At 39.4% G+C, this 144,179-nt stretch overlaps 4 protein-coding genes and 1 non-coding gene across 8 annotated transcripts; 3 read left to right on the top strand and 2 right to left on the bottom strand.

The window, feature by feature from the left end:
- The first annotated feature begins 9,327 nt into the window (after positions 1–9,327).
- On the top strand, positions 9,328–26,883 carry DDX43 (DEAD-box helicase 43). Of its 2 annotated transcripts, XM_014834730.3 has the most exons (17): positions 9,328–9,625; positions 11,594–11,649; positions 12,329–12,455; positions 13,299–13,433; positions 14,826–14,907; positions 15,882–16,038; positions 16,274–16,392; positions 16,880–16,990; positions 17,381–17,522; positions 19,257–19,357; positions 20,811–20,898; positions 21,962–22,089; positions 22,294–22,403; positions 23,404–23,542; positions 24,071–24,158; positions 24,779–24,929; positions 26,521–26,883. In XM_014834730.3, the coding sequence occupies exons 1-16, from the start codon at positions 9,427–9,429 to the stop codon at positions 24,890–24,892; spliced, it is 1,896 nt and encodes a 631-aa protein (XP_014690216.3). In that variant the 5' UTR covers positions 9,328–9,426; the 3' UTR covers positions 24,893–24,929; positions 26,521–26,883. The 2 variants fall into 2 exon arrangements, with proteins under 2 accessions (XP_014690216.3, XP_070352385.1); XM_070496284.1 differs by lacking the exon at positions 26,521–26,883 and having other exon boundaries at positions 24,779–26,208.
- Positions 26,884–40,716: 13,833 nt separating this feature from the next.
- CGAS (cyclic GMP-AMP synthase) lies at positions 40,717–64,481 on the bottom strand. The gene is made up of 5 exons (XM_044757099.2): positions 63,770–64,481; positions 51,969–52,188; positions 48,327–48,569; positions 42,579–42,681; positions 40,717–41,210 (listed from the first exon to the last, which is right to left on the bottom strand). The coding sequence occupies exons 1-5, from the start codon at positions 64,391–64,393 to the stop codon at positions 40,859–40,861; spliced, it is 1,542 nt and encodes a 513-aa protein (XP_044613034.2). The 5' UTR covers positions 64,394–64,481; the 3' UTR covers positions 40,717–40,858.
- Positions 64,482–79,364: 14,883 nt separating this feature from the next.
- MTO1 (mitochondrial tRNA translation optimization 1) lies at positions 79,365–107,242 on the top strand. Of its 3 annotated transcripts, none has more exons than XM_014834724.3 (12): positions 79,365–79,703; positions 84,381–84,580; positions 84,661–84,778; positions 88,276–88,565; positions 90,530–90,642; positions 90,737–90,927; positions 91,153–91,283; positions 91,904–92,108; positions 92,190–92,361; positions 95,909–96,027; positions 104,877–105,037; positions 106,364–107,242. In XM_014834724.3, the coding sequence occupies exons 1-12, from the start codon at positions 79,487–79,489 to the stop codon at positions 106,520–106,522; spliced, it is 2,076 nt and encodes a 691-aa protein (XP_014690210.2). In that variant the 5' UTR covers positions 79,365–79,486; the 3' UTR covers positions 106,523–107,242. The 3 variants fall into 3 exon arrangements, 1 of the variants encoding a protein (XP_014690210.2); XR_006519136.2 differs by having other exon boundaries at positions 79,371–79,703; positions 104,906–105,037; XR_011497764.1 differs by lacking the exon at positions 106,364–107,242 and adding an exon at positions 92,853–93,251 and having other exon boundaries at positions 79,371–79,703; positions 104,877–104,906.
- LOC123280512 (U6 spliceosomal RNA) lies at positions 92,931–93,038 on the top strand. Its single transcript, XR_006519453.1, has one exon. It is a non-coding gene; the product is annotated as a U6 spliceosomal RNA (small nuclear RNA).
- Positions 107,243–124,944: 17,702 nt separating the features above from the next.
- Positions 124,945–128,221, bottom strand: LOC106824031 (elongation factor 1-alpha 1). The gene is made up of 8 exons (XM_044757242.2): positions 127,963–128,221; positions 127,145–127,322; positions 126,659–126,838; positions 126,243–126,539; positions 126,006–126,156; positions 125,655–125,911; positions 125,332–125,566; positions 124,945–125,222 (listed from the first exon to the last, which is right to left on the bottom strand). Exons 2-8 carry the CDS (start codon positions 127,286–127,288, stop codon positions 125,098–125,100), a joined length of 1,389 nt encoding a protein of 462 aa, XP_044613177.1. The 5' UTR covers positions 127,289–127,322; positions 127,963–128,221; the 3' UTR covers positions 124,945–125,097.
- Between the last annotated feature and the right edge of the window lie 15,958 nt (positions 128,222–144,179).

The following is a 144,179-nucleotide window of genomic DNA, read 5'->3' on the forward strand; positions in this document are numbered from 1 at the left end:
TGGAGTGTGGCACAGGAAGTCAGAGATGGCATGGTGATTATTACACACAGACTCAGAGACACAAGGTGAAGTGTGACACATGAAGTCATAGACAGCAAGGGGATTGTTATAAATGAGGTATGATGACAGGGCGAGTTTGAAACACAAAGTTACAGACGACAGGGGGAGGGTGAAATGAAGTCAGAGATACCAGGGGGAGTATTACACACAAAGTCACAAACGACATGTGGAGTGTTACACACAAAGTCATAGACACCAGGGGGAGTGTTACACACAGAGTTAGAGATGCCACATGGAGTGTTACACAGGAAGTCTGCAACACCCCAGAGAGAGTGGCACGTGAATTCAGAGACACCAGGGGGAGTGTGACAAACTAAGTCAGAGATGTCGGATGGAGTGTGACACATGAAGTCAGAGATGACAGACGGAGTGTTACCCATGAAGTCAGAGATGACAGAGGAAGTGTGAAAAAGGAGTCACAGATGCCAGAGGGAGTCTTGCACAAGAAGTCAGAGACGCCAGGGGGAGTGTGACACATGAAGCCAGAAACATGAGGTAGAGTGTTACACATGAAGTCAGAGATACCAGGTGGAGTGTGTGACACACACTCTGACAACATCAGAGATGGCAGTGGAGTGTTTCACAAAAACTCAAAGACAAAAGTGGGATAGTTACACAAGAAGTCTGTGGCGCCAATGGGTGTGTGACACACAAAGTCATAAGGACCAGAGGTAGTGTTAAGCAGGAAGTCAGAGACAACAGGGAGTGTGTGACACACAAATCAGACATGTCAATGGGGAGTGTTATGCACAAAGTGAAAGACACCAACGTGAGTGTAACAGAGGAAGCTCGAGACGGCTGGGGGAATGTGATATACAAAGTCAGAGAAGCTGGGGGGTGTTAAACATGAAGTCAGAGATGCCAGATGGAGGGTGACACATGATGTCAGAGATGACAGGGGAAGTGTCACACATGAAGTCATGTAGGACAAGGGGAGTGTAACACATGAACATGTGATGTCAGAGACCCCACAGGCTTTTGACTCACGATTTCAGAGATGCCAGGGCTAGTGTTACACACAAAGTCAGAGACTCCAGGGAGAGTGTTATGCACCATCAGAGATGCCACACCAAGTGTTACACATGGAGTCAGAGACGGCACAGGGGAGTGTTACGCCCACCATCAAAGACACCCAGGTTAGTGTTACGCATGAAGTCAAAGACATGAGGGGGAGTGTTACACACCAAGTCAAATACACCAGAGGGAGAGTGACACACAAAGTCAAAGATGATAGGGAAGTGTGACATACAATGTCAGAGATGCCACAGGGGAGTATTACATTCGAAGTCAGTGATGCCAAGAGGAGTGTGACACACCAAGTCAGAGACAACAGGTGGAGTGAGATACACGAAGTCAAAGACCCCAGGGGTAGTGTTACACAGGGAGTCAGAAATGATGGGGGAGCATTACTAACGAAGTCAGAGAAGACACGGGGAGTGTTACACAAAAATTCAGAGACTCCATGGGAGAGTGTTACACTCGAATTCAAAGACACCGGGTGGAGTGTTACACACGAAGTAAGAGACACCAGTGGGAGTGTTAAACACGAAGTCAGAGACAACAGGAGGAGTGTTATGCACAAAGAAAGAGATGACATGGGGCGTGTTTCACATGACTTCCAAGATGCCAGGGGGAGTGTGACAAACCAAATCTGAGATACCATAGGAGTGTTACACACGAAGTCAGAGATGCCAGGTGGAGTATTACATGCCAAGTCAGAGACATCAGAGGGAGTGTCACACAGGAAGTCAGCAACACCACGGGGAGTATGACAGACAAAGTCAGAGAAGACAGCTTGTGTGTGACACTCAAATTCAGAGACGCCACTCGGTATGTTACACATGAAGTCAGAGACGCCAGGGGGAGCATTATACACGAAGTCAGAGACACCAGGGGGAGCATTATACACGACATCAGAGACGTCAGGGAGAGTGTTACACACAAAGTCAGCGACAACAGGGGGAGTGTAATGCAAGATATCAGAGACTCCACGGGGAGTGTGACAAATGAATCGGAGACGACAGGTCGAGTGAGACACTCGAAGTAAGAGATGCCAAGGGGAATGTTACATATGAAGTCAGAGATGCCAGGGGGAGTGTTAAACACGACGTCAGAGATGCCGGGGGGAGTGATATGCATGAAGTCAGAGATGCCATGGGTAGTGTGACATGCGAAATCAGAGACACCAAATAAAGCGTTACACACAAAGTCAGAGACACCACAGGAAGTGTTATAAACAAAGTCAAAGACAACAGGGGAAATGCTACGCACGAAGTCAAAGACAAGTGTAGGAGTGTTACACTCAAAATCATAGACACTGGGGAGAGAGTGACACACGAATTCTGAAACAACACAGGGAATGTGACACACAAATTCAGAGACGCTATGGGGGAGTGTTATGCACGAAGTCAGAGATCACACGGGGAGTGTTACACACAAAGTCAAAAGATGCCATGTGGAGTGTTACACACGAAGTCGGAGATGCCACAGGGGATTGTTACACTCGAAGGCAGAAACACCACGTGGAGCATTACACATGAAGCCAGAGAACCAGGGGGAGTATGACACACAAAATCAGAGATGCCATGTGGAGTGTCACACACGAAATCAAAGTTGACAGGGGGATGTTACAGAAGAAGACAGAGACGACAAGGGGAGTGTGACACACGAAGTCGGAGACATCAGGGGAAGTGTCACACCTGAAGTCAGAGCCACCATGGGGAGTGTTACACACGAAGTCAGAGATGCCAGCGGATTATGATGCATGAAGTCAGAGATGATAGGAGGATTGTGACACACAGAGTTATGGACGCCATAGGGAGTGTTACAGACAAAGTAAGAGACACCAGGGGAAGTGTGACACTCAAAGTCAAAGACGCCAGGGGGCATTTGATTGACGAAGTCAGAGATGCCAGGTATAGTGTTATACAAGAAGTCAGAGACACCACTGGGAGTGTTACACACAAAGTTATAGACAGCAGGGGGAGTGAGATGCACGAAATCAGAGACACCAGGGGGAGTGTCACACACGATGTCAGAGGCAACACCGGGGGTGCTACACACAAAGTAAGAGACCCAGGGGGAGTGTTACACACAAACTCAGAGTGACCAGCGGAAGTGCTACGCATGAAGTCAAAGATGACAGCGTGAGTGTTATGCATGAAGTCAGAGACGCCACGGGGAATGTGACACACGAATTTAGAGACAACAGGGAGAGTGTTACACACAAAGTCAGAGATGCCAAGGGGAGTGTGACACACATAGTCAGAGACACGGACAGGAGTGTTAAACACTGAGCGATAGAGGCCAGGCAGAGTGTTACACACCGAGTTAGAGAGGCCACGTGGAGCGTTGCACACAACGTCAGAGCACAAGGGGGAGTGTGACACACGTAGTCAGAGACACCAGAGGGAGTGTTACACACAGAGCCAGAGATGCCAGGGGGACTGTTACACATGAAGTCAGAGAGGATACGTGGAGTGTTACACATGAAATCAGAAACGACAGGTCGAGTGAGGCACTTGAAGTCAGAGATGCCACAGGGAATGTTTCACAAGAAGTCAGAGACACCAGGGGGAGTGTGACACACGAAGTCTGACAGGCCAGTTGGAGTGTGACACACAAAGTCAGAGATGCCAGGGGGCGTTACGAGCGAAGTCAGAGAAAACGGGGGAATGTTACCCAGTAAGTCAGAAATGACAGGGGTAGTGTGACGCACGAAGTCAGAGACGCCAGGGGGAGAGTTATACAAGAAGTCAGAGACACCATGTGGAGTGTTACATGCGAAGGTGTGAACTCGGGAAGCCTTTCCATCTGCTGGAGGGGCAGCCTTGGTGGACCTTCAGGTCACAATTGCCCTTTCATCCTTTTCACTGTCTGGAGGGGAAGGTAGGTGGAGGATGGGACCTGAAAGCCCTGCAGCCTTACGGATTTTCTGCTTGCTTAGTGATGCCTTTATAAGTCCTAGCTGGAACCTTGAATAAAAAGTTTCACCAGTTTTTTTAATCACAAAGGGCTTAGTGTGACAGACCGGGGTGAAGGGGGTTAATTTTGCTCTATTTTATGAATAATTTAAAATACAGAAAAGTAAAGGATTCTTATTACCTGGGCTTACCGTTTTAGATCCACCTCTCTTCACCGCCTCTCACCAAGTGAGAGCACAAAGTATCAGAATGTTGTCATTTGCTAATCAACTGCCCAAGGTCAAGGGATTAGCTGATCCAATGAAAAACACCAAAAACGAAAAGCTTGAGTGACACGAATCTCCTCTTTTTAAAAAATAGACTTTAGGGGCCGGCCTGGTGGTGCAGCAGTTGGGTTCAGGTTTGCCCCCTGGATCCCGGGTGCGGACATGGCACCACTCGTGAAGCCATGCTGTGACAGACGTCCCACATAAATTGGAGGAAGATGGTCACCAGTGTTAGCTCAGAGCCAGTCTTCCTCAGCAAAAAGAGGAGGATTGGCGGCGGATGTTAGTTCAGGGCTAATCTGCCTCAAAAAAAATTAAATTAAAAATTAAAAAATAGACTTTATTTTTACAGAGCAGTTTTAAGTATACAGCATAATTGAGCAGAAAGTATAGAGATTTCCCATATACTTCTCATCCATTCCCCCCAACACAAGGCCTCCACAGCATCACATTTGTTACACGATGAACCGACCTCAACACACCCTTGCCACTCAAAGCCCATAATTTATCTTAGGGTGCACTCTTGGTGTAAGGGTAATTTTGGCCTCATAGAATGAGTTAGGAAGTATTCCCTGTGCTTCCAGTTTCTGGAAGAGAGTTTAGAGAATTGCTATAATTTCTTCCTTAAATGTTTGGTAAAATTCAGCTTTATGTGGTGGGATAAAGTGAAGGAAATCCTTCAGAAAGAACAATACTTAAACAAAATTAAAAACTTCTGCTCTGTGAAAAACACTGTTTATAGAATAAAAAGGCAAGCCACAGGCTTGGAGAAAATATTTGCAAAAAACATTTCTGACAAAGGATTTGTATACAAAATATACAAAGAACTATTAAAACTCAATATTAAAATAACTCAATTTTAAAATGAGTAAAATAATTGATATGCTAAGATAGGAGGGGAAATGGAATTTTTAAAACGCACAATTAAAACCACAAAAAGCTGAAAAGAATGGAAAACAAAAACAGGAACAAAGAACAAGGAAAACAAACAGAAAACAGTGACAAATATGGCAGCTATTAATCCGACTATATCAGTAATCACTTTAATGTTCATGGTCAAAGTATACCAATTAAAAGCAGAGATTATCAGAGTGGATTTAAAAACAACACCTGTGCCCATGACTAATGATTGGGTAAACAAGATGTGGTGTATATATATATACAATGGAATACTACTCAGCCATAAAAAAAGACAAATTCATCCCATTTGCAGTAACATGGAAGGACCTGGAGGGAATTATGCCAAGCGAAATAAGCCAGACTGAGAAAGACAAACACCAGATGATTACACTCGTATGTGGAATATAAACAAACACACGGACAAAGAAAACAGTTCAGTGGTTACCAGGGGAAGGGGCTTGGGGGTGGGTAGAGGGGGTGAAGGCTAGCACTTATGTGATGACAGATAAGAAATGATGCACAACTGAAATCTCACATAGATGTAAACTATTATGAACTCAATAAAAAGAAAAAAGAATACAAGATTGTATCATACACTGGGACAGAAAGATACTATGAACTCAAGGGTATTAATTTTATAGATATCTTGAATCTTGGCATAAACTAGTCACTTTAGAGAGAAATCAAATATGTAGGATTCAACATCCCTTTGAAGGAATTACTGAAATACCAGAAAGCCCTTCCTTGAGGAAGCCTTCCTTGGTGAGATCTCAAAACAATGTTAAACTGAGATTGCACTGTAGTAGGAGCTATCAGACGATCTTTAAATAAAACTTTTTACCCTTCATATCGGTATAATATTATATACCAGTATAATCCCTTCGATTTTTAAGCTCCATAGTCTAAAGGGATCCAGGGTGGGTCAGAGTTTCTAGATTGTGAACCAAGAGTTCAAGACAACAGACTCAACAATTATCAGTTGCATAAAATTTGAAATCAATACAAATCTATTTACAGAAACTCTATGTGTGCATAACAAATCACATCTGGGATTCTTCATTAAGCTTTTATGCTGGTTTTTGGTCTTGGAATACATGTATTTTAATAATGACGTTACTGTTCTGGCTCAAAAAAAAAAAAAACACCTAACAATATGTTGTCTACAAGAAGACTATTTTAAATATAAAGATATATATGATAAAAGTAAAGGGATTGGGCCTGCCCGGTGGTCCAGTGGTTAAGTTCTCATACTCTGCTTGGGCGCCTGGGGCTCACGGGTTTGGATCCCGGGCACAGTCCTACACCCTGCTCATCAAGCCACGCTGTGGTGGTGTCCCACATACAAAATAGAGGAAGACTGGCCCAGGTGTTACCTCAGGGACAATCTTCCTCAAGCAAAAAGAGGAAGATTGGCAACAGATGTTAGCTCAGGGCCTATCTTCCTCACACACACACACAAAAAGACCAAAAAAAACAAAAAAATAAATAAATAAAAGTAAAGGGATGGAGAAAGAGATACTATGACAAAACTAATTAAAAGAAAGCTGGAGTAGCTATATTAATTAAACAGAGCTGACTTCAAAGCAAGGAAATTAAACAGGGAAAAAGAGGAATATATAAATGAGATAAAGGGCTCAATTCTCCAAGAAGCCATGACAATCCCTAACATGTATGTGTCTAAGAATAGAGCATCAAAATATATGAGGCTAAACTGATGGAACTACAAGGAGATGAATCCACTACAGTCATTATAGTTGGAGACTTCAACACCCTTCTATCAGAAATGGACTAATCTAGGGGGCCGGCCCATGGCCGAGTGGTTAAGTTTGCGTGCTCCGCTTTGGTGGCCCAGGGTTTCACGGGTTCAGATCCTGAGTGCGGACATGGCACCACTCATCAGGCCATGCTGAGGTGGGGTCCCACATAGCACAACCAGAGGCACTCACAACTAGGATCTACAACTATGTGCTGGGGGGCTTTGAGGAGAAGAGAAAGGGAAAAAAAAGAAGATTGGCAACAGATGTATGCTCAGGTGCCAATCTTTAAAAAAAGAAAGAAAGAAAGAAATGGACTGATCTAGGAGGCAGAAGATAAGTAAGGACATAGTTGAACTCAACAGCACCATCAATCAACTGGATATAATTGATTTCTACGGTCTACTTCATCCAATAAAGCAGAATACACATTTTTCTCAAGCTCATATGAAACATTCACCAAGACAGACCCCCTTCTGGGCCATAAAACACACCTTAACAAATTTAAAAGAATAGAAATCATACAACGTATGTTCTCAGAACACAATAGAATTGAACTAGCAATCACCAGAAAGACAGCTAGATAATCCCAAAAAACTTGGAGACTAAACAAAAACACTTCTAAATGGGTCAAAGAAGAAATCTCAAGAGAAATTAAATGATAGTTTTAACTAAATGAAAATGAAAACAACTTAAAATTTGTGGGATGCAGTGAAAACAGTGCTTAGAGGGAAATATATTGCATTAAAGTCATATATTAGAAAAGAAGACCTAAAATCAATCTAAGTTTCCACCTTAGGAAACCAGAAAAAGAAGAGCAAATTAAATCTAACGTAAGCAGAAGGAAAAAATAATCAATGCAATTGGACATAGGAAATCAATAGAGAAAATCAATAAAACCAAAAGCTGGTTCTTTGAAAAAATTCAATAAAATTAATAAACCTCTACCCAGGCTAACTAAGAAGAAAAGAGAGAAGACATAAATTATTAATATCAGAAATGAAAGAGGGGACATCACTATGCAGTTTAAAAAGATACTAAAGGAATTCTGTGATCAAGTCTATGCCCTCAAGTCTGATAATTTAAATGAAATGGACCAGTTCCTTGAAAGACAACCTGCCAAAACTCACACAAGAATAAATAGACAAACTGAATAGGCCTACCTGTATATCTATTAAAGAAATTGAATCAATAATTAATAACTTTGGAAAACAGAAAGCACCAGCCCCAGATGTGTTCACTGGTGAATTCTAACAAACATTTAAGGGAGAAATTATGCCAATTTTCTACAATGTGTTCCAGAAGATGGAAGGAGACAGAAAACATCATAACTCATTCTATGAGGCCAGCATTGCCCTAATACCGAAAACAAAGACAGTGCAACAAAACTATAGATCTATTTCTCATGAACGTGGATGCAAAAATCCTCAACAAGATATTAGCAAACCTAATCAAACAAAATTCCTCTCTAAAGATTATTGATACTATCCTTTTCAGATTAAGGATTAGAGCCTGGAGATTAAATGCATAACACATTTATGTTTTTGTATTTCCTTGGGTCCTCCTATAGCACAGTCATCCTATCCTTTTTGTCCAGAGATTATTACACTGAGTTATAATGAACTCCATAGAGTTGAGTTCAAGAGTTAACCCATACAATCTTGGATGGACTAAGTCTACTACTTTTTTTTTTTTCCAATCCTGGGCACAGACTACAGCACCTAGCGTTACAACAGATGTCTATTACGTTTGATGGATGATTGAACTGAGATTTGTTCAGGCAATTTAAAGATCCTAATCAAAGAAGGGGCGCTCCAGCTGCCTCGCATGCCTGGAATACGTCCAGCCACAGAGTCAGGCTACAATGATGGGAGTGCTTTAGGCATTTATTCAATTTATTTCATTAGCTCTAAAACTACAGTAAACATTCAGGTTGAGTGTTTGTGTGAAGCTCTGAAGCAGCATCTCTTAGGCCAGAGATTTTTAAACTGTGGGTGATTAAATTTTATGGATTACAACCAACTTTTTAAAAACTAATTTAGCCTTAAATATATCAAAACGCTGTTCACGTAGCAATGGTAAACACTGTTTTGTCAACTTTTTGTTTCAAATTTTTTATGTATGTTTTGGGTCCCGGTGTAAAACTGAGTGATGTTTACAAGCCACGGTTAATAACGTTTCCGAGCCACTGAGAACGGGGTACCGGGGGAGGGAGTCGAGCAAGGCAAAGCGCAGGAGCTCGGCCGAGCCCCACGCCCGGTCAGGAACGCGCGGGCGGCGCCCAAGTCGTTCAGGATGCGCACGCATGATTTAGAGAGCGGATTGGTCAAAACGCGAGGGTCCCGCCCACAGCGTCTCGCCCACCAATGGCTGTGCGGCTTGCGGGGCGGGGCGGGGCGAGCCTCGCGCGGGCCCCTTGAGCAGCGGGGCGTGGCCGCCGCGAAGGCTAGCCGTGCGACGGCGCGGGCGGGGGTGCAGGCGGCCGCGGCGACGTCTGACGCGCCGGACCTTCTTCGCCAAACCATGTCCCGGCAAGATGCGAGCGCCAACGCCTCCCCATGGGTCGTTGCTTCCCGGCGAACCTCGAGGCCGGCAGAGGAGCCAAGCGGCAGAGGTGGCGGCTGGAGGGAGACCCCCGGCCGCCGGCAGTCTGCGGCCGCCGGTCTCTGGGAACCGCCGCTCTGCTTTGGGCTGAAGAGCGACTGGGTCGGCGCGGTGATCGGTGAGAGCGACGGGGCGGGCGGGGGGCGGGCGGGGCCGCGGCGACCCCCGCAGAAGGGCGGCCCCGCCCCGCCCGCCTCTCCCGCAGGCAGCTGCCGCCTGAGGAGACTCAGGTCCCTCGACCTTTCTAGTGCCTTCTGGTGCTAGAATGATGTCTTTTAATGCACCTTTTGATATTTTAAAGCGACGATGTTTGAAGAGAGCAAACTTTTAGAAAACTTAAGAATTATTTGAGTTGAAAGATCAGGCCTTTGACAGCTTGCCCCAAAACGGACGACAAAGCGGTGCTGAAATCAGTCCGTTTGAGCACCATTAGAGCCCTTAACCGAAGATGAGAAGCTTAGGATGGTACGGTAGTGCTGCTCGGAGCAATAGCTGTGTCCTGCATGTAGTTTCTTTAATTTGATTATGAGTTATATGCTGAAAAACAGGATCTTTTTTCTGAGTATATCTTGAGTCTTGTAAATTTATCTTTGAAAAGCATTTAGAAATTATTGGAATTTAGATTTGCTCCGTTTCTTGCCGTTAAGTCTAAGGGGGAATTCCAACATTTTGCCCATTAGGTATGGGAGCTAATATTTTGCTTTACCTCTTTTTTAACCTGTTTTGAAGAAATGAACAGATTTTGTAGGCTTCTCTTAAATAGAGGGCTGTAAGACTGATTGCAGGCCAGCCAGAGATTCCTTGACCCTTCAGGGAGGCTCGGGCTCAAGGATCTAAAGAGTGACACTGCACAAACTAAAGGCGTCAGGTTTGCAATAAAAATCACCTAAGCTCTCAACACTTATTGAGCACTTGTGAAGTGCAAGCACCGTGCTAGGGAGCATCACTTGATGTTGGTTCTGGATCCAGTTTTTTAAAATTGTGGTACACGACATAAATTCAGACATAACAATTTTGTGTCCAGTACGGTATTGTTAACCATAAGAACAGTGTTGTGTAGTAGATCTCTAGAACATTGTCACCTTACATGACTGAACCCACCCATTGAACAGCTCCTCATTTCCCCCTGTCTCTGGCAACCACCGTTTCTATAAGTTCGATTATATTACATGCCTCGTAGAAGTAAAATCATGCACTTATTTTTGTAATGAGCTGATTTCACTTAGCATAATGTCCTCAAGGTTCATTGTCACAAATGGCAGAATTTCCTTTTTTAAGGCTGAAGACTTCCATTATATGTATATGCCACATTTTCATCATTCGGTCATCTGTTGACATTTAGATTTTTTTCGACCTCTTAGCTTGTGAATAATGCTGAAATGAACCTGAGGGGCAAATGTCATTTTAGATCCTGATTTAAATTCATTTGCATAAATGCTCACAAGTGGGATTGCTGAATCATATGGTATTTCTATTTTAAGTTTTTCGAGGAACCTCCATACTGTTTTCCATAGTAGCTGTATCAGTTTGCATCCCCATCCACAGTGCACAACGGTTCCCTTTTTTCCACATCCTCACCAACACTTAGGTCGTCTTTTTGATGATGGCTGTTGGAACAGGTGTGAGGTATCTCACTGTGGTTTTGATTTGCATTTCCCTGATGATTTCAGCATCTTTTCATATATACCTGTTGGATATTTGTATGTCTTCTTTGGAGAAATGTCTATTCAAGACCTTTAACCATTTTTTAATTGCAATTTTTTTTTGTTGAGTTGTAGTGTGCAAAGCCTCCAGTTTCTCCGCTATCTTGCCAACACTTTGCATCCAGATGGCTTTTGCTTGAGCTGATGATGAATCCTTAGTATCTGTCTCTGGGAAAGGAGCCTCCCACTACCCACCAAAATTTGGAATAGAGACCTCTTGCTTCCCTTTTTCCAAACCGAAAGTGATTACTGGACCCTAGGAGCCTTTGTTCGGATGATTTGGGGAAGAACTAGAGGAGTTTCTTAGAGGAAGATGTGTAAATCCCCTTTGTTAATTTAAATTTGCTTTTTTTAAAAAAAAAATTCTTTATTTTTAAAAACAGGTCATGGTGGATCAAAAATAAGAGACATCCAAAGTACAACAAACACCAAAATACAAGTAAGTGATCTGTGTTCCTAAATTCTTAAAGAGCAAAGTTCATTCCTAACTCTAGTTTTTGATGTACTGTGGTAACTTAGATAAGTAGCCCAAGCTCTTCATACTGCCATTCTTTCCAAGAACTCACCTGAGCTGTGCTCCATTCTAGTCTATGTTTTTTGACTCATGAAGGTAAAAATCTTTAGAGAGAATCTCCACTGAGGAATGAGATCTTGGGAATATTCGTCATGCCCTTCCTGACCTTTATCCCTCAAACCTTGAGCTGCTCCTGTGCTCCCAATCTCAGTAAACAGCAGCATCATTCCCCAGGTTCCTGAGCCAGAAATCTCAGGTTACCCACTCTTCTTATCCCACAACCAGTCCATCACAGAGTCCTTTCTATGTCCTGTATTTCTCTAAGGGAATCAGATCATTTGGGGCATTCTCCCCTAACTGATCATCCTCCTTCTAGGCTTATCCTCCTACAACCATTCTCCACTGTGGCCAGAGCATCTTTCCAAAACACAAATCCTGTGTTCATGACCTTTTCCTGCACAAAAGCCTTCCATAATAGATCCGACACTGATTGACAGCAATACCATATTTATCTTATGTTTTATACTACTTGAAGTTGAGTGACTGTTGGAGGGAGAAATGGTGAAGGGACTCCAGTCTCCTCTATTTTTCCCCTTGTATCTAGATAATAAAAGGGTATCCCGAAGCAGAAGTCAAAATTTTTGGCAGCAAGATGATGCAGACAAAAGCAAAAGCCGTGATAGATAATCTTGTTAAAAAACAAGAAAATTATAATTCAGAACCCAGAGTTGGTAAGTAATTTTTGCTCACTAAAGCCCTGTAAAATTTTTAAAATTTCATGCAGTGTTATAAGTCGTATTATAGCTGATGCTTTTTCTGATTACAAAGATTTAGATTGCCATCATTAGATCTAATCTAGAAGTTTTTTGCGATGGAATCCCAGAATACTTTTTTCCTTACACTACAACACTTAATCTCTGTGATTAGGCCTAGCAGTTTTACTTTTAGCCACAGGTGAGTGAAAAAAACAAAACAGCCTTTTAACACAGTTCACTGTTAATGATAGAGCAAGGATTAGTCCTGGCCTCCTGTCGCCATGGTCTCTTCCCTAAACACGACTTACTTTGAAAACTGCCTAATTATTTGGTATTTTAAAAATCTCAGATCTGCTTAGACTCGAGAAAAGCCATTATTGAACCATTTCCAGAAGCAACAAGCAAGTAAAAAGAAGGGTCTTGGCTTCAGAGGCAGCATTGCTTCTTACTGTTTCTTGGAAAGGAATCTCCAAGAAGCCTCTAAGACTGTTTCTTTATTTGTTAACCTGGGGTAATGTCTGCCTCACAGGAGTATTGTAAAGATTAAGTGATACATGTGATTTATTAGCAGACACTAGGCTCTCGTACTGTTTAACTTCTCTTTTCCAATAAATTAAATTTTTTTTCCAATTCGTAAATCTGAAGTAGATAACTGACAAAAGCATGACCAGAATTGTCATGGTACCATAGTACTAAAGCCCTAAATTTTATATTTAGCATTACTGTCTGGTTATTAAAACAAAATAGTAAAATGGTTCTGGGGATTTTGTACTGGTAGGATTTGTTTTGAAACTAATTTGGTGAGAATATTTTTAACAGATATCGTTGCACTCCACCCTTCTGCTGGAGGGGGTGTAAGGGCAAATATCAGTGTTGTCACGGAAGATCAGCCATTGATTGACTGGGATCAAATTCGAGAAGAAGGTTTGAAATGGGAAAAAAAAAAGTGGGCAGGTTAGTGCTGCATCCTAACATTTATACTTGGTCTTGGTGTTTCTCTTAAGGTTTTTATCCTCTATAAAGTGTGTTACTTTTTGTAATGAAATCTACATGAAAAATGATAGTAAAATTTGAAGTGCTGCGGTGAGCCCCTGGGGCATGATAGTTTCTGTGTTGTCTGCGTTGTGGTTTATGCTATAAATATTAAACTTGTCTGCACCTTGTCTTATTCGAGGTAACTCACTGCAAAAGTTTAATAAAATAAAAAGAAAATCAGTCCCAGGGGGAAATGAGAGGCATAAACAGGCCAACCCTCAGGTGTTAACATTGTTGCTGTGATTGAGCAGAACTTGGTCTTGGAGTGTCTTAGCTGACAAGGGCAAAGTAAGAGGGAAAACATTTAATGAGGGCATACGGTTCTTGAGAAGAGATGGGTTTTTGAAATTTAATTTTAGATGAAATTCTCACTTGGAATTATATATGGAGTGTAACGTTCCACATTATATTCACCAAATTTCAGAGTAAATTCAGGCACTAATTTTGGCTATCAGAATCAGGTAGTAATACAACATCATTTATTTAAAAATAAAAAGCTGTATTAACAATGATTAATTCCACTGTGGTGGTCAGCGCATCTGCATGTGAAGTTCCAGTTTCCAATTCATAAATCTGAAGTAGATGACTGACAAAAGCATGACCAGAATGGTCAACAATCTGTGTGTTGATATTTCGGATGGGAGGCCAGATAAAGGATTTAAGTTTGGAGGAGGTATGATAGGCATTTAAGAAAGAAAACAAAATAGCTTTAGGGGACAAAGTAAGGATAAATATTTTATTCCTAAAAAGCAATGGGATGGACCTTCAAAGAAAAGATAAAATCAATTTACTATGTTTGAGAGATTTATCAGCTGTGATGATTGTATGTCTTCTAAAGCTTGGCTTATTTTATTTTATACTTAATTATTAAAGATCTCTTTCTTGGGCGAAAAATGTAATTGAAAGACAAACCAGAAAGGGAAATTTCTTTTTTTTCTGCTTTATCTCCCCAACACCCCCCGTACACAGTTGTATATCTTAGTTGCAGGTCCTTCTAGTTGTGGGATGTGGGACGCCGCCTCAACGTGGCCTGACGAGCGGTGCCATGTCCGCGCCCAGGATCCAAACCCTGGGCCACTGCAGCAGAGCGCGCGAACTTAACCACTCGGCCACAGAGCTGGCCCCCAGAAAGGGAAATTTCTTAGACACTGGCATAAGCCTGGCTGGCAAAATGTAGAATGACTGTCTAAAGCTGTGTGTATGCAAAGTGAACTTAATACATATTTTAGTTTGATTTCTGTTACTTTGAATAAGTGTCAGTGAAATGTAAATTCTCATTTGTCAAAGTTTGAATTTTCGTCTTTGTCCCAGATTTGCCTCTAATTAAGAAAAACTTTTACATGGAGTCAGAAACAACAAGTTCAATGTCACAAATGCAAGTAGACAATTGGAGGTGGGTCATTTTATTACTTTAAGTATTTGTATAGTTAGGTTATTAGATTAACTCATTAGGCTAAAATTTGAAATGATTGCATTTGAAGACCATATTCAAATGAAAACTTGGTCACATCCTACATGATATATATTTTAGAGCATTGCCATCCAATAAAACTTTCTGCAGAGATGGAAAATGGGCCATATTTGTGTCTAATGGAATAGTCACAATAGTCAATAGCTATTGAACACTTAAAATGTGGCTAGTATAATTGAGAAACTGAATTTTTAACTTAAAATTTTAAATTTAAAAAGACACGTGGTTAGTGCCTCCTGTATTGGACAGTGGTTTTAGAGAATTATTTTTAAAACTTGAAAATCGTAAGAAATTGATCTGATATCTGAATGTTAGAATAATTTCTTACTCTTCAGTCTTTATCTGGCATGAAGGGTCCTAATGGCAGCGTTTTTTTCCGATGAAAGCCTGTTATAAAACTAAGGTAGTATAGTATAGCGGAAAGAACAGTTACTCTAGGGTTTCAGTGGGGCTCAGACTTTGGACAAGTAACTAATGATGATCACCTGTCAAATGAGAAGAATTCCCACTTCACAGGCTTGTTGAAGATAAATTGAGGAAATATATGTGGCACCTTGTAGGCCCTCCCTCAGGTGTTTGCCAGATCTGCTTTTTGAATAATGACGCGTATAATTTTCAGGCTTTGTTCTTAACCTTTCCATGAAACTTTCATTGACCCATTTCATACATACAGTGTGATTTTTTTTTTCCTTCTCTCTGCAACTATCTGAAAAGAAAAAGATAGGCTCACTTCTATTTCTTAGTTAGTACATTTTACTCTGTCTTTACTAACAGTCTTGTTTTAATCAGTTGCAGTTGAATTTGTAGGTATGACGTGAACTAATGCTGGAAAACGTTTCTTGCTTGGGGAGTATAGCAACGAAAGCCACTAATGCTTGTTCCATTTTTCCTTAAAGGAAGGAAAATTATAATATAATGTGTGATGACCTGAAAGGTGGTGAGAAACGTCCTATCCCCAATCCCACATGTAAATTTGAGGATGCCTTTCAGTGTTATCCTGAAGTTATGGAAAACATTCAAAAGGCAGGTTTTCAAAAGCCAACACCAATTCAGGTATGCTTTCTTTAATTCTCATATTTCACTGGTTTTCCCCCCCAAACAGTATCAGATTGTTAGAAGTTAAATCACCAGGAAGCAACTGGCTCCCGTGAGCATGCCCCGCAGCTCCTTCCCACCAGTGTCCAGCACTCAAGACATGTTCGCTGAAAGACATTTCAGACTAGGAGAGGAGGGACACTTGGCAAAAGGAAATGTAGTAATTATTTTAACGTTTATTGTTCTGTTTCAGTCACAGGCGTGGCCAATAGTTCTACAAGGAATAGATCTTATCGGAGTAGCCCAAACTGGAACAGGGAAGACACTGTCCTACTTAATGCCTGGGTTTATCCATCTGGACTCTCAACCAATGTAAGAATTTCTACAGCTGGATTCTCTTCATAGAAGTTTAATAGATATAGATACCAAGAATACAGTTAAAGTTTCTTTTATCTATTGCATTGGTCAAAAGGTAACGCCTCATCTCAGGGAAATACGCTTGTACTGGGCTGCTGAAAGTAGAAATTGACGAAACATTTTTAGGAAGCAGTAGGTAGTATCTACCGAAAGTCTTAATAGTGAAACATTGGAAACAAATTGTTTGAATTATCATGTCCAGTACAAAATGCTATTCTCTGAGAGAATGTTTGACACAGGAAAGCATTGGCCGTGTTAAATGAAAAGGCTGGTAGGTAGGCCCTTGGATTTTTTTTGTTTGGCTGTTTTTCTCTATTTCTCCACTCTTTATGGTGGATGTATGTGATTTGACAGTCATTACTAAATATCTTGAAAGCACTGAATCAATGTCCCTTTTTATCTGAGACAGATGCTTTAATGTTAATCTGTTTTCTCTCTAAAGAGCTAGAGAAAAAAGGAATGGACCTGGCATGTTAGTCCTCACACCCACTCGAGAATTAGCTCTTCAAGTGGAAGCTGAATGTTCTAAGTATTCTTATAAAGGTCTTAAAAGGTCAGTCATTTCTTTGGCTGTTCTTGCATCAGTATTTTAAACATTTGTAGCTTTAAACATTCTCCCCATTATTTTTCACACATTTTGAGAATCTGAAACGGCTCAGCATTGGTCAGCTATTACTCCTGATCCGAATCAGTGGTAGCCAGGGTGCTGGGGTCAAGTAATGATGATAGAAACATGGCTCTCTGGGACACACTGCTGTCACTGGATGGGTGTAGGTAGTTCTCAGAAAGGGACAAATCACTATCAAAGGGATCTGCTACTCTTTTTGATTTATATACCTTTTATTTTGTTATTTTATATCCAATATGCTTAGGTTGGTTGGGATTTTGAGTTGTGATGGGGTATTCCTTGCCTGAACATGAACTTCTGTCTTTTCTTTTTAAGTGTTTGTATATATGGTGGTGGAGATAGAAATGGACAAATACAAGACCTGACAAAAGGTGTAGATATCATTATTGCAACTCCAGGAAGATTGAACGATCTGCAAATGAATAACTTTGTGAACCTGAAAAGTGTAACCTACTTGGTAATCACAGAGCTGGGGTGTGGGATACCAGCAGAAAGAGCTGAACTTGAAAAAGCTGTCTTAGATGGATGTCCATTTTATAATGGTTTTAAATCCTAGGAACATTTCCCAGTCCCTCTAGTATGTTAAAATAAGGATTTTTAGGATAATTCTAAATGTTTTTTTATACTTTTTGGAAAATTTAGATAATTACAAAAAAAAATAGAAAGTCCACATGGATGTTTTAGACATTTAAATTTTTTTCATTAAATAGATTTAGAGGGGCAGGCCCTGTGGCCAAGTGGTTAAGTTCGCATGCTCCACTGCAGGCGGCCCAGTGTTTCAGGTTCGAATCCTGGGCGCGGACATGGCACCACTCATCGAGCCACGCTGAGGTGGCATCCCACATGCCACAACTGGAGGGACCCACAACTAAGAATATACAACTATGTACTGGGGGGCTTTGGGGAGAAAAAGGAAAAAAAATCTTTAAATAGATTTAGAAACTATTAGTTAGCCAACTTAAAAAGATCAAGTCAATCTGTGTTACAACTACAGATAGCTTATTTTCTCTTAGATAAATTAATTGCTTACATAAAAGGGAAAATGAGAAAAAATTACCTTTTTGGTATTCATAAAAGAGAGTATACATATTAGCTGCCTTCCATATCTAATCCAGCCACAACCATTTTTTTTTCTGTTTTATTTTTTATTGAGGTTATGATGGTTTACAACCTTGTGAAATTTCACTTGTACATTATTTGTCAATCATGTTATAGGTGCACCACTTCACCCTTTGTGCCCACCCCCACTCCCCATTTCTCCTGGTAGCCACCAATCTGTTCTTTTTTTGCCGTGTGTTTGTTTATCTTCCACATATGCGTCGAGTCACAGAAAGATTGTCTTTCTCTATCTGGCTCACCTTGCTGAACATAATACCCTCAAGGTCCATTCATGTTGTTGTGAATGGGACGATTTTATCCTGTTTTATGGCTGAGTAGTATTCCATTGTGTGTATATATATATATCACATCTTCTTTATCCAATCATCAGTCGATGGGCATCTAGGTTGCCTCCACATCTTGGCTACTGTGAATAATGCTGCAATGAACATAGGGGTGCATGAGTCTCTTTGAATTGCTGATTTCAAGTTCTTTGGATAGATCCCCAATAGTGGGATGACTGGATCATATGGTATTTCTATTTTTTATTTTTTTTTATTGAGTTCATAATAGTTTACATCTATGTGAGTTTTAGTTGTACGTTATTTCTTATCTGTCACCGCATAAGTGCTCCCCTTCACCCCCAGTACCCACCCCTCAACCCCCTTCCTCTGGTAACCACTGAACTGTTTTCTTTGTCCGTATGTTTGTTTATATTCCACATATGAGTGTAATCATCTGGTGTTTGTCTTTCTCAGTCTGGCTTATTTGGCTTAGCATAATTCCCTCCAGGTCCTTCCATGTTATTGCAAATGGGATGAACTTGTCTTTTTTTTATGGCTGAGTAGTATTCCATTATATATATACCACATCTTCGATTGATGGGCACTTGGGTTGCTTCCATGTCTTGGCTATTGTGAATAGTGGTGCAAGGAACATCAGGGTGGGTATGTTACTTTGACTTACTGATTTCAAGTTGTTTGGGTAGCTACCCAGTAGTGGGATAGCTGGGTCGTATGGTAGTTTTATTTTTAGTTTTTTGAGGAATCTCTGTACTGTTTTCCATAGTCAGCCACAACCATTTTTAACGCAGGTATTAGATGAAGCCGACAAGATGCTGGACATGGGATTTGAACCCCAGATAATGAAGATTTTGTTGGATGTGCGCCCAGACAGGCAGACTGTTATGACAAGGTAAGTAGATGCATGACTGCTCATCTGCAAAACCATTGGACTGGAATCCATTCTTTTTGGTTGATTTCCCCACAGGATTTTAGAGCTTTACTTGAGAACATTTTGAGATCCTTAGGTGAAAGATCATGTCATCACTTAGCTCAGCAACTCAGTGTAACAGTGTCACGTGGCTGTTGGGTTACCTAGGTTACAGTAGAGATTTCTATCAAACATGCACAGGGGATTCCTGCTGCATAGTAGGGTCCTAAGTGATCACCTGGCCTTAGAGGTAAACATTTGGTTACTGAAGACTTTTTTGCCCAAGATAAAAGTGAGGAAACAGTGACTGTTGTTTAAAGGCAGAGTGACCTATAGACCTGGGCTTGTATCTTCTGTGTCATAAGCATTAAAAAGAGTAGTGTATAACTGAGGAAATATACTAAATTTCCTCACTTCATTTTCCTACTACTTTTCCCATCATTGTATAATTACTGTGAAAGTACAAAAGGCGGTTATTTTCATAATACATATGGTTGAAGAAACATTTCACTTTACAGAGCCTTTCATCAGTACACTTAAAATGTTTTTATTTGACATAAGCACTTGGTTTTGCCTGCTCATAATGTATGAAAAATTCTAGAGTTTTTTTGTCTTTTATAAAGGCCAAGAGAAAACTAGTCTAACACTTAAATTCATTTTACCTTTCCATAGATTAGAATTTAAAATATAGGTCTCTCTCACCTTTGATTTAGAAACCTATTTATTAAACTTATTTAAAGGTTTCATCTAGTAGCTTCACTATAGTTGAACAATTCTTTGTGAAACATTAGTTTTCTGTAAAATCTGCCGTATTGAAAAATACTAAATTTGTCTTTCATAGGTAATTTGGTTCATAGCATTCTTTTTTTTAAAGATTTTATTTTTTTCCTTTTTCTCCCCAAAGCCCCCCAGTACATAGTTGTATATTCTTGGTTGTGGGTCCTTCTAGTTGTGGCATGTGGGACGCTGCCTCAGCGTGGTTTGATGAGCAGTGCCATGTCCGCGCCCAGGATTCGAACCAACGAAACACTGGGCTGCCTGCAGCAGAGCGCACGAACTTAACCGCTCGGCCACGGGGCCAGCCCCTGGTTCATAGCATTCTTAAGGAAACTTAGTAATATTTGATTTATAATAAATCTTATTGTATTGTATTTTATTTGGTGAGGAAGATTGGCCCTGTAACATCTGTTGCCAGTCTTGCTGTTTTTGCTGAGGAAGATTGTTCCTGAGCTAACATCTGTGGCAGTCTTCCTCTATTTTGCATATCGGACACCACCACAGCATGGCTTGATGAGCGGTGTGTAGGTCTGTGACCAGGATCTGAACCTGCGAAACCCCAGGCCACCAAAGTGGAGTATGCAAACTGAACTATCACGCCACCAGGCTGGCCCCTGATTTATAATTTTAATATTTGTGTATCATGTTTTATTTCCAGTGCAACGTGGCCATATTCTGTCCGTCGACTCGCACAATCTTATTTGAAAGAGCCAATGATTGTATATGTTGGTACTCTGGACCTAGTTGTAAGCTTGTTTTTTATTACTATTGTTAAAAATATTTCTTATTATGGAAGTTTTAATTACTTTGTGTTTTGGCATGTCTACTCTGTCTGCTCCCTAATTTTAGAGCAAATCCTAGATGGCTATGATTTTATCCATAAATTCTTTATGTCTAAAACACTAATCTTTAACTACGGTACTATTATCACTCATCTAAAATTTTAATAATCTGTTAATACCATCAAATATCCAGTCAGTGTTCCTAATTTCCTGACATCCCATTTTTATTAACTCTGTTAGAATCAGGTTCTAAACAAGGTCTACAGATGTGCATAGATGTAAGTCTGATGTGCTCTTTTTGTGAAGGTAAGACTGATCGATGGGTTCAGATGTTGTTAGTAATGAAACAATTCATAATCAAAGATCTGCATTCTATCTCTCCTCCATTATAAAGTTCTCTGGCTTTTCACTTAGTAATTGAAATTGGCCTTTCAAATTAATCATCAATGAAAATTGACTTTTTACTTAATCACTAGCAATTAATAATAGTGGGTGATTGCCTAGGCTCATTTCATTAAATTTCACAAAAGGCAGGATAAATGCTTGATTCTTTCCTTTCATTAAATGCTATTAAAGCCTGTTTTATCTCTGGGTCAAAAAATGGTAACAATGTTACCTTTTATTTTGCATTAAATTGTCAAAATACTCGTTGAATGCAAACTCCTGTGTCCTAAGCTGATCATTTTCCTTCATTGGAAGGGCTATACCCAAACTTCATGATGATAGTTTTTGTAAGCTTGGCCTCACCCCATGTGTGTTTCTCTTCCTCCAATGGGTAACCACTTGCTTTCAGCACACTCCCAAGCATGCAGGGGTTCCCAACTTAGCTTGGGTGAGTAAGTGATAGAAAAGTGAAAGGCTGAGCTACTGATCTTTAAGTAGAAACAGGTAATTTTGCAAGGACTTGCCTTCTTTCCTGTGAGTAGTTTATTAAAACAGTAACCAGTGATAGAAATAGATATATTTCGAGCCAGTGTGTGAGGTTTGCCCATCGATGCTGATGTACTGTGGTCTCTGAACCCTTCAGGCTGTGAGTACCGTGAAGCAGAATATAATTGTCACCACAGAAGAAGAGAAACGATCTCACATCCAGACTTTCCTAGAGAGCATGTCTCCCAAAGACAAAGTCATAGTGTTTGTCAGCAGAAAAGCTGTGTAAGTATTTTTCTCTTTTACATTTTTAAGCATCAGTCAAACTGGTTTGTTTAGCATTATTTCTGTTTGTATACTAATTTCAAATGGGGGTGTGTATGTCTTACAGTACCTTATTTCGGAGTTTCGCTAATAGAGGTAAAACTAGTGAACTAATGGTGTGTTAGAATAAGCACTTAAGATTACTGACTTTATCTTTTGCCTAAGTGCTGATCACTTATCAAGTGACCTCATTCTCCAACATATATCAGTGGAGTCTCTGCACGGCAACAGAGAGCAGAGCGATCGAGAGAGAGCATTAGAAAACTTTAAAACAGGTACTTTTATGCAATTAGTATTTGTTGTTGTTTAAAAGCATACAATGCCTGGGCTTGGCTGAGTGACAGCACCTTTTCAGGGAACCCATTTCTAAGATCTGTCCTCCACTTGCAGATTCCAAAACTATACCTGTTAGAGCTCTAAATATTATTAATCAGACTCTCAGAACTATCCAAACTCAAAAAGCTAATTTTTAAACCTGGATATCAAGGTAATTTGCAGTGGGGGAGATTTCTATTAAGTGACCTGAAAGGCATACATCTTTGTGACATGGTTCAGATGATTCAGGGGCCATTTGCTGAACCATGGTTTCTATTGTGTTGTAACTTGCCAGCAGTTAAAAAGAAAGACTAGGGGCCGGGCCGTGGCCGAGTGGTTAAGTTCGCGGGATCCGCTTCGGGGGCCCAGGGTTTCACCGGTTCGGATCCTGGGCACAGATGTGGCACTGCTCATCAGGCCATGTTGAGGTGGCATCCCACGTGACACAACTAGAAGGACCCACAATTCGAATATACAACTATGTACTGGGGGGCTTTGGGGAGAATAATTAAAAAAACAACTTGGGAACAGATGTTAGCTCAGGTGCCAATCTTTAAAAAAAGTAAAAAAGAAAGATTATAACTATCCCTTTCCCATTTTCATTATAGTTTGTGTGTTTTGTTTGTTTTCCTTCTTCTCCCCAAAGCCCCCCACTACATAGTTGTATATCTTAGTTGTAGGTCCTTCTGGTTGTGGCATGTGGGATGCCACCTCAGCATGGCCTGATGAGCGGTGCTAGGTCCATACCCAAGATCCAAACCGGCGAAACCCTGGGCCGCTGCAGCAGAGCATGTGAACCCAACCACTCAGCCACAGGGCCGGCCCCATCATAAGTGTTTTAATATTAGAAGCAGTAATAGTTCACCTGATTAGATATTAGGGGAAAATATACTTTTCAGATATGCCTTGGGTTGGTTTATGCCAGTGTGTGTCTATATTCTTTTTGGCTTTACTCTTTAGGTAAAGTGAGAATACTGATTGCTACTGACTTAGCATCTCGAGGGCTCGACGTGCATGATGTCACACATGTCTATAATTATGATTTTCCCCGGAACATTGAAGAATATGTGCACAGGGTAGGGCGCACTGGAAGGGCAGGGTAAGTCTGCATAGTCCACTCATGGAAGAAGTCAACCCTGGCTCCTCATTATTCCCCTCAGAGACTGCTCTCACTTAGAAAACTGTTTTGTTCTCTTGCCTGTCAATTGCTCTGCCCCAGAATCTACTTTGCTTTTACTTTATCCCTGTCCAATTGATCTGTTCTAGGGTCAAGCAGACCCCTCTATGATTAGCTGCATGTAACTGGTTCCGATTTCACTCTTCGCTTTATATCTCTAGTGTTACAACAGTGAGCTAAACCCTATGGTAATCTTGTCCAACCGGGCATCTGTAAGAGGACCTCTTTTCCCGCGGAGAGTACTACCATCATAAGCCCCCTGTGACAACCACCGCTGATTATTTAGATTGCAAATGGCTGTTTCAATGATGCTAAACTGTAACATATAACATATATTAGGGCTTGTGAAAGAGTTGAGGGTTTGCTACTGCTGTTTTTATTTTGTTTTGCTAACTGAAGCATGAATATAAATTATAACTCAAATTACATGAGTTTTTCTCCCCCTTAAAGGAGAACTGGAGTGTCAATTACCCTTCTCACTAGAAATGATTGGAGAGTTGCCAATGAATTAATTAATATTCTGGAAAGAGCAAATCAGGTGAGAATATACAACTTATTAGAACTCTACCTCATATCACTTTTCTAATTTTAAAATAATTTCATTTATTCCAAGTACTGGGGCTTACTGTTTATCAAGAAAGACAGATAAAATAAGTAATTAAACATGTGAGGGCCGTAGCATGGCACGGTAAGGAGCTACCATATCGTATAATTAGGTAACCTAATCTAATAGGGATGAGCATCAGTGAAAACCTTGCTCAGGAAGAAGCCAGTGGGTTTGGAGGTTGGGAGAGATGTAGAATGGGCAAAGTGTTCCAGCAAGAGAAGATACGCAGACCTGGAGGTGACAAAGAACGTGCAGTACGTGGCACCAGATAAGGCATGTTAAGGTCACTGGGAAGCAACTGAAGGGGCTATGCAAGGAGGGGAGTAGCATAATGATGGGGGTTTTTAAGATCAGTCTGGTTTTATAGCTTGAAGATAGCCTCAGAGTTTAATGTGCAGGAAGACACATTTCATTCTGCTTGAAAGATGTCATGTAATCAATTGTGGAGATTCTCTGACTGAAATGATTCAGAGGCATTTTTAGCATACTGTAGAAAAACTGTTACACTAAAAGAAAAATCTCATTCCTAATAATACATTTAACGGTTTTAGAGTATCCCAGAGGACCTTGTGTCAATGGCTGAAAGATACAAAGCAAATAAACTGAAAAAAGAAATGGAAAAAAAGTTGGGAAGACCCCAAGGAAAACCCAAGAAGTTTTATTAATGTCTGTGTTGAAGTGGTGCAAGCCGACTTACAGAAGGTAAAACTTGAATAGCACCTGGACTTTCAAATGCCTCTTTCCCTTAATGAGGTTTTGTTAGTGTGTTGCAATCAGCATTCTCTCTAAGTCATTGACATAGGAAATTATTAGGTATTAGTCTTGATCTGTTGCCTAAATTTCCAGTTAATGTATCTTATTTAGAGTTAAAAGTATTAATTCAGAGTTGCGAAAATAAACTTGAAGTTGTACAGAAGGATCATGAAGAGGGAAATAGAGTTGGTGGAGGTATAAAGTGGTATAACCTCTTCTGAGCAATTTGGTAATGTGTCAGTTATAAATACATATACCTTCTGATCCAGCAGTTCCTCTTCTAGGAATATCTATAAGTGTCTGCATATACAAGTAAAGATTTATTTATTAGAGCAGTATTTGTAGTAGAAAAGACAAAACTAAGTTCAGTAGGGGACCATGTGGATAAACTATGGAGAAAATATTTTTGCAAATCATATATCTGATAAGGGATTAATACCTACAATATAGAGAACTCCTAAAACCAAACAGAAACAACCAACCAGATTAAAAAATGGGCCAAGGACTTGAATAGACATTTCTCCAAGTGGCCTATGAACCTATGAATACAAATAGATATGAAAAGATGCTCAACCTCACTAATCACTAGGGAAATGCAAATCAAAACCACAGTGAGATTACCTCACACTCATTGGGATGGCTACTATAGAATGGCTATTATCAAATAAACAGAAAATAAATGTTGGCAAGGATGTGGACAAATTGGAACCCTTGTACACGGTTGGTAGGAATGTAAAATGGTGGGTCCAGTATGCAAAATATGGCAGTTCCTCCAAAAATTAAAACTATCATCCAGCAATTCCACTTCTGGGCATATATCCAAAAGAATTGAAGCAGGGTCCCTAACAGAGATTGGTACACTCATGTTCATAGCAGCTTTATTCATAATAGCCAAAAGGTGTTGCATGGTGAGTGGATACGCAAAGCAGTATGTAAAAGGAAGTTCTAACACGTGCTACATGGATGAACCTTGAGGACATGATGCTCAGTGAAATAAGCCAGTCACAAAAGGACATATTGTATGATTCCACTTACATGAGGAACTTAGAGTAGTCAATTCATAGAGACAAAGTAGAATGGTGGTTGCCAGGAGCTGGTGGGAGGGGGAAATGAGATATTTAATGGGCATGGAGTTTCAGTTTTGCACAATGAAACAGTTCTGGAGATTGGTTGTAGAATAATGAATATACTTAATACTACTGAATTTACTTAATACTACTTAAAAATGGTTAGGATGGTAAATTTTGTTATGTGTAGTTTATCACAATTAAAAATTTTTTAAAAGGCTTGGGAACAGCAGGGGCTGGCATGGTGGCGTGTGGTTAGGTTCGCGCACTCTGCTTCGGTGTTCTGGGGTTTGCAGGTTCAGATCCGAGGCACAGACCTATGCACCTCTCATCAAGCCATGCTGTGGCAGAGTCCCACATATAAAATAGAGGAAGATTGGCACAGATATTAGATCAGGGACAATCTTCCTCACCAAAAAGAAAAAAAAAGATTTGAGAACAGCAACTTACATTTTTTTCTACTTATTTTTCAGAATTCAAGATTTTTTAGAGATGTACTATTTAAGATATATGGAAGTATTGGAAACAAGCTGTCAGTATGAAGAAACTTGACTAATTCTTAAAATAATAGTGTTTAAAAATGTAGAATTCAGTATTTTATACTTTCTTTAATACAGTCAAGAGTATTTAAACTTGAATTTTTTTCCATGGATATTAAGAAGTGTAGCATTAAAATTTTTTGACTTTTCATTATCTTTTTATTTAAAAAACATATTTTGTCTCCTGTAATTTTTCTGTATTGAGGTCTCTAAAGGGTTTAAAGTTTGTTCAGATGTTGTCATGGCAGTGAAAAAGACACTGTTAACAAAATAAAATTTTTTCTATGATAAACAGACAAGCTGATCTCTGTCTTTCTGAATAGCCCTTTAATTTTGTGTTTGTTAAACAGTATTTTATTTGGGGGTATTTTTCTTCAGTGATTAAACTTTACCTACTTTGAAATGAAACAGTAAAAGGATTTCGTGGGACCAAAATATGCAATAGCTGTTTCTTACATTCTAGCCTATAGTTGCATGCTAAAATAAATCATAGGAAAATAATTTCACTTCCATGAAAGGTTTTTTGATTAGTCACATTCCCTAACTTCGCTTTACAGTTTTGTGTAGTTTTTTGCTCCATACATGATAGTTACTTGTATGTATTACCATTTAGTATTTACAGAAGTATTCATATTTGTATAGTCAGGCCATAATCATCTCATCTTACATTATTCATTCATGCAATAATAGTTTCCTGGTATTAGTGATAAGATTGGTAAGATAACAGAAAAGAAATAAAGGTAAAAGCAGAAATTAATGAATAAGAAAATAAAATAAATCCTGCTACAAAACATTAAACAAGCTGAGTTCTTCAACTCATTCTATGAAACTAGCATAACATATCAAAACTGAAAATAGCATTAAATTAAGCCATTCTCACTTCTGTACATAAGTAAACTCTCTAGAAAGTAACAGCAGTCTGAGCACTGCAGTGGAATAAAATGCAAACCCTAGAAAAGACCAGGCAGCTCTATCCACACAGATGCAGTGCTTTCAAGATCAAGTGAAAAACGTTTTATCAGACTGTGTACACAGAGAAGCATATTCTTAGGGTATATAAGAGGTATAAGTGATGGTCTTTGGGGAGGTAAATGATACTTTACTTTCACTGCCCTTAGGTACTTTTTGAGTTTTTTTGGTATTTGCATATATCACTTGTCAGAAAAAAATCTAGTAACAAGGAAATGCATCACAAACACTTACCAAAAAGTGTATACAGTAAGGGGCCGGCCTGGTGGTGCAGTGGTTAAGTTCACACCATTTCGCTTCGGCGACCCAGGGTTCGCCGGGTACAGACCTAGCACCGCTCGTCAAGCCATGCTGAGGCGACCTCCCACATATAAAGTACAGGAAGATGGGCACGGATGTTAGCTCAGGGCCAGTCTTCCTCAGCAAAAAGAGGATGATTGGTGGTAGATGTTAACTCAGGGCTAATCTTCAAAAAGAAAAAATTGTATACAATAAGAATAAATTTTTGTAATAAAAGTTATATGAACGTATGCATTAAAATAGGTGAAAAAATACATTAATATGGGTTATAAACATTTTCAGTGGAGGTGGGCTAGATTAACAGCTAGGAGACATTCTTCCTTCTTAAAATGCAGAATTAAATATAAGAAGTGTTAAGTACAGGGTCTCTTTGAGCTGATAAAAATGTTCTGGAATACAAAGTGGTGGTGATTACACCACTTTTTGAATATACCAAAAACCACTGAATTGTACACTTTAAATGGATGAATTGTACGTGATTACATCTCAATAGAGCTGTTAATTTAAGTCTCCTTAAAAGCAGAAGAGTTGGCAGGACAGTAAGGAACCAGTAGTCCCAAGTCCAAGAGAGTGAAGCAGAGCACAGGCAACTCCAAACCCCTTTGGGACGTGAGGACATTCATTCAATGACCCTATTCTGCTAGGCCAGTGGGGATGGGGGTGCAGGCCAGTGGGGCACAGGGCATCTTCCCAGGCTAAACTAAATATTCAGACTGACAATGCCACCAACCGCCATGTTTCAGCATCAGATTCACTCGAGAGTATGAGACAGGAAACTCAGCTTGCCAGCAAGGCACTGTCTGGTGTTCATGGGAGTAGCCCTCGCAGAAGTCCATATATTGGACCTAGTCTCATTGGCGCTCCCACGTGACAGTTCAGTAGCAAAAGGATATAGTCATCCCTCGCTATCCGCCAGGTATTGGTTCCCAGGACTGCCACAAATACCAAAATCCACAGTGCTCAAGTCCCTTAGTTGGCCCTCCCTATCCATGGGTTCCACATGGGCGGATTCAACCAACGGTCAGATCATAAACACCATACAGAGGGCCAACTGTGGGCCCATCTTGGTGGATATGAGGTCCACCCTGGCTTGGAAGCTCCATGGCCCACGGGAGCCTGTATCTCTTATAATAACTTCATAGGCATAGATTCCCATATCAAAAAACTGGATTTTGACTTTGGTGACAAAACATCAAGGAGCAAAGTCCACTCCAGGTAAAGAATTTAAATAAGACCCTCCTCACATTAAATTAAGACCCCAAAGGGCTAACACCTTAAGGTGAGGTAAACCAAAAGTAAACTCACTTCCAGCTTTCTGCAAGCAAAGTGGCCCTGGCAATTTGAAGATTAGGAGTCAAACTGAAAAGTGACAAGTAACATTGAGAATTGCAGCCCCAGGTTATGCAGATGTGAAGCCCAGGTTCACATTGCCTAGGTGGTCCAAGAGGCCTCCAGAAATAATCTTGATGTGAGGGTTCACTAACTGCTGAGCTCCCCCAGAAGCCTGGTAAATGCAAACATCATCTCTGGAGTAAGCACCTTCACTCGGCAAATAAGACTCTCCACAAATAGTCCTTCAAGAACAAAGAACGGTATCAATAAAAAGAATACATACATACCTATGCACCACAGATGAGAACCAGAAGAAACGACAGAGCAGCAGAAGTAAACGAGAAATACTGAAATTATCAAATGATAAAATAACTATGCTTACTACAATTGAATAGACAAAGCGCAAGCTTCAAAATACCTACCAGGAACAGGGAACTATAAAAAATAACACAGCAGATGAGACTAAGAGCCAAAGAAAGCTTCTGGAAAATAAATATATACGATAATAAAAAATTTCCAACTCAATGACCACATATGAAACCACAAAAGTGGAATGATGATAATGTTGAAGCCAGGTGATAAATACATGAGAATATAATATTGTCCTCTCTACTTCTGTGTATATTTGAATATTTTCATAATAAAAATAATTTTAAGCACAAGTTTACCAAAAGATTAGACATAACTGAACACTGAATAAGTGAACTAAAAGATAAGTCAGAATCTAGATTGCAGCACAGGAAGACAAAAAAGACATAAAATACAAGAGATAATAGAAAATTCAGTTGGAAGTTTTAATACACATTTAACTGGAGTCCCAGAGATGAGAAAGAAATCAGGGCCAGGACAATATTTAAAGAGATCATGGCTGAGAATTTTCCAGAACTGATGAAAAACATCCACAGAATCAAGCTGAATGAATCTCATGCAGGATACATATACACACATCACAATGAAATTCCAGAATACCAAAGACAAAAATCTTAAAGTCAACCAGAAAAAAAATTAGGCTAACAATGCTATCTCCCTAATGACATTTTTCATGAAAATAGAAGAATTCTAAAATTTATATGGAACAACAAAAGACCCTGAATAGCCAAAACAATCCTGAGAAAAAAGAACAAAGCTGGAGGCATCACAATCCCTAACTTCAAAATATACTACAAAGCTATAGTAATCAAAACAGCATGGTACTGGTACAAAAACAAACACACAGATCAATGGAACAGAATTGAGAGCCAAGAAATAAATCCACACATCTATGGGCGGCTGATCTTCAACAAAGGAGCTGAGAACATACAGTGGAGAAAGAAACGTCTCTTCAGTAAATGGTGTTGGGAAAACTGGAGAGCCACATGCAAAAGTATAAAAGTAGACTATTATCTTACACCATGCACAAAAATTAACCAAAATGGATTCAAGACATGAATGTAAGACCTGAAAACATAAAACTCCTAGAAGAAAACTGAGGCAGTATGCTCTTCGACATTGGTCTTAGCAGCATCTTTTTGAATATCATATCTACTTGCCAAGGGAAATAAAAGAAAAGTAAACAAATGGAACTACATCCAACCAAAAATCTGCACAACAAAGGAAACCAGCAACAAAATGAAAAGACAACCTACCAACCAGGAGAAGATATTTGCAAATCATATACCTGACAAGAGGTTAATTTCCAAAATATATAAAGAACTTGTACAATTTAACAACAAAAAAAACAAACAACCTGATCAAAAAATGGGCAAAGGATCTGAACAAACAGTTTTCCAAAGAAGATACACAGATGGCCAACAGGCACATGAAAATATGTTCAACATCCACCAATTATTAGGGAAATGCAAACCAAAACCACAATGAGATATCACCTAATGCTCATTAGAATGGCTATTATTAAAAAGACAAGAAATAACAAGTGTTGGAGAGGATGTAGAGAAAAAGGAACTCTCATACACTGCTAGTTTGAATGTAAATTGGTGCATCTGCTATGGAAAACAGAATGGAGATTCCTCAAAAAATTAAAAATACAAACACCATATCATCCAGCTATTCTACTTATGGATATTTATACAAAGAACAGGAAAATGCTAATTCAAAAAGATATACGCCCACCCCCCCCCCCAGTGTTCACTGCAACATTATCAATAGTCATTAATGAACATTAATGTCAATGTCAATCAACATTAACAATAGTCAAGACTTAGAAGCAACCTAAGTGCCCATCAACAGATGAATGGATAAAGATTTGGAATGGGTGTATGTATGTACGTACACACACACACACACACACCTGGAACACTACTCAGCCATAAAAAAAGACAAAATCTTGCCATTTGTGACAACATGGATGGACCTTGAGGGTATTAGGCTAAGCAAAGTAAGTCAGATAGAGAAAGACAATTACCATATGACTTCACTCATATGTGGAATATAAAAAACAAACAGATACAGAGAACAGGTTAGTGGTTTCCAGAGGGGAAAGGGGTAGGGGAAAGGCAAAATAGGTAAAGGGGCACATGTGTACAGTGACGGATGGCAACTAGACTTTTGGTGGTGAACATGATGCTGTCTATACAGAAGTGCAAATATAATGATGTACTCCTGAAATTTATATAATGTTATAAACCAATGTGACCTCAATAAAAAGATAGTAATAATAATGCTATCTTTCTGGGTAGTGGAATCATAAGCAATTTTCACTTTCTTCTTTACACTTAAATGTGAGCATCTCATTTTGTTACAGTGAACACATATTACTTTTAAATTCTTTCATTTTTATCAAAGTCATATATGCATGTAGCATACAGAGGCAAATGGTTCTACAAGGCCTTCTTTTAAAGAGTAATCCCCAACCCTTCTACCCTTCATTTTCCATCACTAAGATACAACCATTTCATCTTCCAGCCATTTCTAAATTACATGCTTATATTGCATTTTCTTGGTTTTTCCAATTTGATATTATCTACTGACTTTCCACTGTAAGACAAATCAGCTCTTTCACACCTGTGATGGTCAGACTGTCAGACTTTTGGGGTGGTCCCATGATCCTTCCTGGGGTTCATAACTAGGTAGTAGAGAATTTAACCTAACTCAAAGAGAGGTCTTACCTTCTTTGCCCATTGGCCTTTGGGAGGTAATCACTAAGCCTTTGGAACATGCCAGGAAGTCTAACAGTGTGATTTGTGGTGGGGCTTTCAGTGATACCACATGACCTCGAGGAGGGTTGGACACAGGTCAGACATGTGAGCAGCAAACCACTGAGCGCCAATAAAAACTCTGGACACTGATGCTCAAGTGAGCTTCCCTCGTTGGCAATATTCCATGTGTACTGTTAGACATCTATGAATGCACAGGGAAAGGAGAATAGAAGTTCTGTGTTTGGTACCCTCCTGGACTCTATAATAAACTGTAACCATGTGTGTAACAGTTTCAGCGAGTTCTGTGAGTCTTTCCAGTGAATTATCAAACCTGAGAGTGATTTCAGGAATCTCCTGAAATTGCAATTGGTGTCAGAAATGAGGGTGATCTTATGGGAACTGTTTTCCCCCTAACTGCAGTTGGCTAAACTGACACAACACCCTTGAATGATCTCCCCTCTCCTGAGTATGGATGTGACCTGTGACTTACTTCCCACCAATTAAATATGGTAAAACTGATGGCATATACAGGATTATGTGTATGTAGCTATGTTAAATAAGACTGTAGCACCCCTCCTGCTGCAGTCTCTCTTTCCCTTGCTGGCTTTGAAGTGAGCTGCCATGTTATGGCATGCCAGTGTTGGGAGATTCACATGGCAAAAAACCAAAGGAAGTTTCTAGCAGGTGAAGGCAACTTCTAGCCAATAGTCACAAAGAAAGTCAAGTCCTCTGTCTGACAACTGTAAATCACTGAATACTGCCAACAAAAGTGGATCCTTCTCCAGTCGAGCTTCAGATGTCACTGCAGCCCCAGCAGATACCTTAATTGTGGCCTTGTGTGACCCTGCACAGAGCCATGCCCAGAATCTTGACCCACAGAAACTGTGAGATAATGAATGTGTGTCGTTCTAAGCCAGTAAGTTTGTGGTAACTTGTTATGTAGCAATAGGAAATCAATGCAATCCAACCCCCTCCATCATCACTATCACCACACAAGCACTCAGCCTGCTGCCCTATCCTCCCCATATAATTGGTCATAATTTTGATCAGATTAATAGTCAATGCAAAGAAGAGAGATTAGTAGTTACCAGAGGGGTAGGGGTTGGGGGGGGTGGGCATAAAGGGTAAAGGGTGACTGACAAATAATGATGTACAACTGAAATTTCACAATGTTGTAAACTATTATGACCTCAATAAAATGAAATAAAAAAGATTAATAGTCAATGGTCATATTATTTTGACTTCATAAATAGTTACAGCTGAGCAATATTCTCAAATCAGAATATGACTACTTTTCTTTTCTTATACACATTCATATTTCCCAGGAGTTAAAAGTAGCTTGGGGAGTGACGTCAGCAAGATGGTGGAGTGAGTGGTTCCCTTTGTCACTCCCTCTTCGAACTACAACTAAATGGACATTCATTGATCAACAGAGGATACTCACACAGCACCTCAGGACGCCTGAGAGACCCGTGCTGCTATACATTGGACTACCTGCAGGGAGGAGGTTGGAGATAGGTGAGCACTCTTCAGCCCCCAGACAGCTCAGCAGCTGCGAGGGACCGCTCTCCCGGCTAAAGTGCTCATAGCACCACTATGGCCCAAAGGGTGGGCATGCACCTCAGCACAACTGTGGAAACAGGTGATGGCAGCCCTGAGCCCCCATGATTTCTCTTTGGTCCAGTGGGAAAGCCCACAGTCCCACCCCAACCCCAGGGAGTGACTCAGGCTCCATGCCAGTGGGGATGCTGCACCCACCAAACACAAAGGCTGATGTGACCTAGGAACAGACAGTGGCATATCTGCAGCCTGGGTGAAAGTGCCCCCAGCTACCACAAACATCCAAGATAGGACAGCACCCCCAAAGGGGCAGTAAAACTGGCAGGTCTGTGGGAGAAGGTGGCAGCAGCAGCCCAGAGCCCCCATGTGATTGTTCCCACAGTTGAAGGGAGACCCCACAGGGCCACTGCGATCCCAAGGAGTGGCCCAGGCTCAGAAAGGAATGGCTGATGGGGATCCTGGTGGGCTCGGATTACACAGCTCCTGCCCCCCTCCCCAGTGGCAGCAGGTGGAATCTGTGACCAAATTCTATCTCTATGCAGAAGCACAAATCCACGCCACCAAGCAGTATAAAAAATATATTAAATGTCCAGAGCAGAAGGAAAATGACAAATACCCAGAAATTAACCCTGAAGACACAGAAATCTATAACCTAAATGACAAAGAATTCAAAATAGCTATCATTAAGGAAACTCAACAACTTAAAAGAGAATAGATAGTTCAATGAGTTCAGGAGTTACTTCACAAAAGAGCTTGAAACTATAAAGAATAACCAATCAGAAATGTTAGAGATGAAAAAAACAATGGATGTGATTAAAGCAGAATATAGATTTCCTGAATGGTAAAACAGATATTATGGAGGACAGAATTAGCCATCTTGAAGACAGAAACATATAAATGCTTCAGATAGAGGAATAGAGAGAACTAAGACTAAAAAGAAATGAAGAAACTCTCCAAGAAATATCAAACTCAATTAGGAAATGCTACATAGGCATTATAGGTATCCCAGAGGGAGAAGAAAAGGAGAATGGAGCAGAAAGCTTGTTCAAAGAAATAATAGATGAGAATTTCCCAAACCTGGGGAAGGAGCTGGAAATCCATGTGACAGAAGCCAACAGATATCCAAACTTTATCAATGTGAAAAGACCAACTCCAAGGCATATGGTAGTAGTAAAGCTGGCAAAAATCACTGACAAAGAAAAAATATTAAGGGCAGCAAGGCAGAAGAAAATAACTTACAAAGGAACCCCTATCAGGCCTTCAGCGGATTTTTCAGCAGAAACCTTACAGGCTAGGAGAGACTGGAATGATATTCAACATTCTGAAAGAAAAAAACTTTCACCAAGAATACTCTATCCAGTGAAAATATCCTTCAGATATGATGGAGAAATAAAACTTTCTCAGACAAACAAAAGTTAAGGGAGTTCATCGCCACAAGACCCCCCACCGCTACAACAAATCCTCAAGAAGGCCCTCATACCTGAAAAAAAAAAAAAAGAGTTACAAAACCCTGAGCAAGGAGATAAATAGAAAGACAAAATCAGAAAACTGCAGCTCTCCATCAGAACAGGTTAGCAAATGCTTAATTATAACATTAAAGATAAAGGGAAGGAAAACACCAAAAATAAATATAATCTTGTCATTTTAACCACAAACTCACAATATATGATGAAATAACATGTGACAATAACAACTTAGAAGGGGAAGTGGAAAGGGATGGAACCAGTTTAGTCTAAGGAAATAAGAGGCTATCAGAAAATGGACTATATCATCTATGAGATTATTTTATACAAACCTCATGGTAACCACTAAACAAATAACTAGAACAGAGACACAAATGATGAATAAGGAGAAAACGAGCATAGAAAACTACCTAACTGAATTGGTAGTCCAAAATACATGGGACGAGAAACAAAGGAAATGCAGGAGAACCAGAAAATGAGCGACAAAATGGCAGCACTCGGCCCTCATATATCCATAATCACTCTAAAAGTAAATGGATTGACTTCTCCAATAAAAAGACACAGAGTGGCTGAATGGATTAAAAAACAAGACCCAACAACATGCTGCCTCCAGGAAACACATCTCAGCCCCAAAGACAAACAGAGACTTCAAGTGAGTGAAGGGATGGAAGATGATACTCCAAGCTAACAGTGAACAAAAGAAAGCAGGTGTTGCCATATTTATATCAGACCAAGTAGACCTCAAGACAAAACAGGTAAAGAGAGACAAAGAGGGGCAGTATATAATGATAAAAGGGAACTCCACCAAGAAAACATTACACTAATAAATATTTCTAAATGCAATACAGGAGCACCAAAGTACATAAAACAACTATCAACAAACCTAAAATGAGATATTAACAACAATACAATAATAGTAGGGGACCTCAACACCCAACTTACACCAATGGACAGATCAGCCAGACAGAAAGTCAACAAGGAAATTAAAGAATTAAATTAAATACTACACCAGATGGACTTAATAAGTATAACGGAACACTCTGTCCACAAACAGCAGGTTACACATTCTTCTCAAGTGCTCATGGAATATTCTCAAGGATAGACCATATGTTGGGAAACAAAGCAAGCCTCAATAAATTTAAGAAGATCAAAATATCATCTTTTCTGACCATAATGCTATGAAACTAGAAGTCAACTACAAGAAAAAAGCTGGAAAAGGGGTAAAGGTATGGATATTAAACAACATGCTACTGAACAACAATGGATAATTGAAGAAATTAAAGGAGAAATCAAAAATTATCTGGAGACAAATGAAAATGAAAACACAACACACCAACTCATCTGGGATGCAGGAAATGAGTTCTAAGAGGGAAATTCATGGCAATACAGGCCCACCTTAACAAACAAGAAAAATCTCAAATAAGCAATCTCAAATTACACTTAATAGAATTAGAAAAAGAAGAAACAGAGCTCAGAGTCAGCATAAGAAGGGAAATAATAAAAATTAGAGCAGAAATAAATGAAATTGAAACAAAAAAGATAGTAGAAAGGATCAATGAATCAAACAGCTGGTTCTTCAAGAAGATAAACAAAATTGACAAACCCTTAGCCAGGCTGAGAAAAAAAGAGAGAAGGCTCAAATAAATAAATTTAGAAATGAAAGAGGAGAAATTACAATGGATACCACAGAAATACAAAACATAAGAGAATGCTATGAAAAACTATATGCCAACAAATTGGACAATCCAGAAGAAATGGATAAATTCGCAGACTCTTACAACCTCCCAAAACTGGGTCAATAAGAAACAGAATCTGAATAGACCAATCACAAGTAAAGAGATTGAAACAGTATTCAAAAACTTCCCAAAACATAAAAGTCCAGGACCACATGGCTTCTCTGGAGAGTTCTACCAAACACTGAAAGAAGATTTAATACCTAGCCTTCTCAAACTATTCCAAAAAATTGGAGAAGATGGATCACTTCCTAACACATTCTACAAGGCCAACATCACCCTGATATCAAAGCCAGACAAGGACAACACAAAGAAGAAAAATTCAGGCCAATATTGCTGATGAATTTAGATGCAAAAATCCTCAACAAAATATTGGCAAACCAAATTCAGCAATACATTAAAAAGATCGTACACCATGATCAAGTGGGATTTACACCAGGGAGACAGGGGTGGTTCAACATCTGCAAGTCAATCAATGTGACACACTACATTAACAAAATGAGGAACAAAAACCACATGATCATCTCAACAGATGCATAGAATGCATTTGATAAGATCCAACATCCACTTATGATAAAAACTCTCAATAAAATGGGTATAGAAGGAAAATACCTCAACTCAATAAAGGCCATATATGACAAATCCACAGCCGACATCATACTCAATGGGGAAAAACTGAAAGCCATCCCTTTGAGAACAGGAACATGACAAGGATGCCCATTCTCACCACTCTTATTCAACATAGTACTGGAGGTTTTGGCCAGAGCAATTAGGCAGGAAAAAGAAATAAAAGGAATCCAAATAGGCAATGAAAAAGTGAAACTCTTGCTGTTTGCAGATGACATGATTTTATATATAGAAAACCCTGAAGAACCCACCAGAAAACTATTAGAAATAATCAACAACCACAGCAAAGTCACAGCAAAGTCAACTTACAAAAGTCAGTTGCATTTCTATACTCTAACAACACAATAACATAAAAATAACTGAAGAACACAATCCCATTCACAATAACAAAAAAAGAATAAAATATCTTGGAATAAATTTAACCAAGGAAGTGAAAGACCTATACAATGAAAACTACAAGACATTACTGAAAGAAATTGATGATGACATAAAGAAATGGAAAGACATTCCATGCACATGGATGAAGAATAAACATAGTTAAAATGTCCATATTGCCTAAAGCAATCTACAGATTCAATGCAATCCCAATCAGAATCCCAATGACATTCTTCACAGAAATAGAACAAAGAATCCTAAACCTCATATGGGGCAACAAAAGACCCCGAATGGGTAAAGAAATCCTGAGAAAAAACAACAAAGCTGGAGGCATCACAATCCCTGACTTCAAAATATGCTACAAAACTATAGTAATCAAAATAGCATGGTACTGATAAAAAAAACAGACAGACAGACTAATGGAATAGAATTGAAAGCCCAGAAATAAAACCACACATCTGTGGACAGCTAACCTTTGACAAAGGAGCTCAGAACATACAATGGAGAAAGGAAAGTCTCTTCAATAAATGGTGTTGGGAAAACTGGACAGCCACATGCAAAAGAATGAAAGTAGACCATTCTCTTAAACCATACACAAAATTAAACTCAAAAGACTTGAAGACCTGAAACCATAAAACTTCTGGAAGAAAACATAGGCAGTACACTCTTTGACATCGGTATTAAAAGGATCTTTTCGAATACCGTGTCTCCTCAGACAAGGGAAACAAAAGAAAAAATAAACAAATGGGACTTCATCAGACTAAAGAGCAAAGGAAACCAGGAACAAAACGAAAAGACAACCCACCAGCTAGGAGAAAATATTTGGAAATCACATATCTGACAAGGGGTTAATCTCCATAATATACAAAGAACTCACACAATTCAACAACAACAAAAAAAGTCAAACAACCTGATCAAAAAATGGGCAGACAATATGAACAGACATTTCTTCAAAGAAGATATACAAATGACCAACAGGCACATGAAAAGATGCTCAAGATCACTGATCAGCAGGGAAATGCAAATCAAAACTACACTAAGATATCACCTTACACTAGTCAGAATGGCTATAATAACCAAGACAAAAAATAACAAGTGTTGGAGAGGATGTGGAGAAAAGGGCACCCTCATACACTGCTGGTGGGAATGCAAACTGGTGCAGCCACTATGGAAAACAGTATGGAGATTTCTCAAAAAAATTAAAAATACAAATCATATGACCCAGATATCCCACTACTGGGTATTTATCCAAAGAACTTGAAATCAACAATTCAAGGAGACTTATGCACCCCTATGTTCACTGCAGCATTATTCACAATCGCCAAGACGTGGAAGCAACCCAAGTGCCCATCAACTGATGACTGGATAAAGAAGATGTGGTATACATAGACTGTGGAATACTACTCAGCCAGAAAAAAAGACAATCGTCACAGTCACAATAACATGGATGGACCTTGAAGGTATTATGTTAAGTGAAATAAGGCAGACAGAGAAACACAAACACCATGTGATTTCACTCATATGTGGAAGATAAACACATGGACAAAGAGAACTATTTAGTGGTTACCAGGTGGATGAGGGTACAGCGTGGGTACAAAGGGTGAAGGGGCGCATCTATATGGTGACTGACCAACAATAATGCACAACTGAATTTTCACAATGTTGTAAACTGTGATAACCTCGATTAAAAAAAATCAGTCGGTTGGATTTTTTTTTGGATTTGTTTGCCTAGTTTTCTATTTATCATTTATTGTCCCCCAAACTCTCCTCCAAATGTCTAACTTTTCTCTTGGTATGTTCAAACAAAGTAGGCTGTTAAAAAAGATACATAAAATGCACAGACCATAAAGGAGAAGACTAGTAAATTCAACTACACTAAAATTTTAAATTGTTTACTAAAAGAGAGTAAAACAGTAAAGATGATCCACACAGTGGGAGAAGTTACTCATTATACAGACAACCCACAAACTATAAGTAACCAAAATATATAAAGAATTTCTATAAAACAATGAGAAAACGATAAAATAGCCAATAAGAAAACGTACAAAATATATGAATACGAAGAAGTTAAAAGCCAGCAGCTGCCCCTAGGTCGAACGGCCCAAGCACAGAGGAGAGAGGCTGACATTTTACTTCACACCCATTTCTTTGAGTTTTGTGTTATGTGTATACATTGCCTTTTCAGAAAGACATACAAAAGTGTTACTGAAAATAAAAATAAATAAAAGAAAAGAAGTTCTATGTTTTGTATTTAGCCATGTGTATCGAAGTACCCTATATTTTCTATAAGATTATGAATTTCGAGACATACATGTCTACATGACAATGTAGAGCTTATTATCTCATTTCCTTCGACATGTGCTAACATGTAGGCGAGGCCATTGCTCACAAATACATGTATGTTGAGCAAAACCTACCAGTTTTATGGAGGCTGTGACCATTTTCAATATAGTCTCTTGCAGCCTCCACGCACCCACGCTTGGTGAGGAGCGGTGCTCAATTAAGTGCGCAATAAACTCAATTAATGTGATGCACATTCTGTCCTTCTCTTCATTCCAATCTGGTAAGCTTTCAGATTTTAAATACTCCTTTTCCTGCTTATTCCTTAACTAATCTCTTTCCTAGGACAATCAATCCTTTTATACTGATTAGCGTTTATTAAAACAAACTGAAAGCTAAATATTTACATTCATTTTAGTCAATCATTGCTGCAACAAATTTCAAACATTCCAAGGTCATACAGTCACTCTAATTCTTGATTCTTTTTAAAAACATAATTTCAAAATTCACCAAAAACTGGAAATCCATTGTTTCTCTCATATTCAATTTGCTTTGAGAGAAATTCTTTACTTATTTTTTCAATTTGGTCTTGAGAGAACAGATTCACTCCGGGAATAAAATAATGCTCAAGCCGTTCTGTCTTGAGGCAGTGAAGAAAGTACGTCACGCAGTTATCAAAGCAGGATTCCAGGTCATTGGAGTGCCACTGACTGTCATGTGGGTCCTGGGTACATACATGAAAGAAGGCAGTCTTCACATGATAAGAACAGAACTTATCCAGTTCCTTTCGGTTTCCGAACTTTTTTTTCAGTTGTTCTAATAGATATTTCATTAGTTTTAAACAATCTTTCCTGTTGAATAAAAAAGAAAACCATTTATTTTTACTTATTTACAATCTGTTTCATTCCACAAAGAGCTTTAGGCGTCTTATAGGATAAACATATGAAGATACCAAAAAAAATACAGGTATTAATAAAGATACAAAAATAATAAAGATATATAAATAATACAAATATAGAGTCACTCTAAAATCTGATTATTTTTTCAAATATATGCTTTGAAGTTTCAAAAACATTTTTTTCCTCCCTTTTCCCCATTCCTAGCTTAAATATTTTATTCTATCAGGATCAATTCAACTATTTGAAACTGGCACATATTTATATTACTCATTCACTTACTTAACACCTAGAAAAAATCTTGTTTACATTTTTTTTTTAAAGATTTTATTATTTCCTTTTTCTCCCCAAAGCCCCCCGGTACATAGTTGTATATTCTTCGTTGTGGGTTCTTGTAGTTGTGGCATGTGGGACGCTGCCTCAGCGTGGTCTGATGAGCAGTGCCATGTCCGCGCCCAGGATTCGAACCAACAAAACACTGGGCTGCCTGCAGCGGAGCGCGCGAACTTAACTACTCGGCCATGGGGCCAGCCCCAATCTTGTTTACATTTTTATAAAATTATTCTGCCCTATTAGACTGCAAATATTTAGACTATGCATCCAGTTATTTAGTAGTTGACAAAATTTAATGTTTATAAAATTATTTAGCCTTATCAGCAATATACTTTTCTTAAAGTTTGCTTCAGAGCCTGCATATGAAGCCTTAAAGAAGCACCCTGCACCTGCACGTTGGGCATTCTTGTTTTGACCTTTTAACTTTTGTGACCCTTTTACTGGACAACTATAGAAGCTTGAATGATTCCTTTTCAACCTCAGTTCTTTTTGGTGTGTATGCTACCAAGATAAATAACTACCCATCTCTGAGTGTTATTTCAAGTTTAGCCAGTCAGTCTCCAGCCTTCAATGCAGCCAAACCATCTCAAAGCAAGCACCAGTATCCAGTAAAAGTGATCCTTTGGCCTCCTCCCATTGTGTGATATTAATATTCATTACCTCGAAGCAACCAGAATACTAAAACACACCCAATTGTCTTGGCAAGTCATGGCTAGTGTTCACACTCCATCTCTCTGTACACACCCACCTGATCCAGGTTCAGGCCTGTGGTCCCTGGCCTTGCCTTCTAACAATACTCTTTCCTTGGTCCTTTAGCTCTGATCCCCTGGCTTCATGCTCACCCTCTAGATAATACTCCAAGTCAACCCAGCCATGCACTGCCCCCAGGACTCAACCCAGCAATGATCATCTTCAGGTTTGAGCTATGGAGTCAACAAAGAACTAAACATTCCATAGATAATCCCCCACTTAACAAAATAAGGAGGCTACCTGCAACATTTCACTCCATGAGTCTCACAGCATGTTTTAGACTGTCCATGATTTTTCAAGATATCCTTTTCAATGTGAGAGAAGGAGAGCCGCCATGTTTCTTCTTAATTTCCAAAAGAAAAACAGAAAAGCACTTTACCAAAAACATCCATATATAAACAACACAATATTTAAGTGATTTCCTTCCTTATCAGGAGGAGATAGACTAAAAGAAGTGAACAGATAAATAATGTAAATATAAATTAAAACAAATGATTTGAAGCGAACAACGGGCTAAGATAGGAAAAAATGGGGGAGAGACATCAGAGTTTAATAAGTTAGCCATGGTAACATGTATTTTGTTTATTTTTGCATACTATCCTTGTGTTTGTATTTTGTTTATTTGTTACACCAGCTTTGCAAGTTTTGGTATTCATGTAAAATGAACTAGGGGGCATTTCCTTTCTTTCTATTCCTTGGGAGAGTTTATGTTAGAATAGAATGATTCCCCTGTTCTCCCCAAGTTTTACCAAGGCTGGCTCTTTTAAGCTCTGACCATCCTATTACCTAGTTGGTTTTATAGTGGGAATGCATGATTGGTTTATAATTTAAAAATCAATCAATATAGTCTGACACATTAACAGAATAGAGGCGAAAGATAAGATCTTCTCAACAGAAACAGAAAATGCAGCTAATAAAATTTAAGATTCATTCATCAGTTTAAAAAAACCCACCTCTCAGCAATTTACATCTGGATGGAAACTTGATCTGATCAAAGGTAGATTTAAAAAAAAACAGTAGCATGATAATATAAGGTAACAAGCTGAAGTTTTCCCTTTGAAATCAGGAAGGCAGCATGTCTGCTATCCCCATATCTGTTCAACATGCACTGGCTATCCTAGCAAGTATAGTAAGGGAAGGAAAAACAGGGTTATAGCATTGGAAAGGGAGAAACACAGCTATCATTACTGATAGATGATATAATTGCATATGTAGAAAAGAAGATGGGTGACAAGTACGTGTGAGTTCAATATATTCTTCAGCCTACTTTCCTATTGGTTTAAAATTTCTCATAATAAAAAAGTACAATTACTGCAAGTAAATGTAACAAAAGACATACAAAACTTCAGTAGAGAAAACTCTAAAACTCCATTGAGAAGTATTAGAGAAAATCTAAATAAATGGAGATGTGTATCCATACATGGATTGGAAGATTCCTTGTAAATATATCACGTCTCCCCAAATTCACCTATAGATTAAACGTACTCTCAATCAAAATTCCAAAAAAATGTTTTTGTGGAACTTGACAAGATGATACCAAAATTTTGATGAAATACAGAGGTCAAGAATATCTAAAACACTCTTAAAGAAGGACAAAGAGGAGAACTTATCCTACCAGATATCAAGACTTAGAAAAGCCACATTATGTATGACAATAAGGTATAGTGAAAGGATAGAGAAATATTTTAGTGGGACAGAATAAAGAGTGTAGTTAACAGCTACACAATTATATGGATAATATGGAGAAGGTGGCAGAGTTGAGTGTGTTCATTGCCACTGTATAAATCCATTTATGAACTCCATTTATGCCATTCTAGAAAAGGCAAAACTATAGAGATGGTAAACAGATCAGTGGTTGCCAAAGATTTGGGATGAGGAGGGTTGAAGAAGTGAAGCATAGGGGACGTTTTAGGGCAGTGAAACTATTACGTAAGGATAGATACATGATACAATGCATTTGTCAAAACCAGTAGAACTTTATAGCACAAAGAGTGAACCTTAATGTATGCAAACTTTAAAAAAAATAATTTAGGAAGTCAAAGGATCCAGCAAATAATGCAGACTGTGAAAAGGGATTCTAACTGCACTACAAATGCATGTAACAACCTCCCTGAAGGGGGTGGGGCAAAAGGGGCTGACCTAAGTTACTTTGGAAACAAGGTCTGTAAGACTGAAGGCAAAAGGAATCGTACCCAAGCACTGTACTCTAGTTGACAGTGGCTTCCCACGGGGAGTGGGTTCACAACTCTGAACAACTGTGCATGTGTACTAGAACTGAACAATGAAGCAAACAGGTGTCAGACGGTGGGCGCCAAGTTTTTCACCACTGGAATGAGAAGTCACAGACAGCAAGGAGAGAAGGTTAGAATGATCCATGTGATGATGGATTATAGTTAGAGACATCAGTATGAACTCACGTATAACTTAATATAGTACCAGTGATTATAGATAGAAATATGTGTACATACGCATTTATACTAAGGTTAGTATAAATACATATATTTCCTTGCTCCTTCAACCGAGAGGGATGACACCTTCGTAGCAGAGCACACATGGCACCCAGATCTTATTTTCTAGTATATTCTCCAACAAAAGGATTCAGGGCTCCTTGGAGATATGACTGATTCTAGGACTGAAGCAGGAAATACAGAAGATGAGCCTGGAGCTTCTTGTAGTGCCAAAAAGTGAGTTACTGCTGAAAACACAAAAACCCCACAAATATGGGGGTTATGTCAAAAGGACACAGGAGCCAACTGAAAGAGATCCTAAAGGCCAAAGCTGGAACGACTTTAGCAATAAAATAAATAAAGTAGTATTGGATTACAGCCCAAAGTATAAAACAAATATCCATGCATCCATACTGATATAAATGATTTAGTAAATGAATAAATGGGGGAGAAGAGACAAATCTCCCATGCAAAAGAACTCCAAATAATTCGTGTAAATACTCTGCTCTTAAGGAAGTGGAGCATAACTCCCCAATCCTTAAGCGTGAACGGTGCACAGTGGCTCCCTTCCAAATAGTACAGTATGAAAAGGGAGAAAAAGAGTAATTTAACAGTGGAGAAACCTCGCAAACACGACCTCAGCCAGGTGACCAAGGTCAACACCAACAGTGCTGAGTCGTGTGCCCTTGATGTCATGTGATGAGAATGGTGCTTCACCTCTGTGGTCTTCCTCCCAAAACCCAGAACTCTAGTCTAATCCTGAGAAAAACATCAGACACCTGCCAGACAAGGGACATTCTACAAAATACCTGACTGGTATTACTCAAAACTGTCGAGGTCATCAAAGACAAGGCAAGACTGAGAAACTGTCACAGTCAAGAGGAGCCTGAGGAGACATAGGGACTAATGTCATGTGAGGTCCTGGATGGGGTCGCGGAGCAGGCAAGGTATATTAGGTAAAACAAAAGAAACCTGAATACAGTAAGGACTTTAGTTAACAATACTGTATCAATACTGGTTCATTAATTGTTACAAATGTATCATATTAATGTAAGATGTTAATAATAGGGAAATATGTATGGGTATATAGGAACTCTACTATCTGTGCAATCTGTCTCTAAATCTAAAACTATTCTACAATTAAAACTTTATTTTAAAAAACTACACTGAAATATTTCTTACTTTTTGGATTATTGGCAAAAATTCCAAAGTTTACTGAGCTCTGTTCATAAGGCTGACGGTGAAACAGGTACTCTTACGCATTGCTGTGGGAGTGCAAACTGGTGCAATCCCTGTGGGGGTGATTTGGGCAATATCTAGTGAAATTACATGTGTATTTACTTCCTGACCAGCTGTAAAAATAGAATGTAAAAAGCAATGGGTGCTACCTCAATATAGAGCTATGGCGTGATGTCCAGGATATCTTATTATGTGAAAAGAGGAAGGTGTACTTTTTATCTTAAAAAGGGAGGTAGCATATGCATATGTGTATATATATATATACATATATATATATATATATATATATACATATATATATATATATCATATACGTATATATATATAGGTACTTACTTTTTAAAAAATGTAAAGGTAAACCAAAAACAATTTAAAGGGTTTCCAATCAGGGAAGGAGAGAAGAGTGGAGAGGGGACATGAATGGAAGCTATCTTTCTCTAAGACCTTTTTCTGTTTGGGAACCACGTGAATGCTTTTAAAACAAAATGCTTATAAAACAAAATTAAATCAAAATTTAAATCCAGTATCTAAAATTAGAAACCATAATGAACAAATTTAACTATGTTGAAGTGGGTAGCTGGAGAAATTTTTTCAAGTGGGTTTAAACTTGATATTTGGGCTGTCCTTTTATCTTAAGAACAAAAGAACTGCAAAGAAATCTTCAATTTTTTTTAAAATTATACTCTAGGTAATAATACTGGTATTGTTATTTTGAAACAGGTGGGTAGATTAAAAAAACAAATTTGAAATTTTTAATTAAAAATCAAACAAATTATATTCTTAAAAATATAGTTTGTGAGAGCAGGAAATGTCTAGTAAAAACGTTTGGAAAGAAAAAAGCCAGGCAATCTAATCCAAGGATTTTCATTACTAATATCCTCTGTTCAGTCACCTGGGGACACACACACACACACACACAGAGGCACGGTTTTGCCTGAATATCGATAGTCTGGAATGATGGGAGATGGAGAACAGCCAAGGGTAACAGACAGCAGAGGTCAGGTAAGTACCCATCACCAGCCTCCACTTTCATCTTAACACAAGGATGTGAGCAATTATCCAACCACAGTGGCCTTTGTACAGCCACAGGGCCACTGAGGACACTTTCTCATCTCTAAGCTGATCTGTCTCCCAGTCTTCCCCAAGGCGGTCGGTAGAGGGCCAACAGGAGAGAGGCATGGGTCATGCTGAGATTTCTGCATCACATATGCTGGGGGTTTCCTGTGGCAGCCATTCTAGAAATTGTTCAGGGGTGCAACCCTGCTTCGCAGAAAGCTATGTTCCTTCTACAAAGCTACAGATAACAATATACAAAATTCCCTCTTATAAACATCTTTTCTTGCAGAAAATGACCCTATATATATGCAAAATAAAAAGTTGTGGTGTGTGTCCACAAAACCATAAGCCATCACACTAAGCGTGATTGACCACTTCTGGGATCTGTTTAGCAACACTCATTCTAACTTGGTTCATTTTTTTGTGGTCTCCTCCAATTTCCCTGGAGTCCTTATACAAATTTATAAGACAAAAAGAAAATAATCAGCGAATTTTCTTCTGCCATCTGAGAAAATAGCACCAACATTCAGTTTTATCTGTAGACTAACGCAGCCCAGTTCTCAGAAGTTGAATACTGCCTAAGAGTACCACCCGAAAATCTGTCCTGATGTGTGAAGCCAGGGTACACAGGTGAGAAGGAGACCTCACCACTGTGCCCAACCACAGCTGAGGCTGCAAAAAAGGTCTGCCAGCTGCATGGGGAGCCGTGGAAGGAGAAGATGAAGGAAAGAGAGAAATAGGGCTGGGAATGAGAGCCTGGGCTCTGAGGATATTAATGATGTGCAACTGCCGGGAACATAACACGGGATTTTTACATGCACTGTCTCACGTCTATCTTCCCAGAATCTTTCCAGCAGCTTTGATGAACCCAGTACACAGATGAGCAAACAGTTTAGAGAGGCTTGGTAACTAGCCCAAGACCACATAGCTAGTAAAAGAAGAATCTTCAAGATTCAGATCCAGGGCAGTCTGACTCCAAGGCCAGTACTTCCTTTCTTTATTAAAAACAATCAAACAAAAATAACATTTGAATGTGGGCTAATAGACATTTTAAAGATGAGTATTTGATATTATTACTATAACTATGCCCTTTTCAATTCCATCTCTTACCAAACTCCCATCTTGTAGCCTATTTAGCCTGATGGCTCTTGAAATGCAACAGCATTCACTGATTTTTTACTGTCCTAGTATATAACATTAACGATTCTTTTATATATCTTTAAATTAAGCTTCACATTCAAGATACCTTGAAAACCATTTCCTTCCTTTGCATGCTTGGGTACCAGGTAAAACGGCTGTCGTCTTAGACTGTTCTTAACTTTTGTTCCAAGCCAGTTATTGATGGGCAGGCCTTCCTTGGTGCTAGCAGGCCAGCTGCTTTTTGATTCCAAAGCCAGGATTATATCCACAGATATTTCTTTAGGTTTTCTAATGAGAAGTGTTACAGCAGGGCTCCCTCTTCTCTTCCTCTCCACGATGACATCTGTATCTGTTTAAATGTATAAAAGGGAAGAAAGGGTTTATCAATCCAATTTTCTATGAAAATATAGGGAAAATAATAGAACTATGATTGGAGATCTATAAAGTGCTAAGTGTACAGTGAAAATTAGTTCTAAAGTGGAAACTGACCCCACAAAGCAAAGTGTTTTATTCATTTAACCAATATTTATGGATACTTATCATGGGGGGCCAGTTGTCAAGAATCTCTCTAGTATATATGATGAGGAGTCCCTGAAGACATTGAGCTTTGGGAGGACTGTGATTAAATTTCCATCTAAATTTATGGATGGCACTTTGAAGGGAAGCCTGGAGACGAGGCTAGAGGAGCAAGCAGCAGGGAGGAGAGAGGCAGTAGAGAAGATCACGGCAAAAGCCCAACACAGAGGGTGGGTGCCTGTGATAGCACAGAGGCTGTGAGCATTAAGATACAGGGAGCAACCCATGTTCACTGCAGCGTTATTCACAATAGCCAACATACAGAAACAACCTGAGTGCCCATTGATGGAGGAATGGATAAAGAAAATGTGGTATATATACATAATATATAAGGCTGAATATTACTCAGCCTTAACAAGAAGGAGATCCTGCCATTTGTAACAACATGGATGAACCTGAAGGACATTATGCTGAGCGAATTAAGCTAGACACAGAAAGGCAAATACTGCATCATCTCACTTATATGTGGAATCTAAAAAAGGAGAATATGTAGAAGCAGAGAGTAGAATGGTGGTTGCCAGGGGCAAGCAGGTGGGGAAAATAGGGAGATGCTGGTCAAAGGGTACAAAGTTGCAGTTATGTAAGGTAAGTGTAGAGATCTAATTACAGCATGAGGTCCATCATTAATACAACCATATTGAATACCGGAAATGTGCTGAGAGAGTAGATTTCAGTTACTCTCACCACACATTAAAAAAAAGGTAACTATGTGAGAAGATACGCTAATTAGCTTGACTGTGGTAATCATTTCACTATGTATACATATATCAAAACATCATGTTGTACACCTTAAATATATACCATTTTTATTTCTTAAAAAAAGACACAAGTAGCATAAGTGAAAGCAATTAAAGAAGTTCAAATTAACAGACCTAGTAGATGGACTGAATCTGTGAGGTAAGGAATAAAGTAGGAGACTGGGATGCCATCCTAGGATTTTGGCCTGGGAAATGGTTGACGCTGATGCGATTCTTCAATACAGACTAAGCAAGAAGAAGAAAGATAGGGTTGAGATGAACTTCACTGTAGACACACCAAGCTCTAGGTGCCTGTAGGACACTCAAGTGGAGATGGCCACTGGGCAGGTGCCTATGGTGGTCAGAAATTCAGGAAAGGCCTCTAGATGAGAGATACTGAATTTGGGGTTGTATAAGCAACAGTTAGAGATTACTCCCAGATAAGACGTCTGGAAGGAACCACAGTGAGACAGAAGATAGAGCACCACGGAGAAAATCCTAGAGAACATTCTCATTTTCTAATCACAAAATCTGCAAACCTACACACCTCTTACCCATTATTTCTTCCCTCCTGCTACCACCAAGGAAGTGTCTGTCCACCTATTAAAGGACCCCCTGCACATGGTCTCTGGATCCCTCCTCCTCACCTTCTCAAGCACCTTGCTCCTTCAGTTCTTCCCTCTCCTGCATCAGCAGCCTCCCCTTCCCTACTGAATCATTCTTATCTGCGTACAAAGGGTTCCAATATACTAAATATATTTAGAATAAATTCTAAAACATACCTCTCCCTTGACCCTACATCTGCCTCCTTGCCACACTTACCCATCTTTCTACTTCCTTTGCAGCCGAAAGTTTTTTAAAAGTTGCATACACACACTGTTTCTACTGCATTCCTGCCCTTTCTCTCGTGTGCTCATGACCCCATTGAAACTGCTAAGTCATAGTTACCAAAACCCCCACAAAACTGAAGACCAAATCCAGTGGTTTTCTGGATGTCAGTAGCATTCTAAATACTGACCACTCCTTCTGCAAAACACTCATAGCCTCCTTTTGCTCCTTCTCTTCTTCCCAACCTCGAATGGGATCCCTTCTTACCACTCTACTTAACATTGCAATTTACCCCCACCCTATCCCAACACTCCTTATCCCTCTCACTTTACTATACTTTTTCACCATAGGACTTATTACTTTCCAGTTTACAAGGTAATTATGGTTTCCATCTGTTATTAATTGCATGTCGGCCCTCACATGATTATAAGTACAGAAGGGTGAGGATCTTCATCTATTTGTTCATTAATATATCTGAAACACCTCGAACACCTAGCACATTGGATGATCAATGAATACTGATTAAATTAATGAACAAATGAATCTACACTCTCTGCCTAAGTGGTCTCATCCATTTCCAATGTCATTTATATGTTTCCATGCCGCCCAAATATATCCTCTGAACTCCAAAATTATATCCAACTACATACTTGACACATTCACTTCAACATATCACAGGAATCTCTAACTTCACATGTCCAAAGCCAAAGTCTTAATTCATACCCCAAAATATGCTCCTTCTCAGTTCTTCCTATCTTAGAAAATGGCATAATCAATGCACACAGGTGCTCAATCCAGAATCCGGGAGCCTTCTTTAATCCAGTCTTCTCTCTCACCCCATACACTGAATCCAGAAGCAGGCACTACTATGGTTTGGGTCTGTCTGCTTCTCCCCATCCCCCATGCCCCACTTGTACCCTATTTAAGACACCATCATCTTTCACCTGAACTATTACAACATTTTCCTTTCTAATCTCCTTATTTGTATTATAATATCTTCTCCAAAGAAGCCAAAGTAAACTTTTAAAAATACAAAGCCAATCATTACTCCCTAATTAAAACCTGGCTTCTCAATGAACATGGAATAAAATCTAAACTCCTTTCCAGCATCTACAAGTCCTTGAAGAATATGGCCCCTGGCTGCCTTTTCAACTTCCTTTCATGCCATTCCTCCCCTTGTCCACATGGGCCTCTTTTTGTGCCCTTAGCTTGTCAGGCTCTTTTCTGCCTCAGGGCCTGGCTCACCACCCACTCCACTCCAATTGCTACCACTCCTCCCAGTTCATTCTCTTCACAGCACTCACTGCAATCTGTGTTTACAAGTGTCAGGCTTTAAGAGGAGATCCCACCGATTTTATTCAACCACTTATACCCAGTGACAGAGGCAGCAGTTCAGTGATTATCCAATGGAGACCAAAACAGAGCCAATCAACATTTAGGAAGAATATCAAGAAAATGTAGTGGAGTAAAACCAAGAGCAAAGAACTGTTTCTAGGAGGTAGTAGTCAACAGCCTGTTTCAGGGAAGTCAAGAAAGATCAGGAAAAGAGTGTCTGGCAATTAGTAGGTACAATTACACCTTTAAGAATCAAAAGGCAAAAATCTTACCTTCAATGTGTTTAATTTCTTCCTTAATGATTTTCCTAAACTTGGATAGCATCTTAGAAGCTGACAATATTTCCTCTTCTAAAAACTGACTCAGAGGATTTCCTTTGGGATTTCTTTTGAACTTCACAAAGTAATGAGCACCACTGTTGCAATATTCTTCCAGCTCAATTCTGGGGACCTCCAGTTTGAACATAACATCAAATTCATTAGGAGCAGAAATCTAAAAAATAGTAAAAATAGCACTGAAATGTGTGCCTGTGAATGTTTTCCAAGCAAATGCAATTTTTCTTCTTGAAATTTAAAACTCTACTTTGAGGAGGTGATGTCAGCATCATGGGGGAGGGAGCTCTTCCCTTAGACTCTCCCCCCTAAGATATAACAAAAAGGACATTCATACACCAACAGAGGACACTCACACACACACAATAGACATCTGAGATTCCACACAGCCAACGTCTGAAGGTGGAGGTGCTGGACCCCCCACGAAGAAGGGGAAGGAGGTAAGGGGATCTCCTCTGCCTCCCCAGCAGCGACCCAGGGCACAGGACTGCACACAGCTCTGAGAAAAGAGGGTGGAGGGACAGCTTTCTGTGTGAACACCTTTGCTCTCCAAGCTACCTCCCAGCCATGTGAAAGCTGCACACAGAGGAGGCTTAGCTATTGTGGGGGTGTGTTCATCAAGCCAGCACCCCAGGAGGGTAGACAGCGAAGGAAGAGCAAGAACGCCCCTGGGATCACACACATGAAAGAAAGCTCCCCTCCATCTGCCTGGCATACAAGCTTGGCCACTCGGCCAGAGCAAGGGATGCCCACCAGAGTGCATGAGCATGCCTTTGCAAAGCGGCAGTGGAGAGAGGGCAACTGCAGATGGGCCCTGTTGGCATAGATTCCAAAGGGCAGGCACAGATGCCAGAGATAGTGGAGGGCTCAGAATACAGAGTTCCTGACCCTGCCCCCAGGGGCAGCAGGTAGAATCTGTGACAAGATCTTACCAATATGCAAAGGCACAAATCCACCTCCTCAAATAGGATGAAGAGGTATGTTAACACTCCAGACCAGAAGGAAAACAGCAAGCACCCAGAAATCAATCCTAAAGGAACAGAAATTTACAATCTAAATGAGAGAAAATTCAAAATAGCTACCATTAAAAAACTCGATGAGTTACAACAAAATACAGAGAGAGAGTTGAATAAAATCAGGAATAAAATTAATGAACAGAGGGAATTCTTCACAAAAGAGATTGAGACTATAAAGAAAAACCAATCAGAAATGTTGGAGATGGAAACGGAGATGGAAAACACAATGAATGAAATAAAGAAAAACATGGAGTCCTTGAATAACAGAGCTGATATTATGGAGGAGAGAATTAGCCATTTGGAGGACGGAAACATAGAAATGCTTCAGATTGAGGAACTAAGACTAAAAAGAAATGAAGAAATTCTCTGAGAAATATCCAACTCAATTAGGAAATGCAAAATAAGTATTACAGGTATTCCAGAGGGAGAAAATAGGGACAAAGGAGGACAAAGCTTATTCAAAGAAATAAATGCTGATGGGGCCGGCCCAGTGGCACAGCAGTTAAGTGTGCATGTTCCGCTTTGGTGGCCTGGGGTTCACCAGTTCGGATCCTGGGTGCGGACATGGCATTGCTTGATAAGCCATGCTGTGGTAGGCATCCAACATATAAAGTGGAGGAAGATGGACACAGATGTTAGCTCAGAGCCAGTCTTCTTCAGCAAAAAGAGGAGGATTGGCAGCAGATGTTAGCTCTGGGCTAATCTTCCTCAAAAAAAAAAAAAGAAAGAATAGCCGAGAACTTCCCAAATCTGAGGAAGAAGCTGGAATTACAAGTAAAACAAGCTAACAGAACGCCTAATTACATCAATGCAAAAAGACCTTCTCCAAGGCATATAGTAGTGAAACTGTCAAAAGTCAATGACAAAGAAAAAAATACTAAGGGCAGCAAGGCAGAAGAAAATAACTTACAAAGGAACCCCTATCAGGCCTTCAGCAGATTTCTCATCAGAAACCTTCCAGGCTAGAAGAGAGTGGAATGATATACTCAAAATTCTGAAAGACAAAAACTTTCAGCCAAAAATACTGTATCCAGTGAAAATAACTTTCATATATAAGGAAGAAATAAAAACTTTCCCAGATAAACAAACACTGAGGGAATTCATTGCCACAAGACCACCCCCCCCCCCGACAAGAAATGATCAAGGCCCTCATACCTGAAGAAAAAAAGAAAGGGTTTACAAAGTCTTGAGCAAGGAGATAAATAGGCAGACAAAATCAGAAAATTGCAGCTCTCTATGACAAAAGGTTAGCAACCAATTATGACATTAAAGACAAAGGAAAAGAAACCACAAAAAAATAACTAGAATCTCGTCATTTTAACCACAAACTCACAATACAAGATGGAATAAGCTGTGACAACAGTAACTTAGAAGGGAAAGAGGAAAGGGATGGAAACTGCTTAGACTAAGGAAACAAGAGGCTATCAGAAAATGGACTATCCCATCTGTGAGATATTTATATAAACTTCACAGTAACCACTAAATGATCAGAACAGAGACACAAAGGATAAATAAAGAGAAAACTAAGACAACCAACATAGAGAACTACCAAACTGAATCAGCAGTCTGAAATACAAGAGATGAGAAACAAAGGAAATACAGAACTGTAAAAAAAAAAGTGAAAAAAATGGCAGTATTAAGCCCTCATATATCAATAATCACTCTAAATGTAAATGGATTGAATTCTCCAATCAAAAGACACAAAGTAGCAGGACGGATTAAAAAACAAGACCCAACAATATGCTGCCTCCAGGAAACACATCTCAACTCTAAAGACAAACAGAGGCTCAGAGTGAAGCATGGAACACGATACACCAAGCTAATGGCAAACAAAAGAATGCAGGTGTTGCCATACTTATATTGGACAAAGTAGAATTCAAGATAAAAAACACAATGAGAAACAAAGAGGGAGAGTATACAATAAAAAGGACCCTCCTCCAAGAGGATGTAACACTTATGAATATGTATATACTCAACCCAAAAGCAGCAAGGTACACAAAGCAGTTATTAACAAATCTAAAAGGGATATTAACAGCAACACAATAATAGTAGGGGCAGTTAACCCCCCACTTACATCAATGGATAGATCATCCAGACAGAAAGTTAACAAGGAAACAGTGGAATTAAACAAAAAACTAGACCAGAAGGACACAGTAGATAGATATAGAACACTCCATCCAAAATTAGAGGAATACACATTCTTCTCAAACGCACATGTAAGGGGTTGGCCCCATGGCTGAGTGGGTAAGTTCACACGCTCTGCTTCAGCAGCCCGGGGTTTCACCAGTTCGGATCCCGGGCGCGGACATGGCACCACTCATCAAGCCATGCTGAGGTGGCATCCCACATGCCACAACTAGAAAGACCCACAATTAAAAATATACAACTATGTACTGGGGGGCTTTGGGGAGAAAAAGGAAAAATTTTAAAATCTTTAAAAAGAAAAAAAAGCACATGGAACATTCTCAAAGATAGACCATATGTCAGGAAATAAAGCAGGCCTCAATAAATTTAAGAAGATTGAAATTATATCAAGTATCTTTTCCAAACACAATGCTATGAAACCAGAAATCAACTACAAGAAAAAAGTGACAAATATGTGGAGACTAAAGAACATGTTACTAAACAACCAATGGATCATGGAAGAAATCAAAGGAGAATCAAAAAATATCTGGAGAAAAATGAAAATGAAAATACACTGTACCAACTCATAAAGGATGCAGCAAAAGTAGCACTAAGAAGGAAATTCATAGCAATACAGGCCCACCTTAACAAATAAGAAAAATCTCAAATAAGAAATCTTAAACTACAGCTAACAGAACTAGAAAAAGAACAAATAAAGCCCAAAGTCAGCAGAAGGAGGAAAGTAATATAATTAGAGCATAAAATAAATTAAATTGAAACCATAAAGACAGTAGAAAGGATCAATGAAACTAAGAGCTGCTTCTTTGAGAAGACAAACAAAATTGACAAACCCTTAGCCAGACTCACTAAGAAAAAAAGAGAGAAGGCTCAAATATATAAAATTAGAAATAAAAGAGGAGAAATTAAAACAGATACCACAGCAATATAAGGGACGATAACAGAACACTATGAAAAACTATATGACAACAAATTGGACTATCTAGAACAAATGGATAAATTCTTAGACTCATACAACCTCACAAAACTGGATCAAGAAAAAATAGAGAATCTTGGGGCCGGCCCAGTGGCATAATGGTTAAGTTCACATGCTCTGCTTTGGCAGCCCAGTGTTCAAAGGTTCAGACCAGAGGCACCAACCTACACACTGCTCATCAAGCCATGCTGTGGTGTCATCCCACATACAGAAAAGAGGAAGACTGGCACAGATGTTAACTCAGTGAGAACCTTCCTCAAGCAAAAAGAGGAAGATTGGCAACAGACGTTAACTCAGTGACAATCTTCCTCACCAAAAACAATAAGAAGAAGAAGAAGAAATAAAAGAATCTGAATAGATCAATGACAAGTAAAGAGATTGAAACAGTAATACAAAAGACAAAAGTCCAGGAGGAGGTAGCTTCTCTGGAGAATTTTACCAAACATTCAAACATTTAATACCTATCCTTCTCAAACTATTCCACAAAATTGAAGAAGACAGAACACTTCCTAACACATTTTATGAGGCCAACATCACCTTGATCCCCAAGCCAGACAAGAACACCACAAAGAAGGAAAATTACAGACCAACATCTATGATGAACACAGATGCAAAAATCCTCAACAAAATATTGGCAAACCGAATATAGCAATACATCAAAAAGATCATACATAATGATCAAGTGGGATTTATGCCAGGGACACAGGGATGGTTCAACATCTGCAAATCAATGAATGTGATACATTACATTAACAAAATCAGGAATAAAAAACCACATGATCATCTCAATAGACGCAGAGAAAGCATCTGACAAGATCCAGCATCCATTTATGATAAAAACTCTCAATAAAATGGTTATAGAGGAAAGTACCTCAACATAATGAAGGTCATATATGACAAACCCACAGCCAACATCATACACACCAGGGATAAACTGGAAGCCATCCCTCTGAGAACAGTAACAAGACAAAGATGCCCACTCTCACCACTCTTATTCAACATAGTACTGGAGGTTTTGGCCAGAGCAATTAGGCAAGAAAAAGAAATAAAAGGTATCTAAATAGGCAGGCGAGAATTGAAACTCTCACCGTTTGCAGACGACATGATTTTATATATAGAAAACCCTAAAGAATCCATTAGAAAACCATTAGAAATAATATACAACTACAGCCAAGTTGCAGAGTACAAAATCAACTTACAAAAATCAATTGCATTTCTATATTCTAACAACAAACTAACAGAGAACTCAAAAATACAACCCCATTTATAGTCACAACAAAAAGGATAAAATATTTTGAAATAAATTTAACCAGGGAGGTGAAAGACCAATACAAGGAAAACTATAAGACATTACTGAAAGAAACTGATGATGACATAAAGAAATGGAAAGACATTCCATGCACATGGATTGGAAGAATAAACACAGTTAAAATGTCCATACTGCCTAAAGCAATCTACAGATTCAATGCAATCCCAATCAGATTCCCAACGACAATCTTCACAATTTAGAACAAAGAATCCTGAAGTTCACATGGGGCAACAAAAGACCACTGAACAAAAGACCGTGAGACCTGCAAACTGGTGCAGCCACTGTGGAAAACAGTATGGAGATTTCTAAAAAAATTAAAAATAGAAATATCATATGAACCAGCTATCCCACTACTGGGTATTTATCCAAACAACTTGACATCAACAATTCAAAGAGCATGCACCCCTATGTTCATTGCAGCATTATTCACAATAGCCAAGACATGGAAGCAACCCAAGTGCCCATCAACTGAGGAATGGATAAAGAAAATGTGGTATAAACATACAATGGAATACTACTCAGCCAAAAAAAAAGAAAAGACAAAATCACGTCATTCACAACAACATGGATGGACCTTGAGGGTATTATGTTAAGCAAAATAAGCCAGAGAAAGACAAACACCACATGATTTCACTCATACGTGGAAGACAAACTAACACATGGACAAAGAGAACGGATTAGCGGTTACCAGAGGGGAAGGGGCTTGGGGAGTGGGCATAAGGGGCGAAGAGGTACATTTATCTGGTGACTGACAAATAATAATGTACACCAGAAATTTCACAATTTTAGAGACTATCACGCCCTTTAAAAAATGTGAAAAACAAGTTCCACTTTGAAAATCAAAATTCCTAATATTTATACCCTTTGGGAGTGGGACTAATGGAGCTGAGAGAATATTATTGGTTTTACTTTGTAGGATCTATGTTCATTTTTTTTACCATGAGAATGCATTATTTTTATAATTTAATACAATTTTAAATGATAGCATGTAAGCTTTCAAAATCTGTGCCAGTTTTTTTCCGAGTTTAAAGCTTAATAAAATTAAAGACCTTTAAGATGCTATCTTTTATGTCACAAGATACACACTGCAGCCACCCTCCTGTCACAATGGTCTCAAAAATCTGAGTAGTCACCTGCTGGCTAGTTGAGCAAGGGCCATCTCACTTACAGCTACCAGTCCCCACGTGTGTGTGCTCCGAGTCGTGGACTACATTAGTGTGTTTGACCCATAGCATTTTAGGAGCTTCAAAGAATCTTTTTCTTCTTCACAATAATAATAATTACAGCAATTATAATAAATGATTATCTTTCCTATATCAAAAATGCCACAAGTTTCATTAGTTAGGAATACACTTCAAATACAGCCATTGGACTGTAATATTCAGCATGGTACCTAGTGGCCACATATGTCTCTTGATCGGGTGACATGTGGCTAGTCCAAACTGAGACGTACTGTGCTGTGTACTGAACTATTCTCCCAAAATTCTTATGTTGAAGCCCTAACCCCCAGCATGACTGTACTTGGAGATAGGACTTTTAGGAGGCAGTTAAGCTTAAATGAGATCATGAGGTTGGGGTCCTAATCTGATAGGGCTTGTGGCCTTATAAGAAGAAATGAGAGAGAGATCGCTTTCTCTCTGCACACGTGCACCGAGGAACACCGTGAGGACACAGGGAGTAGGTGGCTGTCTACAAGCCATGAAGAGAGCCCACACCAGAATCTAACCATGCTGGCACCCTCATCGTGGACTTCTAGCCTCCAGAACTATGAGAAAATAAATTTCCGTTGTTTAAGCCACTCAGTCTATGGTATTTTTTTGTGGCAGGCCAAGCTGACTAGGACATATTATAAGGGTGATACAAACACTTGGAGTGACGTCAGTGGGAATGAAGAAGACCCTCTGAAAACCCACTCTTTCATAAAAGCAACAAGAACATGGGCAGAAATAGTCAAATCCAACTTTTTCAGATCTCTGTAAATTAACCAAAGTTTTGCAACAATCCAAAGAGGATTTACTCAAGAAAAATGGCTGAATCCTAGCAAGAACAGTGAGCTCTGCAGGCATTCTAAATTGCCCTATTCCCATCCCCAGCAACATAGAAGGTTCTCTCGTTTCCACTCCCTGTCAGAACCCCCCAGCAAAAATAGCCCCTACCCTGACTTCTAACACCACAGATTAAGTTCGCCTGTTTGGGAAGATCATATAAACTGAATCATATAGTATGTACTCTTTTATATCTGACTTCTTTTGTTCAACATTATCTTTGTGAGATTCATCCATATTATTACAGGTATAGTTTGTTGGTTTTCATTCTCTCTAGCATTCCAAGTTAATGGAATATACCAAAATATATTTAGTTATTCTGTTGTTGAGTGTAGGCTCGTTTCCAGTGTTTAAGTATTACAATTAGTTCTGAGTTTAATTATTACAAAGCTGTTCTGAGCATTCTTCCATATGCCTTTTGTTGGACATGAGCACTCATTTCTATTGTACATATATCTGGGAGTGGAACTGCTGGACCACAGGATAGGCGTATCTTTAACTTTAGAAGAAATCGTCAATTTTCTAAAGTAGTAGTATCAGTTTATCCTACCATCAACATAAGGGAGTTTCAGTTGTTCCACACCTTCTTCAACACTTGGAATTGTCCAGTCTTTAAAAATTTCAGCTATTCTGGTGGATAGATGTGTGGTATAAGCTCACCATGGTTTTAACTAACATTTTCCTGATGATTAATGACACTGAGAACCTTTCATATGTTAACTGCTATTTGCATTGCATACTAAAGTGTCTGTTCAAGTCCTCTGCCAAATTTTAAATCGATTCGTCTGTCTTTCTCTTACTGATCTGTACTAGTCCTTTGCCAGGTGTACATACTGAAAGCATCTTCTCCCAGTCTGTGGCTTGCATTTTCACTCTCAGTGGTGTCTTCTGATGAAGAGAAGTTCTTCATTCTAATGAAGTCCAATTTATCTGTCTTTTATGGTTAGCAATTTTAGTGTCTTATTTAAGAAATATTTGCACATCCCAAAATTATGAAGATACTCTTCTATGCTTTTTTGCACAAGTTTTATTGTTTTATCTTTCACCTTTAGGTCTATGATATATCTCAAGTTAATTTTTGTGTCCGATGTGTGGTAGGTGTCACGGGTCATGTTTTTTCCCTTATGGATGTGCAATTGACCAAGCACCGATTATTGAAAGGACCATCCTTTCCTCCACTGAATTACATTACTGCATACATTGTCTACTGTACATTGAATTATAGATGCAGGTCTGTTTCTGGACTTTCTATTCAAGTGGCCTGTCTATCATTGCACCAGTAACAGCTGCTTGATTAGAACAGCTTTATAGTAAGTCTCACTCTTTGCTAGGGTAAATCCTTCAACATTTTTTCTGCTTTAGAATTGCCTTGGATATTTTAATTCCTTTGCATTTCCATATAAGACTTACAATCAGCTTGTCAATTTAAACAAAAAATTGATGGGATTTTGACTGAGATTGCACGGAATCTATAGATCAACTTGAGGAAAACTGAACATGATATGGTTTTCCATTTGTTTGGTCCTTCTTCAAATTTATTCAGTAATGTTTTGAAGTTTTAAACATCTTTTAACAAGATTTATTCCTAAATATTTGTTTTTGATACTATTATAATTGGTATCATAATTTTTAAATTTTCATTGTCACTTGTTTTTTTGCTAGTATATTGAAATTTTTTCATTTATTGACTTTGTATCCAGCAAACTTGCTAAATTCACTGACTTGTACAAAAATGTAATCAAGTCATCTGCATATAAGTTTTATTACTCCCTTTTTGCTCTTATGCATTTTATTTCTTTTCTCTGCTTTGTTGCATTGGCTGTATGTATTCCTTTGCCTTGTCTTTTTTTGTTCAACATTATGTTTGTAAGATTCATTCATGTTGTTGCATGTTGCCGTAGTTTATTCCTTTTCTTTACTGGTTAATGTGCCATTGGCTAATGGCACCACAGGTGATTTCCAGACAACCTTTTCACTCAGTCCAAATCATAACTAGCAAAGTGCATTAACATCTAGGACAAAAAGAACATTATGGACTGGCAATTTTACAGGGACTTTCTATAAGACATTTTCACCTAGAACTTGATAACATTACAATAAAATATATGAATGGAAATGTGTCAATATAGAACCAAGTAAATAAATTACTGAGAAGTGTGTTTTGTCTATCCTTTTACCAATTATAAAGAGTCTAGAATCCAATTTTGAAATCCAAGTGTATGCATAAAAAGAAAATACACCAAATAAACAGAAACAATATTGTTTTTCTATATGCTTTTCTGAATTTTCCTGGGACATGGACAGGGAACAGGGGCAGATATGGGAGAAGCTGAGGAAAGAAGTAAGGAGGCAAGGTGCCATTGAGCTGTGGGAGCCTGCTGGAGGCACGCAGTGGGCCACCTCTACAATGAACACGTATATATGTTATAATCAGTTAAAAAACAATAAATACATTTTAGATTTTTTAAATTGCATTGAACTTCTTTCCATCAGCATGGAGTGGCTCTGAGGAGACTGTTCTCTAAATGTCTTCTGGTTCTCTAGTTCTAACTAATAACTTTCTTTTTCCTTTGTACCCTCCATGATATTGAACCCTCCATGATATTTATGTAGTAAGAATCACACTCAAGACAGATAGAGTGACGAAAGTTTTGCTCACTTGGCTTCCAAGAAACTGTAGATGGAATTTTATGAGTGGTCTTCAGTGCTAAAAGAGTTACAGATCCAAAGACTGATACATACACTGTCTTTTTGGCAATAAACAAATTTCACTGAGTGTACACCAATGACATGAGTGGTTGTACAGGGTACACAGTTGTGTCTAACATTCCATGAGAATGGGGCTCACAAACTAGGTAGGAAGCCAAAACAAAAATATATGAAAGGTTTAATTTCCACTGAAGGTTACTGGGTTATATACTTACTATGGGAATGAAATCTGAATTTGCTACCCTGAGAAGGCAGGGGTCTTGAGAGAGAGCAACCATCCTTTCTTCTTGAACACATTCATTCATTCATTCATTCACTTGAATGCTTGCTAAGTGTTAAGGCTTAGAGATACAAAAATGCATAACATTTGGCCTGCTCTCTTAAGAGTTTACAATCCGAAGGTCTGGCCCCGTGGCTAAGTGGTTAAGTTTGCACACTCTGCTGCAAGTGGCCCAGTGTTTCACTGGTTCAAATCCTGGGCACGGACATGGCACTGCTCCTCAAACCATGCTGAGGCAGCGTCCCACATGCCACAACTAGAAGGACCCACAACAAAGAATATACAACTATGTACTGGGGGGCTTTGGGGAGAAAAAGGAAAAAAAATCTTTTTTAAAAAAAGTTTATAACCCTAAAACCTTAAATCTAAAGTTTTAAAATCATCCACCTTCTGGAGGAAAGTAGTTAATTGAATAAAGGCAATATGTAACTCTAAAATAAATTATGATTATCTAATAAAGATATGCCGTCAGCCTCTATATCTGTTCGTGCTACACCCAAGATCTTACACAGAGCAATAGAGGTGCACAGCCCCGCGCTCGGAAAACTAACTAGACCACAAATAACTAAAGAAACCCGCCACGCGTGGGGAAACAGCCTTCAGTAAGGAAGCTGCTCCTAAACCTTCAGTCTATGTTGGAATAATGACTTAAGGACTCAACCGCACACGAGCAAATGGAGCTGTGCAATACAAACTTAATTACATCGGATGCGTATTTAGGAAGTCTGCTTTTTAGTATCTGTAGGAGATTTTCTCTTAATTTGTTTTAACATCACTCACTGTGAGCTTCCAATGACCTCTGTTTAAAAAATTGAGGGGGAGAGAGTGCCTGCGGGGGCTGGGAGGACAGACAAGCTATTTCTCCGAAGGAGTACAGACGTCCTCCGTATAGGAGGATGTTTCTTAGCTATACCGATTTTATGGACTCTTTCGCAGACTACTCCTATTCAAGTCAGAATCCGCCCACGGGGCACCAAGAGCGGCGCTGTTACACAAACACACAGGTCGGCGTGCGTGAACGAATCCATACATCCGAATTCCCTCAAGAGCAGCGCCTTGACTGTAGCTGGCAATCCCTATAGGCTGGCTCTACGTGCACTGGATGCACAGATGAATAAATGAATCCGTGTTCGTCCTTTTAAGTAGAACTATGTCACACATCACAAAAGAACGAGCGCCTAGGCTACTTCGGGAGGGAAGCGAGGGACCGCGACCCGCGGGAGGCGGGAACAGGGGGCGGGGGCGGGGGCGGCCGGGGGCTCACCTTCACGCGCTCGTAGTAGCTCCCGGTGTGCAGCAGCGCGACCCCTCTGAACTCGGACTCGCGGCGCTGCAGCCTCTGCAGCAGGTGGTCCACCACCCTGTTCACCACCTCCGCCGCCGCCGAGACCTCCTGGCGGCTCAGCCTCAGCTTGTCCAGCACCGCCCGAGGCTCCCAGGCGCCGGGCGGCGCTCCCCTCCGGCCGAGACTCGGGGCTGGGACCAGCGGGCCGACGCCGCCGAGCTCCGCGGGCCCGGGCTGGGGCCTCGCCGTCTCCGCGGAGCGCGCGCCCCGCTCGCAGCGAGAGCCTGCCCTGGAAAGGGCCGACCCCTCCGCCGGACCCGCCGGACCCGCCGTGCCCGCCGCGCTCGACGGCTCCTGCCCGGCGCGGGCGCTCTGCGCGCGGCGCGGTGGCCTCTCCCGCGGGCCCGGCGCGCTCTTCTTCCGCAGGGAGCCCGGCGCCCTGGCGGGCTCGCCGCTCTGCGCGCGGGGCCGGGCGGCCGCGGGGACGGCGGGGGACACGTCGGGCTCCGTCAGCGCGCCCCTCCCGCCCTGCGCCGAAGCCTTGGGCGCCGCGGCCCCCGCCTTGGGAGCGGTGCGCGCCGCCGGCCCGCGCCGAGGGTCCATGGCCGGCGCCCCTGGACCTCCGAGAGCAGCCTGGGCTCCGACAGGCCTGCGGGCAGGAGCCGGCGGGCGCGGCGGGAAACGAAAGTGACGAGCCTGGCGGGAGTGACGCCTCGAGGGCCCCGCCCCGGCCCGCCCGCCGCGAGGGGCGCGCGCCGCACCCCGCGAGCCCGAGGGAGGCGAGGTGCGCTCGGCAGCCTGGAGAGCCGGACGCATTTGCTGGCGCACCGCCTAAGATGGTTTTGGACAACCACGAACCTTCTCGCACATTGAAGTTGACAGAGAAACTTCTTCAATGGAAGTTTAAATAAAGGTTATTTTTTTAATTAATGGGAAATTGAAAATGTTCGACTTTTACAAGATGGAATGAAATGAGGATTGATTGCCATTGGAATAAATATTTCATTTTATTTGCCTTTTTAAAAGCACACGTAATCTTCAGTTGTGTAGAGTTCTTACCCGCGAGATGTATCCATTAGTGTTAAAAGGCCATCAAAGAGTGGCGCTCACATTTGTAGTAACTCATGCTGCTTTGGCCGCTGCGATTTCAGAGTATCTCGACAGGGGCTTTCAAATATATATTTCTAAAGCCAAGCCCTTTACAGAAATACCTATTAGACAGGAACCCCCTGGGTTTAGAATGCCCTGGTTACTTTTTTTCTTTTTTTGCTATCCTAACCATTTTTAAGTATACAGTTCAGTGACATTAAATACATTAAGATAGTTGTGCTACCATCGCCACCATCCATCTCCAGAACTCTTCATCTTGCAAAACTGAAACTCACCCATTAAACAATGTCTCCATTCCCACCTCTCTCCAGCCCCTGGCAACCAACATTCTACTTTCCGTCTCTACGAATCTGACTGCTCTAGGGGCCTCATGCCAGTGGAGTCATACAGCATTTGTCCTTATGTGACTGGCTTATTTACTTCGTGTAATGTCCTCGAGGTTCATCCATGTTGTAGCGTGTGTCAGTCTTCCTGTTTCGGGCTGAATAATCCCACCGTATACATACACCACATTTTGTTTGATTACTTTTTTAAAAGGTTTCCCTGAAACTTGATACATCCTTCTCTTTGATACAAAGAGGTTTTCTTACACCCCAGGGCAATGAGCCCTAGTTTGAACTGTGATTGGAGAGAGACATATTTTTCTTTCGTAAAAGGGAAGGAGGACTATTGTGTAATCAGGTTTCTTCTTAAGCAGACCAATTTCAGGGAATAGTAAAATGGAAGTTGAAAGGTGGAAATCCATTTCCTTCAAATTACAAGTGCACTTGGGCAGTCTCCCAGGATGCCCAGGGGTATGCTCACCCCATTCTGAAGACCTCTGCTCTATGGTCCTATTATTCTCCTGCAAGGGCTCCAACTGCTTGTCTTGGAATCCTGTAAATGACTCCACAGCCAGCTGAATGCTGTCTTCCAGCCAAAGTCTTCTAAAGTCCACCAGTGTTTGCTTAACCAAAAACGCGCAAGCAACAATCCGCTGGACCAGGATCAAATGCCTCTGCCGCTGATCTGTCAAAGCAGGAAAACTTGTTCCTTCCTCAATCTTGTCCGGCAACCAGTGTCCAGATAATAGAGGGAATGACTTCTTAGTTGAGTCTTAATATGGATCTGGGACTTTATCATAGGAAAAACCAGGAGGTTTGTTTGTGGGTATATATTTTACCTAGTTGTTTTTGCACCTTATCTTTTATATCTCATGTTTGTGTCAGCAATTCACTTAACAAATATTTGAGTGCCTACTATGTGCCAGGCTCTATTCTAAGCTCTTGGGATATATTGATAAACAAAGATCCTTGCCCTCCTGGAGCTGACATTCTGGCACGGAGAAACAGACAGTAAACATAATACATAAATTATCTTACATAGTAGAAGATAATAAGCTGTACTGAAAAAGGAAAAAACAGTGGAAGAGGGATCAGGAATGAGGAATGGTAGAATACTAAAATACTGAGAGAGTGACCTTTGAGCAAAGATTCAAAGGAGGGGATATCCACAGGAAGAGTGTTTCAAGCAGAAAGAAAAGCTAATACAAGGATCTAAGGTGGCACTATGCCTAGTAGTTCAAACAACAGCAAGTGTGGCTGGAGCTTGCGATGTTAGAGATGATGTGTCAGTTATCAACTTATTGCCTCTCAGCTCCAAATATGCCCTTCAATATATGCTCTCTGATAAACAATAGAATTCCTTAAAACAATGTAATTCTCTTTTAAAGTGCCCACTACATTAGGTTTTCTCAGTAGAGGTTCTGGAGGAACGCTGCAGAGGGAAGAGGTTTCCTGCAATTTCCAGCATAGTGGGAAAAGTGGAAGGAGGCTGACGGGGGAAAGGTCACTTTATGGGTGTAAGAGCATCTGAAAGAGCCTATCCCAGCTACAGGCCCAGAAAGTGGTCCCTCTGGGACCTTGCGACAATGGCCTGGCCATAACCTGTCTACAGCTTACTGGACAGAGAAACTAAGATTCCTGCCTGGCCTACATATGGCTGCATGGGGTCCTGAGGGTCCTCAGGGTCACACACAAGGCAGCTGACCCTTCTGCAAGCCCTGTCTGTAGGACAAGGACTGAGAATATTCATTTCTGTAAATCCAACCTTTCTTCAAAATGGTAGTAAAATTGACTAATTTGTAGTTGACCTCCTTTCTCCTCTGATGCTTGTCCCCTGCCTGAACTGCCTGTGAAACGATATGCCTCTCAGAAACAGAGATTTGACTTCCTACTTTTCTCCTTACTCAACAACTGGTAGAAACTAGTAACTTGAAATTAAGTATAGAAGGAAAAGAAATTTAGTAACAACTAAATTATCTGTTCTTTACATTTTTTTATAATGCCCCCAAATTCCTGGTGACATGTACTTTATTATTCTTCCAAATTCTCTTTTCTGTAATCATGGTAGTAAAAGAAGGCTTTTACAATCCAGGGCCCTTGAGACTGTGTTTCCAGGTGTCCTGTAATTTTGGTAGATCATTTCTTAACAGAAAAATCAAGCCTGAGGTAAAGATTAAGAATATAAAACAGTCCAACTTAAGACCAGTTATTATTACCTTGACTCTTAAAAAGGGTGTGCAGTAAAGGGTTAACTTAGCACGTTTATGGTGTTCAAACTCTGCACATCCCAAAGAAACAACTGGCCTCTGATAGGCACCTGGGACATAATTTCTAAGCCCTTTGAATCTCCTGCCTGATAAAAGTGTCTTTGTATATACCTGGGACTTTGGGCCATGCCAGATACTTTATACAAACAATCTGATTTATGATGAGCCCTGGGGCCATGCTGTATCAGTCTGATCTCTAGAGGGGCTGGAGACTGAGTAACTAAGGTCAGTCATGCAGGCACAGCGTTACGAGACTCCCAATAAAAGCCCTAAATACCAAGGCTTGGGCGAGCTTCCCAGGTTGGCAATACCTTGTCATTGCCAGGAAAGATAAGAACTATCTGTATGACTCCCCTGGGAGGACAACTGGAAGCTCATGCCTGGTGGCTTCTAGACTCTGCCCTATGTGTCTTTTGCCTTTGCTTAATTTAATCTGTATCCTTTCACTGTAGGTAACCACAACCATAAATAAAACAGCTTTTCTGAGTTCTGTGAGCCCTTCTAGCTTATCGTTAAACTGGAGGACAATCTTTGGGATCCCCAACACAAAGGTAAAAGGCTAACTTCATCATAAAGAAGAGCTTTACCATCTTTTACAGCAGAAATCAAGTTAATCATATACCTATCCCTGTCTAAACACCTTATCTTTGGGTCTCATTGAAAAACATGCCACATGAGAGATTAGTGAAATTGAAAATGTAGGCCTCTGGTTCCCTAATTAAAGGCTCAAGCTATTGATTTTCAAATATTTATTAAGGGATGCAGCAAAAGTAGTACTAAGAGGGAACTCTATAGCAAGATAGGCCGACCTCAAGAAACAAGAAAAATCTCAAATAAACAATCTAACATAAGACCTAAAAGAACTGTAAAAAGAAGAACAAGTGAAACCAAAGTTAGTACAAGGAAGGAAATAATAAAAATAAGAGCAGAAATAAATGAAATAGAGACTAAAAAGACAATAGAAAAGATTAATGAAACTAAGAGCTGCTTCTTTGAGAAGATAAACAAAATTGACAAACTCTTAGCCTGATTCACTAAGAAAAAAAGAGAGAAGGCTCAAATAAATAAAATTAGAACTGAAAGTGGAGAAATTACAATGGATACCACAGAAATACAAAGGATTATAAGAGAATACTATGAAAAACTATATGGCAACAAATTGGATAACCTAGAATAAATGGATACATTCTTAGACTAATACAACCTCCCAAAACGGAATCAAGAAGAAATAGAGAATCTGAATAGACCAAGCACAAGTAAAGAGATTGAAATGGTAATCAAAAACCTCCCAAAAAACAAGAGTCCAGGACCAGACGACTTCTCTGGAGAATTCCATCAAACATTCAAAGAAGCTTATCCTTCTCAAACTATCCCAAAAAATTGAAGACGGAAAGCTTCCTAACTCATTCTACGAGGTCAAACATCACCCTGATACCAAAACCAGACAAGGACAATACAAAGAAGGAAAATTATAGGCCAGTTATCTCTAATGAACATAAATGCAAAAATCCTCAACAAAATATTGGCAAACCAAATAAAGAAAGACATTAAAAGGATCATACACCATGATCAAGTGGGACACAAGGATGGTTCAACATCCACAAATCAATCAACATGATACACCACATTAACAAAATGAGGACCAAAAACCACATGATCATCTCAATAGATGCAGAAAAAGCATCTGACAAGATTCAACATCCGTTTATGATAAAAATTCTCAATAAATGGGTATAGAAGGAAAGTACCTCAACATAATAAAGGCCATATATGACAACCCACATCACCATCCTTCTTAAGGGTCAAAAGCTGAAAGCTATCCTTCTGAGAACAGGAACAAGACAAGGGTGCTCACTCTCACCACTCTTATTCAACATAGTACTGGAGGTCTTGGCCAGAGCAATTAGGCAAGAAAAAGAAATAAAAGTATCCAAATTGGAAAGGAAGAAGTAGAACTCTCGCTGTTTGTGGATGAGATGATCCAACATATAGAAAACTCTAATGAATCCATCAGAAAACTATTAAAAATAATCAACAACTACAGCAAAGTTGCAGGTACAAAATCAACTTACAAAAATCAGTTGCATTTCTATACACTAATAATGAACTAGCAGAAAGAGAAGTCAAGAATATAATCCCATTTACAATTGCAATAAAAAGAATAAAATATCTAGGAATAAATTTAACCATGGAGGTTGAAAAACCTGTACATGGAAAACTATAACACATTATTGAAAGAAATTGAACATGACATTAAGAAGAGGAAAGATATTGTATGCTCATGGATTGGAAGAATAAACATAGTTAAAATGTCCATATTACCTAAAGCAATCTACAGATTCAAGGCAATCCCACTCAGAATCCCAAAGACATTCTTCATGAAAATAGAACAAAGCATCCTAAAAGTATAAGGAACAAGAAAAGACCCCAAATAGCCAAAACAGTCCTGAGAAAAAAGAACAAAGCTGGAAGCATCACACTCCCTGACATCAAAATATACTACAAAACTATAGTAATCAAAACAGCATGGTACTGGTACAAAAACAGACACACAGATCAATGGAAAGGAATTGAAAGCCCAGACATAAAACCACACATCTACGGAGAGCTAATCTTTGACAAAGGAGCCAAGAACATAAAATGCAGAAAGGAAAGTCACTCTAATAAATGGCGTTGGGAAAACTGGACAGCCACATGTAAAAGGGTGAAAGCAGACCATTATCTTACACCATTCACAAAAATTAACTCAAAGTGGATTCAAGACTCGAATGTAAGGCCTGAAACCATAAAGCTCCTAGAAGAAATTATAAGTACTAACTCTTTGACATCAATCTTAGCAGCATCTTTTGAATACTATGTCTACCCATGCACGGGAAACAAAAGAAAAAATAAACAGTTGGGACTACATCCAACTAAAAAGCTTCTGCAAGGCAAAAGAAACCATGAACAAAACAAAAACACAACCCACCAACTGGGAGAAAATATTTGCAAATTATATATCAGACAAGGGGTTAATTTCCAAAATACTTAAAGAACTCATATATCTCCACAACAAAAAAACTAACAACCCGATCAAAAACTGGGCAGAGGATCTGAACAGACATTTTTCTGAAGAAGATATACAGATGGCCAACAGGCACATGAAAAGATGTTCAACATCACTAATCATCAGGGAAATGCAAATCAAAACTACAATGAGATATCACCTGACACCTATTAGAATGGCTATAATTACCAAGACAAAAAATAACAAATGTTGGAGAGGATGTGGAGAAATGGGAACCCTAATACACTGCTGCGGGAATGCAAACTGGTGCAGCCACTATGGAAAACAGTATGGAGATTTCTCAAAAACTTAAAAAAAGAAGTACCATACAAATCCAGCTATCCTACTACTGAGTATTTATCCAAAGAACTTGAAATCAACAATTCAAAAAGATTTATGCACCCTATGTTCATTGCAGCATTATTCACAATAGCCAAGACATGGATGCATCCTGAGTGCCCATCAACTGATGAATGGATAAAGATGTGGTATATATATACAATGAAATAATACTCAGCTATTAACAAAAGACAAAATCGTCCCATTTGCAACAACATGGATGGACCCTGAGGGTATTATGTTAAGCAAAATAAGCCAGACACAGAAAGACAAACACTGTATGATTTCACTCATATGTGGAAGAGAAACAAACACATGAATAAAGAGAACAGATTATTGGTTACCAGAGGAGATGTAGGTGCACGCATGGCAACTAGACTTTCGGTGGTGTACACAACGCATCCATACAGAAGCCAAATATTATTAATGTATACCTGAAATTTATATAATGTTATAAACCAGTGTGACTGCAACAAAATAAAATATTTATTGGTAAAATAGTGTATTTGGTAGCTCCAAAAAATGACATACATCTGTATTTATTGTCATAGAAAATGACCATGATAATCTATTATGTGAAAAAATAGATTACTAAACAATGTATATAGTATGATCCTATTTTCATTAAAAATATCAAATATATATTTATCATTAAAACAATTAAAATCCAATGCTGAGTACAGTGTGAAAAAATAATGTTACACACTGTTAGTGCAACATGACACAAAGTTTCTAGAAAGTTACTTTATCACTTATCTATTAAAAATTAAAACCTTGAAGGGGCCAGCCCGGTGGTGCAGCAGTTAAGTGCGCACATTCCGCTTCAGCGGCCCGGGGTTCACCGGTTTGGACCCCAGGTGTGGACATGGCACCGCTTGGCAAGCCATGCTGTGGTAGGTGTCCCACATATAAAGTAGAGGAAGATGGGCATGGATGTTAGCTCAGGGCCAGTTTTCCTCAGCAAGAAAAGAGGATTGGCAGCAGTTAGCTCAGGGCTAACCTTCCTCAAAAAAAAAGATTAAGTTAAATTTAAAAGAAAAGTAAAACCTTGAAGAGCTCTTTTGCCCAGTATTTTCACTTATAGAAAGAGTCCCATAAATTTTAAAATATATATATACAATGATCATAATAGCAAAAAATTAGAAACAATCCAAATGCCCAGAAATTGGAGTTGATTAAGTAAATTATGGTTTACATACACAATTGAATACTATATAACACTAAAAAGTGAGGTAGATTCATATATACTGGCATTGAAAGAGTCGAAAATACATTGTTAAATGGAATACTACTCAGCCATAAAAAAGACAGAATCGTCCCATTTGCAACAACATGGATGGACTTTGAAAGTATGATGTTTAAGCAAAATAAGGCAGACAGAGAAAGACAAACCCCACATGATTTCACTCACATGTGGAAGACATGTGACACATGGACAAACACACGGATACCAAAGGGGAAGAGGGTTGGGGGGTGGGCATAAGGAGTAAAGGGGCACACATGTGGTGACTGACAATAATGTACAACTGAAGTTTCACTGTTAGAAACTAGTATGACCTCAATAAAAAAAATACAGCTAAAAAAAGAAGCAAAATGAAAAACAAAGGAGTCACAGTATTATATGTCCAAAATAGTAGTAACATGTATGTATACATAACATGTATATGTATAAAAAAGCCTAGGAGGCACCTGCTGTGGTTTAGTGGTTAAGCACTCCACTTCGGTAGCCCGGCTTTGCATGTTTCATCCTGGGAGGACCTACACCACTCGTTACCCATGCTATGGCAGCAACACACATACAAAAATCAAAACAAAATAAGAAGATTGGCACAGATGTTAGCTCAGGGCAAATCTTCCTCAGCAAAAGAAGAAGAAGGAAAAAAACCCTAGGAGGCACTGTCGACGAAAATAATCCATAACCAATCTATAAATGAAAATTTGGGTGAGTTTATTCTGAGCTTAAATCTGAGTATTATAACCCGGGAAAGTCTTTCCACAAAGGAACAGCACTCCAAAGAAGTGGGGGTACATAGGGTGGGTATATACCCTCAAAGAGGGTGTTTCACATATGATTGAAATGTCCCTTTTACAATAGTCACGAGGCTGCTCTGTCAGCACAGCAATTGATGGAAACAGCAGATAGGCCTGCTGTATCAGTGAACCCCGCAGGCTGGCAGGTCTGTTGCCTCGAGCTGGGCGGTCACAGATGAGCTGAGCGCTGCAATCAGTTCCCAGCCTAAAGAAAGATACTTAATCTTTAAGGAGATGCTAACGTTGGGAGGGGGAGGGAAGTTGCACCTTTATCTCAAAATGTCTAAGCAGATATACAATGCATGCTCAATGGCCACAGTCAGCCCCTTTTGGAAAAAACAAAGTCAGGCCTAATTAGGTTTATACCACATGGCTTCCTCATATACTCCAATATATCCTATTGCTTGCCATTTCAATTTGTCAGCATTAACAACAAAATGCTAGGGGGCAGGACTGCAAGGCATGTGGGAAGTTATGGATTCTTTTAAGGTTTAAATTGTGTATAAAGAACGCTTCTTATTAACGTAATAAGACAAAGCGATGTATTTGATAGATTTTAATAATCAGCACAATCAAACCGCCACACGGGTTGTTCACTATCCAAACAATGGCCTTCTAAGAAAGGCTTTAAAAACATCAATTCCAAAAGGCTGGACATGTGTCAAATAAAAATGGCAAGGAATAGGATATATTGGAGAATATGAGGAAGCCATTTGATATAAACCTAATTCGGCCTGACCTTGTCTTTCCAAAAGGGCCTGACTGGGGCCGTTGAGCATGCATTGTATATCTGCTTTAGATTTTCCCTATGGCAAGAACAAAGGCCCTTCAGGTAAAGGTGCAACTTCCCTCCCCCTCCCAACGTTGGCGTCTCCTTAAGGATTAAGCATCTTTCCTTAGGCTAGAAACTGATTGCTGTGCTCACCTGTGACCGCCCCAGCTGGGGACAATAGACTTGCCTCCTGCTACGCCCACCAAGATAGCAGACCCACTACCTGCTGTGTCCACCAAGTGCTGTGCCGACAGGGCAATCTTGTGACTATTGTGGGAGGGACATTTCAATCCTCTGTGAAACATCCTCTTTGAGGGTATATAACCACCCTTATACCCCCACTTCTTTGGAGTGCTCTGTTCCTTTGTGGAAAGACTCTCCCGGGTTATAATCCTCAGATTTAAGCTCAGAATAAACTCACCCAAATTTTCATTTATAGATTGGATATGGATTATTTTCGTCGACAATGTTGTCTGTTAGAAATTTGACAGCATAATAGCTTTAAATGATAGCTAAAATTGTCTAATGTCTCAAAGTTTTTATGGGTAGTCTAAACATCATTATTGGGAACAAATGGTTTAGATATAAATGAAATGAGTTTATAGATAAACTTTTAGCAATAATTATAGTTTATGGTATGTGTATTTAAAATAACTTCCAAAATGTTTTTGGTAACTCGAAATTTTGAAGTTTTGCTAGGTTAATTTGAAGGATAAAATTCGTTGAGTACCTAGGTAATTTCCAAATAAGATATTAGACATTAATTATTAAATGTAAGTTTATCTACTTTTGGCTTCTTATTGCAAAGAGGCTAAAAGTGTTTGGGTCTATTGGAAAGTGTGCCTTGTGTTTTATTGTAAAGTGGCATGATTCTAGAAATTATGAAAAAGTGTTTAGAATGTTGATATAAAAGACAATTCGTAATTGCTTAGTTTTTAGTGTTTACTATGGTCTGTTAAAAGGTTAAAGAGTTCTAATGTATGTGATTAAAGCTACTGGAAATTAATAAGGAAAACAGCTCTGTATTCAAGGAAAGTAAAATGTAAGTTTTCAGTAAAGAAGGTATAAAGAATGGAAATATTTTTGTTTGCTTGGTTAAGGAAGATAAATTTGTCCTAATGTACTAGAAGGGAAGAGAGAAGGCATGGGACAAATTCTGAAGGCAAAAAGAAAGCTGTAGAAGGTTTGTGAAAGAAATTCTGAAAAGAGTTTTGTACCTGGTCAAGTTGGCTAAGATTGAAATGAATCTAATTAAGTAAATGGGTTTTAATATGAAAAAAAAGTAAACTGGTACAAAAATTAGAATTTGGCTCTCTCTCTCTTAAAAGGATAATTTTCTTAAACTCTTAGTCTGCTCTTGATAAAGAGATTATAACAGATTTTTTCCTTCTGAGTAAGTTTACAGAAGATCTATGCTTTGTTAAGGTAATTTCCTAGGTGCAAAAAGACAGGGGTCTCTCTATTAAGGTTTTTTTTTTTTTTTTTTGCTGTTGTCACTTTGATTAAATATTATGAGCCTTGTTTCATTGACCCTTGTTTTACAATGACAAGATCAGCAACCTCTTGATCTTGTTTAAGTGTTTAAAAATCTTTTGATATTTTTGACAAGCTTCTCCCTCAAACAAACAGTCCAGTCCTGAATAAAGGCTTTCCTTTGACTTGGATGAAGGAAGAGAATTTCTCTGGGGATTTTCAGAGGGCCCCTGAAACTTCTCAAAGAAGTTTGTTCTCTCTTCCTATGAAGGAGGGACACTAGTTAGGCTTGTTTGGAATGCTAAATTACATGAGAAGCACTGTCAAGTAAATGATAATAAACCTCAGGTTATATTGTGTAGGTAAATGTTATTCACTATTTTAACCTTGCTACTGATGAGGATTATTTTAGGCTGGTTACTGTTGAAAATTGCAGATGAGGAGACTCTGAGAAGTGGAGATTGCTTGCCCTTTGATAAGAGACATTTGCATTTGTGAAGGAAGTCTCCATCTGTGGGTGTTTCCCTCTCTGCACCAGGAGGAATGGGGGAAGACCTTATCTCTAGAAACTCTTAGTGGGGGTGTCAAGGACTTAAGTCTTGTTTATTGTGCTTGTCTGGTGACCTCATGTAGCTGACTCTCCCCACCACCAACGTCCTCCTTTGTCTTTAGCTAAAGATAGTATTTAGGGTGGTGGCTTCTGGCACTTACTTAATCTGATTTGATTCTTATCTGAAAGTTATAGGACCACCCAATAGCCAGACCCCACCTGCACTGATACCATTTTAACTTTTTTACATATTCTTTCCTTTGTCCTGTAAAGAAATGACTCACATGCCTATGCCTTAGATTTAGCTCTACTGTCAACCCATGTTTGCAGCAGCAGCTCCTCCTGCCCATAGGTCCTGTCCCCATGCTATTCTCTAGATGGGAGAGCACTACTGCCAGACCTTGAAAGAGTCCAAAAAAAAAAAAAAAACACCTTTCTTTTGACTTCTCAGCTCACCGACCCCGCATCAGCTACCTTGCTTCCAACATCACAAGGGGAGAAGACCACGACTGCATTCTATTGTTTAATTTGGTTTACAAATGGGTCTTACTTAAATGATAAACAAGGGTGGTTAATCCAGTAAAAAGATTTGCTTCTACAGGCTTAAGAAATCACCACGGAAGAAGAAAAATAATATATGTAGGTTGCAACAAAAGGGGAAATTAATACTTTTGGCAACTTTCTCCCAGTGGCTCATATAGCCTCTACTACTTGCGCTATATGCCCAAAGTATAATCCAGAGAAACCACTTCATGAGTCACGAGTCCACTTTCCCTTCCTAAGGGACCCTTTGAGGTATGACAATTGGACTTTGTCCAAATGCCACCATCTCAAGGATAAATATATCTTGTAATGATCTGTATGTTCTCACATTGTTTTGAGGCCTTTCCTTGCAGAAGAGCAACGGCTTTAACAGTAGGTAAATTACTATTAGAGAGAATAATTCCTGTTTGGGGAATTCCTACTGAGTTACATAGTGACTGGGGAACTCAAATCTGTTTGTAATGTTTGGCCAATATTGCACTGCGCTTACCATCCCCAATCCTCAGGACTGGTAAAACTAATGGCACAACTAGAACTTAAATGGCAAGCTTTCAGAAGCATTTACTCTCTCACGGCCAAAAGGTCTTGTGCTAGTGCTCCTTAATGTTAGATCTATACTTTTTGTAAACATCAGCTGTCTCATTTTGAAATAATAATAAAACAGCCTATGCAATGAGATGAAGAAATATATGAACCAGCTTTCCTTAAGGGATATATTACATTGTTGTCACGGTCTTACTGAGGTACTTAAAGTAAAATGAAAGATTGGTAGCTGATTCTTTCACAGAGCTCCCAGAACTTAAGGATCTTGGACTGTAACCTGAAGAATTTATTTATTGAAAGAGACATCAAATAAGACTGTTCGCAGCCCTGTCGAAAAGGACCAAACCAGGAGGAGAAGACGACGACATCTGTTGTAGACAGCTGTCCCAAGACTCCGGACTAGGCCTGTATTCCCAACCTTATATCTTCCCATTTAAACATTTGTTATGCTTAAACTGTATACCTATTTTATAATTTGTTTGGAATATTATTATACTTAAAGAAAGTGATTAATTTGGAACAGACTGGTCTTGAAGGCCAGGAATTTATCGAGTGACTCCTAATGGAACTCAATGGTTATGTGGAACAAATCTTTGGCCTTGGCTACTGCCTGGGTGGCTAAAACACTGCACCCTGAGTTTCCTTTAAAAGCAGGGAAGGAGTCAGGCTGAGTTAAAACCTCTTGCCAATCTCCCTCTCTTTAAGGCCAGATGGGCTTGTTCAGTGTTCCACTGGTATGGCTATATTTTCAGCTATATGTGCTTCTTCTTTGGGGCTAAAAGATGTCGTTATTACATATGGAAGCTCTGACTAAATTTACTCAAGGAGCCCTTAATGATAGTCAAGCAGGAATAGCCTTATTAAATACCGAAATAACTTTAATGCAAAAGGCTGTCCTTCAAAACAGAATGGCTTTAGATATTCTTACTGCATCCCAAGGTGGTACATATACAATTATTCAGACTGAATGCTGTGTTTTTGTACGTGATGAATCTTCTAATGTGTCATCTCTGCTAAAGCACATGAAGAAGCAAATGGATGTCTTATGTGAATCCTGCACCCACTTTGATTTATTTGGTTGGCTCCCTTTTCAGTATCAGTTCCCTTTTGCGATCCAGATTGGAATTCCTATTTCTATTATTTATTGGAATCCTTGTACTGGTCATAATATTCAAACTAATTGTTGTTTTCTTTACTCAGTGTTGTAAGAGTAGCATACAAACTAGAGTAATGATTGCTCGACGGCTTGAGATGGTTGATCTATCTTATAACCCTGGACAAATTTCCTTTTCTGATAGAGACCATGACTAAGAATTCATTTCAGACTAATCCTTTCAAAAATGCTGTTATTATCGTTACTGTACTTGTTCTATAATCATATACAATGTAAATGCAAGGTGTCATAGAAAAGCGCATATGCAATGTTTGTGCAACAATCTAAATTAATTACATAACATATGAAATGCTTCCTCTGTTAATAAATACACTTCCATGCTTGTCCACTATTTCCCCCCAACGCGGATGACTAGGCAAATAATGAGATAAAAGCCTAGCACCGAGGGACATGATGGACCCAGGGCACGCAGCAACCACCCTGGCGCTGAAGGACAATGTTTTGATCATCGATGCTTTCTACCGAAAGATTAGAGATCAAAAGGGGAAAATGTCAAATAAAAATGGCAAGCAATAGGATATATTGGAGAATATGAGAAAGCCATTTGATATAAACCTAATTCGGCCTGACCTTGTCTTTCCAAAAGGGCCTGACTGGGGCCGTTGAGCATGCATTGTATATCTGCTTTAGATTTTCCCTATGGCAAGAACAAAGGCCCTTCAGGTAAAGGTGCAACTTCCCTCCCCCTCCCAACGTTGGCGTCTCCTTAAGGATTAAGCATCTTTCCTTAGGCTAGAAACTGATTGCTGTGCTCACCTGTGACCGCCCCAGCTGGGGACAATAGACTTGCCTCCTGCTACGCCCACCAAGATAGCAGACCCACTACCTGCTGTGTCCACCAAGTGCTGTGCCGACAGGGCAATCTTGTGACTATTGTGGGAGGGACATTTCAATCATATGTGAAACACCCTCTTTGAGGGTATATAACCGCCCTATGTACCCCCACTTCTTTGGAGTGCTCTGTTCCTTTGTGCAAAGACTCTCCCGGGTTATAATCCTAAAATTTAAGCTCGGAATAAACTCACCCAAATTTTCATTTATACATTGGTTATGGATTATTTTCGTCGACACATCTAACTTCAACCGCCCGATTCCTCTGGTGAGCCATCATGAATCTGTCACCCACAAATATAGGTATTTGAACTCCTTTCGGATCTATTCCTATCCAGACTCCAGTCTTCATAAACAAGCAGAAGTCAAGGAGATCGTGTACCAGAAAATTCAGTCTGCTAAGCCATAGTGATCAAAATCATCGCCTGCAGGTGGCCAACTGGCGATCAGGGCTGCAACTCGCCAGAAGACAAAAGATGACCGAGGTGGAGCCGCAGAAAGAGCCCTGCCAGCGGGCCACCGCCCTCTGCCCGAAAAGTCGCGCCAAACCGCCGATAGCGGCGACGCTGGGCGTAGACGTGCTACGCCGTGACGTCAGAGCAAGATGGCGGCGCCCTGAAGACGCTCTCTCGAGCCCAGAGGATTGGGCCTCCGTCCTGTCAGCTGCAGAGGCAGACGCTGCCATTCTCCAGCTATGTTCTCCTTCCGAGGCTGTGGTCGCTGGGTCGCGGCTTCCCTCACCAAACAGCACCCTCCGTCTGCCCGGCTCAGCGGGGAGAACGCCGCGCCCGGGACGCCGCGCTTCGACGTGGTCGTCGTCGGCGGAGGACATGCCGGGGCCGAGGCAGCCGCCGCTGCCGCCCGGTGCGGCTCCCGGACCCTGCTGCTCACGCACCGCGCGGACGCCATCGGTGAGGAGCGCGAGCCGCCGCGTCCCCGCCGCCGCCGCCCCTGCCCGCGCCCGGGCCGAGCGGCATCGCAGGCCCTGGGGCTCTCGCCGGGCGCGCGTCCCCGGGCATGGGGCGCCCGGTAATCGTTTATTAAACGACCATTGTGTTTTTATCAGATTTTGTGAAGCTCTTTTGAAGAATGATGCTACTTTTTGTTGCATTCTATAATAATTCTAATAATGCCATAATTTAAAGCAAGACCGTTTTGTAGCATCATGATAGATGCTAGTGACGTTATCTTGTAAATTATGCGTGCATATGTTTTTCCTCCTGCATTTTGCTTAAGAGTGAAGTTATTGAAATATTAACTGTTCTGTAAAAATTGTGAATAAGTCACTGCTTGTGTACTGAAATACTTTTTAAAAATTACCATTCAGCTTGCAACTGTGGAGAAATATACAGTGTAAACAGCAGTTCTTTGGGGCGACTATATGATTACCCAAGAGATTACACTTTGCTTCTTATACATTTCAGTGTCGTTTACATTTTTAAAAAAATAAAGACCAGGTACTACCTTTCAATAAAAAAAATATAATGAACAGAAAACTATTTTTGAACTAAGATCATTAAAGAGTATAAGTAATGTACTTCTGTCAGAAATAAAGGTTTTTCCCATCAAAACCTATTATTCATATTCTTCTACCAACAAAGGAATATATAAGTTTTCTTTTTAAGAATTTTCAGTGATATTTTAATAACTTTTATAGATAAGCTTACTCAATGACAATTCTATCTTAAAATCAAAGTTCCTAAGGTAATTTGATATGGTGAAGCATCAAGTATTTCTACTTGGTTTCAGCAAAGAAAGATTGCTTTGGCTTAGAAGGTTGAATGAATGTGAGAATACAGAATGCAAGAATTGTCCTCTTGTGGTTCAGTCATATCATCCTCTAGTACTGAAATCGGAGGCAGAAAGTCTTTTTTTTTTTTTTTTTACTAACCTGGAAAAGAATGCCTTTTGGCAAGCTGTCGTTTGCCTTTCATGACAGAGAGAAAAGCTTTCTGATCCTGTTTATTCTGTGTCATATCACTTAGGCATTTCATGGAGAAAGTTCCCTCTTGAAAAGATTGTTCGATGTTCTGAACTTTAGTCTAACCTCCACTGTGTACTAGCTGTGTGACCTTGGACAGAGGACAGTTTATCCTCAATTTCTTTCTCTATGAAATAGAAATAATAGTACCGACCTCATATGGTTGCTGTAAAGTTTAAGTCAGAAAATACATGCAAATCATCTGGAACAGCGCTTGCCCATATTAAGTGGTCAGATGTTAACTATTGTTTTATCATAAGCCTTTCACATAGCCGACTTCAGTTCTTTAGTAGAGTGAGAAATGGAGTGTACGTTTTTACTGCTGTTGCCCACCCCAAGTACTAGTACCACACTTGGGATGTTAGTAGGCTCTACTTAAGAGCGCAGAGGACCAATAGACTTCGTTATTCCAACTCCAAATGACTGGGAATGAATGTTGGGTCCCGAAGTTCTATGTTGAGAAAGATTTTGAGGGCGAAGCAAAAGAGAGTGCTGTGTTCACCTTTTATGCCTGTGAGAAAAGGGGCTCAACATTGATAAATATAGTTGAGAAAAAGTTTTTAGCAATTTAAAAAGATGAAGATTTCTTGGCACTTGACTTCCACAAATGTGTATTTTCTAAATAGGTATATAATATACACCAATTCAGAAAAGAGCCCAGAAGTTGTTTGCTTTAGAGATATAAGGAAGTAGTGGAATTTCAGTAATTTATTCTTAGGGTTTGGGGTGTTTTTTTTTTTTTCTCATATGTATGGGGACACTCGTTTCTGGGGATGAAAGTTTGAGAAAAAGGTCAGAAATTGGATTCAAGATTTAAAAAAAAATTTTTTTTAATTAACTCATATGTAATGAGAGTTAAAGCTATTTTGATGAGTAGCAATATCTAAAACATCACTTTAGATGCTCTAGGAGCCAGACATAATTTAAACATGTGCAGCTAGGTGGATGTCAAACAACATGGAGTAACAATGAGTAGTGAGCTGGAAAATACATTCTCATTCAGGTTTTTTGTTTGTTTATTTTAACGAAAGCCTTTATGTGTACCAAGCAAAACATTGCAGGGAAACAACTGGGTTATGACCTCTGATCTAAAAGTATCTGAAATGTGTCCTTTCCAAAGATGGGAAGAGGAGTATTTAAGAGTAGTACAGAGTAAGAGGAAAAAATCCTAGTTGCTGATGTCATTTCACATTTTAGTTTATATTTTGGTTACTTATTCATTAACAAATAATTCAAATGTTTCAGGTATGATTAAGTTATTGTGTGTGTGTTTTTCCTAAACAAAATGTCCTTGGCTGAAATATTTACAGTTGATATGATGTCTGGGAAAGAGGGAAGTGAGAAGAGGTATAAAAGACATAAGATTGGACCTGCTTCGATAATTGGGAATTCATTACAATGTTCTATTTCTTATTTTTTGTTTCTTTAATAAAATAGTTTAACATTTTTATGTGAAATAATATGTTGAATTAGAAACTCAGGAGTGCAAATTGCTTGCTTTCATGTAAACTCGATAGGATAAATATCCACTATGCTTATGGATTTTATACAAAGTGTCTGGAACACTTCTCTTTTTTTTTTTAAACATTGGCACCTGAGCTAACATCTGTTGCCAATCTTCTTTCTCTTTTTTTTTCCCCTTCTTCACCCCAAAGCCCCCCAAGTACGTAGTTGTATATTCTAGTTGTAGGTCCTTCTAGTTCTGCTCTGTGGGACGCTGCCTCAGCATGGCTTGATGAGCGGTGCCATGTCCATGCCTGGGATCCGAACCGGTGAAACCCTGGGCCGCTAAAGTGGAGCGCTCGAACTTAGCTACTCGGCCACAGGGCCGGCCCTGGAGCACTTTTCTAAGATATCCATTTAAAGACACTTATGTAAATAGTAATATTTTACAACTTTGAGAAAATAATTAGAAGAATTGTTAAAATGTTGGTGATAAATTATTTATGATTAAAAATGTAAAAAAAAAACTTCAAAGAAATTATGTGATTTTTAAAAAGTGAAGATCAGAAGCAAAGAGTATTTTACACTGACCTGGGAAATAAGTTAAAATAATTATTAGTAAATGTTACTTAGGCTTACTTTGTGCCAGTCACTGTGCTAATAGCTTTATGTACCCTACCTCATTTTACAAATAACAAATCCTTATTCAATGAGTTTAAACAAAAAGGAGAATTTATTACCTATCAAGAAGTCTGCAAGTAGATAAGCTCTAAAGTTGGTTAATTCAGCAGCCCACAACATCCAAGGATTCAGATTCCTTCCATATCTCCATTATGACGCTCTTGGATCATCTTCAAGCTAGCTGTCCTGATGATTGCAAAATGGCTGTTGTAGTTCCAGGTGTCACATCCAGGTGTGACAACTTTCAGCAGAAGTTTTTTCTCCTTGTATCTCTTTAAAGAGAAAAAGAAAAAAAAAATCTTTCCTCATGACTTATTTCCCCGCCTTAAACCAGACACAGGCAAGTAAGAACAGGAACACCGTGACTACTTTAGGTCGATAAAGATTTATCCCTCAACTCAGTTTAGATCACACTCCCCAAACACAGTTTCACAGGGGAGAGTATTTACCTAAATAAAATTGTGATTCTGTATGAAAGGAAGAAGGAGGGAAGTAATCTACTACAGCTATCATCCCTGTTGTTACAGTGCAGCAACTGAGGTACAGAAAATTAGATGACTTGTGGAAATCACAGAGTCTGTCAGTGGTAGATCTAGGAATTAAGCCAGATCTCTTTCACTCACTCCTAAGCCATGCTCCTAATCACAGCACTCCTCAGCCTCTGGGGACCATAAAAACTTGTGGAGGGCTCGATGGTGGCTGCAGTAGACCTGAAGATGTTAACACAGCTTTCCCACTCCACCTCCCATAAAAACCTTTGAGGTAACCACATTAGTTTAGATCTCCAAAGAAGATTAGGGGAATTTAAAGACACGGTATTAAATCTGGGTTCCTACTTTCAGGAAGTTTATAATTTAATTGTTTCTGCAAAATGAGCAAAAAGAAAACAGCAGATGGCATTTATAGAAGACGTAATTGATTATAGCAGTGAATCAGTGCAAAGGGACTTCTTAAAAGTATGTTTGAGGGCCGGCCGGGTGGTGCAGCCGTTAAGTGCTCACGTTCTGCTTCTTGGTGGCCCAGGGTTCGCTGGTTCAGATCCCAGGTGTGGACATGGCACCACTTGGCAAGCCATGCTGTGGTAGGCGTCCCACATAGAAAGTAGAGGAAGATGGGCACGGGCTCGGGGCCAGTCTTCCCCCAAAACAGACAAACAGAAAGTATGTTTGATTCAGGAAGGTTTTATGAGGTAAGGATTTCAAAACCACACTTTGAAGGAAAAGGCAACCTAATGAAAGAGTAAAATATGCATCAAGGAAAAGATGATCAAAAGAAACTGCTCACAGTGGTTTCTCTTCAGGATGCCTTCAGCAACTCTTGCATCCCACTGGGACTTCGGAGTTTTCCTTTCAGTGTGTGTTTCAAGTTTTTTATTTTTTATCATATGAGATGATTCTAGTCACTTGTACAGACACGTCCCTATTAAACACTCACAATGTGCAAGGTACTCATATATTTATTTCGTTTATGTCTTTTCTTATAGGTCAGATGTCCTGTAATCCTTCCTTTGGCGGCATCGGAAAGGGCCATTTAATGAGGGAAGTAGATGCCTTGGATGGCCTGTGTTGTCGAATCTGTGACCAGTCTGGTGTACATTACAAAGTATTAAACCGGCGTAAGGGACCAGCTGTTTGGGGTCTGAGAGCTCAAATTGATAGGAAACTCTATAAGCAGAACATGCAGGTAAGAATAGGGCATGAAAACAGGAGAGATTATAGTGGTTGTTTAACTGTTATGTTTCAACTTGGGTTCTTTTTTGACAGAAAGAAATCCTAAACACGCCACTGCTTACTGTTCAGGAGGGAGCTGTAGAAGATCTTATTCTTACAGAGCCAGAGCCTGAGCACACTGGGAAATGCCGTGTCCGTGGTGTTGTTTTGGGTGTGTACTGGTTATAGATGATAATAATGTGTCAAACTCCATGTGAGAAATTTATTTTAGAGCAAAGTATGGCGATATTTTGCTTATTCGAGGAAATTGTTGTGTTTTCTCTTTATGGATAAGAAAAATTGTATGAAAAAATCATATTTCTCTTTTCATTTTCATCTTCATGAAGCTCAGTCAAATTCTGAGCTCATCTGTACCATCTTAGTGTAGGATTTTATGGCCTACACAGTTGTGTCTTTTTCTCCTGGTCTTTCTGTTGTAATTTGTATTTTTCCTAGTTATGACTTTAAATTTTTAAAATGTATATTTTATAAGATTATTATATTTTTATTTATGTATTAATTTTTTAATCAAAATAACATATGCATGTAATTTTTTTAAAAAATCAAATAGAATTTAAAAGTTTGTATGGAAAAACAATTCTCTCTCTCTCTAGACTTAACCACTTCAACTTTCTTAGTTGTCACTTTGGATATATAGCTCCCTATTTTTAACAGTATGCTTATGCTTTTACTCCCTAAATTATCAGTCTTGGACATTATCTATTAACTTTTTGTTATGGTAGCTCTTTTTTAATTTCCTACTTTCTTGCCCTCTGTCCTTCCAATAAAATTATACTGTAAATTTCGGTTGATAGTATTTACATTATTATGATTATTTAAGTATTGTTCACTGCAGATCCAAGCAGAATGTTATGTTTGTTTCCTTTCATATACCTCTTTACTTTGTCTTGGGTTAATCATTACTTTATTTTTTTATTTGCTTATTTTACCGGTTCAACTTTTTCATCAGAAAAAACGATTGTTTTCTCAATACTCAAATAATCTATCAATTCTGGTTTTTCCTTTGATGCTTCCGTCTCACAGACATCACCTTTCACGCCCCTCAGACGCCTGTGCTGTAGTCGGGACAGTTGCTCTCCAGGCCGTCTACACAGGTGTCATTTTGAGATTTCCTTTCACCACGTGGCTGTGTTACGTCCCCCCTTGTCTCCCTGGACTTCAGACTGTTTCTTTCTTATCACCTCATCTTGTTGGAGCACATCTTCCAGTAGCTTCCTAAGATTCATGACAGGTAGATTTTCTGAGTCCCTACATATCTAAAAATGTATTCTTCTCCCATTAGACTTCACTCTTAATTTGGTGAAGAATAGGATTCTAGTTTAAATCCTTTTTTCCTGAGAATTTTGACAGTCTTACTCCACTATCTTTTAGTTTCCAGTTTTGCTGTTAAGAAGCTCAGTGCATACTGATTTAAATTTTTTTGTATATGAGATATTTTTTCTTTCTGAAATCTTCTAGGATCTTGTATTTGTCTCTGGTGTTCTAAAATTTTAAAATGATGTCCCTCAATGTGGTCTTTGTTCATACATCGTGGTAGGGTACCAGGTGTTCGCTTTCAATCTAGAAATCTTTGTCCTTGGTTTCTGGAGTGGTTTCTTCTATTATTTCTGCATGCCCTCTTTCTCTCACTTCTGTCCCTTCTTGGATTGGTCATCTAGGTTTCTTCTATTTTTATTGTTTGTCGTGTTGCCATGCTTTCTTAGGAGATTTCCTTAACTTTATTGTCCAAATCCTTATAATGAATTTTTAAAATTTATGTTTTCCTTTATAAACAGTGTCCTTTTTTTCTGATTGTTTATTTTTCTTAGCATCTTGTTCTTGGTTTCTGAATTTGATGTTTTCTCTAATCTGTATAAGGATTGTAATTATCAATTTTGAAGTTTCTTTCTGATCTGTGTATTGTTTTGTCCAGATTTCTTTATTCTGTTGCTTCTTTGGGCTGCTCCCTTTCATGTAGAGGGCTTTCTTCAAGTGTCTGGGGAACTTTGGTTGTCAGTTCAGATTTTAAAATGAGGCCCTAAAACACTGATTGGAAGATTTGTGTGTGCAGTTAGTATTATTGCTTGGCTGACTCTGTGGTCTGGTGATTAGGGATTGAGCTGGCTTTTTGTTGGGGAACTCCCAAATGGCGATGTCTGTTAGTTCTCAGGAGAAGAGTCAGCTTTCTGGCTAGGGGACTAATATGGCTGCCTGCGAGCATTCTGGGAACAAAATGGCAAGAGGAGCTGTGCTAAAGAATGTCACTATTTAAAATACAGATCTTGACCTAATTTCCCTGTTTTAAAGTTAATTTTTGTTATAGATTTGTTAGTTTTTTTGAATGGGGAGTACATACACATGGTAAACAGTTTAAAGGAGACAAAAGAATACAGAGTGAAAACGTGGTTTCTCTCTCTTCTTGTCCCCCAGCCAACCAGTTTTCTTTTGCAAGAGCATTTCTAGTTTCTTGTGTAGTCTCTCTACCTATGCATATATATGTGTCTTCAGGGGTACATATCGTATATATATTTTAAATTTTTGTCACATAGTAGTAGTATGTTATGTGCACTGTCCTGTACTTTCCCCCCCACTTAATCTGTGTTTGCTTTGCTTTTGGAGCTATGTTTCTTTTTTTAAAGTTTGTGTTTTTGTTCTGGTGATTACGTTATAATAACTATGATTTATATAATATGCTTTATCTTCTGTTTCTTCTGTGTTTATTGACTTCCCTCTACAAACAATAACTAAATTAGTTTTATTTTCATTTCCTTTTCTCTCCAGATTTAATGATTATGTTATTGTTATTAATGTAGGCTTTTATACCTTTAAATTACTTATGCTTCTGTTACTTAATTTAATATCTTTAAATGCTGATTTTTGAACCTGTCTATATCTTATAGGCCCAAAGATATGATTTTTTTTTTCTTGAGGACAAATAGCCCTGAGCTAATTACTGCCAATCCTCCTCTTTTTGCTGAGGAAGACTGACCCTGAGCTAACATCCATGCCCATCTTCCTCTACTTTATCCATGGGACGCCTACCACAGCATGGCTTTTGCTAAGCCCTGCCATGTCTGCACCCGGGATCCGAACTGGCAAACCCCAGGTCACTGAGAAGCAGAACATGCAAACTTAACCACTGAGCCACCGGGCCAGCCCCTTCTCTTCTGATTCTTGAGTTACCACCACCTCCCCTCTGCTGGATCAGAGTTATCAATCTTCCAACCACTTTCTGTCTTCCAAAAATATTTTGAAATTTCTCATCTTTTGACAGGTTCTTTTCTGTTACTTGTCTCCGTGATTTTATATGTCTTTTGTTCCTTTATTTTATTTTCTTGGAGTTTCAAGAGGGAGAAGAAATCATGTGAGGTAGTCTTTTGTATTTAGCAAGAAGTCTAAAATTAATTAATTAAAAAAATTAACTGACATTAACTTTTCCATGCTGATATGACTTTAGGAACATGTGAATTGGTGCTAACATATTATGTTCTCCCTCCCAGCTTTCTTGAATTCTTGCAATTGATAACATATGGCCTTCTTATTCATTTAAAATTCTTAAGTTTCTAAAGACAAAGTTTTTCTGTAGTTCTAATGTAAAATAGTCACATTCCACTTTGATCTATGGTAACAATTAGAAGACGATTTTACTCTCTTTCCTAAATCGTTTAGTGGATGGAAGCACAGTGTTTGCGGAGAGTGTGATTCTGACTACTGGGACCTTTCTGAGAGGCATGATGGTCATTGGATTGGAGATGCACCCGGCAGGACGCCTAGGGGATCAGCCTTCCATAGGGTTGGCTCAGACTCTGGAGAGGTTGGGGTTTGTGGTGGGAAGACTGAAGACCGGGACTCCACCCCGAATTGCCAAAGAGTCCATTAATTTCAGCATTCTAAACAAGCAGACACCAGATAATCCACCCACACCGTTCAGCTTTATCCATGAGACAGTGTGGATTAAGGTAAGATAATTTATGATAATCTGGCTTTACAGCTGATATTGGTTGTTCACAGCAACATATAGCCTAACCATTTCTTTCTCTTTTTTTTGGTAGCAATTCTCTTTACATCACTATTGCTTAGGGTCCAAAAAAAGTGATCTTTAAAGGATTAGCTAATTTGGCTAATTTGGTGTTTCCCCATAAGTTCTTAAATTTCATTACTTTGATAACTGCCTATTTGAACTTTTTGAAACAATTTCAGACCTACAGAAGAGTTGCAAGACTATTAAAACAAACTCTTATAAACCATTGAAATTCACCCATTTTTAATATCTTCCCATATTTCTCTCTATATATAGAGACATATATAGATGTGTATGTTTAGTGTTTGTTTAAAACAGTAATACATTTCTTATTTTTTTCCTGAATCATTTGAGAGTAAGTTGCAGAGATCATGACCCTTTACCTCTAAATATTCAGTGTGTCTCTCAACTAAGCACAAAGACATCCTCCTATATAACCTCAACACTGATGAAATTCAGGGAATTTAACACTGATACAGTGCTGTTACCTAATATAGAGTCTATGGTCAGATTTTGCTGATTGTCCCCATATGGTTCTTTTTTTTTTTTTTTGAGGAAGATTAGCCCTGAGCTAACATCTGCTGCCAATCCTCCTCTTTTTACTGAAGAAGACTGGCCCTGAGCTAACATCCGTGCCCATCTTTCTCTGCTTTATATGTGGGACGCCTGCCACAGCATGGCCTGACAAGCAGTGCATAGGTCCACACTCAGGAGCTGAGCTGGCAAACCCTGGGCCACCGAAGTGGAACGTGCGCGCTTAACTGCTGCGCCACCGGGCTGGCCCCCTGATATGGTTCTTAATAGCAACTTGGTTTTTTTCCTATCTAGGATGATATGCTGCATTTAATTGTCATTTCTCTTTAATCTGGAACAGTTCCTCAGTCTTTCATGATACTGATACTTTTGAATAGTACAGGCTACTTGTGCCTATCTTTTGAATTAAAAAAATGTATATTGTGTGTTTAGAATTGAGGACTAATAATTGATGGTCCTAGTTTTCTGCTGAGTGTTATCCTAATGAGTGGCTCTAAATAGTCTGTTATTTTGAGCAAGTCACTTTTATATTTTTGCTTTGGTAAAATGTAAATTGTGATGATACTTTCTTAGTGTGTATATTTTTAGACTTTTTAAAAATAAACTTTCAAATTACAGAAAGTAGAAAAAATGGTCTAATAAATGTGTCCATCACCCAGGTTCAAGAAATAACATTTTTTGGCATTCTTGTTTCATCTTTCCTCAACATTTTATTCTTGCTGAGTTTTAGAGCAACAATCCCAGACATCACATCATTTCACTTATAAATACTTTGGTATATGTCTTTAACAGATAAGAACTTTGTAAAAAATCAACCACAATACCATTATCACCCAGCAAAACATATTTTCTTAACATTCTCTGATACTCAGTGTTTAGTTTTCCCTAGTTGTTTTTTGCAGTTGTTTTAAAATGTTTATTTAAAATGTTTACAGTTTATTTAAAATGTTTTTTTATAATTGTTTTATTTGAACCAGGAACCAAAATAAGGTCTACACATTGCATTGGATGATGTGTCTTATAACAGTTTTTTTTTTTTTTTTCCTGTTTTTGACGTTTATATGTGGAAGAAAACTGAGTCATTTGTTCCCTAGAATTTCCTACATTCTAGATTGGTCTGATTTCATCCGTCTGGTGCCTTAAACATGTTCCTCCATCCTCTATATTTCCTGTAAACTGGTGGATCTAGAGGCTTAAATTTAGATTCATATTTTGGGTTGTTTTGACAATACTTCATAAGTAGTCCTTGGCATTATGCATAGATTTAATGTCTATGAAAGTAAGTGCATATCATGTGTGCAGTTTATTTGACTAAGAGGCAAACTAACAGAGAAGCAAAACAGTTCTGTGACTAGTCCTGTGTCTCAGCCAGAAGATCAGCTGCCGTGTTACTTGACTCACACCAACCCTAGAGTGGATGAGATTGTCCTTGAGAACCTTCACCTTAATAGTCACGTTAAGGAAACTACAAGAGGACCCCGGTAAGGGCAAAATATCAGTGCTTAGTTATTTTAAGGGGTGATGTCAATGCTCTTTTCTTTCATTAATTTTTTTTATTTCAATGTCCTGTTCTAGATACTGTCCCTCCATTGAATCAAAGGTTTTGCGTTTTCCAAACCGTCTGCATCAGGTTTGGTTGGAACCTGAAGGATTGGATTCTGGCCTCATCTACCCACAAGGGTTATCTGTGACACTACCAGCTGAACTACAAGAGAAAATGATCACATGCATCAGAGGCTTGGAGAAAGCTAAAATGGTGCAGCCAGGTAAAGGGAATCACAGCTGCCTTTCACTGTGAGCTCAGCGTCAGTTCAGCAGACAGGAGGCCTCAGTTACCCTCACGGTTAGAGCTTCCGAAGACAAAGCGCAACATCTGTGCATTTAAAATAGTGTTCATTTTTGAAGAACATTTAATGATAATCTTTGCTTCTCTGCCTTGAAGCAAACCAGCTCTGTTTTTATTTATTCTGCATCATTTATTCTTTGCTCAGGCTATGGTGTTCAATATGATTACTTAGACCCCCGTCAGATCACTCCTTCTCTTGAGACACATTTGGTGCAACGGCTCTTCTTTGCTGGACAGATAAATGGCACTACTGGTTACGAGGAAGCTGCAGCTCAAGTAAGAGGTTGTTCGAATGTTAGAAACAGAAAGGGACTATTGAACTGCTGTACCTCTTAGTGTCTGTTATAGTAACTGATAGATCTTAGGTACAACTCAACTGGAACAGAAGACTTACTTCCCTTTCAAGATCATATGGAAATGGCTACTGTATGCAATAGGATTTAAAAAACACTTGTGGCCTTATTACTCTTTTCTGAACTCGTGGATCTAAAAAAATATAGATTTATTGTACTGCCCCTGAAATTAAAAAAAAAAGAAAATGTAGTCCTTTTAACATAACTTTATTGAAAATTATATTATTATTCCTTTTAAGTGGGAAGTTGTGTTATTGTTACATCTAAGTGGGGAAAGGCTAGAAAAGTCTTACAGGTGGATTTTTTAAAAAGATTAGCCCACCTAGGCTTATTGGGAATATCAGATATTGTTGAAAACAAAGTGGTACATTACTCATATTCTGTTTCTGAATAAGGATCACATTTTCTGTCTCTATGCTATCCCTTCTGGGCAGTGCCTGCTCTCTTGGTGCCCCATGCTGTTTTTTTCCAGGTAGTGTTCTGAATAAGAAAGCCCTTTGTTTACTTCACAGTAGTGCTCTAAACATTTCAGTCTTCTTGTAGGGTGTGATAGCTGGAATCAATGCAAGTCTTCGGGTCAGACGCCAGCCTCCTTTTATCATTAGCCGAACAGAAGGCTACATAGGAGTCTTGATTGACGACCTCACCACACTGGGCACCAATGAACCATACCGTATGTTCACCAGCCGAGCTGAGTTCCGTTTGTCACTGCGCCCCGATAATGCTGACAGCAGGCTCACATTCCGAGGTCAGTCTTCATGAAGTCCGGCAGCCAGGTTTATTCTTCTGTGACACCTCTCTCATTCTGCTCTTTTCCTCCCTCTTCTAGGGTATAAGGAAGCTGGCTGTGTGTCCCAACAAAGATATGAAAGAGCTTCTTGGATGAAGTCTTCTTTAGAAGAAGGCATTTCTGTGCTAAAATCCATTGAGTTTTCAAGTTCTAAATGGAAAAAGTTAATTCCAGAGGCTTCTATAAGTGTTAGTAAAAGTCTGCCTCTCAGGTAGGCATTTTTAATATAAACCTTTCTCACTTTTTACAGAAAATAAGATCATTTCAGAAAGACATTACCTAAAGATGCCCTACTTACACATTTTAAATGAATGTAGCTTACTTTTGGCTTGTTTTCAGAATCCTTTAGATGTAACTTATCTCTTTACACAGTATTAAAAATATATATGATTCTAAATTATTATTTTTATTTTTTATATAATTTCTCTCTGGCCTCCATTGAGTTCTGACTTCCCCAAGATTTAGAGGGTACAAACCAAGAAATATTTCTTTGATCAGCCTGGAGCAATTAGAATGGTCTCATCTTGTCTGTGAGCTCCAGCAAGGAAACCTCTTTGGTTAAACAGAGTGTTATAAAGTCTTTGGACTTACTTCAGGAGTACCTTCCTACATTTTAGGGGTTTTTTGGTTTTTGTTTTTATCATTCTGGTTATATGGACTTTGAGTCTAAGGGACATTAATGGAGAGCTTTTTGCTTTACAGATATGTTCCTAAGGACCTTGCGTAGTTCAAAATCTGCATATTTCAGCACTGATTTTTCCCATTAAAAAAAAGTAAGCTGTGCTCACCTTGGCCAGCACAGACACTAAAATTGGAACAATACGGAGAAGATTGGCATGGTTCCTGTGCAAGGAAGACTTGCAGATTCATGAAGCATTCCATATTTTTGATGTACACCTGAAATTTATTCAATGTTAAAAATCAATGTTATTTCAATTAAAAAAGGTTTTTTTTTTTAAGTGTGCCAGTTGAGGGAGGGGAGTTGCTCAGACGGCATCAACCTACACTTGTAGCTTAGAAGCACAGATCTTGCAGCTGTATCTCCCGTGTATATTTCTTTTTTTTAACCTGTTTCCCTTGTGAGGATTTTGTAGATTAAAGGTATACCCATTTTAATGCTGCTTTTTATTATCTAATCTTGCCAAATGCACTCTCCTTAATTAACAGCCTAGCATAATATGTCCTTGTTTTCTTTCATCCATCATGGTGTTTTATTGTTTACAACTTCTGTTCCCAAGTTTTTACTTTCATGGAAATTTCCCAAAGCACTGGCACCACTGTTAGAGGCTATTAAGCAGATTTTTAATGATAGTAACAATAAGTATTAAAGAACCTGCATAGTAATCACCCAGACTTGGGGACCTCATTCACAGGAATGACAGCCTGATTCACAAATAAGGATGGCGGAGATACTTGTTTACCACCTAAGTGGCCTTGAGAGATAGCAGTAGTATATACATGGTTTATAGTCACTCAATTTTCCAGCTATTTGTTTGTTTTAAATTTAGGAGGGTTCACAGTGTTTCCAACTTCGCACAAAGAATTTATAACATTATGCTTTGTTTTGATCAAATGTTGTACTATTTCAAATTTATTTAATTACAATTTGCATTAAATATGACTAATTGTATTGAGATCATAGTGAGAGCAGTAGAAGTTTTCAACAAGGTTTTAATGGAATTACTTTGGTAAAAATATAAAACTGAGAGTCTCCTTTTTCATATATTTATGCATTAATTAGCATTTTAGCCATTTTGTGAAGGTGATTTTTTTTTAAGTAATTTGGCCAAATGCTTTCCTTTTTAATTCAGGTACCTTTCCCTTCAAGAGGGAACAGTGTCCCAGTCCCCATATTTGATTACAGCAGAGTATTTACAGTGTAACATTCAGCCTCCCAACATGAACTCACTTTATCAATGCCTAGATATATAAAGCTAAAAAGGTAGAAGATTGGCCAAAATGCATTTATTGCATACATGCCAGGCTCTGTACTAAGCACTAAGTTGAACAAGACTTTGAGCAGGTTTTTTTTTTTTGAAGATTGGCCCTAAGCTAACATCTGTTGCCAGTCTTCCTCTTTTTTTCTTCCTTTTCTCCCCAAAGCCCCAGTATATAGTTGTATATCCTAGTTGTGGGTCATTCTAGCTCCTCTATGTGGGGTGCTGCCACAGCATGGCTTGATGAGCAGCATGTAGGTCCACGCTCAGAATCCAAACTGGTGAACCCCAGGCCACTGAAGCAGAGCACGTGAACTTAACCACTTAGCCACAGGGCTGGCCCCTTGAGCAGGCATTTTAACAAAAGAGATACAGAGTGCATGTGCATGCATTTTCCTTTCAGGATTATAGGGAAATGCATTGATGTGTTAGATGGCTCAGACATTGTCTCTTGTGTTCTGCTGAAGTGTACGGACTTGTCCTTTCTGTGCCAGAGCTCTGGGCTCTGAGGCTTAGGCTTGATTCAAAGCAGGTCTTGAAGTTTGGACCTAAGAACAGCTCCAAGCCTTGTAAATAAATTATTTAAATTTTTTTAAAAGTTAGGTGGTCAAGGGCTGTCTGTGAGGTCACTATCCTCCTGGATTCTAGGGTAACTAGTTAGTCATTAGAAGGTCTACCCCATTATGTTCTATAATTTCTGAAAGGACAGCCATTTCTGTTTTGGAGCTTAGGGTTATATGGTTTCATTGCAGCTTATCTGATGAAGTCTCTGTAATTAGTTGACCTAATTTGTCTCTTGGAGCACAACAAAGTGACCGGTTCCTTATAGGGAGGGAATTTCTGGACTTCTAGAGCCAGAAAAGATGAGTCAAGCATCTGCAAAGGGTGATAATGCATGACTGTGATAATAGAAGGAGCTATAGAGGTTGCTGGGAGGCCTGGGAAGACTCAGCACTCCTGGATGGGCAGATCTGACTTTCTGTTGAGTTGATAATTAATTGGTTTAATTGATTTTGGGTGGACAGAATTTTTCAAAAAAGCAAGCTATTGTAAGAGGGAAAGATTGGGGCCAGCCTGGTGGCATAGTGGTTGAGTTTGGTGCACTCCACTTCAGTGGCCCAGGTTTGTGGCTTCAGATCCCAGGTGCCAGCCTACACACTGCTCATCAAGCCACACTGTGGCAGTGACCCACATACAAAATAGAGGAAGCCTGGCACAGATGTTAGCTCAGGCACAACCTTCCTAGAGCAAAGAAGGGAAGATTGGCAACAGATATTAGTTCAAGCCAATCTTCTTCACCAAAAAAAAGAAAGATCAAAGTTAGTAAATAAAAATAAAATGAATTAAGGCAGTAAATGTAGGAAAACTATATACATCAGTGAGGCCTTGTGAGACCCAAACAAAACGAGAGGGAAACTGCAGAATATTTTGCAATCTTGAAACAAGCAGGAGATCTCCTTCACAGGACATGGACTTAACATGGCTTAGATGTAAATACTTAAGAGAATTCGATTAAACCCTTGTTATCAGAGGACACTCTGTCTTTACAAGAAAGGGAGGACAAATGGGTTATAGCAATCAAAGCTTTACCAACCACTAGTTTCTCACGATAAAGGAAGGGAGTTGGGGAGAATCACACACTAAGCTCATTGAGGTCCCCCTGTGTTGCAGATGCTGCTGCATTTGCTCATTGGACTTGGAAAGAACTAGGGGTATCTTTTGATATTATTTATTCTGAGATTTAGTATTGTTTCCCAGGAATCTTGTTTTAATTTGCCTTATATGGACCCAAATGTTAATGAAACTTGTGTGTATTTACAGAGCTCTGGATGTTCTGAAGTATGAGGAAGTTGACATGGAGGTGCTGGCCAAGGCTATTCCAGAGCCCTTGAAGAAGTACACTGAATGTAGAGAGCTAGCTCAAAGACTGAAAATAGAAGGTAGGAAATACTTTTTTACTTAAGATGCCTATATGCTCTTATATGTGGACATTACGAATGGACAGCAGATCCAATAAGAGCCCTATGTCAAGAAGAGCCATTATTACCATAGGACCAGCATAGTCTTAGGCTCTGTGCTACTCAAAATGGGGTTCCCAGGCTAACAGCATTGCAACATGTGGGAGCTTGTTAGGAATGCAGAATCTCAGGCTCCACCATGGACCCACTGAGTAAGCATCTGCATTTTAACAAGATCCCCAGGGGATTTGTGTGCACATTTCAAGTTTGGGAAGTGCTACTGGAGAGTTCTCCTTTAGATAAAAAAACTTATTTTTTTCCCTTGAGCTTCCTTTTTACATTTTCCCCATCTAATGTCCTAATAATGAGAAAAATAATACTGTCTTTGGCTTTGACAAAATAGTGGAATACTCTACCATTAACAAATACTCTGTATCAGGCAAAGAAATCCAGAGTCTGTCCCTGTACATTATAACACTTGGTGTGCTCTCATACTCTGGATCAGTGTATTGACCATCAAATCCACAGATGACTTTTGTAGTTGCTCTGCCTTTTTTTAGTTTTTCATTATGAAAAGTCTCAAGCATAAACAAAAAATACTGAGAATAATATCAGCTTCTGCATTTTGACAGAAGATTTTTTCCTGAGGTAGGGAACTATGTGGAGAAAAAGGCAGGGAACAGAATGAGATGGGGAAAAGGGTAGTAAAAGTTGGAAGATGTTGTACTGTTCAAACAGGAAAGGACTTCAGTTCCTTGAGGACCAGTGAAGATGGTAAGAGTGCTGCATTCCTTCTAGAAGCAGCATTTTCTTTGAACTCCAGAGAGGTCTGTCACATTTCTCTGCTTTGGCTGTATATATAGGATGACCCAAGTACTACTTACCATCCCAGAATGCAAGCTAACAAAAGTCTACCAACAAAAGGAACTCACCGAAATCCTAGAATCATTCTTTCAAATGACCAGACACTAGTAGTATGCTAATGTATAAGAAGTAATGTTGACCTTTTATTTCAACATTCTGATTTCTCTGTTGAGTAAAATTTACCTGATTGAACATTTAGGCTGTTAGCCCCTGGGAAAAGGTGATTAAATTCTGTATTTTAAACTTGGTTTGCAATTTTGCTTTGTCTGATAAATCACTAGGTTCAGGTTAGAATAAAGAATAGTTATCTTTAGAGAGTGATGTCAGCATCATGGCAGAGTAAGCTCTTCCCTTAGTCTCTCCCTGCTAAGTTACAATAAAACAGACATTCATTACCAACAGAAGACTCCCTACAAAGCACAGTAGGACATCTGAGAGATCCACACAGCCATACATCTGAAGGTGGGGCTACTTCATCCCCAGGAAACAGTGGAAGGAGGTGAGCAGATCTCCTCCTCAGTAGCAGCAATGAAGGTAACAGGTCCTCACACAGCAGCTGGTGCACAAATGGCAGAAGAGGCAGGGGAGCAGGCAGGCCTGCACATGAATGCTTTTGCTTTCAGAGTGGCAGACCAGCCTGTAGGAATACTCCACACAGAGTGGTATGGCTCAGCCACCATGTGGGCGTCCCCATGAAGTGCAGCAGCCCAGGCAAACAGTCCATCAGCACAGAGTGGACCAGCAAACGTGTGAAAGAAGGTACCCCACCCCTCCCCACCTAGTGAACAACTCACCCAGTCCCCAGCCAAGGCAGCAGATTTGCACCAGAGCACCTCCATGTGCATGTGTGACCCACCAAGTGGCTGCAGCCAGCAGGCAAACACAGACAAGCACTGTCAGCACAACTTCCAGCAGATGCAGCAGGTTCAGAAAACAGCTCCTGCCCCTCCCCACCAGTGGTGGCAGGTGGAATCTGTGGCCTGATAACTACCACTGTGTGCCAGCAAAGGATCACTTCATCAGACACAATGAAGAAATTCATTAATGCTCCAGAGCAGAAGGAAAATGACAAGTCTCCAGAAACCAATCCTGAAGTCACAGAAATTTACAATCTAAATGATAGAGAATTCAAAATAGTTCTCATAAAGAAACTCAACAAGTTTGAAGAAAACTCAGACAGACAGTTCAATGAACTCAGGAATATAACTAATGAGCAGAGGAATTCTTCACCAAAGAGACTGAAAATCTAAAAAAAAACCAACAGAAATTCAGGGGATGAAGAACACAATGAATACGATTTTTAAAAATCTAGAAACCTTAAAAAACAGCTGCTGATATGGAGGACAGAATTAGTAATTTAGAGAACAGAAACATAGAAATGCTTCAGGTGGAGAAGGAGAGAGAACTACAACTAAAAAAAATGAAGAAACTCTTTGAGAAATATCCGACTCAGTTAGGAAATGCAACATAAAGATTATACATATTCCAGTGGGAGAAAGAAGCAGAGAGCTTGTTCAATAGAACTCCTCATTACATCACAGCAAAAAGACCTTCTCCAAGGCGTATATTAGTAAAACTGACAAAAGTCCATGACAAAGAAAAAATACTAAGGATAGCAAGGCAGAAGAAAATAACCTACAAAGGAACCCCTATCAGGCTCTCAAGTGGATTTCTCAGCAGAAACCTTACAGGCTAGGAGAGAATGGAATGATATTCAAAATTGTGAAAGACAAAAACTTGTGGGCAAGAATACTCTATCCAGGAAAACTATCTTTCAGATATGATGGAGAAATAAAAGCTTTCCCAGATAAACAAAAGTTGAGGGAGTTCCTCACCACTAGACCTCCCTACAAGAAATGATCAAGAATGCCCTCATACCTGAAACTAAAGGGCAAAGATTTACAAAGCCTTGAGCAAGGAGATAAACAGACAGACAAAATAAAAAAATTGCAGCTCTCTATCAGAACAGTTTAGCAAACAATTACATAAAAGGGAAGGCAAACATCGAAAATAACTATAAACATTTTAATCACAACACAAAACAATAATTTTTGACAAAAATAACTTAGAAGGGGAAGAGGATAGGGATGGAACCTGTTTAGGCTAATGGAGATAAGAGGCTATCAGAAAATGAGCTCTTATTTTTGAGATCTTTTATACAAATGTCATGGTAACCACTAAACAAAAAATCAGACCAGAGACATGAATCATAAATACTGAGAAAACCATCACAGAAAACCACCAAATTGAAATAGCAGTCAGAAATACAAAGGAAGAGAAACAAGCGAAATACAAAACAACCAGAAAACGAACAATAAAATGGCATTATTAAGCCTTCATATATCAGTAATCACTCTAACTGTAAATGTATTGAATTCTCCAATCAAAACACACAGAATGGCTGGATGGATTAAAAAACAAGACCAACAATATGCTGCCTCTAGGAAACACATCTCAGCTCTAAAGACAAACACAGGCTCACAGTGAAGGGAAGAAAGACGGTACTCCAAGCAAATGGCAAACAGAAGAAACCAGGTATAGCTATACTTCTATCACACAAAGCAGGCTTCAAGATAAAAAAGGCAGGGAGAGACCAGGAAGGGCAGTATATAATGATGAAAGGGACATTCCACCAAGAGGATATAACACTTATAAATATATATGCACCTAACACAGGAGCACCCAAGTATATAAAGCAACTATTAACAGACCTAAAGGGAGAAATTAACAGCAACACAATAATAGAAGGGAACCTCAGCACCCCACTTACATCAATGGATAGATCAGACAGACAGAAAGTCAGCAGGGAAATAGTGGACTTAAATGAACCACCTGAGCAGATGGACTTAATAGATATATATATAGAACATTCCATCGAAAAACAGCAGAATACACATTCTTCTCAAGTGCACATGGATCATTCTCAAAGATAGACCATATGTTGGGGAAGAAGGGACGTCTCAATAAACTTAAGAAGATTGAAATCATATCTAGCATCTTTTCTGACCACAATGCTATGAAACTAGAAATCAACTACAGGAAAAAGCCTGGGAAAGTCACAAATATGTGGAGACTAAACAACATGCTACTGAACAGCCATTGGATCAATTAAGAAATCAAAGGAGAAATCAAAAAATACCTGGAGACAAATGAAAATGAGAATACATCATACCAACTCTCATGGGATATAGCAGAAGCAGTTCTAAGAGGGCACTTCATAGTGGAACAGGCCCATCTCAACAAACAAGAATAATCTCAAATAAGTAAAATTTAAACTACACTAACAGAACTAGAAAAATAAGAACAAACAAAGCCCAAAGCCAGAAGAAGGAGAGAAATAATAAAAATTACAGCAGAAATAAATGAAATAGAGACCAAAAAAAACAGTAGAAAGGATCAATGAAACTAAGAGCTGGTTCTTTGAGAAGATAAACAAAACTGAAAAACCCTTAACAAGACTCACTGAGAAAAAAAGAGAGAAGTCTCAAATATATAAAATTAGAAATGAAAGAGAAGTTACAACAGATACCGCAGAAATACAAAGGACTATATCAAAATGCTATGAAAAACTACATGCCCACAAATTGGATAACCTAGAAGAAATGGATAAATTCTTAGACTCATACAATCTCCCAAAACTGAACCAAGAGGAAATATAGAATCTGAATAGACGAATCACAAGACATCAAAACAGTAATGAAAAATCTCCCAAAAAATAAAAGTCCAGGACCAGACAGCTTCTCTGGAGAATTCTACCAAACATTCAAAGAAGATTTAAGACCTACCCTTCTCAAACTATTCCAATGAATTGAAGAAGATGGAATGATCCTAACTCATTCTATGAGGCCAACATCACCCTGATACCAAAACCAGACAAGGACAACACAGAGAAGGAAAATCACAGGCCAATACACTGATGAACATAGATGCAAAAGTTCTCAACAAAATATTGGCAAACTGAATCCAGTAATACATTAAAAGGATCATACACCATATCAAGTGGGATTTATATCAGGGACACAGGGATGGTTCAACATCTGCAAATCAATCAACGTGCTATGTCACATTAACAAAAGGAGGAACAAAAATCACAGATCATCTCAATAGATGGCAGAGAGAGCATTTGAGAAGTTCCAACATCCATGTATGGTAAAAACTCTCAATAGAATGGGTATAGAAGGAAAGCACCTCAACATAATAAAGGCCATATATGACAAACCCATAGCCAACATCATACTCAACCGGGAAACCCTGAAAACCATCCCTCTGAGAACAGGAACAACACAAGGATGCCCTCTCTCACCACTACTATTCAACATAGTACTGGAGGTTTGGGCCAGAGCAATTAGGCAAGAAAAAGAAATAAAAGGAATCCAAACTGGAAAGGAAGAATTGAAACTCTCACTTTGCAGACAACATGATCCTATATATAGAAAACCCTAAAGAATCCACCAGAAAACTATTAGAAATAATCAACAACTACAGCAAAGTTACAGGGTACAAAATCAACTTACAAAAATCAGTTGCATTTATATACAGTAATGACAAACTGGCAGAAAGAGAAGAATACAATCCCATTTACAATCACAACAAAAGAATAAAATATCTAGGAATAAATTTAACCAAAGAGGTAAAAGACCTATACAATGAAAGCTACAAGACATTATTGAAAGAAATCAAAGATGAAATAAAGAAATGGAAAGATACTCCATGCACATAGATTGGAAGAATAAACATAATTAAAATGTCCATATGATCCAAAGCAATCTACAGATTCAGTGCCCTTCCAATCAGAATCCCAGTGACATTCTTCACAGAAATGGAACAAAGAATCCTAAAATTTATATGGAACAACAAAAGACCCCGAATAGCCAAAGCAATCCTGAGAAAAAAGAACAGGGCTGGAGGCATCACAATCCCTGAGTTCAAAATATACTACAAAGCTACAGTAATCAAAACAGCATGGTACTAGCACAAAAACAGACACACAGATCAGTGGAATGGAATTGAAAGCCCAGAAATAAACCTACACGTTGATGGACAGCTAGTCTTTGACAGAGGAGCCAAGAACATACAATGGAGAAAGGAAAGTCTTTTCAATAAATGGTGTTGGGAAAACTGGACAGCCACATACAAAGGAATGAAAGTAGATCATTCTCTTACACCATGCACAAAAGTTAACTCAAAGTGGATGCAAGACTTGAAAGTAAGACCTGAAACCATAAAACTCCTAGAAGAAAACATATGCAGTGCACTCTTTGACATCAGTGATAGCAGCATGTTTTCGAATACCATGTCTTCTCAGGCATGGGAAACAAAAGAAAAACAAAAAATTGGGACTACATCAGACTTCAGAGCTTCTGCAATGCAAAGGAAACCATGAAAAAAACAAAAAGACAACCCACCAACTGGGAGAAAATATTTCCAAATCATATTTCTGACAAGGGGTTAACCAAAATATAGAAAGAACTCTTAGAACTCAACAACAGGAAAACAACCTGATCAAAAAATGGGCAGAGGAGGGGCTGGCCCCGTGGCCCAGTGGTTAAGTTCGCGCGCTCCGCTGCAGGCGGCCCAGTGTTTCGTTGGTTCGAATGCTGGGCGCGGACATGGCACTGCTCATCAGACCACGCTGAGGCAGCGTCCCACATGCCACAACTAGAAGGACCCACAACGAAGAATATACAACTATGTACCGGGGGGCTTTGGGGAGAAAAAGGAAAAAAATAAAATCTTTAAAAAAAAAAAAATGGGCAGAGGATATAAACAGACATTTTTCCAAAGAAGATGCACAGATGACCAACAGGCACATAAAAAGATGTTCAACATCACTAATTATTAGGGAAATGCAAATCAAAACTACAATGAGATATCACCTCATTCATCAGAATGGCTATAATCACCAAGACTAAAAATAACAAATGTTGGAGAGGATGTGGAGAAATGGGAACCCTCATACACTGCTGGTGGGAGTGCAGACTGGTGCAGCCACTATGGAAAACAGTATGGAGATTTCTCAAAAAATTAGAAATAGAAATACAATACGACTCATCTATCCCACTACTGGGTATTTATCCAAAGAAATTGAAATTAACAATTGAGAGTGACATACTCACCCCTATGTTCACTGCAGCATTATTCACAATAGCCAAGACATGGAAGCAACCCAAGTGCCCATTGACTGAGGAATGGATAAAGAAGATGTGATATATACACACAATAGAATATGACTCAGCCTTTAAAAAAAGACAAAATCATCCCGTTTGCAACAACATGGATGGACTCAAGGGTATGATGTTAAGCAAAATAAGGCAGACAGAGATAGACAAACACCATATGATTTCACTCATTTGTGGAAGATAAACACACAGATAAAAAGATTAGTGGTTTCCAGGGTGGAAGGGGGTTGGGGGGTGGGCAAAAGGGGTGAAGGGGCACATATATTGTGACGGACTATTAGTGAGGAGCACAATGCAGTCTATAAAGAAACTGATAAATAATTATGTACAACTGAAATTACACAATGTTATAAACCATTATGACCTCAATAAAATAAATGGGGAAAAAAAGAATTATCGTCTTTAACTTGTTTGTAGGAATCCTTGACTTCAGCCATGGAATAGCTACTTTTTTGCCTTGTTCTTTAAAGACTCTGGCACATATAAAGACTCTAATTTATATTCATGGCTTAAAAGAAATCCCACTAGGTTAAAATACAACACATATCAGTAGTTTTCAAATCACTCTTCCTCTCCTCCTCTGCATTACACATCCACTTCTCGACATGTTTCTCGAGGACATAAATCAATTTCAGATTCTTCTTTGTATTCTCTCTCATGTTTTGCTATATACATATGTGAAAGATTAAGTAATATACCTTTAACATATACATTATCTCCTCATTTATATTCCATGATCCCCTGAAGAGTCTATGCATGAGTCATAAAATAGTATTACAATTTATTGTCCTAATTTGTTATATTACAGTGTTGTATTAAGCCCTTTACATGCATTATTTCGTTTGAGACTTAGAACTGTCCTGTGTGGCATTATTGTCTTAATTTTACAGATAAGTGGTCACTTGCCCAAGATCACACAATTGGTTAGTGGCAGAGCTGAAACTTAAACCTGCCTGGTCTAACTGCAGGGCCCGTGCACTCCTAATTATCCTTTGTTGCCATAAAGACTATCAGAAGTCATCCGGATCAGCTCGTAAACATCTAGATAAAGAAGCCGAGGCTCAGAAGGAAATGACGTGCTCGTGGTCAGAGGGTAATTTGCTGGGAGAGCCAGGCTCAGAGCTGAGGTTCTTCTGGCTGCCAGTCAAGTGATGGAAGCAGATGCAACCAAAACTTGAGGGAAGGCTTGTTTTCTTGAATGGGACAGAATGCCCACCTCAATTTAGGTTTCAAAATGGGTTCTGAATTTATTTTTCTAAGAACATAATGCTTTAATTACACAATAATTGCAGAATTATCTGTCTAACTTACCTTCTGAGTGAAACTTTAGTTGAATTATTTAAATTATCATCTGAGAAGCTCTGCTTTTTTAAATTATAGCTTTATATAGACACAATTCAGAAAACTTTTCTAGAAGAAACATCCTGTCTTTAGGACTTAACATTCAAACTGACAGCCTATTGAGGGAAATGCTCCACCAAAATTTGCACTGAAGGAAAGCAGTTTCTTTTTTTACCTTTAATTTTCCAGATTTTTGAAATGAAAAAGACATGCAATAAACTACCAGACAGAATGTTGCAGTTAATATGCAAGATACCACCTCTCTTCAATGTTAGCCTCAATTTCCTCATCTGTGGAAGGGAACACCTGCCCCACCTGTCTCATGGTGTTGGGATAAGTGGAAATGATATAAATATGCAAAAGCTCTTTATAAATTGGAAAAAACTATAAAAATATAAGTTGTTAAAATAATCTGAGTATCATAATGTAATTAATTTTGTTCACCAGCCACTTATGAATCAGTATTATTCCATCAGCAACAAGAAATAAAGGAAGTTCAGCGAGATGAAGCTCTCCAACTGCCAGAAGACCTAGATTATTTGACTCTCAGGGATGTGTCTCTGTCCTATGAAGTTCGAGAAAAGCTACAGTTCAGTCGCCCACTGACGGTAAGAAAACAGATAGTGGATAGGAACAGGTTATAAATAAAGAGACAGTGGTTTAATTCTTTAAAGCTGGATTACAGTGGCCACATAACTAACGTTTTATTTCATCATAAAAAACTTAACCTCTTATTTTCATATATCTCTTTGTATCCCACAGATGTTGGCATGTTTTCAAGAGATGAAAAAGCTTAGTCTAAATAAATAACTAGAAGTCAAGAATTGGGTTGATTATAATTATCTTCTCGTCTCAACCATGTGCTGAACCATCAGTGCAGACTAGTGTATATGCATGACTTAAACCACTTTAGGTTAAAATATGATGCATATCAGTGGTTTTCAAATCTCTTCTTGGATCTCTCCCTAGGGGTTCCATTGTGTTGCCTTGGGAGCTACTAAGGGAAAGAGGGGAGCCAAAGAGGTCCCCACTCCATGCTTCAGCCTCAGATTTGTGTGTGTGTGCACATGCACACACGGCACATCTGTAAACATCTGTAAAAACGTTCGTTATATAGTATTGGACTATAATAACAAATATTTAAAGACTGATAAGCTATATTTATTGATTCTGAGATGCACATTTTAACATCTCAAACTAAGTTGTATCTTAAAAATTGATGGTGTATTATAGTTTAGTGGGCAGTGTTTTGTTTGTTTAGTAGTGGTTCATAAAATAAAGGGGCATTTAACAAAAATATGTTTTGTAAAAAATTTTTGAAAAAAATGATTTTTATTAAAAGGAAGAGTGATTTCATCAATATAACATGGTGTTCTTAGCAATAGTCATCATGGAAACCAGGCAAACAGGCCTTAAATTTTATAATTCTCTCTATATATCCTATTCATTTTGGGTTATGTTTTTATGTATAGTCATAGGCTACATTGCCTGACATGATGGCCACTAGCCAAATGTTACCATTTACGTTAATTAAAATTAAATAAAATAAAAGTTCAGCTCTTCAGTCATAGCAGCCACATATGGCTAGTGGCTACTGTATTGGACAAGTGCATTATTATAGTGCAAATGTTATAGAAAATTCCATCATCACAGAGAGTTCAATTGGACAGCGCTGGTCATCAGAGTTCATCTGTTAGTTATGTGATCTTGGACAAGTCATTTACATCTCTGAGCCTCAGTTTCCCCAGTTTGCAAAATATTAGTAATAATCACATTTCCTTTATCTACTTTATAGTTATTTTGAAGATACATTGTGATGATAGTTTTGAAAATATTTTATAAACTATAATATATAGATTGTTAATAGGAGGAAAATAGATTTGATTTGATTTGACATAGCTCACTCATGTTTCTCTTGTGGTTTCAATTCTTAGATTGGGGCTGCGAGTCGTATTCCAGGAGTGACACCTGCTGCTCTCATCAATCTGCTCAGATTTGTGAAGACCACTCAGCAAAAACAGGCAGCTGTGAATGAATTGTCCAGAACTGATCAGTGCTTATGTGATACAGACAAACTTGAAGAGAGACAGTAATAGCTTTCTATTCATAGAAGACTTTTAGTCAATACAAGAGTATAGATAGGAGATAAGTATTTATATTTAGCACCCATTAAAATAACCTTATTAGGTTACTGTGGGTTTGTCATGAATTTATGAAGAGGACAGAGATTATAATTGTGTTTTGTGTATCTGAAAAAATAGTTATAAACTCTTACTTCATACTCTTTCTCAGGTGCTCTAATACAGCGAGCCTATTTATATGACTTTGTAAAGTGTTCATCAAAGAGAGATATAGTGGCCGTAAAACTAAACCTGAAAAAAAAAATCTCAGCTTGCAGATTTGCCTGTTCATAAGGACTTTGTCCACTAAATGTACCAAATTAAAAGTTGTATCTTTCAACTCGTTTTGAAAGTTAGGTGTCTTCTGCTTGGTTCTGCTAGGTTAGGAGGCAGTTTCACAGCCCTCAAATTCTTAGGGCTAAAAATCTGAGACTATACAAAATCATCCAGAATTATTCATCAGTGCAGACTTTCTAATACGGATTTCCAATATTAGAAAGTAGTATGTAGGATGAAAGTTGACTTCTAAGATTTCTGCAGGAAGTCCTCATCAATAATTGTCTTTGGACATTAATGAAAACTCTATAAAATCAATAGATTGGAAATCATACTTTCCTATCATCTATAATGTGGAAAACTTTTTGGTACCCTTGTTAAGAGAGAATAAAGGTTGTTACTTTATATCATACAAAATTCTTCTTACGAAACTGTCATGGCCACAATTTCTTAACATTGAAGACAAATCCTTAGTAACTGTTGACTAGTGTTTCCCTGGTTTTGAGTCAGAATTGACAGAAAAAATCAGAAAGGTGCTGGCAGTCCTCTTGCTCTCCCTCGTCAATGAAATTTGGTTACAAGGGTTAGGGTAGGATGACCAGCTGGGCTCCTCAGTCACCTCAACCTTTCTGGATAGACTAGAAGATGAATACGGTCGTGTGTGCCAGAGGGCCCTACTTGTCCCTAGAAATATCAACTTGGATCTCTGGTATCAGCCTAGGGAGAAGCTCCCATGTCAGGTTCAGGCCACAGCTGGTACTTAAGACAATTCCAAAGGCCTCGAAGTCACTTTGGCTACAGATCTATGTGTTAAGCCTGATTATGGGTGTGTGGCAGCCAAATATCTCATTGTTATAATCATATATGGCCATTTGTATGTAGCTCAGTTTTCATGGATTTATTTGAGCTAATTTTAGTCTTTCCATAAAGCAGTCAATATCAGTAGCAAGTAAAAAGTATTTGTAATACTGGATCATTTAGCAGTGATGAATTCTTTTTGATACTTGATTTAGTAATTTCAAAAAGTGGTAACTTTTCTTTTAGTTATTATGGCTATTCCTTGGCAGAATTCTTACTACAGAAGCAATATTGATTACAATACTATATTGTACTTTTAAAAAGAAGGTATTTTGTGCCACCTGCTTAGCACTAGAAAGGAAATCACTGTTTTTTAAACTTTTTTTTTCTTGTTAAATACAGGAGTAAAAGCAGTGAATGGGGTGCTTACTGAATAGAAAAATTTATCTTGAAGCAGAAAGTTCCTAAATGCTTTGGAAGGTTCTTGACAGCTGTGTAATTTGGGCCTAGTGGACACTACACATATAAAGAAATTTAAGTTTTATAATGCAATTGCATTACAACAATAACTGTCTCACTGAAAAATGTTTGATGGAAAACATTCGTTTTAGGTTCTGTCATTTAGTTTAGGATGTGAAACGTCTTTAAATCTACAATTTAAAATATGTTAACTTGGGGCTGGCCTGGTGGTATAGTGGTTGGGTTCGGCCATTCTGCTTTGGCGGCCCAGGGTTTGTGGGTTCAGATCCTGGGCATGGACCTACACACTGTTCAACAAGCCATGCTGTGGTGGCATCCCATATACAAAGCAGAGCGAAGGTTGGCACAGATGTTAGCTCAGGGACAATCTTCCTCACCAAAAAAACATAAAAATAAAAAATAAATATTAACTTATGTGTACATCATTATATTTCAACTTCTGTATAGACTACATCATATTCACAATAGCCAAGACAGGGAAACAACCTAAGTGCCTATCGATGGATGAATGGATAAAGATAGGGTATATATACAAAATGAAATATTACTCAGCCACAAAATGAAAAGATGAAGTCTTGCCATTTGTGACAATATGGATGGACCTCAAAGGTATTATGCTAAGTGAAATAGGTCAGGTGGAGAAAGACAAATGCCGTATGGTTTCATTCATATGTGGAAGATAAACAAACACACTCATGGATACAGAGAATAGATTGGTGGTTACCAAAGGGAAGGCAGGTAGACGGAAAGCAAAATGGATAAAAGAGGTCATTTGTATGGTGATGGATGGCAATTAGACTTTTGGTGGTAAATAAGATGTAGTCTATATAAAAGTCAAAGCTAGGGGCCAGCCCTGTGGCTGAGTGCTTAAGTTTGCGGGCTCTGCTTTGGTGGCCCAGCGTTTCGCAGGTTTGGACCCTGGGTGCTCACTGGCACCGCTCATCAGGCCACGCTGAGGTGGCGTCCCACATGCCACAACCAGAAGGACCTACAACTAAAAATATACAACTATCTACCCGGGGGCTTTGGGAAGAAAAAGGAAAAAAAAAAGTCGAAGCTATACACTTAATAGAGGGCCTATTCTTTTGCTTACAATAAATGAAAGTTACTTCAAAATAAAGTAATTAAAATATGTTAACTTATGCAAAATCACCTCACTTAGGAGAGTATTTCAAAACAGCCTACCTTTCTGGTGCTGCTAGCCAGAAGTGCTACAGACTATGATGCCCTAGGAAAAAAATATCTAAAAATGGAATCTTGCTCATAGAAATCCCCTAACAGTGACAAGAGTCAGCCTCCAACAGAAGTTGGCCACACTTGTAATTTCCTCCACCCACCACAGACCACACTGCCTAGTAGTTAGAAAAGCTTGGTACTAAAGTTCATTTCAACAGGTACACCAAAATAAAAAAAGAGGAAATGGCTAAGAAACACTAAGCATCTGTAAAATCATTGGTTGAGAGAGGGAGAGAGGATAAAGATAGGGACCTGTACTAAATTAAATTGGCCTTGAATTACAAAGTTACCTGATAGGCAAGAGTTTGAATTTTATTGCTGATTGTTTTAAAATATTTTGTCATTTTTGAGTTTCAACCTAAATTGGAATAGCCATGGCTTTTCCACTTAAGAAATTTCAACTCCTAGAAGAATGCCCTGTCCAGGAGAAGTGGTCAGAAATACCAGGAAGGCTACCAACAGAGACAAGGGCCTCGTTCAGAGCTAGCAGAGCTTCTTATGCTGGAAGGCACACAGTGAAAAGACACACTCCCTCGTAGGCTCCTTCTTCACAATACTTCTGTTATGGCACTTACTTTAGTCCTCCTTAATTTTTAATGTCTATCTTACCTTAGCCTCTTAACAAGATAAAAACCTTGAATGCAGGCAAAGCCATAGTTGTAGACACTCAGGATGTGCTTTATGAATGAATGGACGAAAATTACTAAAAGCAAGAGATGTCAAAACTAAAACAACTGAAAAATGGGATAAAAGTATTTATGACACAAATATTACGAACCATATGCTTTTGTGTTTGCCTTTCTCTGTCTCCATAACTCTTTTGTGTTCACATTCTTTTCAGCTTCATTTCCTCCCTATCTTCCTGCACTATCCCTGCTTTTCACTGCTCCTGATATGGTATTGAAGCTTATTTTTATGATACTCATTTTACTTATTAAGCAGATTTTTAGTATTTCCTAATTTAAAAGCCAGATAAAAGACAGTCAACAGAGTGAAAAGGTAACTCATGGAAGAAAATATTTGCAAATCATCTATGTGATAAGGGGTTAACATCCAGAATATATAAAAGACTCCTTACAACGCAAGCAAAAAAAAACCCAAAAAACCAAATTAAAAAATGGGCAAAGGAGGGGCTGACCCCGTGGCCGAGTGGTTAATTTCACGCGCTCCGCTGCAGGCGGCCCAGTGTTTCGTTAGTTCGAATCCTGGGCGCGGACATGGCACTGCTCATCAGACCACGCTGAGGCAGCATCCCACATGCCACAACTAGAAGAACCCACAACGAAGAATACACAACTATGTACTGGGGGGCTTTGGGGAGAAAAAGGAAAAAATAAAATCTTTGAAAAAAAAAATGGGCAAAGGACTTGAATAGTTATTTTTCCAAAGAAGATAAACAAATGGTGAATAACCACATGAAAAGATGCTCAACATCACTAGTCATTAGGAAAATGCAAATCAAAACCACAATGAGATAGCATCTCACACCTATTAGGATGGCTATTATCAAATAAACAGAAAATAAGAATTGGTAAGGCTCTTGAGGAATTGGAGCCCTTATGCACTGTTAGAAGAAATGTGCAATGGTGCAGCCACTATGCAAAATAGTATGACAGTTCCCTCCCAAAGTTAAAAGTAGAATTACCATATGGTCCAACAATTACTCTCCTAGGTGTATACCCAAAAGATTGAAAGCTGGGTCTCAAAGACCCTGTTCAAGTGTCATGTTCACAATAACATTATTCACAATAACCAAAAGGTGGAAGCAATGTAAATATCCATCAACGGATACATGGATAAACAAAATGTATATAAATACAGTGGAATATTTTTCAGCCCTTTTTAAAAGGAAGGAAATTCCGACACACTACAGCATGGATGAACTTTGAGGATATTATGCTACATGAAATAAAGCAGTCACAAAAGGACTAATATTGTATGATTCCTTCTGTGAGGTACCTAGAATACTCAAATTCCTAGAGACAGAATGGTGGTTGCAAGGATTTGGGAGGAGGAAGGAATAGGGAGTTTTTGTTTAACGGGTACACAGTTTCAGTTTCACTGGAAAGATTTCTGGAGATGGATGGTGGTGATGGTTGTACAACAGTGTGAATGTACTTAATGCCACTTTAGACTTAAATCCAATAGGTTTTTGAGTCTGAGATACATATATACAAATTAATTCATTTGGCTTTTAAAAAAAATTTGTGGCAATATACAATGTAAAATTTACCATCTTAATTGTTTTTATTTATTGATAATTTATCCATTTCTAAAAATATACTTGAGACATTTTAAAGAAAACAGAACAGTTCAAAATTAAGAATGAGCTGAGGAAAAGGCAGATTACTCTTGAAAGTAAAGTCCAGCTCTGAGCTTCCTGGCAATGATATAGTTCTTTCTGTCCCTCAAGGGGACAAGGAGAAAACTTTTTCCTGTTATTAAAATCTAAGAGGGGGGGCTGGCCCCGTGGCCTAGTGGTTAAGTTTGCGTGCTCCACTTTGGTAGCTCAGGGTTTTGCCGGTTCGAATCCTGGGCGCGGACATGGCACCACTCATCATGCCATGCTGAGGCGGTGTCCCACATGCCACATCTAGAAGGACCCACAACTATGTACTGGAGGGCTTTGGGAGAAAAAGGAAAAATAAAATCTAAGAGAAATTTATCACATGATCCCTTAGCGAAAACAGTGCTTTCATTAGTGATTTTATAAAAGATAAAACCTCCTACCTAATAATGTTTACTCTGTGCCAGATATAAAGGTAAGTGCTTCACGTGCATTACCACACTCAACACCTTGATAAAGCTGTTCCCGTTCTAGCGACAACGGAAACAAGACTTGGAGATATTAAGTAACTTGCCTGTGACTAACACTGCTGGTTGTCTTCCCAGTAACCGTATCTGTCCATTGCCCTTTTCTTTGCCAAAAGAACCATGGTTTTGTTCACTCTGTTTCCTTCTGCAGCTCCAGGAGCTAAATCTTCATTAGTTTAAACCAACCTTGGTCATTGCAGTACCCTCAGCATTTGGTCTAAGCCTGAGGCTGGTGAGCAAACTGACCCAACAGATTGTAAAGGGAATCTTGTGGGTGGCTTCCTTGCCCTTAAAAAGGGCACCTCTTGGCAGCAAGGCAGAAGAAAATAACCTACAAAGGAAGCCCCATCAGGCTTCCAGCAGATTTCTCAGCAGATACCTTACAGGCTAGGAGAGAGTGGAATGATATATTCAAAACTATGAAGGACAAAAACTTGCAGCCAAGAATACTCTATCCAGCGAAAATATCCTTCAAATATGATAGAGAAATAAAAACTTTCCCAGATAAAAAAAGTTAAGGGAGTTATGACCACAAGACATACCCCCACCCAACAAGAAATGCTCAGGAAGACCCTCATACCTGAAAAAAAAAAAAAAAGGGGAGGGGGGTTACAAAACCCAGAGCGAAGGAGATAAGTAGAAGGACAAAATCAGAAAATTGCAGCTCTCCATCAGAACAGGTTAGCAAATGCCAAGTATAGCATTAAAGATAAAAGGAAGGGAAATACCAACAATAAATATAATCTTGTCATTTTAACCACAAACTCACAACACAAGATGGAAGGGGGAAAAAGATATGACAATAACAACCTAGAAGGGGAAGAGGTGAGGGATGGAATGGCTTAATCTAAGGAAATAAGAGGCTATCAGAAAATGATTATCTCATCTATGAGATGTTTTATACAAACCACATGGTAATCACTAAACGAATAACAAGAATAGAGACACAAATTATAAATAAAAAGAAAGCCAATATAGAAAACTACCTACCTGAATTGGTAGTCCAAAAATCTTGGGACATGAAACAAAGGAAATGCAGGAGAACCGGAAAACAAGTGATAAAATGGCAGCATTAGGCCCCCATGTTTCAATAATCACTCTAAATGTAAATGGATTGAACTCGCCAATCAAAAGACACAGAGTGGCTGGATGGATGAAAGAACAAGATCCAACAATACGCTGCCTCCAAGAAACACACCTCAGCCCCAAAGACAAACACAGACTCAGAATGAAGAGACGGAAGACGACACTCCAAGCTAATAGTGAACATAAGAAAGCAGGTGTCGCCATACTTATATCAGACAAAGTAGACTTCAAAGCAAAACAGGTAGAGACACAAAGAGGGGCAGTTTATAATGATAAAAGGAAAGCTCCACCAAGAAGACATAACACTTATAAATATATACACACTCAACACAGGAGCACCAAAGTACATAAAGCAACTATTAACAAAACTAAAAGGAGCTATCAATGACAATACAATAATAGTAGGGGACCTCAACACCCCACTAACACCAATGGATAGATCATCCAGACAGAAAGTCAACAAGGAAATAGCAGAATTAAGTGAAAAACTAGACCAGACGGACATAATATATATATATGGAACACTCCATTCCAAAACAGCAGGTTACACATTCTTCTCAAGTGCACATGGAACATTTTCAAGGATAGAACATATGTTGCAAAACAAAGCAAGCCTCAACAAATTCAAGAGGACTGAAATAATATCAAGCACTTTTTCCAAACATAATGCTATGAAACTAGAAATCAACTACAAGAATAAAGCTGGGAAAGGGGCAAAAATGTGGAGATTAAACAACAAGCTACTGAACAACCAATAGATCATTGAAGGAGAAATCAAATATTATCTGGAGACAAATGAAAATGAAAACACACCATACTAACTCATTTGGGATGCAGCAAAACCACTACTAAGAGGGAAATTCGTTGCAATATAGACTCACCTCAATAAACAAGAAAATCTCAGATAAGCAATCTCAAACTACACCTAACAGAATTAGAAAAAGAAGAACAAACAAAGCCCAAAGTCAGTAGAAGGAGGGAAATAATAAAAATTATAGCAGAAATAAATGAAATTGAAACAAAAAAGACAGTAGAAAGGATCAATGAAACAAAGAATTGGTTCTTTGAGAAAATAAACAAAATTGACAAACTCTTAGCCAGGCTCACGAAGAAAAAAGAGAGAAGACTCAAATAAATAAAATTAGAAATGAAAGAGGAGAAATCACAATAGATACCACAGAAATACAAAAGATTATAAGAGAATACTATGAAAAACTATATGCCAACAAACTGGACAACCTGGAAGAAATGGATACATTCTTAGACTCTGATAACCTCCTAAAACTGAGTCAGGAAGCAATAGAGAATCTGAATAGACCAATCACAAGTAAAGAGATTGAAACAGTAATCAAAAACCTCCCCCAAAATAAAAGTCCAGGACCAGATGACTTCTCTGGAGAATTCTACCAAACATTCAAAGAAGATTTAATACCTATCCTTCTCAAACTATTCCAGAAAATTGAGGAAGATGGAGCACATCCTAATACATTCTATGAGGCCAACATCACCCTGATCCCAAAACCAGACAAGGACAACACAAAGAAGGAAAACTACAGGCCAGTGTCACTGATGAACATAGATGCAAAAATCCTCAACAAAATTCTGGCAAACTGAATACAGTAATACATTAAAAACATCATACACCATGATCAAGTGGGATTTATACCAGGGACACAGGGATGGTTCAACATCTGCAAGTCAATCAACATGATACACCACATTAACAAAAAATGAGAAACAAAAACCACATGATCATCTCAATAGAAGCAGAGAAAGCATTCAACAAGATCCAACACTGATTTACAATAAAAACTCTTAATAAAATGGGTATAGAAGGAAAGTACCTCAACATAATACAGCCCATATATGACAAAGCCACAGCCAACATCATACTCAATGGGCAAAAACTGAAAGCCATCCCTCGGAGAAGAAGAACAACACAAGGGTGTCCACTCTTATTCGAAATAGTACTGGAGGTTTTGGCCAGAGCAATTAGGCAGGAAAAAGAAATGAAAGGAATCCAAATAGGCACTGAAGAAGTGAAACTCTCGCTGTTTGCAGACAACATAATCTTATATATAGAAACCCCCAAAGAATCCACTGGAAAACTATTAGAAATAATAAACAGCTACAGCAAAGTTGCAGGGTATAAAATCAACATATATAAATCAGTAGCATTTCTATACTCTAACAACCAACTAACAGAAAAAGAACTCAAGAACACAATGCCATTCACAATTGCAACAAAAAGAATAAAATACCTTGGGATAAATTTAACCAAGGAAGTGAAAGACCTATACAATGAAAACTACAAGACTTTCCGGAAAGAAATGGATAACGACATAAAGAGATGGAAAGATATTCCATGCACATGGATTGGAAGAATAAACATAGTTAAAATGTCCATTCTACCTAAAGCAATCTACAGATTCGACGCTATCCCAATCAGAATCCCAACAACATTCTTTACAGAAATAGAACAAAGAATCCTAAAATTCACATGGGGCAACAAAAGACCCCAAATTGCTAAAGCAATCCTGAGAAAGAAGAACAAAGCTGGAGGCATCACAATCCCTGACTTCAAAACATACCTCAAAGCTACAGTGATCAAAACAGCATGGTACTGGTACAAAAACAGGGGCACAGATCAATGGAACAGAATTGAAAGCCCAGAAATAAAACCACACATCTATGGACAGCTTATCTTCGACAAAGGAGCTGAAGGCCTACAATGGAGAAAAAAAAGTCTCTTCAACAAATGGTGCTGGGAAAACTGGACAGCCACATGTAAAAGAATGAAAAATCGACCATTCTTTTTCACCATTCACTAAAATAAACTCAAAATGGATCAAAGACCTAAAGATTAGGCCTGAAACAATAAGTCTTCTAGAAGAGAATATACGTAGTACACTCTTTGACATCAGTATCAAAAGGATCTTTTCAGACACCATGTCTTCTCAGACAAGGGAAACAATAGAAAGAATAAATAAATGGGACTTCATCAGACTAAAGAGCTTCTTCAAGGCAAGAGAAAACAGGATTGAAACAAAAAAAACAACCCACCAATTGGGAAAAATATTTGCAAGTCATATATCTGACAAAGGGTTAATCTCCATAATATATAAAGAACTCACACAACTCAACGACAAAAAATCAAACAATCTGATCAAAAAATGGGCAGGGGACATGAACAGACATTTCTCCAAAGAAGATACACGGATGGTCAACAGGCACATGAAAAGATGCTCATCATCACTGATCATCAGTGAAATGCAAATCAAAACCACACTAAGATATCCCCTTACACCCATTAGAATGGAAAAATAACCAAAACAAAAAGTAACAAATGTTGGAGAGGTTGTGGAGAAAAAGGAACCCTCATACACTGCTGGTGGGAATGCAAACTGGTGCAGCCACTATGGAAAACAATATAGAGATTTCTCAAAAAATTAAAAATAGAAATACCATATGACCCAGCTATCCCACTACTGGGCATCTATCCAAAGAACTTGAAATCAGCAATTCCAAAAGTCCCATGCACCCCAATGTTCACTGCAGCATTATTTACAACAGCCAAGACATGGAAGCAACCTAAGTACCCATCAACGGATGATTGGATAAAAAAGATATGGTGCATACACACACACACACACACACACACACACACACACACACACAATAGAATACTACTCAGCCATAAAAAAGGATAAAATCGTCCCATTCACAACAACATGGATGGACCTTGAGGGTATTATGTTAAGTGAAATAAGCCAGATAGAGAAAGACAATCTCTGTATGACTCCACTCAGGTGTGGAAGTTAAACATGTAGACAAAGAGAACAGATTAGTGGTTACCAGGTAAAGGGGGGGGGAGGGGGGTGGGCAGGAAGGGTGAAGTGGTGCGCCTACAACACGACTGACAATAATGTACAAGTGAAATTTCACAAGGTTGTAAACTATCATAATCTCAATAAAAAGTTTTTTAAAAAGGGCACCTCTTTTTAAGATGATGAAAATCTTCTTAAATGAGATCATGGTGATGGTTGCATAACTGTACGAAGACATTAAAGACCATCTAATTGTACACTTTAAAAGAGTGAATTTTATAGTATTGACAAAGCAATAAAGCTGTTATTAAAAAAAAAACTAAAGAAATGTATGACTGGCAAGCCCAGGAGCAATGATTCCTACACCTGGTTGGACATCAGAATTCCCATAGAGCTTGTAAAAGTAGATGGCCAAGCCTTATCACAAGCAGCTCTGATCCAGTTGGACCAGAAAGGTCTTAGCATCTATGTTTAACAGCTCCATAGGTTATTCTGATGCCCAGCCAACTCTTAAAACCAACTGGCTTGCCTCCATAAATACCCATCATCTCAGAAACTAGATTGCAATTAATTTTACAGTGTGTGCTGGCTCAAGAACCTAGGATACAAATAATCTGTACTGTTGATTGAAGTACCAGAGCAGTTCAGTTATGCAGAAAACTGAACTCACATTCTATTACAGAAATTCAAGTCTAAAAGAAAGCCATTCCACCTTCCAGTGAGAGGTGGGCTATTATGATTTGTGGGTAAGTCCAGCTTTTTTTCAAATGCAAGCATTGGGCTTGCTTGAATGCCCGCCTGGACAAGTATAGGTTGAGACCCTATGCTTTGATACCATAGAGAGAGGATGCAATTATTTTGATCTAGAACCTTATTTTTGACTGTGACTGACCTAAATCAACATTTTTCAAACTGCTGACTGCAATTCATTATCAGATCATGAAATTAATTTTTTCTCATTGGTAGTAAATACTACTCTCTGAAACTTTTGTTTCAGTATTTCACATACAATTTGCCAATTTTAGGACGCATTTTTTCCATTTATCTCTAAATTGGTGCATGCCCTATAATCAATAGTCTCTGGCAATTATAATGGCAGCATGCGTGGCTTCCAATTGAAAATGTCTTAGATGCAATGAAATACAGTGCGTGTTTATACTTTTTTGCCAAAGAAAATGTATTTCTTACCGTGGATCCTAGTCAAAGAGTTTGAAAAAGACTAATCTGTTTGAATAGCACTATTCCTTGATGGGAAAACACCAACACATTAGGATTCTTTTCCATCTGTGTATTTCTCAAAGCACTTTTCTAGAAGGCTTTAAAAAACAAGTCTTACTGATCTCTTCCTATGCTTTAGCTTGATTAAGTGATGTGATTAAAGTGTAACTGCAAGTTGATGTTGAGCATACATACATCGTGGGTATTCTGACTTGACAATACCTTTCTGCCACTTTCAGTGGGTTTTTTCCTCCAAAGGACCAGAGCATCCTCCACTGGATAAAAAGTTTCTCCAAAAGTATTTGCAAATCTGGGGCCAGCCCCATGGCTGAGCAGTTAAGTTCCTGCACTCCACTTTGGTGACCCAGGGTTTCGCTGGTTTGAATCCTGGGTGCGGACACGGCACCACTCATCAATCCATGCTGAGGCAGCATCCCACATGCCACAACTAGAAGGACCCACAACTAAAAATATACAACTATGTACCAGGGGGCTTTGGGAAGAAAAAGGAAAAATAAAATCTTTAAAATAAAAAAATTTGCAAATCATATATCTGATAAGGGGTTAATCTCCAGAATATATAAAGAACTCATATAACAACAAAAAAAAAACCTGATCAAAAAGTGGGCAGAAGATATGAACATTTTTCCAAAGAAGATACACAGATGGCCAACAGGCACATGAAAAGATGTTCGACATCACTAGTTATTAGAGAAATGCAAATCAAAACTACAATGAGAATATCACCTTACACTTGTCAGAATGGCTATAGTTACCAAGACAAAAATAACAAATGTCAGAGAGGATGTAGAGAAAAGGGAACCCTCATACATAGAAATATCCTATGAACCAGCTATCCTACTAATGAGTATTTATCCAAAGAACTTGAAATCAATAATTCAAAGTGACATACACACCCCTAAGTTCATTGCAGCACTATTTACAATAGCCAAGGTGTGGAAGCAACCTAAGTGCCCATCGACTGAGGAATGGAAAAAGATGATGTGGGGTGTGTGTGTGTGTGTATATATATATACACACATATACATACACAATGGAATACTACTCAGCCATAAAAAAGACAAAATGTTGCCATTTGCAACAAAACAGATGGACCTCGAGGGTATGATGTTAAACAAAATAAGGCAGAGAAAGACAAACACTGCATGATTTCACTCATGTGGAAGATGAAACACATGGATAAAGAGAACAGATTAATGGTTACCAGAGGGGAAGGGGGTTGGGGGTTGGGCAAAAGGGGTACATGTATACAGTGACAGATAAAAATTATTGGTGCCGAGCACGATGCAGTCTATACAGAATACTGATAATAATAATGTACACCTGAAATTCCACAGTTATAAACCATTATGACCTCAATAATTTTTTTAAAAAGAATGAATCAATCAGGGGGAAAAAGTTTCTCCATCCCTCCTAAACAATCTAGGATGGAAGTCTGTTTCTCTTGGTTTAACCTTCAATTCCGACTCCCACCCTTTGTAGTATATTTCATGCTGGAGTTGCCATGCTTAATGAGCCATTACAGCACTCAGTCTAATTTAAATGTTATCCCAGTTTAGAGGCTGTAGGGGAATTTAGAGTGTGAATTTCACTTTGAACAACATCTTCTGCAGACTTAAAATACTCTTTGTATACTTGAAAACAATAATAGATTTCTAGCGTTCACTGGACTAAACTATTTTTTAAATCCAGTGCCTTATACTAATTCATTTTTAGTCTTTACTTACGTTAGTTGCTCTTTGAATTCTCTTCTAGACTTGGTCTACACCCTTTTAAAATATGGACAATCCGAATTTAAAACAGCACATTAAGATACATAAAGAACACATTGCCTTAATTTAAAAGGAAACGTTTCTAGACTATACTGTATTTAATACGAGACTGTGTGCATGTGTGTATGTGGTGTGTATGCACACATGCACACACGGTGTTTCAAACAATGAAAGGAAACTTACTAAATTTTCTCTATTTCCCATTTCACACAGGACAACCTCAAGCAGCGGGGAGTTAAACTTCAGAGCCACGTATCCGAGCTTTGAAGAAACACACCCATGATCAGTTTTACAAAATATGACAAATTTAGTTTCAAAAGATGCATTCCCTCAGTATGAAGACTTAGCTATGATAAAATGTTCTCTGTGCCCAACCATAACAATAAAAACTACATTTCTCATTAGACATTTACTGAGTTGCCAGCTCTCTGCAGAATCCTGCAGGAGGCTCAGCAGAGAAGTCCAAAGGGTCAATCAGGAGGATATGACAATAAAGCAAGGCACTAAAGGTCAAGCCTGGGTTAGGCCCTTTCTTGGTTGCAATGACATAGCTGCACCCCTCACACCCAAATAGTTACAACCCAAGCCTCAGAAAATGCTGCAGAGGCCTCACCAGGAGGCTGAGAGAACCACTTCCTCAGCTTGGGTGGTTCCAGACAGTCCTGGAATTCAAGTAACTTATGTGGCAAACTTATAGTTTATCACACCACCAACTAGGATATTTCCACAATCACAGGATTTTACTGAAATTTAACCAAGTGGAATATTTTGGTTTTTCTTTTGACACTAGCATTGCCGTTTAACGTCTGGAAACCACACTGGGAGGATAACCACACTATCTTCTGTTGGCTTTTGCTGCCAGTTACTCTCACTAGAATAAACAAAACTACCTACTTTTGACTATTTTTAAAAAGATCTCTTCTGCTTCATACAAGCAATAACCTACATTTTTAAGTCTTAAAAGAGATCGTGTTAAAGGCAATATCCAGGCTGCATATGTTGTTTCTTTGATGTGTTTCCAAGTGTAAAGTTTGAGAAAAAGCCCAAACTACCTGAATTCTTTCAGGGAAACCATGATTGGTTAAAATAAAACTTAAAATACCTAGTACAATGATTTTACTCCCACCTTGACCTTAATAAGTGGCGGAACAAACTATTTTTGTCTGCCCAAAAAGAAAAAATAAATTTAAAGCTATCCCTCCCACTTCACCTTGCTTTTACCAAACATTTGATAAGATTTCCATCACGATTACCTTGTGATTAAAATGGTGAAATATGACTTACAGGTGTTTTTTTTTTCCTGAGGAAGATTAGCCCTGAGCTAACATCCGCTGCCAATCCTCCTTTCGCGCTGAGGGAGACAGACCCTGAGCTATCATCCGAGCCCATCTTCCTCTAGTTTATATGTGGGATGCCTGCCACAGCATAGCTTGATGAGCAGCGCCATGTCCACACCCGGGATCTGAACCAGCAAACCCCAGGCTTCCAAAACAGAACGTGCACACTTAACTGCTGTGCCACCGGGCCAGTCGGGCCCCAAAGTAATGTATCTACAATAGTTAGGCTTCAATTATAGTTTTAACTAGTCGTGGAAGCTCCCACACCTGCAAATAATGGAAGTGACTTTGGTGCTACCTGGGTGAGAGAACCTACGGGTTTTGACGTGAAAAAATAGAGGTTGAGACACGCAAAACCAGAACAGTAAAGAAAACCTCAAGAAAGAAAACAGAAAAAAGGGAAAAAATGTCTTAGTACTCCTCCCTCTCCCCACAGCAGCACCTGAAACTCATGCTGTTCACTCCCTTCAGGACATGGATCCTAACTCCAAGATGCAACTTTCTCAACTGACCAGATTTATTTCTGAAGCATTTCATGATGACACATGAACTTGCATTTATTTAAGTATCAATCTAAAACATGTTAAGTCCATCTTGACACACAGGATATTAGTTGTCACCCTTTTTCTAGAATTGTCCATTTCAGGAATTGAGATTACTACAGCCAAGAATAGCTTGTTTGGCACGAGCTCAGTGCTAACCTCAGCAGAAAAGGTTACCAAGGTAAATAAGTTTTAAGAAAAACAAAATCCAGAGCCCTGGTAAGTCTTCAGGATTTTTATACCCCATACTGAAAACCACCATTTATACAGTCAACAACAGCCTTTATAGTACAGAACTAGAACTCAAATAACCAGATGAATACCCACCCACATTTCTGAGAAAATTGTTTCTACCCTCCCAATCTTGCAACCTCAAACCTCAAATTTAACCTACTTTAGCAATTCATCATTATTGACACTTTCTTACAGAATTTGTAAGTTGTGGTCAACTTACATTTTTTATTCTAAATATTCTAAAAACACCAAATATTTTAAAAACAAAGTGATTTTACTTGTTTCTGGGGCCTTCAGGGAAGTCAGCAGTTTCAACATCTGTAAACAATCCAGTCAGAGCCAGGCCTATTTAAAAATCAAGATCTCTGGTTGAATACCTTTGGACCCACCACAGTAAGATATAAATGGTAAATCACTAAAATCCCAAGTTTCAAATGTTGTCGTCAAAGTAACGTTGGCAGATAACCCAACGCTAATATTCTGCCCTGTTCACAGAAGTCAACGTTTTTCACGGACAAAGAAATAAGACTGGGTTGAATGATGGTGGTAGTTCAGAAGAGTCTCACTAGACTACGTTCTTGATGCAGATAGCTGCGCTCTTAACACATCCAGATCTGGAAGGTAAATTATCAATAGGATTAACTATGGGAAGGGCATAAAATAAGAGACTTCTGATGTGACCAAAACCCAGTTACTCTGGACTATTTTGGGCAGTATGAGTAATCAAAATAGTTTAAGAAAATCAGATATACCTTACTGACAGTCTGTTTAATTCCTGAGCCAGAGTGCCTTTCCCATTTCCTTTCAAATTCTGAAATCACACCTGAATTTCTCAGGACAAATTTCAACAAGACCCCATCTGAGATTCTTAACAAACAGGTAATTCAACAGCTGGCCAATTTAAAATATGGCTTAACGTCAAGCACCAGTCTGAGATATCCTAGTTTTATAAATCCACTGTAAAATATTTGGCTTTTTTAACCAACTCAAACGCAAGGAAATGCTATCAGTGTGGAAAACTCACTGGAGAAGAGATGAAACACTACTTTTTTAATCCAGAATTTAGAAATTTGTTTAAAACCAGCAGGTGGTGCTCGAACCAGTTGTCTCAAGTGTCCAGGTACCGTGTTCTACGGAAAGCCTATTACACTGAACCTTCCCTGTATTCTTGTTCGGATGGCTTTCCTTTCTATTTTTCTATATGGTGGTAGTGATTTTCTGCAGTTCGATCCTTTTCTTTTGTGGGGGTGGAACAATCTCTTCTAGCAGTTCTATAGCTTTGGCAGATTTACTTTTATATCACCTACCATTTACTGATCAGCTGTCCTTAAGAAGCCTATCTTGTCTAATCACAAGCAAAAAAGCACCATACTTGTAAACACCATCCAATAGGTGCTTCATGGAGCTGTGAATAAATTTCTAGTCATGACGTAATGCCTCAGGTGGTACTGTTAAATGAGCATTTTACCTAGTTTAGCATTGAGTTGAGAGCACTTTCAAATTGCAATCATTCCACGGCATTTTAGGGCTACATTCCACTTACCATGACTTTGCCTCCCAGAATCCAAGATGCCCTGCTACTCTGCCATGCTTTCAGGTGTATTAAAAACGTTCCTCTCATATGCAAAGAAAGCCTACTTAGATTATCAAATGCTATCACACAGAATTACCATTAATTTCTTAGATTCATGCCATGTTTTTCAAACTCATGTGTTCCCAGAGACCAACTATCAAACACCAATCACTAACAACTTACGACCCTTTGTGACCAATCACTGCATGTAATCTACAAATTACCAAATTAGACCTGTAATTTCTAGTGGGATATTCACTTCCATCCTATCCAACTCTCAAATTTTTAACTTCAAATTGCAATCTTCCAGTATGTCATCAGGTAACGGCACTTTTGAAAATTTCCTTAAAAAGTTTACCCCACAGTCCATCCAGTCCCAAATGGGCTCCACCCTTCACTTAGGCTAAATATTTCACTGTACCTCTACAAACTTGGCATCATCTCCAGTGTGACAATGTTCCCTCTTCACCCGAACTTGTTCTTTAGATGAAAATTCCTATTGGAAGTGAATTTTCCTCACTAAAGTGACAGGCAACACTCAATTTAGTGTCTTTTTCTCCCTAGAGTCTGGACAGTTAACTCTAGCAGAGCAATTCTGAGTTACTTAAGCCGTACACTTTACGTTTGTTAAAACTTCAGTATTTGTAAATATGAAGCTGCTAATTCCAGTAAGTGCAGAAACAAATGACCTATTAAGTTTACTCAACATTAAGTGGACAAAGTTTTATATGCAACACAACTTTGGTACTGGAAAATCTCTTATCAACTAGCTTACACATCAACAAAATTAAGTGTTCTGTCCTGAATGAAATGTTGCACTAACAGACCCCATCTCACAGGTTTTCACTATGTACATCAACAGATGCTTCTTCCACTCAAGGTGGAAAAACTCCAGGGTTGCTGCCCAAAACAAATTAAACCAAATTATCCAATTCTGCAGTTTCAGCAAATGTAACATCAGAAATGGGTCAGGGGTAACTCCTACTGAAGTTTTCTATCTAGGTGAGTTCTGTAGCACCTTCCAGTGTTGCCCAAAAGAAGACACAGGTTTCTCATTAAACTTTGTTTTAATGGGTCTCAAAATTCTGTGACAGATTTTTGGTCAAGTTGTTTCCATTAAAAAGTACTGATTTTAAAAACTAATAACTTAAAACTGCCACACAAAAAACCAAATGGTCCACAAAACATTCTCCTTTCCTTCTGAAGGTTTTACGATGCATTGTTATCATTAACCAGTCTTTTACTATTAAACTTAAATGGCCAATTGAGACAAACAGTTCTGAGACCGTTCCACCACTGATTAAGACTGGGGTGGCAGGTATTGGGGATACTATTCATTTAGCCTTCTGAGCCTTCTGGGCAGACTTGGTGACCTTGCCAGCTCCAGCTGCCTTCTTGTCCACTGCTTTGATGACACCCACAGCAACCGTCTGTCTCATGTCACGAACAGCAAAACGGCCTATTAAAACAAATTTTGTACTACTGTTAGAAACACTTGGTAAACAAAACCAATCATTTTACAGCTTTAATAAACTTTCTAATTGCGCTGAATTGTCAGTCATCCTTACCCAGAGGAGGATAGTCAGAAAAGCTCTCAACACACATGGGCTTGCCAGGAACCATATCAACGATGGCAGCATCACCAGATTTCAAGAATTTGGGGCCATCTTCCAGCTTCTTTCCAGAACGACGATCAATCTTCTCCTTCAGCTCAGCAAACTTGCAAGCAATGTGAGCTGTGTGACAATCCAGCACAGGTGCATACCCAGCACTGATTTGGCCTGGATGGTTCAGGATAATCACCTTGGAGAACAGATTTGCATTTAAGTGAGTCTCAAGAACTCTTAAAGCTCCACTATGAAATAAGAAAAGGTTCACTTTTAAGTGTTACCTGAGCTGTGAAGCCAGCTGCTTCCATTGGTGGATCATTTTTGCTGTCACCAGCCACATTGCCACGGCGAACATCTTTGACGGACACGTTCTTGACATTGAAGCCCACGTTGTCCCCAGGAAGAGCTTCGCTCAAAGCTTCATGATGCATTTCAACAGACTTTACTTCAGTTGTAACATTGACTGGAGCAAAGGTGACCACCATGCCAGGTTTCAAAACACCAGTCTCCACTCGGCCCACAGGGACAGTACCGATACCTAGTGTTCACAGCATAGTGTCAAACACCTTATGCAAAGACAGAAGGCAGTGCAGCAACGCATGCAGGCACGTGGATAATAATGTTCAACTTACCACCAATTTTGTAGACGTCCTGGAGGGGCAGACGCAAGGGCTTATCAGTTGGACGAGTTGGTGGCAGGATGCAATCCAGAGCTTCAAGCAGCGTAGTTCCACTGGCATTGCCATCTTTACGGGTGACTTTCCATCCCTTGAACCAAGGCATCTGAAAACATAAGATTGCCCATTAGAGTTACCATCAAACTTGCCCCTGTTAAGAGCCCTTTTCCAACTGTCTTGAATGTCACTTACATTAGCACTTGGCTCCAGCATGTTGTCACCATTCCAACCAGAAATTGGCACAAATGCAACTGTGTCTGGGTTGTAGCCAATTTTCTTAATGTAGGTGCTGACTTCCTTAACGATTTCCTCATATCTCTTCTGGCTGTAGGGTGGCTCAGTGGAATCCATTTTGTTAACACCAACAATTAGTTGTTTCACACCCAGTGTGTAAGCCAGAAGGGCATGCTCACGGGTCTGCCCATTCTTGGAGATACCTGCTTCAAATTCACCAACACCAGCAGCGACAATCAGGACAGCACAGTCAGCCTTTAAAAAACACAAGAGCATACCTCATTAAACAAAGCTCTTTAAAGAGGAACCACCGCGTTTTCCACTGTATTAAGACAGACCCACGGTTATTTCCAGTAATTATTAAAACTACAAACCTGAGACGTGCCTGTAATCATGTTTTTGATGAAGTCTCTGTGTCCGGGGGCATCAATGATGGTCACATAATACTTGCTGGTCTCGAATTTCCACAGGGAGATATCAATGGTGATACCACGCTCACGTTCAGCTTTCAGTTTATCCAAGACCCAGGCATACTTGAAGGAGCCCTTTCCCATCTGCAGGGATTGGATTAGGAATGGTTACTTGGTAACTAAGACATGATCCAACTCCAGCTTGAAATTCCTCACCCCACTTACTTGTCAGAAAGGCTCGACTGACTGTACAATAGCAAAACCTAAGAGCCTTCCCTTATTCTCAAAACACGGTTACAAACCTAAGTAATTCAACAGCCAATGTTCGATCACGTCCTTCCGACTAGCACGACATTCAGATCTCGACTAGAAGAACGAGCACTTCCTGAAAATTACCACTCAACGTGTTCGCTGCCAGACGTCTTATTCAAGCCTCTTCTTTCCACCTACCTCAGCAGCCTCCTTCTCGAATTTCTCGATGGTTCTTTTGTCGATCCCACCGCACTTGTAGATCAGGTGGCCAGTCGTGGTGGACTTGCCCGAATCGACGTGTCCAATGACGACGATGTTGATATGAGTCTTTTCCTTCCCCATTTTGGCTTAGATTTTGCGGTGGTTTTCACGACACCTAAATTCAGTGGAAAAACAACCTTTAAACCACTGCCCCACAGACTTGAAAAAAAGAAAAGCTACCATCCAAACTCAAAAAGAAAATTCCGTGGCGCGAGCCTGGGCCCCTCGCCGGGCGCCGGCTCGGCCGCGGCGGGAGCGCGAGCGGGCCCGGCGCGGCCCTTTGTGTGGCTCAGGCCGGCCGCAGCCTCCATTTTGAGCTCCGCCGGCGGGCCGAGCGGCCATCTTTCCGCGCACGCCGCTGGGGCGGCGCGGCCGGCGCGCGGGGGCGGCCCTCGCCGGGCGGGCTCCCTCTACCTCGGCCCCGCGCGCGGCCGACACGCGCCGCCCGACGACGGCCGCGGTGGCGTCTGCCCGCCGCCGCCAGGCCGCCCGGGCAGCCGCGGCGCTCTGGGGACTCGGCGGGCCGAAGGCCCCACCCGGCGCAGGGGGGGCCCACGCGGCGGCCGCGGGCGCAGACCGGCCTCGCCCAGGCACGAGGCGGGGGCTGCCGCCGCGGCCGGGGCCTTCAGCCCCCACCGACGGCCCGCGCTGGAGCTGAGGAACCTCGGGGCGGCTCCGCGGCACGGCGGCCGGCACAGGCCCGCGAGGCCGGGCCCACCGGGGAGGCCGGGCCCGCAGGCCACGCCCGCACTCACCTGTGTTCTGGCGGCAAACCCGTTGCGAAAAAGAACGTTCAGGGTGACTACGGCACTTATATACGGTTCTCCCCGCCTCGGGGAGAGGGCGGGGCCAGCACACGACACGCTTTCCCAGCTTACCCCGCGCCGCCGGCCCCAGCGCCCTCGCCGGCCCCTCCCCCCACTTCTCGGGGACCGTGGGCGATGTGCGCTCAGCCCACTGAAGAGCGCTCGTCGTTTCGCGCATGCTCCTCTGGCCCCCGATGACGCCAAGAGCGAGCGGGTCGGGGGCGGGGACGCACGCGCCCTCGGTTCTAGGTTAGCGGGAGTTTAACGACGGTCCCTGGGATTCCCCAGGGCAGAGGCGAGTCCTTCTTTTGTATGAATTACTCTCTGCGCCAGCCGGGGGAGGGGCGGCGGGGGCTCCAGAACCTTCCGTGGGCCGTGCCTTGCTCGCCTGCGAAGGTGGTATCGGTATTGGGGCGTCCCTTCACCCTGCAATACGCCTCTTTTCCTCGGTGCCGCTCGCTCGAGGGTCCGGGACGGACGCCTCGAGCCGCTTCCTCCGCGCCGCCCGCCGCCCCTCCCGGCCGGAGGCGAGTGGGCCGGGGCCCCCGGCCGACCGGGGCCCCGAGCTCCCGGTCGGCCTCGTGGCCGCCGCTCCGAGGCCAATGCTTCTACCGAAGGCCGCGTCACGCGTTCGCCCCGTGTGGTGCGCCCGACGTCCAGAGTTTCCGTTCATAGCAGATCAGTCCTGCAGTTTGCTTTACTTCCAACTAGTTTTATTACAAAAGACACCCGCAGTGTGTGTGTCTACCCTGGTGGTGCATTTTTTCCAGCGTACACTCATTTGATTGCAAGCATGAGAAACCTAAAAAGAATTTTTCAAATTCAGTCTTTCCACATGATGTCATGTAGAGCCTGAAAGCTTCAGCATCAGCAAGCTTCTCCATCCGGTTTCCCGTCTCCAACACTTGCTGCGAAATCACTGCTTCTCAAAAACGACCTATCCTATTCAAATAAATGGCTTCATTTTCGGTCCTATTGATTGTAACGGAATTTTAGCATAAATCTAGGGCGAAATCTGATGAGGCCTTTTTGGTTGACTATCAGGGCAGACTGAGAAATACTCCTCTGAACAAATGAGAGCCTGTATTCTTAATGAGCTAATTACAAGATCGGGTCTCTTCTTCCACGTGTAGAACATCACTGCAACTTCTGGAGGCAATCTAACTATTTGAGAACCTACTAAGTGTCTAGTGCTAAAGCAAAGCTCTGTGGCATGTGCAAAAGAAATAATTCCTTTTGGAGAGGAACCCACAATCAAATTGGAAGAGGAAGACAAACAATTGGGAAGCAGTTATGGACAAACTTGTATGGTGCTTACTTTCTATTTCATTGTAGAATATATAGTTCTTTCAGTTCTCACACTCTAAATGCCTTTTTTTCTTTTTAAATGAAAGAAGTCTTCTGGAATAGCCTTCCTTTATCTCCTTTTACCACTCTTTGTAGATACCAATTTCTAAAAATCAGTTTTTTCCATTTCTTCATTAGGAAGTTTCTAGCCTTCTCATTTTAACTTTGAGATAGTTTCCATGAAAGTAACTATGCCATATAAAGTTTCCCTAGAAATACATATAACTAATGTTTTTCTAGCAACAAAAGTCTTTTCTATAATGTTTATATTTCGATTTCTCTTTTTTCACAAATTCTTTTTTCACATTGCATTTTCCTAGTGCCCTTACCCAATTATATACACGTATAATAAAATTATCTTGCTATGCTACTACATGTTTGTAATGAAGACGTAAGAGGTACCAATGAAAATCAATCCCTAGCAATAGACCAGTGCAAACCCCCCTGCTCTGTTTCCTTAGAAATGCTGGTTAATGACTATTCTCTTTGGAGCTAGATTCCCACATGGGCCATATTTGTATATCGCCTTAATATTAACTGGACACTGTTACTACAGATTAAGATCAGGGTGCCAGACTTAGTGTTTTTCTTGCCTTCTTTAGCAGTGTATATATCAAATGATTTAGGTTTGTACATTGTTGCAGATAATACTAGGGCATATAAATATTTTAACAGGAATGGCAGAATTTTAAAAATGTAAAGAAATGGTTATCTAGTGACACGAGGGAAAGAAGCAAAGACTAAAGACCAAAAGTTGAATATTTGAAAGTTTTACATGGACTCCAGAATTGCAGGTAACATCTAAGAGAGAAAAGTCAAAATGAAAGTGGATGTTGGTAAGAGGGAAAAGTGTCAAAGACAATTTCAGTTTAGTAAAAGAAAAGTGACCTCTGTGAAATATGCACAATTTAGTAAAATGTGATATTGCAAAATTCTAATACTAAAATTGTGATAATTGGAGAGAGGCTTTCAGGTGAATTATTTTGTTTGAAAATATGGACCTACTATAGTAATTTTTATAGGTTTATGTGTGTATTCAGCACTATGTTGGACACTGGAATTCTTTGAGAGATGACCACAAACATTTCCACGGGAGCTTATAAAAACTACAGCTCCTGATTCAAATCTCACCTTTTCATTTTTCCTAGTACTGCAACTTTACTGCTTTGTATGGTGAAAAAAAATCCAACATCCCAAAGATAATTAAAGTAATGAAATGATCCGAAAGTTTTCCAGGAACAAATAATGGCAGCCGAATTTTCATTATTATGCCCAGAAAGAAAGAAGGAAAATTGAAGTAGTATGACTCCAAAGCTATCCCAGATTACAGGCAAGTTTTCCCCAAGGCCCTGTGACTGAAGGTAAGGGTATACGCTTTATAAATACCTTATAGAGAATTCTTTTTTAAAATTGCACCTAAGGAAGAGCAAAATTATACACAGTCCTTGATTTCTGTCTCAGTGACCGGGCTCCCGGCCGGGGCGCGGGGGGCCGGGCTGCAGCCGCGTGGCGAGCGCTGCGGGCTCCGACCCGGCCCGGCCCGACCCCCCGGCCGCCCTGCCCGCGCGCCGACCCGCCCCGAGGCCGCTCCCCGCGCTCCTCTGCCTGCGGAAGGAAGCGCCCGGGAGGAGACGGAAACCCACGTGGCTCGGGGTGGGGTCGGCTTCGTCACCGCGGCGTAGCCTCTAAAGGACTGGAGGAAATGCTGTGTTCTGTTTAAAAAGCTCTTTTCCCCAGACCGTATGTTTGGAACATAACCCTAGCGCATTTTGTCCCACGACTCTACAGCAGATACAGTATGCCTTTTACTAACTTGGATGTTAAAACGGCAACAGCAACATTGTTGAGACTTGTAAATGTGTTTTGGGGTCATAATCTAAGGTTGTATTTTGCTTAAGATATTCCTTAAAGTTGCTCATACCATTTAGAGTAGCAAACTCTAAAAAAGGATTTTAGTTATTAATTTACTTAGTAAAAAGGTCAACAGTAATAGTTCTTTGATGTCTCTAATTCTGATTCACCAAACATCTTTCAGTATTGGCTAATCACGCTGCCATTGGGCCTACTTTAAAGCAGCTTTAAGTAATTACATTTTGCTGTGGCTTGCCGCAGTTTTCATCTTGCCTGTGCCAATTGGAAATAATTATTTAGGGGCGGCCTAGTGGCCGACTGGTTAAGTTCCCAGCGTCCGCCTTCACGGCAGGGGATTTCGCTGGTTCGGATCCTGGGAGCAGGCATGGCACGGCTCATCAAGCCACGCTGAGGCGGCCTCCCACATGCCACAACTAGAAGGACCCACAACTAAGATATGCGACTACATACTAAGGGGATGGGGTAGGGGAGAAGAAGATTGGCAGCAGTTGTTAGTTCAGGTGCCAATCTTTAAATAAATTAAATGATTATTTAAAGGATATTTTAAAATATGATTAAGCCAAGGAATTATTTGGACAGAATCCAAGTAAAATGGTGCTTTGGTGTGGCAAGCACTGTTCTAATATTTGTAATATTTAATGTAATCCCACCACTGATATTTTACAGATGGAGAACCTGTAGGTGATTGATAATTTATGCATAATAAGCAACTGCAGACATATGCTTTTTTAAAGTTTCGCTTTTTTGCACAAAATGGTAAAATACTATATATCACCTTGCTTTTGTCACTTAATGTATCTTGGAGATCTTTTCTTGGGAGTACATTAGTGCCCAGCTGAGCAGCGTTGGAACCTAAGTAATCTGACCAGAGGGCTAGTCTTAACTTTTTTTTAGAGGAAGATTAGCCCTGAGCTGACTGTCGCCAATCCTCTTTTTGCTGAGGAAGACTGGCCCTGAGCTAACATCTGTGCCCATCTTCCCCTGCTTCTCATGTGGGATGCCTACCACAGCATGGCTTGCCAAGCGGTGCCCTGTCTGCACCTGGGATCCGAACCAGCGAACCCCAGGCCACAGAAGCAGAATGTGCACAGTTAACCACTGCGCCACTGGGCTGGCCCATAGTCTTAACTTTTACTGGCAGGTCTAGGCAGCCTGGCATAATGAAAACAGCAGTGGGATTGCAGGCAGAAAGTCAGGGACTCAGTTCTTGCTCTGCTACTTATGGATCTGTGACAGCCAGCAGTTCTTGGCTTGTCAATGCATTTGTAGCATAGGTCTGTTCGTTATCATACTTAGCACCTACCTTACAATTCTAATGTACAATGGTATGAAAAGATAGAGACACTCTATCTAGTTTGTTTGCTTTTTTTTTTAAAGATTTTATTTTTCCCTTTTTCTCCCCAAAACCCCCCCAGTACATAGTTGTATATTCTTGGTTGTGGGTCCTTCTAGTTGTGGCATGTGGGACGCTGCCTCAGCGTGGTTTGATGAGCAGTGCCATGTCCGCGCCCAGGATTCGAACCAACAAAACACTGGGCTGCCTGCAGCGGAGTGCGCGAACTTAACCACTCGGCCACGGGGCCAGCCCTGTTTGCTTATTTAATGAATGAATTTATTTATTTCTTGCTGAGGAAGATTTGCCCTGAGCTAACATCTATTGCCAATACTCCTCTTTTTTTTTTTGCTGAGGAAAGTTAGCCTTGAGCTAACATCTGTGCCAGTCTTCCTCTATTTTGTATGTGGGTCACCACCATAGCATGGCTGATGAGTGATGTAGGTCCATGCCCAGGATCCAAACCCACAAACCTGGGCCACTGAAGCAGAACATGCACCACTGAGCCACAGGGCCGGCCCCTCAATTATCTAGTTAAAACTACATTTCTACAGGCTTTTGGGAGGCTGCCCTCAGTTGATATGCCATGTGACACTAACTTGACTCAGTAGAGAAAATATATTCATTGGTATCTTTTTACTTATAAAAATTTTGAAATAGGTAATACATGTACATAGTAAAAAATTATACAGAGGTTATACAGTGAAATGTTGCTCTCTTTTAGCAATTTAGAGAGGTCCGAAGAACATGCCATGAAGATTAAGGAAACAAAGATGTTTCCACTACTGCTCTCATGATTTCAAATCCAGCGCCCGCCAGGGTGGGTGCTCTCTCATCTGGCGTGAAGGAAAGGATGGTCTTTCCTTGCTATTGTTTGTGAATCTACATTTTATAGACAATTTTCATTTTGAGTATTTCTGTGTCTTCGTAGGTAACATAGTGGAAAGAACACTGGACTAGGAGAAGAGCTGGAGTCTAACCCAGCAGTTTTATGGATTAGCTGTGTGACCTTGAATAGATCACCACTGGGCTCATTATCCTACTGTAAAATATCTAGTAACTCCTGTTTCACAGAACTGATCATAAGGATTAAATGAGATAATGTACCTGAAGATGCAGACCAGTTTTACAAATGTTAGTGCTCATATTTAGAAAAATAATCATTAGCTCTTTCAAAAACAAGAAAAATCTGCTCAAAACATAGAGAAATTTACTCTACCAATTGTCATTGTTCATGCTGATAATGAGTACTATTTGTTCCATTTCTTTTAAGTATTAGAACTATGGATTTACCGATACACATGGCCCTGTGAGGGTATGTGTTCTGTAAGTGGCAGGGACTTTTGAGCTACAGCATGCAGTGTCTGTTGGTAGTTGTGCAGGACTTCAGAGGTGAGTCTTTATCCATCCATCCATCAAACACTCATTGAGCAGCCACTTTGTGCCAGGCCCTTAGCTAGACACTGAGGACACAAAGAGCAATTGCTGCTGGATGGTGTATGTGGCAGAGCCCTGGAGAGGTCGGGAGAGAGAACACCAAGCAAACAGATGCCTCCAGGGGAGCGTGAGTGCTGGACTCTGGTAAGCCAAGGGTACTTTTGAGCGCTCAGGAGGGCCTCTGACTCGGGGAGGAGATGAGGGCAGAAGCAGGGAAGGCTTCTCAGAGTAGGAGGGTCTCAACCTGGTTGGGTAGGAGCTGTGGGAGTCAGCTAGTAGAAGGAGGCCACGGATGGTGTTTTAGATGACTGGCCTAGAAAAGAAGGTGAGAGGGAGAGTTTGCTCCTCCACACATGGGAACAGAGGGCAAGATCTGTCTGTCTGGGGGATTCCCTGAGCCCCCCAAGGCGCCTGTGAAGAACACTGGGGCTTCAAAGACAGACCCACCTGGATCCAAGTCTCTCATCCCTCACTGACTGATGGTGTGTGTCTGGGAAAGTCATTTGGCCTTTTAAGCTTCAACTCTCTCATCTATAAAGAAAGGATGAAGACCTACCCTGTAAGACTGCTATGGAAATTAGATGAGAAAAGTGTCTCAAGCACTGAGCACAGGTTTTTGCCCCCAGGTTGGAACAATAATTGGAGAGAGTTTTTTGTTTTTCCTTTTGTTTGTTTTGCCCATTGTGTTTATGATCTAGTGCTTCCAGAGTCAGGCAGCTCTGCAGTCAGAAAGCCTCCATCCAGATCCCTCTTGGCTCTACCACAGCGGGTGACTGAATGCTTGGCAAGTGACTCCACCTCTCTAAGCCTCAGTTTTCATATCTATAAAGTGCAGAGAATAAAAAAGAATATTTCTCCTGGAGGGTTATGGTGAAGATTAAATGAGACAGTCGATGTACTTAGCTCAGTGTTTGGCGCCTGGTAAGCATTAAATAAATCTTAATTGTTGCTCGTTATTTTGTTTTTGTTATTTGAGAGTCCTAATTAACTGGAATTTTGTCATAGAATGAAGTTTCTTTACCAAAAAATACCACCATGACCTTGCTTTGAGCTCTCTGTTTAACATCCCTGCATTTGAGGTTTGCTTATTTTTTTGTTTTTGTTTTTGTTTTGAGGAGAATTAGCCCTGAGCTAACATCTGCTACCAATCCTCCTCTTTTTGCTGAGGAAGACTGGCCCTGAGCTAACATCCGTGCCTGTCTTCCTCCACTTTAAATGTGGGACGCCTGCCACAGCATGGCTTGATGAGCGGTGCCATGTCCACACCCGGGGTCTGAACTGGCGAGCCCCAGGCTGCTGAAGCAGAACATGTGCACTTAACCGCTGCACCACCATGAGGTTTGCTTATTAATTTCCCTATCAGCTCCATTTTCAGAATCTTAAAGATGGCATGTTTTAAATGTTGTGAATTTAGAAAATGTTAAAGAAAATAGTATTTTTAAACTAGGATTCTTAAAAATCAAAAGCAGCAAAACAATTACCCCTAATTCTAATGTCCTTTCATATCCTTGTACTTTCTAAGGTTAAATGTTCTGTATCCTTTTCTTTTTTAAAAAATTACTTTAGTATAGGGAGTATCTTTTGAATTGTTGGTATGTCATCACCTCCGATTTTCTGCTTCCGTTATGTCTACTGGCAAGCTGTTCTTGCTGCAAAAAGATCTTTGCAGACTTATTTTTTAAAAACACCCAACTATTTTGTCTGTCATGATTGTTATGGAAACAGCACGTTGCATAATTATCAATGAAAAGGAGAAACCAGGTGGGTCCTAATAACCGAGGAACCACTATGGTAGTCTTTTGGATAATCCAGGTTTCTAGAACACACTCAAAATGAAAAAACAGTCTGAAAGCCAGCATGTGAATAAAAACTATTGACAGTCTTTCCTTGAATTTGTCTATCTGCCACCTTTGGATCCACTGCACAATAGCTGCTACTGTACTTTTTTTTGTATAGTACTGTACTGTTTCCACACTTGATTGCATTAGCCCAGTTAACCTGTACCAGCCTTTGCTATCAAGGTCCACAATAACAAACTCTCCAAGCTGGAAGAGAGGTTAGTCTTCATCGAGTGAATCCCACTAATTTTAATAAGGAAAAGAGTCAGAATGACTAAGTGATTTGCCTAGTGCTCACGTGGCTAAATATAAGGGCTGCCCATACTGTGGGCTCCATTTTTTGCCTTTGTAGGGTAAAGTAGTAGGGATTGAAGTACAAATTCTAGAGCCAGACTAACTAGGTTCAAAGTCCAGCTCTGATGTTTACTAGCTGTGTGACCTTAGACATATTACATAGCCTCTTTAAGTCTCAGCTTCCCCATTTGTCTGTAAAATGAAGATAATAATATTGTTTATTTATAGAGTTGAGGATTAAATAAGTTGATATATATTTTTAATGTTCCTGACCTTCTCTAAATATTAACTATTATTATTTTGTCTGTTTTGTTCACTATTCTGTCCTAAACACCCATCCTAATCACCTAAAACAGTACCTGAGCAATAAATATTTGTTAAATGATGAATAAGTGAATGGATGAAGGATGAGCTACATCTCTATGCCATCATTGACTAATTGACTCAAAAAGCTTTTTTTTAGGGGCCAGCCCAGTGGCACAGTGGTTAAGTACGCATGTTCCACTTTGGCGACCTAGGGTTTGCCAGTTCACATCCCGGGTGCGGAAATGGCACTGTTTGGCAGGCCATGCTGTGGCAGGTGTCCCACATAGAAAGTGGAGGAAGATGGGCACGGACGTTAGCTCAGGGCTAGTCTTCCTCAGCAAAAAGAGGAAGATTCGCAGCAGATGTTAGCTCAGGACTAATCTTCCTCAAAAGAAGAAGTTTTTAAAAATATTTTTGTGGATGATTCTCACTGTCAGACATCAACAGATTAATTTTAGTTGCAGAAGGTAAGTGAAAATTGTTAATAGAACTACTTAAAAATTTTTTTTGTCTAGATTAATTAGTATGTTATGGAGAAATAATGGCTGAACACTTCCCAAACTTAGAGAAAGACAGAGTTAATCCACTCAGTGAAACCCAAGCAAGATAATGAGACCTTTCTCAGGTACATCATAGTCAAAATGCTGAAAACTAAAGATCAAGGAAAAACTGAAGATCAAGGAGCACCATTTGAAATGACTGTGGAGATCTCATCAAAAACATGGAGGCAAAGAGATAGATGAACAACATCTTAAAATGCTGAAAGAAAAACATAATCAAACCCGTCAACCAAGAATTCTATATCTAGTGAAAATATCCTCCATGAGTGGAGGGGATAAAATCACAATGAGCTATCGCCACACACATGCTAAAATGGCTAAAATTAAAAAGACTATCAACTCTGGGCAAATAATTGGGACTCTCACACAGCTGGTGAGAATGTAAAATAGTCCAATCTCTTAGGAAAACAGTTTAGTGGTTTCCTGAAAGGTTAAAAATATATCTACCATATGACCACTTCCAGGTGTTTACTCAAGAGAAACGAAAGCATATGTCCACACAAAGACTTGAGGCTAAATGTTCATAGCAGCTTTATTTACAATCATCAAAAACTGGAAACAGCCCAAGTATCCATCAGCACCTGAGTAGATAAACAGATTGTGGTATGTCCATACAATAGAAAATTTCATGCAACAGTATGAATGACATTCAAAATGATTGTACTGACTGAAGAAGCCATACAAAAAAGAACACATATTGATATAAAATTCTAAAAAATGCACATTAGGGGCTGGCCCCAAGGCCGAGTGGTTAAGTTCATGTGTTCTGCTTTGGCGGCCTAGGGTTTCGTCGGGTCAGATCCTGGGCACAGACATGGCACCGCTCATCAGGCCACACCAAGGCAGCGTCCCACATAGCGCAGCCAGAAGGACCTACACCTAGAATAAACAACTATGTACTGGGGGCTGTGGGGAGGAGAAGAGAAAAAAAGATTGGCAACAGATGTTATCTCAGGGCCAATATTTAAAAAAAAATAAAGCAAATTAATCTGTAGTGACAACACATTAATAGTTGCTAAGGAATGGGGGGTGGGGCTGGGAAGGAGGGAGAAGAGGGGATTACAGAAATGTGAGGAAACTTTTGCAGGTAATAAATATGTTCATTATCTTGATTGTGGTGATGGTTTCATGGGTGTATACATATGTGAAAATTTTCAAATTGTATACTTTAAATATATGCAGCTTATCATATGACAATCATACCTCAATAAAATTAGGAAAAATAGGTAAACAAACAAACAAACAAAAAGAACGAAGGCAAAAGAGATACATTTTTAGATGAAAGAAAAACTAAGAGAATTTGTTACCAGCAGACTTGCATATAAGAAATCCTACAGGACATTTTTTAGGCTGAAGAGAGATAATACTACACTGAAACTCAAATCTTCAGGAAGGAATAAAGTGGGAATGATAAATATCTAGGTATATATAAAAGATGACATTTTCTCCTAATTTTTAAAAAATATATAAAACTATTTAAAGCAAAAATTATAACATTGTCTTATAGGGTTCATAACGTGTGGATTGAATGCATACAACAGTTATAGCTTAAAGGACAGGTGATGGATAAATGGGCCTATAGCATTGCAAGGCTTCTACCATGTACAAAAAGCTGATATTAACTCTTAGTAGATTGTGAAAAGTTAAGGATGTATATTGTAACCCCTGGAGCAAACACTAAAAATATGATGCAAAGAGATATAGCTAAAAAGACATTAGATAAAGTGGAATTCTAAAAGAATGTCTAAGGCTAGCCCAGTAGTGTAACCACTGTTAAGTTCATGCACTCTGCTTCAGTATCCCAGGGTTCGCTGGTTTGGATCCTGGGCATGGACCTAGCACTGCTCGTCAAGATATGCTCTGGTGGTGTCCCGCATAGAGGCACCAGAAGGACTTACAGCTGGGATATAGAACTGTGCACTGGGGCTTTAGGGAGAAGAAGGAAAAAAAAGAAGATTGGCAGCAGATGTTAGCTCAGGGCCAAAGCTTCCTCATCAAAAACAAAAAACAAAAAAAAACCCCACTTATAAATAAATAAAAAGAAAGTTTAAAGAATCCAAAAGAAGAAGAGGAACAAAAAGTAGAAGGGACAAAGAAAACAAATAGTAAAACAGTAGACCTAAATTCAATTATTTCAAAAATTACAATAAATGTTAATGGACTAAACACTCTAATTAAAAAGGAGAGTTTGGGGGGCTGGCCCCATGGCTGGGTGGTTAAGTTCGCATGCTCTGCTTTGGCGGCCAAGGGTTTCGCCAGTTTGGATCCTGGGCACGGACATGGCACCATTCATCAAGCCACACTGAGGCAGCGTCCCACATGCCACAACTAGAAGCACCTACAACTGAAAATATACAACTGTGTACCGGGGGGCTTTGGGGAGAAAAAGGAAAAATAAAATCTTTTTTAAAAACAAGAGTTTGTCAGAATGAATTAGAAAAAAAAAAAGCAGAACCCAACTATATGTTGTCTACAAGAGATACATTTTAAATATAAAGACACTGGTATATTATTACGTTAAATAGATTTTACTTATTTCGGCACATTGGAAATGGCTTTTAAAGTTTGCCTGTCTCAATCACTATACCTATAAGACAGGAAATAATTATACTCAGTCCAAGATTGTGGCAGTTAAAAATAATTAAATGAAAACTATAAGACATTATTGAAAGAAATCAATGATGACATTAAAAAATGGAAAGACATTCCCTGCTCCTGGATTGGAAGAATAAACATAGTTAAAATGTTCATTACAGATTCAATGCAATCCCAATCAGAATCCCAATGACATTCTTCACAGAAATGGAACAAAGAATCCTAAAATTCATATGGGGCAACAAAAGACACCGAATAGCTAAAGCAGTCCTGAGAAAAAAGAACAAAGCTGGAGGCATCACAATCCCTGACTTCAAAATATACTACAGAGCTACCATAATCAAAACAGCATGGAACTCATACAAAAACAGACACACAGATCAATATAACAGAATTGAAAGCCCAGAAATAAAACCACACATCTATGGACAATTAATATTTGACAAAGGAGCTAAGAACATACAATGGAGAAAGGAAAGTCTCTTCAATAAATGGTGTTGGGAAAACTGGACAGCCACATGAAAAAGAATGAAAGACCATTATATTTCACCATACACAAAAATTAACCCAAAATGGATTAGAGACTTAGAGGTAAAACATGAAACCATAAAACTCCTAGAAGAAAATATAGGCAGGGGATGGCCCCATGGCAGAGTGGCTAACTTCACATTAGCCTGGGATTTCACTGGTTCAGAGGCTGGGCATGGACATGGCACCGCTCATCAGGCCATGCGGAGGTGGCGTCCCAAATAGCACAACCATAGGCATTCACAACTAGAATATACAACTATGTGCTGAGAGGAAGAAGAAGGGGAAAAAAAGAAAATATAGGCAGTACATTCTTTGACATCAGTCTTAGAAGGATCTTTTCAAATACCATTTCAAATACCACTTGGGCAAGGGAAACAAAAGAAAAATAAATAAATGGAACTTCATCAGACTAAAGTGCTTCTGCAAGGCAAAGGAAACCAGGAACAAAATGGAAAGACAACCCACCAATTGGGGAGAAAATAATTGCGAATCATATATCTGACAAGAGGTTAATCTCCAAAATATATGAACACACAACTCAACAACAACAAAAACAACCCAATCAAAAAATGGGCAGAGGATATGAACAGACGTTTTTCCAAAGAAGATATACAGGTGGTCAATAAACACATGAAAAGATGCTCAACATCACTAATCATAGGGGAAATGCCAGTCAAAACTACACTGAGATATCACCTTAAACCCACTAGAATGGCTGTAATCACCTAGACAAAAAATAATACATATTGGAGAGGATGTGGAGAAAAGGGAACTCTCATACATTGCTGGTTGGAATGCAAATTGGTGCAGCCACTATGAAAAACAGTATGGGGATTTCTCAAAAAGTTAAAAATAGAAATACCATACAATCCAGCTATCCCACTACTTGGTATTTATCCAAAGAACTTGAAATCAGCAATTCAAAGAGACTCATGCACCCCTATGTTCATTGCAGCATTATTCACAATAGCCAAGACATGGAAGTGCCCAACAACTAATGAATGGATAAAGAAGTCGTGGAGGCTGGCCTGGTGGCACAGCAGTTGAGTTCACACATTCCGCTTCTCAGCGGCCTGGGGTTCACCAGTTCAGATCCCTGGTGTGGACATGGCACCGCTTGGCAAAAGCCATGCTGTGGTAGGCGTCCCACGTATAACGTAGAGGAAGACGGGCATGAATGTTAGCTCAGGGCCAGTCTTCCTCAGCAAAAAGAGGAGGATTGGCAGTAGTTAGCTCAGGGCTAAACTTCCTCAAAAAAAAAAAAAAAAGAAGAAGCGGTATATATATACAATCAAATACTACTCAGCCTTAAAAAAAAAGGCAAAATCATGCCATTTGCAACAACATGGATGGACCCTGAAAGTATTATGTTAAGCGAAATAAGCGAGACAGAGAAAGAAAAACACCATATGATTTCACTCATACGTGGAAGATAAACTAACACATGGACAAAGAGAACAGATTAGTGGTTACCAGAGGGGAAGGGGGGTGGGGAGTGGGCATAAGGTGCGAAGAGGCACATTTGTCTGGTGACTGACAATAATGTACACCTGAAATTTCACAGTGTTATAAACTATTATGACTTCAATAAAACAAACAAAATAATTAAGTAATTATAATGGACTTTGCAAATACTGTTTGGTGGAATTATCATTTCCTTACAATAATTACCTAACATATATTATTTTACTCTAGTCATTCTATTGTTTCTTTCTGAACAGGCTCATCAATGTTTAATGTAAGCAGTATCCTATTTAATAATATTATCCTATTTAATATTTTGTACTATATAGCATAATTGAAATCATGGTTTTGAAGTCAAATATTCCTGAATTACTCTTGGCTCTGGCATTTACTATGTGTCCTTAGGCAAATTTTTAACTTTATTTATTGAGCTTCAGTTCCTTCATCTGTAACGGGAGTATAACACTTAACGGACTAAATAAAATAATGTAATGTGAAATGCTTAGTACAGAGCCCAGCACATAGTAAAAACTCGATAAATGGTAGTTATCATCATCATCATCATTATTGATGATGAGTAGTGAATTAATATATCTTTAAAACATTGTATAACAACTGCTGAGAAAACACTTTAAAGTTTTATATTTCTGTTTGTACTTTCAACAAATTCATAATTAATACTGTATTTTAGTGAAATAAATGCAAAAACCTGCCCCCAACAACCAAATGAAGCAAAAAATACCCCACTATATAGCTATCCCCTAAATAAGTCTCTCAATAAACAACAAAGAAAAAGAATAGTGTCTCCTACAAAATTAAGTTGGTCTCTATCAAACTTCCAATGTTTGAAAACATTTTATTCTGACACTAAACTCTAACAATTAAATGAAGCAAATGAGAGCCAGAAAGCAGAAGGAGTCTGTTATTAGATTTCTAACCTGCAGCAAAAGTTGCCTACAGAAATCCTCCTTAGATGTGGGGCATGTCCATTATATGACAGAAATGTGGGAGAACATAAAAAAGAATGCAGCTATAGAATGGAACTAAGAGCCTTCAGTGTCAGAATGCTTAATTGGAATTAGAAGACAAGATTCTTCTGGGAAACTGGGAAAAATGCATTTTGTCTTGATTAACTATCATAAAATGAAGCTGTAGGGGAGGAAGACGTATCCTTTACCCTCTGGGTTCTTCTGGCTGGGCTATGAATTAAATTGATATGAGACAGTTTAACAGGAAAAAATCCAATGAAGCTTTATAGCATGCCTACATGGGAGACACTCAGGAAAACTGAGCAACTCGCCAAGATGGCAGAGGCTTTCATTTTAAATAATATCTTCACCTAAAGACAAAGGAGGCTGTTGAGGGTAGTGCTTTGAGACTTCAAGGGGGTGGAAGGCAATTTACGTGGAGATGGAAATGTAAATGGGCCAACTGCAGACAATGTGACCTAAGAGACACGTTTTACATTTCATTACAGTTATCTTTTGGTATTAGCTCCTTCCTGGAACAGGCCCTTCTATTTTAAATTCTTTTAGGCAGTTGATGGGGACGTCCAAGTTTCTTTCAGAGTCTTTTGTTCTTAAAAATAATCAAGCCAAAGAGATACATTTTGGGGTGGCCAATTCTGATCCCCCACAAAGCAATTAGTGAAGGAATATTTCACTCACGTACCTTTTTTTGCTACACAAATGACCACAGGACTTGGTAAGACGAACAAAGGATAGGACTCAAGCATGGCTGGCTCTACTTCCTCCCTCTCTCATTTCATAGGCTGCATTCTCAGAGGCACCTCCCCATCACATCTAAAATGATTCCCTGTTATTTTGCATTATAGCTCCTTCTTTATTTTCTTCTTAACATTTATCACAACATGTAGTTATCTTATTCATTTGGCTACTATTGCACTTGGTCTCCTCTACTAGAATGTAAACTCCATGACAGCAGAGACCTTATCTTTTTTTTTTTAACCATAGTATCTGTGACCTGGCACATAGTAGAAGGTCAATAAACATTTGTTGAGTGAATGAATGAATAGAGTGGGAATCTAGGATGACAATCTTCTCCTCAAGTAAATTTCTTTCACTGACGTGTACACTGTCCTCAGTTTAGGAGTCAACCATAAAAACCTTCCTTTGTACATAAAAATTGAAATATAATGATATATATATCTGAAATTTATATAATGTTATAAACCAATGTTAGCTCAGCAATAAGAAAAGAAAAAAAGACAAGGAAAAAACCAAGAGCCTTCCTTTGGTATTAAAAGTCATTCCAAAATTCATGTGTTTTCCAGTAGCTCTCCTAATGTGCCCTGGTCTTTTTCTTTTCCCAGTTTGGACTTGCACCATGCTTTCTTGTTCGATTTTTTCAGGTTTGCCCAGGAATGAGGGGTTCACCCAGGCCCTCGTAGGGGCAGGGAACATCCCTAGCCATTGTTGCCCTGATGTCTGCTCAGCAAGTAGAGAATGGCATTTTCCTGTGGCCTAAAGAGGAGTTGATCACACCCATAACTGGGATTGGCTTAGAATCAAGCAGGGCCTGGTGAGGGCTGAGGGAGCTCATTGAGAACAAAGGCATGTACCTATTTCT

This window comes from Equus asinus, chromosome 24 (assembly GCF_041296235.1).
Source record: "Equus asinus isolate D_3611 breed Donkey chromosome 24, EquAss-T2T_v2, whole genome shotgun sequence".
In the NCBI taxonomy this organism is placed as follows: domain Eukaryota; kingdom Metazoa; phylum Chordata; class Mammalia; order Perissodactyla; family Equidae; genus Equus; species Equus asinus.

What these genes read in the sequence shown, in the direction of transcription:
- DDX43 (XM_014834730.3), top strand. Translation starts at nt 9,427, where the DNA reads ATGTCCCGGCAAGATGCGAGCGCCAACGCCTCCCCATGGGTCGTTGCT. An exon ending in ATGCAAGTAGACAATTGGAG is followed by an intron (nt 14,908 to 15,881) that starts GTGGGTCATTTT and finishes TTTTCCTTAAAG; the next exon opens with GAAGGAAAATTATAATATAA. An exon ending in AGGCAGACTGTTATGACAAG is followed by an intron (nt 19,358 to 20,810) that starts GTAAGTAGATGC and finishes TTTTATTTCCAG; the next exon opens with TGCAACGTGGCCATATTCTG.
- CGAS (XM_044757099.2), bottom strand. Translation starts at nt 64,393, where the DNA reads ATGGACCCTCGGCGCGGGCCGGCGGCGCGCACCGCTCCCAAGGCGGGG. An exon ending in AGAAATTAAACACATTGAAG is followed by an intron (nt 48,570 to 51,968) that starts GTAAGATTTTTG and finishes ACATTTAAACAG; the next exon opens with ATACAGATGTCATCGTGGAG. An exon ending in GGAAGGAAATGGTTTTCAAG is followed by an intron (nt 42,682 to 48,326) that starts GTATCTTGAATG and finishes TTGGAAATTAAG; the next exon opens with AAGAAACATGGCGGCTCTCC.
- MTO1 (XM_014834724.3), top strand. Translation starts at nt 79,487, where the DNA reads ATGTTCTCCTTCCGAGGCTGTGGTCGCTGGGTCGCGGCTTCCCTCACC. An exon ending in AGCTAAAATGGTGCAGCCAG is followed by an intron (nt 90,928 to 91,152) that starts GTAAAGGGAATC and finishes TTCTTTGCTCAG; the next exon opens with GCTATGGTGTTCAATATGAT. An exon ending in AGTAAAAGTCTGCCTCTCAG is followed by an intron (nt 92,362 to 95,908) that starts GTAGGCATTTTT and finishes GTGTATTTACAG; the next exon opens with AGCTCTGGATGTTCTGAAGT.
- LOC106824031 (XM_044757242.2), bottom strand. Translation starts at nt 127,288, where the DNA reads ATGGGGAAGGAAAAGACTCATATCAACATCGTCGTCATTGGACACGTC. An exon ending in TCGAGAAGGAGGCTGCTGAG is followed by an intron (nt 126,839 to 127,144) that starts GTAGGTGGAAAG and finishes CAATCCCTGCAG; the next exon opens with ATGGGAAAGGGCTCCTTCAA. An exon ending in CAGCTGGCTTCACAGCTCAG is followed by an intron (nt 125,567 to 125,654) that starts GTAACACTTAAA and finishes CTGTTCTCCAAG; the next exon opens with GTGATTATCCTGAACCATCC.